Source organism: Saimiri boliviensis, chromosome 5 (assembly GCF_048565385.1).
Source record: "Saimiri boliviensis isolate mSaiBol1 chromosome 5, mSaiBol1.pri, whole genome shotgun sequence".
In the NCBI taxonomy this organism is placed as follows: Eukaryota; Metazoa; Chordata; class Mammalia; order Primates; family Cebidae; genus Saimiri; species Saimiri boliviensis.
This window is the reverse complement of record NC_133453.1, coordinates 41088819-41232997: the sequence shown is the minus strand read 5'-3', so window position 1 is coordinate 41232997 and position 144179 is coordinate 41088819. Positions and strand designations below refer to the sequence as shown.

The 144179-nt window shown below is 38.1% G+C and overlaps 3 protein-coding genes and 1 long non-coding RNA gene across 7 annotated transcripts; 2 read left to right on the top strand and 2 right to left on the bottom strand.

The window, feature by feature from the left end:
• Nucleotides 1-48023: 48023 nt before the first annotated feature.
• On the bottom strand, nucleotides 48024-71904 carry LOC141584560 (uncharacterized). Its single transcript, XR_012517662.1, has 3 exons — nucleotides 71727-71904; nucleotides 69876-69945; nucleotides 48024-51222 (listed from the first exon to the last, which is right to left on the bottom strand). It is a non-coding gene; the product is annotated as an uncharacterized LOC141584560 (long non-coding RNA).
• A 184-nt stretch (nucleotides 71905-72088) lies between these two features.
• Nucleotides 72089-86225, top strand: C5H2orf69 (chromosome 5 C2orf69 homolog). Its single transcript, XM_003925685.3, has 2 exons — nucleotides 72089-72568; nucleotides 83382-86225. Exons 1-2 carry the CDS (start codon nucleotides 72236-72238, stop codon nucleotides 84204-84206), a joined length of 1158 nt encoding a protein of 385 aa, XP_003925734.1. The 5' UTR covers nucleotides 72089-72235; the 3' UTR covers nucleotides 84207-86225.
• A 726-nt stretch (nucleotides 86226-86951) lies between these two features.
• On the bottom strand, nucleotides 86952-113539 carry TYW5 (tRNA-yW synthesizing protein 5). 3 transcript variants are annotated; one of them, XM_074399301.1, is made up of 9 exons: nucleotides 113456-113538; nucleotides 107418-107560; nucleotides 106698-106852; nucleotides 102037-102106; nucleotides 98746-98790; nucleotides 97441-97578; nucleotides 94911-94998; nucleotides 94413-94529; nucleotides 86952-91969 (listed from the first exon to the last, which is right to left on the bottom strand). In XM_074399301.1, the coding sequence occupies exons 2-9, from the start codon at nucleotides 107553-107555 to the stop codon at nucleotides 91713-91715; spliced, it is 1008 nt and encodes a 335-aa protein (XP_074255402.1). In that variant the 5' UTR covers nucleotides 107556-107560; nucleotides 113456-113538; the 3' UTR covers nucleotides 86952-91712. The 3 variants fall into 3 exon arrangements, with proteins under 3 accessions (XP_074255402.1, XP_003925732.1, XP_074255403.1); XM_003925683.4 differs by lacking the exon at nucleotides 107418-107560 and having other exon boundaries at nucleotides 113456-113539; XM_074399302.1 differs by lacking the exon at nucleotides 98746-98790.
• A 315-nt stretch (nucleotides 113540-113854) lies between these two features.
• MAIP1 (matrix AAA peptidase interacting protein 1) lies at nucleotides 113855-122489 on the top strand. 2 transcript variants are annotated; one of them, XM_003925684.4, is made up of 5 exons: nucleotides 113855-114310; nucleotides 117388-117459; nucleotides 117877-118003; nucleotides 119902-120049; nucleotides 122108-122489. In XM_003925684.4, the coding sequence occupies exons 1-5, from the start codon at nucleotides 113855-113857 to the stop codon at nucleotides 122184-122186; spliced, it is 882 nt and encodes a 293-aa protein (XP_003925733.1). In that variant the 3' UTR covers nucleotides 122187-122489. The 2 variants fall into 2 exon arrangements, with proteins under 2 accessions (XP_003925733.1, XP_039325825.1); XM_039469891.2 differs by lacking the exon at nucleotides 119902-120049.
• The last annotated feature ends 21690 nt before the right edge of the window (nucleotides 122490-144179 follow it).

The window sequence follows — 144179 nt, the reverse complement described above, 5'->3', positions numbered from 1 at the left end:
ATTCTCAACTGTCTCCTATGCAGGACAAACATCTGGGGTGGACCAGTCCTGATGTAATGAAGAACTTCATGTACTAGCTAATTTGAGATTTAATGTAATTGTCCGTAATTGTTTTGAAGACAATTAGAATCATTATTCTGGTCTGGACAATTCTAAACTCTTCATTTTTGTGTGGAACATATTTTCCCCCCTTGCTGAATTTTAACTCTTTCTTGGATAATGTCAAGTGAGTCTGGGGCCAAGATTCCCTTGGAAATAACCTTTCAACTGTCAGGTCACATTAAAATGCAGCTTAAGTAGTGAGGTAGTCCTCTGGAAGCAAGTCTCATTTCCTATCTGGTGCTTGATGTAGCTCAGCTAAAGTCCAAATCTACATCCCAAATGTTAGACAATTCACCATTAATTAAAAATGAGGCAACATCATAGAAGGATTTCTGAGGTCATACAGAAAAGAATGCAATTATCCTAAGGCAGATTTTTCCCTGAAGATTATAAGCCTCTGTATCTTGTAATTAAACATGGTACAGTTAGACAGTCCAGGCAAAAGGTCTTTCTTTTCCCCCAATTTGCCTAATTCAACAACACTTCAAGTGATAGAGCTCAAATTTTCCAAACTAACCTTACCCCCAGGGCTGAAATTATGCAAGTGACAGTTCAGCTCTAAAGAAAATCTTAGAGAGAGTTGTACACAGGGAAAAAAAGAAAAAAAAAAGTCAGAGGAAAAAGGGGTAAAAGTTAATATATAAGTGGTTTTTCAACCTCATCATTACCCTTGCTCAAGAAAATACGACACGGATAGGCAAAACATACCATCATACTGCCCTGAAGAGTCTAAAGGACTCTTTAGAAACTACTATTGTTTCCTCATAATCTATTGTGAATTTGTAAGGGATAAAATTATTGATTTTTCTTTTTTGCCATCTCCCACAGCATTTAGTATTCCATAATGTCATGGGGTAGGAAGTGGAGGAGTCACAAACACAGAGTGGGCCACAGCAAACCAACAACGCTTATTGTTGATACAGTTTTCACAATCAATTTTTCCCAGGGGGTTGAGGAGTGATCAGATTTTCACAAGTTATTTCGGTTTTTAACAGTGGATTCCAGTAAGGAAGAACATATAAACCCAAACTTTCTCTTACTTCTGGCCACCACTCTACACCCTTCCACTGTGACACCAGAGAGAAGGTAAACTGGAATCAGGTCCACTGCTCCCAGGCAAGGATGGATTCCTTCTTAAAATTCCCTAACAATGGCCTGGAAGGCCTCTAGGCAGGCAGCCAGAACGGAACTGCCTAAAAACGCAAAAATGTGAAAAATAATCATTAAGCTTTCAGCTGCATCTAAAGAAAAAGCTATGATTTTGTTGCTCCTCTAAATGCTTTTCTTTTGTAAACTGTATAGATTTCTTTTTTGTCCAAAATAATGAAAAATATAAAATCCAATCTTTCCCCTCACCCCACCTCCCAACACTCATAAAACTTTATATTTCTTCCAGCTTTTCCTCCCCGAAGTGGGAGAATTACATAAGATTTGTTGGTCTTATACTATTTGATTATTTTTTTTACAACTGGTTAAATTTTTTCAACTTTCTTCAACTAATTGAATCAAATTCCTTATTTTCAGAATGCCTTATGAATAATTATATTAGATACACAGACATAATTTTTTTATGTTTTCTTTTTAGAGGCTGGGTCTTGCTACATTACCCAGGCTGGTCTCAAACTCCTGGCATCAAGGAATCCTCCCACCTTGGCCTCCCAAAGCGCTGAGACTATAGGTGTGAGCCACTGTGCCCGGCCACATCATTTTTTTTTTCCACATAAATATTTTAAAGCATAAATACTTATTTTAGTTTCGGTCTTATCCACTAATTATATTTTTCATTGAATTATTATAGCTAAATGTATATTATAGATACCTAAGAGTTTTAGCTATTACTCTGAGTTTTCATTAGTAATACGATATGACCATTTTAGCAATAGAGGGAAAAGTAGATATTTAACCCTGTATTTAGATTAAAATTCAAGATAAACTGTCCAGGCTGGGTGCGGTCACTCTCTCCTATAATCCCAGTACTTTGGGAGGTCGAGGCAGGCAAATCACTTGAGGTCAGGAGTTCCGGACCAGCCTAGACAATATGGCAAATCCCCATGTCTACTGAAAAAAAAACACAAAAAATTAGCCAGACAGATAATTTATCCTCTGCTTGCTGTAAGTTATCAGTAAGCTCTTCCCTCTCTTATGCAAGTAAACATACTTTTTGAACGAGGACAATCTACCAAGTGGAAAACAAGTTTATTTGAAATTATTTGAAACCTTTACTAAGCAATGTTAAGATAACATAGGTTTTCACTTAAACAATTGTGGTTCTTCAAATTTAAGTTGTCCTACAAACCCTTACAATGTCCCTATGAGACATGAAGTCCATTTCATGTCCATTCACTGCCCAACCCCAGATCTCAAACTCCCAACCCAGAATGCACTGCTTAGCAAGTTTCATTCCATGCCAGCTTCGCAGTGAAATGAAAGCTGACTTCAACATTATTACTTCCAGGCTAAAACCTGAAGATGTCTTTTCTTAACTACAAAGCATATGTGATCATCTTTAGCCAAAAAAAAAAAAAAAAGTTATTAAATCTTGGACTCCAAGGTTTACCGTAACAAAGAGGAAATGGAGAATGTTTGAGATGTACATGTTCAGAAAATGATTAAACGTAGTTTTGTGGTAGACTCTTTATTAATAAAGGGGAGTATTCAGATTTACACAGGAAATCAATGATTGCAGATAATGTTCAGGTCTATCTGAAGCCTACCCTTCACGAAAAAAAAGACATATATGTAAAGAAAGAAACTGAAATCTTACCCAACTTATCAACAGAAGCTGCTATTGTAATGACTGATCTATTGTAGTCTTGATCAGAAAATATATTGAGCACTGACACTTAAAGGATGTTTCTTCCCTGTAAAGGAAACAAGATAGAAGTGTAAGAATGTTTTTTCTGTGATAAAACCTTAACACTTTATTTCTTCTGATATAATTAAATTTAGCTTAGTGGAAAAATTCTGGGATGTGACTTTTGGAAGTGACATTGAATAAACATGAAATTCATGAGTAGCAATGTCCACTTCTCTTACAGCGTCTTATTGTATAACCAGATGGCTCACCTCAGACACAAGCTTTTGATGTCTACAAGAGATCTTCTCTTGGACTTACTACTGAATTTGCCAGAATTCCCTTAACTCAGTCTAAGACGGTAGCCCCTTTCTTCAGTGGCCAAATCATATTGCTCTAAATCCTGTTCCTTATCAATCTCATCACCTAGGCCTTGTCAATATTTCCTTCCAAAATCCAGAAACTAAACTGTTTGGGTCAAGATCTGACATCTGGTAAAACCAAAATAGACCAATTAGTGCCCAGAGCAGAGGTTTTTGAGACGAATGCACCTGTCCATTAGAAACTGTTTAGAGTCTACCATCTCCTTTTCAGAGGCCACCAACAGCCTTCAGATGTTAACAACTTCCAGCTTTTGGTGGTTTGTGACTCTCTTGAATATGTGTAACCTGGAGGAGAAAGCTGCCATTCCCTTGTATGGCAGCCATACATAACCCCAGAGTTATTTTTGAAGTTTACAAGCACGGTCCAGGCTCCTTAAAAGTCCCCCTTATGCCTACAAAAGCAAATTCAAAGTGAAGGACAAAAGTTTTCAGGCACTAATTAAACCTTTGGTTATGCTATTATACCTTGTTTCCCTGTCCCCTGGCAGCTCAACAATTAATCTTTTCAGAGGAAAGGAAAAACAAGTTACACCCAGGAACTACAGAGCTTACAAAGGCCCTGCACTATTAATTTTAATAATGTGAGAAGATAAACATATGTCACTCACTCATGGCCAAACAAGCATCTATAGAGCCCTGGCCTGGTGTAGGTCTAAAATTTATAACTCAGATTCCTTTACCTAAGACCTTTCTAGGCCATTTAAATGTGCTCAAATTCCTTAATTAGAAAAACTACACAGTTTATATAGCTTTATTCCACTCACTTAAAAATAAATACTTTAAAAATATTTGTTAAAAAAAAAAAGGTTCATTTTCTTAACTAGTGCTACCTTCCTTGCATTTTGAAAACCATAAAAGATGAAGTAAGAATAAGATCACGCAACCTCCTATTTTATGTAGTTTTTCAACATACTCTAACACCTAGAAGAAAAGAGATATGATTTAATTTTTTTCATCCTAAATCTCCTGAAAAGCTTTTATTCTCAGTTTCATATGACTCAATTGAATCAAATGCTGAAAGAATAAAACACTCTCTCCTGCAATTTCTTAAGCATGCATATAGAAAAAAAAATTACTGCTGGCAAGAGGAGCTGTCAGTGTGAATCTCAGCAGAAGTAAATTGTTTGGTATTTGTAATGGAGTATAATAGCTATAATTCCATTTGAGCTGCTGCCACTAATAAGCTGATAAAAACTGTGAGTTGAGACCCAGGCATCCATCAGTGTGTATCTTCTACAAATGTCTCTGCACATTCACTTAATCATAGAGACAGGCAACCCAATCCCATTAGATGTACTGTTTGACAATGAAGAGCCCAAGCTGGCTCTTTCCACAAAAAGCATGCAAAATCACAGCTGCATACCAACTCCAAAGGAGTTTTCTTATCAGCAATTATCAGGAATTTTCATAGACATTTCTAGTTCCAGCAAAGTTGCAAGACAGTAACTTAAATGTGCTCATAGTTGAGATGGATTGGGGGGAAAACATGTCTTTCTTATGAAAAGCAGTAACCACATTAGAAATGATAATCGGAAATTAAAATTTAATGTCTGAAATGCTTTAGGGCTGGTTTCACCTGTTGCCAAAAAGTTACTGATATAATAACAAGCATTCTATTTAAATGACTGTATACACTGTTGTGTGTGTTGGTGTGTGTGTAAAAGTAAAGACAAATAATATCTAACCATGTGTCATCACAGGAATATTTTAAGGATAGCCAGGCGCGGTGGCTCAAGCCTGTAATCCCAGCACTCTGGGAGGCCGAGGCGGGTGGATCACGAGGTCGAGAGATCGAGACCATCCTGGTCAACATGGTGAAACCCCATCTCTACTAAAAGTGCAAAAAATTAGCTGGGCATGGTGGCACGTGCCTGTAATCCCAGCTACTCAGGAGGCTGAGGCAGGAGAATTGCCTGAACCCAGGAGGCAGAGGTTGCGGTGAGCCGAGATCGCGCCATTGCACTCCAGCCCGGGTAACAAGGGCGAAACTCCGTGTCAAAAAAAAAAAAAAAAAAGAAGAAGGATGAAAAAGAGTAGTATCTTTCATAGTAATACTGGCCAAGGGAATAAGGAGTTCCAGTCTTCTGTCATCAAATTGCTGAGTGATCTATGCACGTTATTTAAATGCACTTGCCTAACAGTCTTTATACAGAGAAAAGAGAGTAGAAAGAATAATACTATAATGATTGCATAGGCTTTGGTGGCAGGAATGCTTTGAAAAGTAGTTGGTATTTGGCAAGTTTATTTTTCATTTAACCTGCTCAATAAAAAGCATAAGGTACAATTATGCTCTTTCTATTAATGATCAAATAAACAACCCATGAGGGAAACATTATACTTTTATGTAAATACATCCTCCCCAGGAGCCTGTCAATAGCCTGAACAATGCGTATCTCAGAGACTCATACAAATGTGAAGAGCTGCACTGCTGAACGTATGCAGACATTTGGAAAAGAGCATATGTGCACATCTGAGTAGCTGAGCTATCTTGTATCCTGGAGTTGTGCAGAGCTGTAACAGCTCGAGAACAAGGAGGAAAATTCAGGAAGAAAGAAAGAAAAGTGTTCTGTAGATAAGGTGTGCACAGTAAAACACTACAACATTCAGCTTCAGCTGTCTGGTTTTCCTACCATTTTTGTCAAGAAGAGCTACTTTTGCTGTGTTCTCAACAGTGTATTTTCTTCTGGCTTCCGAAGTGTTTAGTAAACAAGCAGGCAAACAAAGCCCCACTCTGGAGGAAGACATGATTCTTCTGGAATAAGAGAAAAATAATTACGTGTCTCTAGAGTTGATTCATAGTTTCATGTTTTAACTATAAAAAATCATAACTTTTTAGAAACTAGGCAGTCATCATATAAGCACTTTACTATTTCATTCCTAGAAAAATTCTAAAGCATAAAATCCCCAGATTGACTCAAATAAGAAACCATGTGTACATGGTCATGTACATATGAACATATGAACATTGTAACGACATTGGAAAATACCTGGCAGAGTCCTCAGCCTGAATTCCATCATGTAAGTGAAAGTTTTTCATTAAAGTATGTTATCCCATTTCAAGCATGGTCTTCCTTAGCCTTATCCCTGTTTTCAAGATCTATACTATTTTATAAATAGGTATGACTTTTTTTGTTGTTAAACTAGACTCACTGGGAAAATGCAGAAAAATGAAACAAGGAAGATTCTTTAATATGTGAATTCTTATAAAAGCAATTCTTGTGGCAAAAAAAAAAAAAGTATCTACAGGCCAGCCATGGACATTATACAAACAAATAAGGAAGCCATTTGGGTGCTTTACTTGACAATTATTCTTCCTTGTTTCAACAAAGTTTCTAAATCAGTTTAAAATCTTTTTACAGAATTCTGTAACTTGAAAGATAACACATATTGTGATATATATTACTCAATAATACCAGAAATGTGATTTTTGTTGAAAATAGATTATACAGGTTTTAGAGGTCGCTTTGATTCTTTTCAATACACTAGAATGGTATTTTTGACTGATTTTTCCATACTTCAATTGATATTCATGATCTAAAAGGAATTAAAACATCTTAAAATAATAAGAAAATAATTCCCTTCTTCAAGTTCAGGACCATATAACATTGGTCTCTTTTAAATATCATAACTTAAAATAAATGAGGCCCTCATGAATTCATTCAACAAATATTTGATGAGGGTCGTTTTCTGACAAGCAATGTTCCCTGTGTGAAGGATACTAACCACAGTGATCTAACTCTGAGACACACTTTATAAACTTTAGAGTTTAAGCTAAAGTGCCCTGGTGCAAATAATGGTGCTCTCCCGGAATAAATCTGCTGGCTTATTCACTAGGATCGTTCATTGGCCTAATCATCTTAACCTAGATAGAGTTCAGGCTTCCTAGCTAGTTCAGGTTTTCAGGCAGGTTTTCATAATATGACCATCATCTCATCACTGAAAATTCATAAAAATTCTATCATTAGGTTTTTCTAGGTATTAATAACATTGTTGTAATAAAGCAACCCAGACCTCTCGTTTCTATGTAAACAAAAAATTGCTTTACACAAGGGGTGTGGGCGTCTTCTGGTTTTCATTTGTTTTCAGTGTGTTTATGCAGCTTAATTGTCTCATCAGGCACTTTCCCAACATAATTATGCTTTTTAACAAATGGTGTTTATGGCAACCCCTAACAGTGCAAAAGAAAGGATTAGTTTCATCCTCTCATTCCACATTTTGATTCCCTGTGGACAGCTAAATCACGCAAAGATGGTGTTAGAAAAATTCTCCTTCACAGCGAAACTGACATGAGCGGCAGTACCAGACCCAGAAAGTGACCCAAACGCAAGCCCCCAAAACACTCTGTGTTTGGTGGTACAGGGACATCCTAGTCCTCCCAGCCCATCCCTTCAATTACCATTGGATGACCTCCGGTGATAGATCAAACACCCGGCCGCTCCCCGCCCCCGCTCCTCCCCACCCACGGAGGACCTAGCCCAGCAAGTGCAAAGTACAGCAGTTCACCTGCCCCCGGCGCACGCACCCCACCGGCGCTGGGAGGCCGCAAGGAGGGACCAGAACCCCGCTGCTGGGACTCCCAATGCAGTCCCGCCTGGGTTCCTGGGTGGTGTCCCAGGGCCACGTGGGCTGAAGGGGAAACCAAAGGGACTCCCGGCCTCCCCACAGGTCTTGCGAGACGCAGCGGCGGCGAGGGCGCGAGGTTGTTGCGCCTGGGAGTGAGGGGCGGCGGCTGCGCGCCCCTGCCGGGCTCTGGAATCGGCGGCCACGCCTGCCGCTCCGCGGTTTGGAAGCGCTGCGGACTAGCGCGCGCCGAAGGGCGGTGGGGCAGCGCAGCCGTCTAGCCCGAGTCGCCGCGCGTGTCCCGCGCGCAGCCTCCGCCGCCGGCTCCGCCTCCCGGGCGCCCCGGGCGCGCCCCACCCAACCGCGCACCACCCGGGTTGGCTCTGCCTCTCCCTGCCTGACCCGGCACCACGTGTCTGGCGTCCCTGAACGCTCAGGTTCTTCTCAGTGTTGCCTTTTCATCTGCTCTTCTGTGTCGCCAAACCCTCCTCAATTCTCTGGTCCATTAATGACTTTAAAAGGGCATTGGAATCTAATGATCAGGTCTTTGCCTATTGATCATGCACCAGCAGGGGGCTCTTCTCTGGTTTCTTTGGAAGGGACACAGGCACTCACACAAACCCTTCTGGTAAATCCCCTCCTGGAGAATTAGTGCCCCCCGTGACTGTGAACGGGACCCACCCCGGGACAAAAGCAGTCTTTGCACATACCCATTTAGTCAAAGTTACAACGAATATGAACAAGGCTTCTGCGTTTCCTTTTTTTCTAGGCCAGTCAACCTTGAGAACACATTTCGCTTCCAAAAAATCAGGACCTGCTTTTTTTTTTTTTTTTTTTTTTTTTTTTTTTTTTTTTCGTGTAGCAAGGATTAAATGTCACCATTTTGATCCAATTTTGTTCCTGTAGTGAAATAATCACTAAATAACTACTTTGACGGAATAAATTAATTTTTAAATCTATTTTTTATTTTCTAATTATAATTTTTAAACACAGATTTGAGGAAATTAACATTTATGTGGACATTTGGTTTCTAGCCTAATGTGGCATAAAAATAAGTAACATAATGAGTGTTAAAAAAAATCAGGTTCACGATGCTTCTCACATCATCATCATTGTACTTAGATGTCACAACAGTATTATGTGTGATTATGTCAGATCCAGCCTTCTCCATCTCGGAGTGTTGGCAGGTAGGACGGTTGTTGGCAAGAGGAGGGGTGTTAACCTCAGGATCCTGGATCCATTCCAAGGCTGGTAATTACATTCTGCCAGCCAAAATTCATCCCATAATTTTAATTGGATAAATCCTTTCTGGCCTAAGCTACTGCTATGCCTGTCAAACTGTTGCCACATTTCACCCCAGAGGTGTCTGTGTTTTAGTTGCAAGAATCAGTCCCTTTGAGGTTGGCTTATCTGTTTAAATCCTCAAAATGCATTGGGATTCTATGGAATTAAATATATATTTAGGTATTTTTCTACTAAATCTGCATAGAAATGCATAAAGTAGATACATATCCATGTTATTACCTAAAGACCAATACCTTTCTGATGTCAGCATTCGTTAGATAATTTTGAGGGCTTTTTAACCAGATCGATATTCCTTTCTTCATCTTCCCTTTTGAGAGCTTTTTTGGCCTCTAGCTATAGCTTCCGTTTTCAAAAAAAAAAAAAAAAAGAAAAAGAAAAAGAAAAAAAGTACTGTGGTGTCCAAATGTTCCTTCTATGGTAGGGCAAAGATCGGAAGCTCCTGTATTTCACCTTTCCAAACAATTGGATGATGATACTACTTGCTAAATGAGACAGCGTAATAACATTATATCGAGTCTTGCCATATCCCTCCAGAGAAAACAGTGTGAATCCTGGGGGCTTCATGGTTCTAGCAACTGCCAGAAGGAAAGCTGTTTTCCCGGGCTCCTAATCCTCTCTCCCCTCCCCGTGAGACTGTTCTTACTGAGCTATAGGCTATGGGGGCATGAAGTAAGATAACATTTCTGAAAGCATCCCTTTCTCCATTCTACTCACTTCAAACACAAATGGAGAGAAAACAGGGGCCCAGTGTTCTTTGTGGCCGGGCAGCGTCTGCCTCTGCCTGAGTAAGCTTGCATTTTTTAAAAATACAAGGAGACACATACCAACCTGTCCCGTGAGAATTTTAGCGATAAGATTGAAAGTATTATTTTGTTCTCTTCAAGAATGCAAAGTTACCATCGGTTAGTTTAGGTGTACCACATGTAATCCTGCCCGTTTCATTACATAAAAGAGCTTTATGTCACATTTGTATGTGCATCTCGTCTCTCATTTTTATTCAACTTAGCATGATTTGGAGGGAGTCTTCCTACTTTTTGAATTAATGTATTATTCCGACTCCTTGATTCTTCTGCTAAATTCAACATGTCGGCATTCGTTCTTTTGCTCATTATGGTTCCTGTCCAGAAAGATACAAGCCCTGGAATAGAGATCAACTAAAACTCCCGGGGGTCAGTTCTATGACAACTGCTGTTCCCTAACACTCCCATTGATTTCCTGTTAGACGAGGACACTTTTCTTTATCCTTTGTTTTCATGTTTGCAAGCAGGAAGAACTTAGTTCTTGTGAGTGACTTTCCTGACCCATCTGAGCTGAAGAGAATACAAGGGAGAGGCCGCACTCTGCTGTGGCCTCACAGGTCTACCCGAGCCCACAGTCCAGGTTCTGGTTGAGCAGGGCCAGGACAAGGGTGAGGCTGGTGAGGCATTCACCCTGGGCACAAAATGTAAGTAGGTGCCAAGAAAGTCAGGGAGGCAACATTTTTAAATAAAATTAATGCAGAAAAGAAATGTGGAGAACAAAACATCAAAATCTTAAGTAAAGACAGGATCCCCTGCACTTGCCCCTTGACTCAGCCTCACTGGCCTCACGCTGATCCTGGCCCTGGGATTGTTCCCTTGTGCCAGCCTGTTTCTGATTGTAGGCCTGTAGAGGAAACTGCGCCACTCCATCCTGCCTGCAGCCTCTCTTCTGGCCCCTCAAATGGGCAACAAAACCAACAATGTCAAGGGTAGAAATTTCCAGGCCAGTGTAGACACATAATTCATACTCTGTTCAAGAGTTTCTAGACTTCCATAGATAGGAGACAGCCAATTTATCTCAAAAGAAGGCAAGCCAGGCACAGTGGCTCATGCCTGTAATCCCAGCACTTTAGGAGGCCAAGGCAGGCAGATTACTTGAGGTCAGGAGTTCGAGACCAGCCTGGCCACCATGGTGAAACTCCATCTCTACTAAAAATACAAAACTTTGCCAAGTATGGTGGTGTACGTCCATGATCCCAGCTACTCAGGAAGGAGGCTGAGACCTAAGAACCGTTTGAACCTGGGAGGCGGAGGTTGCAGTGAGCCTAGATCATGCCACTGCACTCCAGCCTGGGTGACAGAGCAAGACTCTGTCTTATAAAAAAGCAAATAAATAAATAAAAAGAAGGCAAATCCTTATTGGAACAAGGAAAAGAATCAGCTCTACTTACCTGATTCACATCAGAGTATGAAAATTAGGTTTCCTATTGTGCTGCAGAATTTTGAATTGTTTTAAAGAACCTCCTAATTAATACTATCTATATTCTGTTTTTTCTAGTGTAGCATTTATTTGTGTTCAGGAAAACATGAGTAGAGAATTAACCTTAAAGAGACAGAAATCTAATTCCTAATGCAACTTGTTTTTTTGAAAATTTTACTTTAATCACGTTTGCACTATGTCAGACTTCATTCTATCTTCTTCCCTCATGGAACATGAAAAGGTTTTCTTCTTTCATGTAAATGTAGTCTGATAAATGAGAGTTTTTTTTACAAGTGACCTTAGTTGTCATTGTAGGACAGTGAATTGTTTTTAATTACCTGTGAATTTTAAATTGTTTTATCATGTGATATTATGAAATATTGTTCTACTAGTCATTTTCTAAAATAGCAAATAGGTTTCACAGATGCCATTATTAGTTTGGAACAACAGAAGCTGTGCTATTAATTTAAGCAAAGAAAAGGAGCTTGATGGCCAGAAAGAAGTGACAACAGAAACATGCTCTCCATACTTTCATAGGGCTGCTGTTGTTTAATGTCCCTATGTATATGCAAATGAATGGAAACTCTCAAAGACACCAAGAGGGGAAGGTCCTGTATACACAGCAATCAGAGACCCAGAACAAAAGCCTGCATGTCATGTTTGCCACGTCCTAATTCAGGTGGGTGTTCAGAGGCACCCCTTGTTTTGAAAAGGAGCCCCTTGTGGAGAGAACTAGTTCTCCCGCTCTTGGGTAGATCTCCAAGCCCTGTCTCTGCAGGACACTCAAACTGAGGTTTATCTGCTAGTTTGTTTGGCTTTTACTATGTATCACAGTGTTGGAAGAGATTTAACTTTTTTGAATATACCTTTTCATTATATTTAATAGAAAATGTTTAACTTCTTAGCAAGAAGAAAAGATTAATTTTTGGTGCTTTTTACTTTTTTAAAAAAAAATTTATTTTGGGATCCTTTTTTTAACACGGTTTTTTGGTTTTGGTTTTGTTTTGAGATAGACTTCTACTCTTGCCCAGGATGGAATGTAGTGGTGCAGCCTCTACTTCCCAGGCTCAGTGATTCTCCTACCTAGGCTTCCTGAGTAGCTGGGGCTACAGGCATGTGCCACCACGCCTGGCCAATAGGTGGGGGTACAGGCACGTGCCACCACACCTTGCTAATTTTTGCATTGTTTGTAGACACGGGGTTTTGCCATTATGCCCAGGCTAGTTTTAAACTCCAGAACTCAAGCAATCTGCCTGCCTCAGCCTCCCAAAGTGCTGGAGTTACAAGAGTGAGCCACCATGCCCAGCCTACGTGTTTTCTTTATCCTATCTTGTGTCTTTCAGTTATTATTCAACTCTTTTAGCTTGAAGGTCTATGTTCAGGTCAAAGATTTGAAAACAAAAGTTCCCTGTCTCTACTGGGCAGAAGGGACCTTAGAGATCATCTGGCATCTCCTCATAACCCTTTGTTCAAATTCTGCCTCCGTCTGGCTCAGTGGCTTACATCTGTAACCTCAGAGCTTTGAGGAGGCTGAGGCAGGAGGATGGCTTGAGGCCAGGAGGTTGCGGTTGCAATGAGCTGTGATCACACCACTGCACTCCAGCCTGGGAGACAGAGCGAGACTTTGTCGCAAAAAAAAAAAAAAAAAATTACACCTCACCTGAAAATAAGAAAATAGAGACAAAAGCAGAGTGGCTGATGGAAGCAGGGATTGGGGTGGAGTTGGGTGTCCCTCAGTCCTGCACTTTGCTCCCCCCACCCACCCTGTATCTGCTTCTTCCACAACCCATCCCTGAACCCTAAGGTACCCTTCAAAACCACAAACTAGTTCAAATACTTTTCTTGGGCTTGAACCCGTTTTTATAACATCATACAAAGTCCTTATCTTTTGAAAATTAACCCTCTCTCTTAAAAAGAGATCTATGATGTGTTCTCAAAATGTAAGTGCTGTTGGGCAGGGCGACTCATGCCTGTAACCCCAGCACTTTGGGAGGCCAAGGTGGGCAGATTGCTTGAGCTTAGGAGTTCAAGATCAGCCTGGGCAACATATGGAGAGCCCCATCTCTACAGAAAAAAAAAATCCAAAAATTAGCTGGACATGGTCGTGCTTGCCTGTAGTCTCAGCTACCTGGGAGGTGAGGTGGGAGGATAGCTTGAGCCCAGGAGCGAGGCCCTGTCTTGAAAAAAATAAAAAATGTGCTGTGGAAAATCAGAAAACCCACATAACTTTGTAAATTATTGGATGGGTCTTAATTTCTGCAGAAGAAATAAATATGAATATTCAAATCCAAAATGATCCATCAAAGACTTTAATACTGGAGGAAATGTGATATAGAAGCCATAACGATCAAGATTTGGGGGAAGGAGGAAGGAGGACTCCAAAAGATGCAATCAAATAGGGCAGGCAATTACAGTTCAAACAACAGGCAAGAATGAAAGTGGCTCAGTTACTATATCATTAACCAGTTCTGAAGACTGTAATACAGCCACGCCCTTCCCAATACCTCTATGACTTTTAACGTCAGTATTTCCATTTCTCTATTTTGGGTAAAATGATGGATGTGTTCCTTATAGGAGATTTCTGGGTTTTCCGTATTTTATTTAGATATGGGGCCCATTTTTCTTCTCTGCACCCTCATCCTATGTTTTATTTTTGATTTACTTATATCTCATGTTACTCCATTTGATCGATTCTATGACCTTCAGTTCTGAATGACTACAGAACTGTCTGCAGCAGTGGTTTCAGCCACCCATATTTTAAAGCCAAATTTAAATTATAAACATAAAAACATATAATCAAAAATATATAATGAAAATACATTTTGTAAATCAGAATAAAATTTTATCAAATATTCATTTTATTAGTACCCTGACTTTACTCAAATAAAATTCATATAACTGTTCATATCAGGTTCCTTCATTTATTAACATAAGACACAAAGGGTTCTCCACAGTTTTATCTCTATAAAACACTAATACTTTTGAAGTAATTATTCAAACTATAAAGCTTGTTAAACTAATTGTATCTGATGAGGCTGTCTAAAATTTATTGATAAATGTACAAGAGTGGAGAAGTTAGAAGGAAAAATACTTTAAAAATTTATTCTGGGTGCAGCCTCAATTAGTTATTGACATAGTAATAAACCAACTGGAAGACTGTAATCTGCAGAATAACTTGATCTGCTCAATTATGTCCAGCCTTAAAACAAACACCAAATATGTTAATAGGAATATATAATATTTTGCTCATCAAAATGAAAGTAAATGTCCATGACAACACAATTTTTATACATTAAAAATGTTCTTTATAGGTGTGATTGTATTGATAATTGTAATATAAATGTAATACCATATAGGATGTAATATATCTAATGGATTGACTGTATAGTTATAAAACATAGTTTTAAAGCTACAGGAAACCTGACATGTTTCTCACATTAAATGTATGAAATCACATCTAAAGAGAGTAATTATTACATGTCTAATGTCACTCTTCTATTTTAATTTTTTTTTTTTTTGAGACAGAGTCTCACTTTGTTGTCTGGGATGGAATGCAGTGGCAGCATCTCTGCTCACTGCAACCTCCGCCTCCCTGTGAATGCTGCCTCCCAGGCTTAAGGGATTCTCGTGCCTCAGTCTCCCAAGTAGCTGGGATTACAGGCTTGTGCCACCATGCCCAGCTAATTTTTGTTTTTAGTAGAGACAGTTTTTGTCATGTAGGTCAGGCTGGTCTCGAATTCCAGGCCTCAAGTGATCCACCGGCCTCGGCCTCCCAAATTGCTAGGATTATAGGCATAAGCCACTGCGCTCAATCCTATTCTAAACTTTACATGCCTGGAGAACGAAGTCCAAGGCCCTTCCCACAGTGTCCTGCTCAATTTTTTAAGTATTTTCTTCATTCTTTTTCCCAACCTTCCTCAATCTAACTTCATACCCTAACAGTACATGCTCATCAAACACTTTAGACTATTACATCTCTGGCTTTGCTTGTGCTTTCCTCAGAATTTCATTTTACAGTCTCACCCACCCATCCAATAAACAATCCCCATCTCCGTGAAGCCTTCCTGAATTTTATTCTCTTCCCTAGGATTCGTTAATTTTTTTGTTCCCAGAACATCTTACACTTAGAAATGAAACACCAATCACATCATATTATTGTTTAGATTATTTCATAAGCATCTCTCTACCCTGTCAGATTAAATAGAAACAGGATAATCCTTATCTTTGTATCTCCTTTTTTTTTTTTTTTTTTTTTTAAGATATAGGGTTGCTTCTGCTCAGGCTGTGTACAGTGGTATGATTATGGCTCACTGCAGCCTTGCCCTTCTTGGCTCAATCAATCCTCCCTCCTCAGCCACCTAAGTAGCTGAAACTACAGTCTTATGCCACCACACCCGACTAAGTTTTAAAATTTTTTTAGAGACCCAGTCTCATTGTGTTGCCCAGACTGATCTCAAACTCCTGGCCTCAAGAAATCTTGTTACCTTGCCCTCCCAAAGTGCTGGGATTACAGGCATGAGCCACTACCACCCTTAGTTCAGTCTTGAATCATGGTAGCGCTTTGTAAAAATGTGTTGAAGGAATGAATTAATGGACGGATGGTGCATAAGTACATGCATAAGTGAGTGAATGTGTCGACAAATTAATGAATGAACAAACAAACCAACAACAAGGAACTGAATGAATAGGTCAATTTCTCAACCTTGGCACTGTTGATATTTTGAGCAGTGTAATTCTTTGTTGTCGGGGCTGTCCTGTACACTATAGGATGCTTAGCAGCATTCCTGGCCTCTACTCACTAGATGCCGTAGCAGCTCCCTCCACCCCCACCCACACAGCTGTGAAAACTAAAAATGTCTCCAGACATTGCCAAAGACCCGCCAAGAGCAGAATTGCCCTTGACTGAGAACCACTGGAAGAGATGAAAAGAAGATCGGTTACAGCACTTTCTCTAATATAATTTAGCCTTGTTGAGATCCAAATTCAATTATTAAGCTTCTCACAAAATAGTCTTAAAATCCGAGATTGAAAACAGAATCAACAAAAATATAATTTATGGGACAGAATATTTAAAAGCAACATTAAGAGTAAAGGTATACATTCCTTATTTTAACAAATTTAGTTTACTGTTGCCTTTTAAAAATAGCATTTATCTGTAGCCGATATTGTTAAATGATAATTATTTGACCGTGCCCAAGTATTTGCTCCAGTAAGTCATATGGTTTGTCAAAATTTTCTAAATGCCACTTTATAGCACCATCTTGTGGATCTTAGAGGAATTCATGGACTTCAGTTTAAAATGTCTGTAGTTATTTCTTCAGAAAAGGAAGAAAAGAAAATAAACTAAGAAAAAATAAGTTGTGCTTATTGAAATGTTCTACCAAACTCTGAATTAGAGACATAGTGAAGTTTGACTTCAATTTTGATATTCAGCTAAGATTTACTTTTTGGTTTCAACTACAGCTTCCTCTTAGGCCTTTGGAAAGTCAAATAGCCACAAACCTACATCATCATCATCATCATGTGTGTCTTTTGTAGGCTACTATCGTGAACAGTCAGCAAAGAAGGGATGTGCCAACAAGGAAGGTCATCCTAATGTACTGTTTAATATTTGAATATTCATTTTGAATGTACAGATATAACATAGAATTAAAATTTCCTTCTGTGCTATATAAGTATTAGAAGAGCAAAGTGTTGCAAAATTAGGGAAGATTGTGAAAGCTGGTAAGCTTATACAGAAAACAAATAAGAATATTTAAGCTGTTAAATTGAGAAATACGGATATAGATTGACAATAATATGAATACTTATTCCTGTACCATGATGTCAAACTTTTAAAATCTGATTACTAAGTTTTTTATTGTATAAGCATAGTTGCAGTTATAGTTCACATTTCTTCTTATATCTAAGGAGTTCATTCTATGATAGTATCTAGCATCAGCCTCTGAAAAATGTTGATCTAATAGCCATTGGGCATTTGGCCTAAAAATGTATTTGATATACATCTATTCTAAACCTAAAGAAGAATAAAATAGAAAGAAAATGATGTCAAACATAATGGATTTGGAGTACCTTTCTCTTTTTTAAAATATGTGAGTTTTTTCTTTCTAACTTGAAAGAAAATATTTACCATGAAATACCAAGACCATTAAATGCTGGTATGAGGAGACTGCATGGGATTACTGTATGAAAAAAAGCATTTCTATTCAAGGACATATCAATTAATTATACTCCAATTTTACAGGCAAAATGTTTAATTAAGTAAAATTCTCATTTGTTATTTTCCATCCTGATAGACAATCCTTCTCTTCTCCATGACATAAACTAAGCAAAGCCATATACTAGAAGATTCTATTCCTTGATTATCTCATCTCTCCTCAAAACATCAAGAATGGCCAAGTGGGTTCAGCACAGAGCATTTGGGTATCTAAGCTCCATTATTCTCTAAGATAAGACACCGTTACTTAGGGAAATGGTAAGAATACAAGGGTGTCAAAAAGAGAACTTTTCTTGCAAGAACTTTCACATAGGCCGGGCGCGGTGGCTCAAGCCTGTAATCCCAGCACTTTGGGAGGCCGAGACGGGTGGATCACGAGGTCGACAGATCGAGACCATCCTGGTCAACATGGTGAAACCCCGTCTCTACTAAAAACACAAAAAATTAGCTGGGCATGGTGGCACGTGCCTGTAATCCCAGCTACTGAGGAGGCTGAGGCAGGAGAATTGCTTGAACCCAGGAGGCGGAGGTTGCGGTGAGCCGAGATCGCGCCATTGCACTCCAGCCTGGGTAACAAGAGCGAAACTCCTTCTCAAAAAAAAAAAAAAAAAAAAAAAAAAAAAAAGAACTTTCACATAATTGTTTTGACCCCAAAACAACAACATTATGTTACAGGACAGTGGACTCTTTCGCAGGCCTTTGTAGCCGAAGATAGATCCCCAGCAGGCAGATCAAGTCAGCAAGCTTGAATAACAATAATAGTTGTAATGGCATTTAGCTCTATTTAACCCACTCACCTCTGTAAGAAGGCAATCCACGTGATGAATAACATAGTTTTTGGCTTTGAGTGAGCATAGAGATGTCCCCAATTAGTCAATATTCCCTAGTGGAAAGAACTTCAGACCAGCAAGAAACCATATTTCTCTTCCAGCCTGTCACCAAGTGCATAACATTAGACAGATGACTCAGCCTCTCTGCATCTCAGTTCCCATATCAGTAAAATGAGGGGGCTGGACTAGGTGTTCTTTAATGTCCTTTCTGGCTTAACAGATTAAGATTCTAGGAATTGTTCTGCTGGCTAGGAGCCTAGCCCAACTTTAATACTCTCTTTCTGTGAGTGGCCCTAGGGAATGATTTGAATAGTGTCACCCTGCACATTTAAGGATTTAACAAAACCATCTCTAACTTTCCCTCTTAGTGATCAAAGGTAAAAGTACCCTTTACATTCTAAAACTTTCCTTAATGCCATTTATTTCCAACATATACCACATCAGAAAGACTTCCATTTTACTTGTAAATATTTTATTCAAATTTCAGAAAATATCACCTAATCTTACTTTTCTAAAATCAGGTTCTAATTCTCTGAACCTTTTATATTTTACATATTTTACAGACTGTAATCATACATGTTTTATCACTTCCTGAAGACAGACTGCAGAACATTTACCCTTTTAAGGGTTCCAGCATCAAAATATCTTTTGGCCTCACTTCATGGTATGTCGTCTTACTGGATATTCGCAATGGCTGTTATAACTTCAAAAATTCTGAAACATTACCTTTGTTTTCTGATTGTTTTTGTTTTGAGTTCGGTTTATTTGGGCTTGGTTAGTCAATTTCTTTTTGGCAGAATTTTTGGGGATTATCACTTCAGAAATTGGCTTTACCATTCTAAACCTATTGTTGTAGCCTGTCCTGACAGTCATTTCTGGGAAGATTTTACGCTTCTCCGAATATTTTTTCCAGCTCCTTTTATAAAAACATATTTAAATATTTCTTCCTAGAAATAAATAAGAACCTCTGAACTTAACATTAGGATGGCCATTTAATAGATAAATGAATCTTCAGTCCAATATCTGAGATACCTCAAAGATTCAGATGTCTCCAGTTTCCATTTCTGCAGGTATCATTTCAGTATTTGATATATTTAATTCAAAGGTAAACTCAAATATATTGAGACTAATTCAGTGTGTTCCCCTGTGCGACCTCACTCAAACATGGTTTTGGTAATGAAAGTCCATGTTCAATAATCCCTGGAATCAAAAGTAGTTTAGTGTAAGAACTTAAAACAAAAAAACCAACAAACAAGCAAAAAACTATGTATATATATGTAATGCAAAGAAAAGAAGAATGAGAAGATTAAAGTTTGGAGCCTGCTGTGATGACGAGTAAGAAGTGATGACATATCCACTGAATGCACTACCCTAACCTCTCACCTACTGAAATATCACACTAACTTTGTAAAACTGGAATCCTAACATGTCTTATGTTGAATGTTATCCAGTAGTTGTAGCAAAGGTGATCTGTCAGTTAACCTCAAACTTAGTCAGGATTTTAAATTTAACCTATAGATACACCATAATAAACAGAATTGGGGCAACCAACAACTTGTTGAAATTAAAATTATTATGAAGTTATCATATCAAATATTCTGATAAAAACAATTAGTCAAAAATACTTTTGGTTACTGAATTTCATACCATTACTATATTCGTATTAATTATATGATATGGATCCTTCTATTTCAGTATTTCATAGCATTTACTGATAATAACTTTGTTTCTCTTTAATATTTAGAGAAATGATTTTTATATTACTATTTTTCTCTTAAAGTTATCTTATACACATGTATGCTATTTTTATCTTATTTACAAATTAAGCACATATAAGTTACTAATCTACTTTAAATTTTAAATGAGAAATGCTTTAAAAAATAGGAATTAGACATCTTGTGCCCAAAATATTGAAAACATAATCCCTTTAAAAATATCCACCATCAAAAAAAAAAAAAAATCCACCATCTCTCTCCTCCCTTTTCCTTTTAATTCAAACTAGTTAGTTTCCTTTGAAGATGTCTTTTGCCAATGTTTCTGAAAACTATTTTTGTTTGAAAATTTCAGGGTGGAATGGTTTTTTAGATGAAGGAATCTGTATTTGCAATTACAGCTTATAAAGCAGAGAAAACCATAAACTCCCTTCGGCATCAATTTGACTCCAGGTCAAAATTAGATTTCCTCCTTCTATAGCATTTGACTTATAAACCCCTCTTTTTGTAAGTAGATAGATTTGGGGTGGAGGGTCAGCTGGAGATTACAAAATACACTGTATAAATATGAATGAAAGTATAATTTTAAGTAAACAGGTCACTTAATTTTGATCTTTTCCTGTTAAAGGGTTTTTGTTGGCCTTAGTACTAATGTCGTTTTGTATTTTCTTAATTTAATAACAACTTAGCTTTTAAAATTTCAGATTTACACTATTAAAGGTTAGAACCATTTATTTTCATATCAGAATGTCTGCTGGTAGTGATGGCAATTATTGCAGAGAAAGGTATTGAGGCCTGCTATGCTACAGAACTATTAGGTGTTGTGAGAAAATGAAAAAGGTACTTATAGAGAAGTAATTCCTGACCTTTAAGACCCTGTAATATATAGCTGTCTTTTTTAAGCTTTCATACCAATATTGACAAATCAGTCTTGAAATTATCATTTGAGTGGGAGAGTATAAGGATTGGGCTAGAAAAATCACCTCCTTTGCTCTGTTTGTTTGATCGACTCTTATTTGAATGCATCACCTCACTAATGATTGTGCCTAAAGATAATTGAACAGTTCAAACTCAAACTCATTTTATACTAATTACCTAATATTCATTTAATTAGCATTTATTTATAAGGTCACAAATCACCAAGCTAAAGAAGTCCTAAAAAATTTTTCTGAAGAGGCAGGAAAATACACAATCTCACGTAGGAACAAGACTTTAAGATAACTAGAAAATAATTAAAACGTTGTTAGGCAGGGGTTCAAGATTAATTTTAGTTGGAAAATAAATCTGACTCATGATCAAGCAATGAGAATCACATAAAACCATTATAAAATAATAAATTCTACCACCTGACAAGAGCGCCGCACTTAGGTCTTTTTGACAGATGATTGGCAGCAGGTGAATTATCGAGATATATGGTGGTTATTTGGTCCCTTTTTCAGTAACTTTCCTTGAGTTACTCAGCCTTTGTCCAAGTGAGTACAAAGATATAATGAGAATCATGTAGACTTTGCAAAAAGCAATATGCATAGCTCTCCCAAGATCATTAAAAACCTGATATTAATGATACACAATGACATCAACTTCTTTTGTTGTTGTTTGTGAGTTTTTTGTTTTTTGGAGGTTTTTTTTGAGACAGGATCTTGCTCTGTCTCCCAGACTGGAATATAGTGGTGATCACAGATCACTGCAGCCTCAGCCTCCTGGGCTCAGGTCCTCCCATCTCAGCTGCCTGAGTAGCTGGGACTACAGGTGCCTGCCACATGCCCGGCTGTGTGTGTGTGTGTGTGTGTGTGTGTGTGTGTGTGTATTTTTTGTAGAGGCAGGTTTTTGCCATGTTGCCCAGGCTGGTCTCAAGCTCCTAGGCTCCTAGATGTATACCCACCTTGGCCTCCCAAAGTGCCAGGATATCAGGTGTGAGGCACCACACCTGGCCTAGTACCAATTACTATCATGATTTGTTGCATCTAGAGCTGAAAGCAACTTTTTTTGTCATGAAGACAAACCTTTTTTTAAATTTTCTTAATCTATGTAAGAAATGCTTTCTAAGATTAGACTGTATTTATACATTAAGCAGTGTAAATGTTTATTACATCAGGCTCTTAAGTGGAGATGTGTGTGTTGACTCTTTATTATAGAAAATTTCAAACACCAAAGTGAATCCCACATACCTAACCTCAACAATTATTAACAAAAAGCCAATTTTATTTCATCTCTAGTTCATCTAATTTTCCTGTCCTCTCCATCCTGCCCTTCAAAGTATAATTTTAAAGGAAGCCCAGCTATTATATTTCACCCATACATTCAAGGGGAGGTTTTTGAAGTGAATAGACCACTGTTCTCTCCATGACTTATGTCCATTTTGGAAAAGTTCACATTACCCAAGTGGTCACTGTCAGAGGGCCATTTCTCCAGGTATGGCTTTGTTCTCTCAAGTATTTATACCTTCTATGTGTAGATTTCCTACGTCATTCACTGATTGGTGGCATCACCTTCAGTCTACCTATGAATATTAATGTTAATTTGGCAACTTTATTTAAAAGGTACCCAAAGGAACAATTATTTGTGTTATTCATCCAGTCCTTCATTTCTTGCTCTAGATGCTAGAGGCACAGTGTTGAGAAAATTAGACAAAGAGCCTGCCTTCCAGCGTATTTGCTAGAGTTGAGATCATGAGGCAGGGGCTTGTTACTTGGAAGACTCTCTCTTTGTATGTGCAGTGTTGTTCCTGATTCTACCTTATGTTTCCTCAGGGAAACCCTAACAAAATGCCCATAGTAGTAAACTAAGTAAATATGTAAAACAATAATGAACTGGTTTTGTTGTTATTGTTGTCGTTTTTAAAGCACACGCTTCTTGTATGGCAATTAATAAGTTTTGTGTGTGTCTATTGCCACCTCCCCTCAACTCCCAAATTTCACCCCCACCCTGCAGATTGCTCCAGGTAGGTCTGGGAAAATATGAACAGCCACATTTTCATCTCAAAATAAAGTATAACTTTCTTTAAAGTCCTACGTCCAAAATTCAAGGTTCTGAAAATGAAACTTCTAAATAATTAGATGATGTGATAATGGCAATCTGAAAATATGTATAAATCTCTACACTAGGCGTCCCCAAACAACGGCCTGCGGGCCGCATGCGGCCCCCTGAGGCCATTTATCCAGCCCCCTGCCGCACTTCAGGAAGGCGCACCTCTTTCGTTGGTGGTCAGTGAGAGGAGCACAGTATGTGGCGGCCCTCCAACGGTCTGAGGGACAGTGAACTGGCCCCCTGTGTCAAAAGTTTGGGGACGCCTACTCTACACAAAACTACTGTATAATTTAGTAGCTATCGTATATTATTATCTCAAAATGAATAATAATTATGCAAAATTAGCTCCTTTATAGATCAATCTCTAATTTAAAAAGTGATGTTTAGAGATGTAAAAGATATCATTGCTTTTTGCAACATCAAATGATGTCTAATTCAAATCCCTTTGAAAACCATCTGCAGCACTTTGAGCTTTTGCTGTTTCAGAATTGACTTTCTTTCTTGACAGGTACTTAACAAAATAAACTCAATATTTAAGTCAAACAATACATACCTATAATGAAAAAACATAAAACAATGAGCAGTCACATAAAAGGTTTCTTTTTAAAAAAATTTATATTTAACTAGTTTTAGCTGGTTATTTTTATTTCCCCAATCAAAAAAAAAAATAAATTATAATTTACATGCTCTGATATAAAGCACTTTCTGTCATTGCTTCTTTGGGAACTGAGAATAGAAATGGTTTCTAATTTGAAGATTCAAAAGATTGAATAGCTGGATGAATTATAACTTAAAATTCCCATTAATTTATTTTCAAATGAGGAAAACCCACAACTTTGAGAAACTGATTATTATGGGAAAAAAAGGCCTTGATTTGTAATTGCACCCAAGTATGAAAGCCTACATTTTGTAAGCATAAAGATTACATTCTCTTCAAAAGATTTTCAAATTCTCATAGGCACATAACTTAGAGAATGAGAGGATTGTAATTTGAAAAATTACAGATTTCATTGTTTTTGATGTGTGAAACCTATAAACAAATATCAGGAGATTGTATTGCAAAACTGAAAATCCCTTGTTTAGTTTTGCAAAGGACAGTGCCCTATGTGGCTTACAACCCTGACTTAAAAGAAAAATGCAGAGTAATGCAAAAGACACTCTAATCACTGCATCTAATTACAAAGAAGAATAGCTCAGTAAAAATTTTAAGTATCTTTGGGCAGGCGTGTGGTCTCGTGGTCAGAGCATGGGATTTCAAGTCAGTAGTCTAAATTTCTATTTTAAACACCACTTCTAAATTTCTCCATGACTTTGGGCATGACATTAACTTTATTTTTAAATAAGAACTTGAGATCTGTTCTCGATAATTACAAAGCAGTTTTGAAATCTTTTAAAAGTGGCATAAATCTAATACTGCAAACAAAAATTAACAGAAAGACAGGTGCTTTCTTGACTACTTGATAGAAAAAAAAATCCTTACTTGACAAAAAGAAAAGGTAAGGTAAAGTAAAATGAATTCAGAAGATGTTTCTTTACCATTTACATAGGAACATTGCTATACTCGTGTTATTTCAAAGTCAGTTCAAGGCATTATTTAACAATCAACTCACTGATATGGTGACTAATTTTGATAGCTTTCCTCTAAATTGCTCCTTAGCTTTTGAAGAAATGGTAGTCCTCAGTGGATCCAATGCTGTTCTTTTCATACTAATTGTGACTGGCACTCTAAGATACCTGTACTCCACAGCAATGTGCCTGCTTTGTTTTTTGTTTATGTGTAGTGTTTTTTAAGTGTTCCTCCAGGTGCAATAAGTATAGACAAATTACCATGTAAGTTTTCTTTAAACTATTGCTAGATTTCTAGGGATAGACATAGGTGATTCAAACCCTAACAAACATCTATAATCAATTACCACAGTAATTTTCAGTGGGAATAATTAACATTTGAATTCAAGGAAAGTGACCTGACTTATAGAACTCTTCCTTTCCTATTTCTTTTCGCCCACCCTTCCCTCCTTCTTTCCCTTCCTTCCTTCCTTCTCTCCTCTCTTTCTTTCTTTCCCTCTTTCTTTTCTTTTTTTTCTTTCCTTCTTTCCTTTCTTTCTCTCTCTCTCCCTTTCTCTCAACAGTTTCAGTACTCCACAGATTTTTTTGGAGTGTGATAATCTTGTACACTTTTGAGTCCTAGTTTAGCTACTGAATATGCTTTCTTGTTGGAAGAATCCACCCAGTCAAATTTGCTAAAATATACAGTATACAAATTTGAAACAAAGAGTAAATTCAGGAATAGTATAGTATATTAATACAGCAGGCAATGGGGTTATACAAAATTTGACCAAAATCTCCAGCTTAACACAAACCTTCACCATGCCTGATCTGTCGCATACTTTCCAGGCAATGGGTGATCTTTAAAAACAGCAATTCATCAAGAAAATGCTGCATGAAAGGAAATAGAGACCATTATAAGGCAAAGTAAAACAGCTTAAGGACAGATCTTGTTGTATGTTTCCCTGATTAGAAACGCAGTGTATGAATGCCTTGCTAAAGCACTTAAAGCACTATTAAATGGTCCAAAGCTCAGGTGAGAAATCACTGAGTTAAAGGATCGAATTCCGACAGGGTCAGTTTGGTCTTCTGGCATTATATAGGAGGCAAATTATAAACAGAACTTTCACTAAATTTGTCCTCTAGGGAAGATTTTAAAATGGAATCTTTGTGAGATGGTTTGCGGTAGCCCTAATAGCTTCAGAGCCTGCCTCTACATTCCCTGGTGAATTTATGTTAAATAAAAAAGGCAGGAAATCCAACTTATTAAGTTCATAAAATTAAAGTTATATATTTTTAAAACCTGAACATTTGGGAAATTATAGGTAATAATTTTTTTCTATATGCAGCAGTTTAATCCTGCATTTATTTCACTAAATTACACCACTCAATTTCCTGTTTAGGCCTGTTCAATGCATCTTACATTCATTCAAAAATAGTGACAAGAAAGAGAGGACTGCTTTAAAACTGGTTATCTAGTTATTAAATACTAAATTTTCCTTTTTTAAGAAACAAAACCGTTTGATTCTTCATTGTCTCTTTGGGTTCCAAAATTAACCCTTCTTCTACCCCCTAAATATATAATGGAAATAGATTCAAGACAACAGCAGCTCCTACACCTGTGATGCCGTTCCTCTGAGAAGGAAAAGAAGGAGAAAACATGTAAAACCTGGGAATACATTTTGTCACAATAGAACTAGGTACAGTAGTTCAACTTCAGAATAGGGAATGTAGGATTTTCACCTTCATTCTTCAGAAGACATCTTTTTCTAAGTATCTATTATACTAACAAACTGCAATTCCATAACCATTTTAGTTGATACTTGAACTTCCTCCAAGAGTTCATATTTCCTCACATTAGCCCCAGTTTTATTCAGTATTACAATGCAGTTTCTGCATTCCAATCCTAAATCTGCTGGAGTACTTCATACAGATAAGGGACATTTAACTTGCTGCAGTAGAGTCAGAGACCTGGTGGGAAAAGTTGAGGAAAAAAGTCCCTCTGTTGTCTCGAAGTATTACTCATCCTGTAAAGCTCTAATTTTATTTTTGACATAGCAAAGCTGTCTCTAAAATGTTACCACGGAACCAGAAATAATTATTTTAGTAATGGACCTATGTCCTTTTCATCTTCTTTATTTTAAATTTAAAAATTTTTTGCTTTTTAAAAAACTTTTAAATTAGAACAGGCAAGGCACAATGGCTCATGCCTGTAATCCTGGCACTTTGGGAGGCCAAGGCAGGCAGATCACTTGAACCCAAGAGTTCAAGACCAGCCTGGGCAACATGGTAAAGCCCTATCTCTACAAAAAAATTTAAAAAGTAGCTGTGCATGGCGGCACTTCAGCGACTCAGAAGGCTAAGGCAGGAGGACAGTTTGAGCCTGGGAGGTCAAGGTTTCAGTGAGCCATGATCGTGCCACTGGACTCCAGCCTTGGTGACAAAGTGAGACTCTGTCCCTACAATATATTTAAATTTTACTTATTTATATGTGGATTTTCTACTGAAAGGTGGGTCAGTATCCCTAACCCCAACACTGTTCAAGGGTCAACTGTATTTTTCTGAAACTATTGCTCCAAGGTAGTGCCTCATTTACATACATTAATTATAATTTTTAACTAAAAGTAATTTGTATTTTCACAGCAAATTGGGGAGTGGGAGGGAAAGGAGGTGGACAACCATGTTACACATCAGCATCCTTGCAGTCCTGCAGAGTTCATGAATATGTGTAACAACAACTTTCTACAGCCATACTTCGTACAAATTTTCAAGATGACAAAAATGAATACGGTAAGAGATCCCAAGTTTCTCTCTCTAGCATATAAAAAGAAGAAGCAAAAGCACTGTCTTAAAAGTATGCTTAGTAGGTGCTGTTAATTTCTCTATCGGCCAGGAAGGATATTGGTTTTGAGGTTGATGTACTTATCGAGAACATCCAGTGCTTTGATGAAACCTCAGATGTGTGACCTTCTGGACAAATATCTGCAATTTCATATCGTTGGAGCATTGTATTCCTGGAGGTTGTGGTTCTCTATAGGTTTGCTGTGGTTGAACCAAGAAAGAAGGCATGTGCAGATGTATAAAATAATTATGATTCCATGAAAGACTTTAAGGAGATGAGAAGGACTGGTATCTTTCATAACGCAAAATGATTCTAGAATATAAAGAATTTCTTCGAGTTCAATTACCTAGAAGTTTTGTCACTGACTTGTGTTCCTGAACTATGAAACATGATTATGTGGGCTAAATAAGAAATAATTTATCTTAATAAATAAACAACAAGTTAAAAAAAATGGATGCTTAATAATCAATGTTACAGTATTCAATCTTAGAAACTATCTATGCATTCAATGAATAGGCATTAATTAAGTAGGTTTAAAACCAGTCTAAGGTTTTAAGTTATCAATAGATCTTGGAAATTATCTCCAAATTGACATACTATGAAACATAATTACTGCTAACATAAAATTTTGTTAGAAAGATGAGTTGGCTGGATGCGGTGGCTCATGGCTGGGCGAAGTGGTTCACGCCTGTAATCTCAGAACTCTGGGAAGCCGAGGAGGGCAATCACGAGGTCAGTAGACCAAAATCATCCTGGCTAACATGGTGAAACCCCGTCTCTATAAAAATACAAGAAATTAGCCAGACGTGGTGGTACACACCTGTAGTCCCAGCTACTCGGGAGGCAGAGGCAGGAGAATCACTTTAATCCCGGAGGTGGAGGTTGCAGTGAGCCGAGATCATGCCACTGCACTCCAGCCTGGGCGACAGAGCAGAACTCCATCTCGGGGAAAAAAAAAAAAAAAAAAAAGAATCAATTTGGTTAAATACATATTTACATGTTTTATAACTTTAAATATTAAGTAGAATTAATGATAGCTTATTTGATCAGTAACCTTTATAAGTTTAGAAAGAATAAAACCAAGTAAAATAAAAATTGATTATATTGTACTTAACACTGATAAATCATAGAAGATAGCTGTTTTTTATTAAACTGAAAATATTAAACTAGTCTTGCTTAGCAAAAACTTACCTAAATTATATAAATTTGACTTCTTAAAACATTTTCTAGTTAGTTTTGGTTAAAAAAATACTTATTAAATCTAGCATACTAAAAGTATTAGAAGTTCAATCTCTTTATTTTCCATAATTTTAGGAATATTCAATTTATATAAGAACTTAGTTATTGCTACAATCTCCTTACAGAGATTTTTTTATTGTATTTTTTAAAGAGATGAGGTCTTATAAAAATTATGGCAGAGAAATCTAACATAACTGACTCCATTTTGCTTCTAAGCTCACAAGCTAACTCTCCTTGCTCATTTCGAGGCATAGGCCAAGCTAACTTTGTGAAAAATTCAGTTTACAGTTTAACTTAAAACAAAGATGCTAACAGTCTTTTACCGAGACTAACCCTCTTGGCTAGGCGTAGTGTCTCACACCTGTAATCCCTGTACTTTGGGAGGCTGACAGGAAATTCCCTTGTGCCCAGGAATTTGAGAATGGCCTGGGCAACATGGCAAGACTCTGTCTCTACCTTAAAAAGAAAGAAAGAAAGAAAGAAAGAAAGAAAGAAAGAAAGAAAGAAAGAAAGAAAGAAAGAAAGAAAGAAAGAAACCTCCTCCTTGCTTGGAGACCAAAACTGCCTTTGTAAAACAAAAATTAGCCACAAGGTTAGAATTATGGTAGAGGTCTGAATTCTGTTAGGATATAGGCATAATTAAACTCTAACCAGTCATTGTTTCCTCTGCTAAGATGTAGGTATAGTTTTACTCTAACCAGGCATTGTTTCATGATTTGTCTTTTCATAACTGCTTACTGCTCAGGAGTCATGTAGCTGGAAGTCACAAGATTTGTAACTTCCCCAATTATTCCTATAGATAACATCACTATCGTAAAACCTAAGATTGGTGTTTGAGGCGTTTTTCAGACTTTACACTGTAATGGACCAACTGATGCCACCCAGATTGATAACCCATATCAACAAACTGACTCAACTCGTTTTGTGACTACCACCAGGAATGGACTCAGCATAAGAAGACAGTTTTAAATATATATATATATATATTTTATTGCACTTTAGGTTCTGGGGTACACATGCAGAAGATGCAGGATTGTTGCACAGGTACATACATGGCAACGTGGTTTGCTGCCTCCATTCCCCCAAAGAAGACAGTTTTGACACTCCTATAATTTCATCCCCAACTTAACAATTCAGCATTCCCCATTCCCTATCTCCCTGCCTGCCAAGCCATCCTTGAAAACTCCTAGTCCACAAATTCTCAGAGACAAACTTGAAAATTATCTTTCATTCTTTTGCTTGGCTGCCTTGTGATAATTAAACTCTTTCTCTACTGTAACACCAGTCTCAGTGTATTGTCTTTACCTGTGCAGTGAGCAAGAAGAACCCATTAGAGTGTGAGACTGTTTTTCTCATTTAAATTTTGCTCTTGGTTTTGGTTTCTATATGGCCAATAAATTATTTCCCATTGGGAATTGGTTTTATTGTCAGATTATTTGTTGATCTGTGTAAAAAAATTAAAAGTTTATGGAGATCTTGTCCCTGTTGGGTGAAAGTTGACAGAACATCTGGTTTGTTAGTCTTTTCTGTTTGTCTACTTTTATTTCGAATCAATAATTTATACCCACTGGGAAGAGAATAACACTTTGATGTGAACTGGTGAGTTTTCAGTCAGTTTTGAATTTTAATATTTCAGCCATGGTCACTAGCAGACAGGATAGATCTACAAACTTACGAATAACTAACAGTCTACAAAGAGCTGCAAAATAACTCAATGACAATGAACAAGGCTAGAATCTGATAGTAAACCAAGTGGGCATGCTAGAGAAAATGCAGTTTTCCACTGAAACACACATTTTTTTCTATAATACTGTAGGGACAAAGCGAACACTTATTTGCTCTTAAAGGATTTGCTTAAAAATTAACTGAAAAGCTGGGCACAGTGGCTCATGCCTATAATCCCAGCACTTTGGGAGGCCAAGGTGGGTGGATCATGAGGTCAGGAGTTCAACAACAGTCTGGGCAATATGGTGAAACCTCGTCTCTACTAAAAAGTACAAAAATTAGCTGGCTGTGGTGGCATGCACCTGTAGTCCCAGCTACCGGGAAAACTGAGGCAGAAGACTCACTTTAACCTGGGAGGCAGAGTTTGCAGTGAGCTGAGATCGTGCCACTGCACTCTAGCCTGGGTGATAGCGTGAGACTCCATCTCAAAAACAAAACAAAACAAAACAAAACTGACCAAAGGCAGATTGCTTGGAGAAAAGGCATACAAATTTGTTAATGTTCACATGAAGGAGAACCACAGAGTGATTACCCCATTTTCCAGTAGAACCCAAATACTTATATAGCCTTATTTTAGAGGAGAGAGGGAGGATGGGGAATATAGGAAATTCTGTTGAGACTGATTACTTGGGAGAATGAATGATCTAGGAGTAGAGATTAATTTGAGAGACAGGTATTTATCTTATGAAAAAATGTGTTCAGATGTGGTTATATTCTTGGTCTTCTTTTTGGCAATAGATAAAGAAATAATGGGGAGAGAAAGGAAAAACAATTGTTCTCCTTAGTGAGTCCTTCTGGTCTTTGTGTAGATAGGAGAAAAGTCTCTTCCAGTCTGTTGATTTCTAAGGGCCTTTAATTCAAAATACTTATTATACCAGGGAGCCATATTTTGAGATAAAGTTCCCTCTGCTCCTCAATCTTTATATTTTTATTATTGCAATGAATGTATTGAGAAAAGAAAAATAGTTCAGAGTAGTCTAAGCTATGTTAGATATGCACAATTTATCAGGCCTAGAGAGAAGAATGGGACTTCAGTCATTCCAATGGCACTTCCAAACCATGCTGGAGGGCAATTGTTTCAAGTCATTCTGTTCCTGACTAGCTGCCTCACTCATTATCTTCATGTTCCTGCTTCTGGAATTTGTAATACCAAGATAATGTATAGCCAATCAGTAATTTGTGTTATTTTAATGTAAATTCTTAATAAACAATTTAGGAGAATTTTTTTTCTTTAAAAAACCCCTGTGGGGCTGTGCACAGTGGCTCACACCTGTAATCCTAGCACGTTGGGAGACCAAGGAAGACCGATCACCTAGCGTCAGGAGTTCAAGGCCAGACTGGCCAACATTGTCTCTATTAAAAATACAAAAACAAAACAAAACAAAACAAAAAACAAAACCCCAACAAAAAAATAAACTAGCCAGGTATGGTGGCAGGCACCTGTAATCCCAGCTACTTGGGAGGCTGATGCAGGAGAATCGCTGGAACCCAGGAGGTGGAAGCTGCAATGAGCAGAGATCATGCCACAGCACTCCAGCCTGGGCAACAAGAGTGAAACTCTATCTCAAAAAACAAACAATAAAAACTTATGTAACTACTGTTAAATAAAGTGTATATTCAGAGCAAGTTGAATCTATGCTTTGAGTATAGAATGTCAGTCATGCTCCTGCACCCATGCCTGGGAGCAATGGTTTAAAGTCATTTTGTTCCTGACTAGCTATAATATGCATATGCAAAAATAAAATAGAGCACAATATTAGACACATTGTATATGCACAGAAAGGATCAGTTCCTTAGCTCTTAGGAAGCAGAGCTACATCAGTGGTTTAAATTTTGTTTTTAACTTTATTGTGCCTAAGAATAACTCTGGGAGTTATTTTAAAAATGGAAATTCTGGGGTCCCATCTCTTAGTCTGTAAATCTGTGAGCTTGGAGTAAATAGGCACCAAGGACAACGTTTAATGCACACGGTCCCTGAACCCAGGTGACGGGGCATCAGGTTGTAATAAATGCGAAGGTTGGAGTTCTCTGCTCTAGTTTGGTTTTCTAAAAGATTTAACATATAGTTTAAGGCAAGATATTAATATTTTCCTTTCTATATCTTCTTTAGCACCTGTAAAATGTGAATAATAACTAAATGATACCAAATGATAATTCAGAGAGCAAATCTATCACTTTTGTCCCAGGTGACACTTTTTTAAGTCGTGACCAAGAAAAAGAGAGTCAAAGCTTAAAAAGGAGTAACACCAAGAGAAAATTTTGGTAAAAGGCATAAATTATGTCTGAGATGAGAAAGATTATGGACAAACAAACTGAAAAGTGCTAAAGACAAGCAAAACAAAGACACAGCAGAAATAGGGGGCAGAAAAGCAACCAAATGTTATAATAAATGTCATGTGTTTACTTTGGGAATCAGGGAATGAACATTTACATACAGAGAAAAGGAGTCAAAATGAAAAGTAGCAAAAGGTACTGGCACAATGAATAAATAAATAGGGAGGAAAACTGAATGTCAAATGCAGGAAAAGAATGGTAAAGAGGGTCTGGAATTTATATCATACCTAATTATTCCCTTAAAATCCGTGAGAAAATTCTGCTGAAGGAAAAAAAAAAAAAACTAATCAATATCTGAAGGGAAGAGCACAGAACCCAGAAACTAAAAGGCAATTCACAGTGGGGAAATTTTTCTTTTAAGTCAGCAAATGCCCACACAAGGATTTGGTTGAAGGGAATTTGATTATAATTAATCAAATTATAGGGATGACTTAAGGCTTTTTCATTGACTCAGATGCCAGGATGAAAGAATGACTTTCAGGAATAGACCAATTTTAAACAAATTTTAAAAATATATATTTGTGAGAAAAGAAAATCTTCTGGCTATGAATGCTATTAAGACAGGATATGGAGTTTTTAAACAAATACATTATTTACTATATGCTAATAGAGATTATATAAATGCTAGAAATCTTGAAAAAAAATCGAATGTGGCAAGAAAAATTATAAAAGTATAAAACATCTATAGAAAGTGAATTTGAGTTACTAGTTTGTGCCTGTCCTCCCTATAGTTCCCTGTTTTCTGTTCCTCCACATTTCAAACAGGAAGCCATGCTGTGTATTCCTTGTCAGGAGAGTTGTGTAGCTGTTTTTAGTTTAGTTTAAAAGCAAAAGTCACTTATACTCAACAAGCTCTTTTTATCTTTTGTAAAAGTCAAAATTCATCGAAGATATTGAATCAGGAAATGCTCCCTGATTCCTTCACAGGCAGGAACTGCATGGAGTATGGGCTCTGGAGCTAGTCAGCCACTTTGTGTGCTGGCAGGGGCAAACTCCACTCACTCGAACTAGGAGGGGTTGTGCTCAGCCCCTCGAAAGAGTGAGCACACGGGTGAGTGGGTACGGGAACTGGGGTGAGTGCTTTTGGGCGCCAGTGGGGGCAAAACTCCATGTGGGTCCCCAGGTAGCATCTAGGCAGAGAGTACTGGTGACCCCTGAAGCCCCAGGAGTGTTCCAGTCAGCTCTCTTTTAGCTTTGCCATCTGCAGGCAGCTCAAGTGTTAACAACTCAGTGTGCTCTCTTCCTTTTTGTATAAGGAAGCTGTTTTCTGCCAGCAAGGGCACAGGGTCAGTATGACAGCCTTTTGCATCTGCACACATTGTGCCTGAGCTCATGTCTGGTATCCAGAAAAAAATCAGGTTGCATGAATGAATTGAAAGGTGGTAAATGTAGAAGTTTTTTTTTTTTTTTTTTTTTTTTTTTTTTTTTTTTTTTTTGCCTACGTTAAGTGGAACTCAGTGGGAAAGGGAGCTTTCGAAAGGGGATGGAGCAGGAAGGTGATCTCTCGGAAGTCATGTTTTCAAGCTATGGCTCTGCAGTCAAGCTTTTCCAACATCAAACTGCAGTCTCTGACGTCCAGCTGCTTCTCGTCTTCTCTGCTCTCTGCTGGTGGAGCCTGGGGTTTTTATGGGCATAGGATGGGGGTGGGACAGGCCATGGTGGTTTTGGAAAAGGCAACATTTGAACAGGAAAACAGGAATGCATGTTCACACTTTGGGCCATAGTTCCAGGCTTCAGGGTGAGGCCCTCACCTGGGACCCGCCTTCTTCTGCCCAGAATTTCCCTGCCTCCTATCCCTATCAATATTATGGTAGGTGCCTCCAATGGGGAAGGGGAAAAGGCAGTCAGAAAGTTATCAACTACGCCAGTGGAGATTTTAAATGTTCTAAAGGGCTTTCAAAGATGAAAAGGTATAGTAGTACTTAACAATTGCAGCGCTTTTAATAATATCCAATATATTTAAGTTGCAAATGTAAAACTAGTTTTTCCTAAGCCATTAAACACACTTTGAAATCTAATGAATTTGTTTTATTGTGGATTTTAAAAAATAATAAAATAGTTCATACTGTAACTGGCAAAGGGGGTCCACTTTCTCACTACTTGTAGAAAGAAGCCAAAATAATAAGAGTGAGGTGTGATAAAAAGAGGGTGAATTTTATTATCCCTGCTAACAAGAAGAAGAGTGCCAGAATTCTTTCCAACAATTGGCACTCTCCAGTTTATGAAGGGAACACAGGGATTTTAAAGAGAGGGGTTTGGAATGCAGGAGGGGCAAGGGGCTAGGAGTGTCAAGTGGTGACTTGCTCCAATGGCTTGTCTGGAATTATTGTTCCATCTAGTGAAGGGGCTGGCATCATAGTGGGCCCAACCAGATTATAAATCAATCTCAGTTGATCTTGTAGTCAGTCTCTAGCAAGGAGTGAGTTCTGGTCTTGAAATAATCTTAAGCTTGGGAGAGAATTCTGGAGGTGTTTGGTTCATGTCAGGATCTGGCCTCTGAAGCTTCCAAAGAAAGATATGACCAGACAAGTGAGCATGGTGTGAGCTTAACAAGCATCTGGGTAAAAAAATATGCATAAAACATGAAAGCATAAAGTGGGAAAGGGAAGGCAGTGGAGGTTCACAGCACATTCTGAGGCTATATTTCAAGAGGAAGAAATAAACAATTGTAGTTTGTCTCAAAGCTGCATCATGAGACTGAGGAGAAAGAAAAAAAGAAAAAAGTTTTAAAACATGTTTTGAAGCTAAGCCACTTGGTTACAATACTACAGAAAAAAAATATATATGTATGTGTGTAAATACACACGTATATATAATGATACATATACAATTATATACATATGTAATTTTTTTTTTTCTGAGACAGAGTTTCATTGATGTTGCCCAGGCTGGAGTGCAGTGGCAGGATCTCAGCTCACTGCAACCTCCCTCTCCTGGATTCAAGCGATTCTCCTGTCTCAGCCTCCTGAGTAGCTGGGATTACAGGTACATGCCACCATGCCTGGCTGTTTTTTATTTTTAGTAGAGATGGGGTTTCACCAGGTTGGCCAGGCTGGTCTCAATCTCCTAACCTCAGGTGATCCTCCCAGCCCAGCCTGCTAAGTAGCTGGGATTACAGGTGCATGCCACCACGCCTGGCTAATGTTTTGTATTTTTAGTAGAGATGAGGTTTTACCATGTTGGCCAGGCTGGTCTCAAACTCCTGACCTCAGGTGATCCACCCAGCTCAGCCTCCCAAAGTGCTGGGATTACAGGTGTGAGCCATCGTGCCGGGCCCTATAAAATTATATATATATATAGGATTTAAAGAATAATACACTTGCCGGGTATGGTGGCTCATGCTTGTAATTCCAACACCTTGACAGCCCGAGGCAGGAAGATTGCTTGAGTCCGGAAGTTTAACACCAACTTGAGAACATAGAGCCTGTCCTTACAAAAAAGTGAAAAATGAGCTGGGTGTGGTGGCAAGTGCTTGTAGTCCCAGCTACCTGTGAGTGGAGGTGAGAACATCACTTGAGCCTGGGAGGTCAAGGCTGCAGTGAGCTGTGATTACACCACTGCACCATAGCCTGGGCAATGAGCGAGATCTTGTCCCCACTCAAAAAAACCAAAAAACAAAAAACGCAAATAATAATAAATATCCACATAGCCACAATCCAACTTAAGAAAAGGAACATTGCCTTTCAGTTTCTCTGAGTCCCTTCCTGATCACATTCTCTTCCTCTGCCACTCCTTCCAAAAATAACTACCTATTTTATTTTCATATTTACAGTTCCCTTGCTTTCCATAACAGGTTTTTTTTTTTCTTGGTAGCATGTGCTTAGATCTCTCTATAATAGCTTTGCCCACAAATGTATGTGTATATTCCTAAACCATATTGTTCAGTTGTCTGCTTTCAAACTTAAATGGTGTCATGTTTTACATTTGTCTGTTATTTGCTTTTTTTACTTAACATTATATTTTCCAAGATTCACCAAAGTTATTCTATCTGGTTATAGTTAACTTGTTTTTCACTGCTTCATAATATGCCGTAATTTGAATAAACAACAATTATATAACCATGCTCCTGTAAATAGACATTTGGGTTATTTTCAGTTTTTGTTTTGTTTTGTCTTGCTATTACAAACAAGGCTACTGTGAACATTCTTGGGCATATCTCTTAGTGTATACATGTAATAATCTTTTTAGGGTAAATATCTAGGAGTAGAATCACTGGGTTGTAAGGAATGCCAAATAGTGTTTCAAACAATTCTACTGCTTTACATTCCCTCAAGTAACATGGTCTTCATCTTCCCCAACTTTTTCATCATTACCAACCTGCTGGAGGATAAAAATCCTTTCATTTATTCTTGATTAACGTTCAGTTAATTCGTAAGTTCAATATTAAAATCCCTTAGTTAAGGCCCCACTTACAAAAAAATTATCTTAACTATTGTAAACTATATTGACAAATTTAAGATATGTTTATCTGAGCCACTTCAAACAACTAGCAAGGCACTTATAATTCAATGAGCAAAATCTAAGATTTATAACTATTATTAGTCTAATGAATGCAATTCATTCATGTGTTAAATCAGGGCTATCTTAAACATTCAAGCATTATTTAAACATTTAATTATCTTACATAGTTCAAATTAAAACCTTAAGTCTAACATCAAATTGTCTTAAAGTTCCTTAATTTAAACCACAAGTTAATATATCAAATCTTTAACTTTTTAAATACTTAAAATAACAGGCCAGGGGTGTTTGCTAAAGCCTGTAATATCAGCACTATGGGAAGATCACTTGAGATTAGAAGTTTGAGACTGGCCTGGGCGACATAGTGAGACTCTGCCTCTACAAAAAATATGTAGATTAGCTGAGTGTAATGGTACATGCTTATGTTATAGTGAATCCCAAGTTTCTCTTCAAAGAATCAGTACGTCAGTATGTTCAGCTCTCTTATTTTTTAATTCTCTATTTTAAAGTTTAACTTCCTTGTAATTCCAGTAAACAACCTTCTCCACCAGTTCTAAACATAGTTCACATCTGCTCCCTCTCCCCATACCCCCCATCCTCACTCACCTGGTCACCTGATCACCCCTGGCTACTGGCTCTGACACGCCCATAACCGTCCTTCTCGCCAAAACACCCACCCTGACACTCCAGCTCAAACCCCTGCTCTTTTTAAAATAGCCAATCGGGATTAGTCTAGCTTGTACAGTTTAACCCTTGCCAATAGGGGGCGACACAGCAGTAGGGATGACACCCATCAGGCATAAGTATCCCTTCCCCCCTTGTCCAAGTGTGCGGCTGCCATTGTTCCACCCTTATGCCGCACCCTTCTATAGAAGTAAACCGTCTTGCTGAGAGGACTTATCTTCCAGTGCTATTTCTTTTGCAGCATTAGAATTCTACTTATAACACCTATAAGCAGAGACTTATATGGGAGACTGAGGCGGGAGGATCTTTTGATCCTGAGAGGTCAAGGCTGCAAGGAGCCATGATTGCACCATGGCACTCCAGCCTGGGTGACAAAACAAGAACCTGCAGCAACAAAGAAAAAAAACCCACAAAAATAATAGCAGTAATTACAAAATGTATCGCTAAACCTAATCATTAAGAAATTGATTTACTTCATCATTGTAAATTGACTTACCTATGAGGCATACGCATACATATATATGTATATTTACATATGTTTGTGTGTGTGTATATAAATCACACACACACACACACACACACACACACACACACATATATGATCATGGGCAGGTTAGAGATCTCAAACTGCTTTATCAATCACTGGTTACAAATGATACCTCAGTCAAAATTAGATGTTACTTCCAAGACCATTTTATCAAAGAAATAACCTAAACTATTGAGTTCTTATTGGGACTTCTGCTTGTTCTGTGTATTTTCAAAATTATCTATTGCTTCATAATAAACTCCCCCAAGACTTAGTGGCTTAAAAACACCATCCCAGCACTTTGAGAGGCCGAGGCAGACAGTTCACAAGGTCAGGAGATTGAGACCATCCTGGCCAACATGGTGAAACCCTGTCTAAACAAACAAACAATAAACTATCATTTTATACCTGATATATTTTGAGTCAGTAATTCAGGCAGAAATTGAATAGGTGATTCTTCTGCTCCGTAAGGTTTTAACGGGAAGGTAATTTGGTGGTATTCAGCTGGTGGCTAGGTTGTGCTTGGTGGGGAGGATCCAAAACAGCATAAACTCATTTGTCCGGTGTCTTCATGTGGACGACAAGGAGGCTGGGCTTAGGTAGGTTCCTCTTCACATATACTCTCCTGCAGAATAGTTAAACTCCTTACACAGCTGATCAGAGATCCAAATGGGAGAATTTCAGGAAGCCCAAAAGAAACCCCTCAGCTGTTTACGACAGTCTTAGAAATGCCAAAATGTTATTTCAGTGTATTCCATTGATGAAGAATGTCATTAAATCCGGTCTAGATTAAAGGATTAAGGAATTAGAGCCCATTTCTCCACGGGAGGAATGTCGAAGAATTTGCCGCCATCCTTAATCCACCGCAGCTGAGCTCTGCTTGCTATGTCAACTGCTGAGAGTATACTCAAGCTGATCCTCTAGAATTTAGTTCCCCAGGAAATGTGTTGCTAACATATTTCAAATTTCACATTTTCTAAAGTTTTACAGTAAATGTTTTCAAAACTTAATTACCTGATTTGGCAAATAGGATTCTGTACTTCCCACCAGGTTGCAGCTCATCTCTTAGTGAATTATTAGAGTTAATTTAATTTTATGCTTCACCACTATCTCCAATCTGGCTTACAACACTATTTAAATTTTTATTTTTATCTGCTTTTCCAGACACAATTATAACCATTACATTACATCTTTTATTGGGAAAGGTCAGTAGTTGTCAGATCCCAGACTGTTAGCACGAGAGATGTGGTACGACATCAGAGGATAAGTAGGGAAGCTGGACTAGAGGCACAGGAACTACTAACTAGCAAAATATTTCTATTCTCCAAGCAGGCAGCAGAGTTATTGGATGTAAACCTGGTCAAGGGTTGGTAGCAATGGTTATTTCAGTAGTAAGCAGTATGAGCTGATACTTTGTATCCGGATGTCAAAAGGGGGCTCCACAGTACCTGTGGATTTTGGACAACTCTGGGAGTCCCAATAATGACTGAGAATGAATCACCCTCCACCCTCATTAATTTGAGGTTTAGAATTGATTTTAAATTGCCTTTAAAAAATAACATGGTATGTTTTGCACACCTGAGCTTGTGGAAAAGATTCACACTGGTCTCAGCTGGAGCCTTAATACTCTGCCAGTTTCCTTACTCAATACTCTGCCAATTATTTGGTGAAAATCCCCTCGCTCACCCCACCTCTCACCCCAAGTAGCTATTACAAACTTCTACCATTTTCAAAGCCTCTACTCTCAACTGATAGCCCTGTTTCCTTCTTCACAGGAAACTCAATATCTTGTCTATCAAACACGGTTTGCTGTATCCCCACCCAAATATCATCTTGAATTGTAGCTCCCATAATTCCCACATGCTGTTGAAGAGACCCCCATGGGAGGTAGCTGAATCACAGGAGCAGGTCTTTTCTGTGTTGTTCTTGTGATAATTCTCGTGGTAGTTTGCATGAGATATGATGGTTTTATAAAGGGGGGTTGCCCTACACAGGCTCTCTTGCCTGCTGCCATGTAAGATGTGACTTTGCTCTTCATTTACCTTCAGCCATGATTATGAGTCCTCCCTAGCCATGTGGAACTGTGAGCCAATTAAACCTCTTTCCTTTATAAATTACCCAGTCTTGTGTATGTCTTTATTAGCAGTGTGAGAACAGACGAATACACCATCTGTTCCCTAAATTTACCTATGCCCATGTGCATTCTTCCCTAATTAATATATGCCGTCTTCTTTGAGTTTTAGATAGAAAGATTCAAGTTAAATCCACAGAAGGCTGAGATAAGAATATAGTGTGGGAAGAGGATAACCTATCTTAAATAGAAAAGTTAGGAAAGACTTCTTCAGACAGGTGCAAATCGATACCCGAAAAAATAAGGACCTAGCCAAGAAAACAGCAGAAGAATGAATCAGGCAGAGAAAGACAAAAGTCCTAAAGCTGCAGAGGTGGGTTCTAGGCAATCAACAACCAGTATGGATGGAACACCAAAGGCAAAAGGGAAAATGGAAAGAGATATCGTTGGAAATATGGATAGGCCATATAATGTTTAGGTCACAGTAAGAAGTATGGATTTAATTTTTATCACACTAAGATTTATGGGTTAAGTAATCAGAAGCTGGGAGGATGCTGAATTGGTTGACTGAGACAAGGAAGTCTGAAGGCAGGAGGGACAGGTTTAAGCAAAAACAAAGATATCTATTTTGGACATACTGAGTGTCTGTGAGACACCCAAGTGGATATATCAGTTAAAATTTAAATCTTACATTAGGAAGAACATTCCAAGTCAGCATTTAAATTAAATGCTGGTATTATACAACTCTACCTAAATAATAGAATATGTAAAAATAAAAGTTCTGAGCTGGGCACGGTGACTCACACCTCTAATCCCAGTGCTTTGGGCTGAGATAGGAGTATCACTTGAGGCCAGGAGTTCAAGACCAGCCTGGGCAACATACATAGCAACACCCTGTCTTTATTAAAAAATAAAATACAAAAATTAGCTGGGCATGTACCTGTAGTCCTTGCTACTGCAGAGGCTAAGATGGGAGGATTGCTTAAGCCTAGGTGTTTCAGGCTGCAGTTAGCTATGAGCATGCCACTGCATTCCAGCCTGGAAAAGAGTGAGATTCTCTCAAAAAAAAAAAAAAAAAATTCTGAGCTGGATATATAAATTTTTGATTTATCAGTCTATAGACAGGGACTAAAAGCTAAAAGCACTTTTAATAAAGCTGGGCACAGTGACTTACACCTGTAATCTTAGCACTTTGGAGGCTGAGGTGGGCAGACGACTTGTATCCAGGAGTTTGAGACTAGCCTGGGCAACATGACAAAACCCCATCTCTCCAAAAAGTAGCAGGGTGTGGTAGTGCATGCTTGTGGTCCCAGCTACTCGGGAGGCTAAGGCAGGACAATTACCTGAGGCCCGGGAAGTAGAGGCTGCAGTGAACTGTGGTTGTGCCACTGCACTCCAGCCTGGGCAACACAGATCCTGCCTCAAAAAAAAAAAAAAAAGAAAAGAAAAGAAAAAGCACTAGCAATCAATGGTAATTAATGAGATTACTCAGAGAGAAAATGTATTTTAAAAACATATGAATTACCCTAGAACTGAACTGTAATTAACTTGAATATTTAGAGAAAAGGTAAACAAAGAAAACAGACTGAGAAGGAACAGCTAGTGAAGTAGTTGAGAAACAAAGAGACCCTGGTTTTCATTTCTCTAAAGACAACCAAGAAGAATGTTCAAGGAAAAGGTCTTTAAGTACTTTATAAGACGCTAAGAAGCTGGACTAAATGAAGACAGACACATATCTTTTACATCTGACAGCATGCGCATCATTGGTGACTCTAATAAGAAAAGTGCCAGTGGAGAGATGAGTATAGTAACCAGTCATGTCTGAGTTGAAGAATCGATAAGAAGTGAGAAATAAAGCAAATTTTCCAGAAGTTTTACTGTGAAAGGATTCAGAGAAATAGTGGTAGCTAGAGGATGACAGATAGTGGAAGAGTTTACAAAATAGTCTTTTAAAATGTGGATGGGAAAGAGTGGTGATACAGGCAGGGAAAGTGGAACTGAAAAAGATGAAGGACTTGAGGAAAGGAGAAGTAGCATCCAGTAGACAAACAGTGGAAGTAGAAACATATCCTCCATTATTACAGAAGGAAAGAAAAGATGGCATACATAGTTAGGTTTACAAATTTTGATAGTGGGAAGATGAGAGTACTCCTGTCCGATGAATTCCCTAAAATTAAATATAAAATATTGTCATCAGGATCATCAGGTGAGTATGAAGGAAGGTATACAATAATTGACTCAAAGTGGGAAGCTAGACTTACTTGGTAAATAAAATAATACTGCCAGGTCATGCTGAGTATCTCAATTGAAGTTTATCATTATGAATTTAATGTGAAAACTCTCCTACAGTGCACACAGAAAAACCTCTCCTCTCATGCACACAGAAAATGCATATATAAGTAATTTCAGTTGTCGTACTATTTGTATTACCAAATGACAGAAAACCAAAATGTTCATCAACAGCAACACTGTCTCAAAAAGTGTTACATTTTTGGGGTACTATTACATACTGAAATACTGTATATCTTATTAAAAGAAATAAGTAAATTTGTATGTGATGATAGGGAAATAATTCTATGATATATAATTTAGTAAAAAGAACAAAGTGCAGAATAATGCATACCATACTGCTCATGCTTATATTAACAATATAGAAGAGAGAGAAGGGAGATATAAATTTGAGGTCTTTGAGGAAACCAAATAAACCAAAATCTTCCCTGCTAAAATTCTGAACAACTGAGAAAGGAGACAAATAAGATAGAAGAAGCCAAATTATCACCTTTATTAACTTGATATATTAATGAATATACTTTATATGTGTGGGCAAATGAGTTTCCTAATACCGAACTCCAGAATGAGCATATTCACCCACCCACAGTGCAGCACTGCAACAGGGCAGGCCTCTTTCCATCTTGGCACAAGGTCAGAGGGTTACAGAGAAATGTATGGGTTTATTACCCACCTGCAGAGAGTAGGTTAAAAAAAAGGAGTTGGGCTGAACATACAAGCATATTCTTCCCAACTTTTCCAATCAGACAAGTTTCTCCACCTATGCAAGCAAAATAAATAAAGAAGTAAAGCTAGGTATTACCAAAAGAATCATCATAATAATCACCCATAGAATGTAAGCTAATCAAAGAGGAAGGTAGAAGAAGGGGTTGATTAATGATGAAAATCAGCAGGTCAAGGTATTGAGAGTCTGGATTAAATCAACAAACTGTGGCTGTAGGAGTTCTACAGGAAAAAAGGAAAAAAGAGGATAAAAAGATATTAGTCAAAAAGTCAAATATTTCAGCCAAGATTTCAGAGATAGTGCAAAACTTTGGTTCTCATAAATTTGGGAAATGGATATGGGAGAGTGCCCAGAGTGAAATGCAAGACAAGGTGTTAGAGGTGAGATCAAGGAACTGAGAAAGCAGGTGTAGAACAGGTTATCTGCATGAATAGAATTTTAATCAGCAAAAGCAAAAGGACGTCGGGTACATGATTCACACCTATAATCCCAGCACTTTGGGAGGCTGAGGCGGGCGGATCAAGGTCAGGAGATCGAGACCATCCTGGCTAACATGGCGAAACCCTGTCTTTACAAAAAATACAAAAAATTAGCCGGGCATGGTGGCACACATCTGTAGTTTCAGCTGCTCGGGAGGCTGAGGCAGGAGAATCTCTTGAACCTGGGAAGTGGAAGTTGCAATGAGCCAAGATTCCACCACTGCACTCCAACCTGGGCAACAGAGCAAGAATCTTGCCTCAAAAAAAAAAAAAAAAAAAAAAAAAAAGCAGAAGGAGGTGAAATGTGAAATATGAACCAAAAGCTAGTCTCCAGTGGGTGAAAGGGGAGAGAGGACATTAAATATTAGCAATAAGGTGGGAAGAAGGGGGAATGAATTTTAAGGAAAGAGATAACTATAGAAAGATGGAAGTAAAATGGTTTGAAAGCAACAATGGGACACAAAAATATCTATTCCATCTCTTAGCCATGAGATACTCAGAGGGAGAGAAAAAGCATGAAACAAACTCCTTCGAGCTAAAGGAGCATGTTCTAACCCAATGCAAAGACGCTAAGAACCTTGAAAAAAGGTTATAGGAATTGCTAACTAGAATAACCAGTTTAGAGAAGAACATAAATGACCTGACGGAGCTGAAAAACACAGCATGAGAACTTTGTGAAACATACACAAGTATCAACAGCTGAATCGATCAAGTAGAAGACAGGATATGAGATTGAAGATCAACTTAATGAAATAAAGCATAAAGACAAGATTAGAGAAAAAAGAAAGAAAAGGAACAAACAAAGCCTCCAAGAAATATGGAACTATGTGAAAAGAACAAACCTATGTTTGATTGGTGTACCTGGAAGTGACAGGGAGAATGAAACCAAGTTGGAAAACATTCTAAAAGGTATTAACCAGGAGAACTTCCTCAACCTAGCAAGACCGGCCAACAATGAAATTCAGGATATACAGAGAACATTACAAAGATACTCCTCAAGAAGAGCAGCCCCAAGACACATAATCATCAGATTGGCCAAGGTTGAAAATAAGGAAAAAATGTTGAGGGCAGCTAGAGAGAAAGGTCAGGTTACCCACAAAGGGAAGCCCATCAGACTAACAGAGGATCTCTCTGCAGAAACCCTAAAAGTCATAAAAGAATTGGGGCCAATATTCAACATTCTTAAAGAAAAGAATTTTCAACCCAGAATTTCATATCCTGTCAAACTCTCCTTCATAAGTGAAGGAGAAATAAAATCCTTTATAGACAAGCAAATGCTGAGGGATTCTGTCACTACCAGGCTTATCTAACAAGAGCTCCTGAAAAAAGCACTAAACATGGAAAAGAAAAACAGGTACTAGCCACTGCAAAAAATACCAAATTGTAGAGATCATCAACACTATCTGCATCAACTAACAGGCAAAATAACCAGCAAGCATCATAACGACAGGATCAGATTAACACATAACAATATTAACCTTAAATGTAAATGGGCCAGCTGCCCCAATTAAAAGACACAGACTGGCAAATTGACTAAAGAATCAAGACCCATTGGTGTGCTCATGGGTATGCTCATTGGTATTCAGGAGACCCATCTCACATGCAAAGATACACAAAGCACCAAAATAAAGGGATGGAGGAATAATTACCAAGCAAATGGAAAGCAAAAAAAAAAAAGCAGAGGTTACAATCCTAGTTTCTGATAAAACAGACTTTAAAGCAACAAAGATCAAAATAGATGAAGAAGGCCATTACATAACGGTAAAGGGATCAATGCAATAAGAAGAGCTTATTATCCTAAATATATATGCACCCAATACAGGAGCACCTAGATTTATAAAGCAAGTTCTTAGAGACCTACAAAGAGAATTAGACTCCCACACAATAATAGTGAAAGACTTTAACACCCCACTGTCAATATTAGACAGATCAATGAGACAGAAAATTAACAAAAATATTCAGGACTTGAACTCAGCTCTGGACCAAGCAGACCTACAGAACTCTCCACCCCAAACCAACAGAATATACATTCTTCTCAGCACCACATCATACTTATTCTAAAACTGATGACATAATTAGAAGTAAAACACTACTCAGCAAAGGCAAAAGAATGGAAATCACAACGTCTCAGACCACAGTGCAATCAAATTAGAATTCAGGATTAAGAAACTCACTCAAAACTGCACAACTACATGGAAGCTGAACAACCTGCTCCTGAATGACTACTGGGTCAATAACGAAATTAAGGCAGAAATATATAAGTTCTCTGAAACCAATGAGAACAAAGACACAACATACCAGAATCTCTGGGACACAGCTAAAGCAGTGTTTAGAGGAAAATTCATAGCACTAAATGCCCACAGTAGAAAGCAGGAAACACTTAAAATTAACACCCGAGCATCACAATTAAAAGAACTAGAGAAGCAAGAGCAAACAAATTCAAAAGCTAGCAGAAGACAAGAAATAACTAAGGTCAGGGCAGAAGTGAAGGAGATAGAAACATGAAAAACCCGTCAAAAAAATCAATGAATCCAGGAGCTGTTTTTTGTTTAAAGATTAACAAAATAGACAGACTGCTAGCCAGACTAATAAAGAAGAGAGAAGAATCAAATAGACACAATAAAAATGATAAGGGGGATATCACCACTGACCCCACAAAAATACAAACTACTATCAGAGAATACTATAAACACCTCTATGCAAATAAATGAGAAAATCTAAAACTCTCTAGAAGAAATGGATAAATTCCTGGACACATATGCCCTCCCAGGACTAAACCAAGAAGAAGTCAAATCCCTGAATAGACCAATAACAAATTCTGAAATTAAGGCAGTAATTAATAGCCTACCAGCCAAAAAAAGCCCAGGACCAGATGAATTTGCAGCCAAATTCTACCAGAGGTACAAACAGGAGCTGGTACCATTCCTTCTGAAACTATTCCAAACAATAGAAAAAGAGGGACTCCTCCCTAACTCATTTTATAAGGCCAGCATCATCTTGATACCAAAACATGGCAGAGACACAATAAAAAAAAAAAGAAAATATCAGGCCAGTATGCCTGATGAACAGCAATGCAAAAATCCTCAATAAAATACTGGCAAACCAAATCCAGCAGCATATCAGAAAGTTTAACCACCACAATCAAGTTGGCTTGATCACTGGGATGCAAGTCTGTTTCCACATATGCAAATCAATAAACGTAACCCATCACATAAACAGAGCAAATGACAAAAACCACATTATCTCAATAGATGCAGAAAAGGCCTTCAATAAAATTCAACACCGCTTCATGCTAAAAACACTCAATAAACTAGGTATTGATGGAAGTATCTCAAAATAATAAGAGCTATTTATGAGAGACCCACAGCTAATGTCATACTTAACGGGCAAAAGCTGAAAGCATTCCCTTTGAAAACCAGCACAAGACAAGGATGCCCTCTCTCACAACTCCTATTCAACACAGTTTTGGAAGTTCTGGCCAGGGCAATCAGGCAAGAGAAAGAAATAAAGAGTATTCAAATAGGAAGAGAGAAAGTCAAATTTTTTGTTTGCCGATGACATGGTTGTATATTTAGAAAACTCCATGGTTGCAGCCCAAAACCTCTTTAAGCTGATAAGCAACTTCAGCAAAGTCTTAAGATACAAAATCAATGCGCAAAAATCACAGGCATTTCTATACACCAATAACAGACAGACAGCCAAACCATGAGTGAACTCCCATTCACAGTTGCTACAAAGAGAATAAAATACCTAGGAATACAACTTACAAAGGATGTGAAGGACCTTTTCAAGGAGAACTACAAACCACTGCTCAAGGAAATAATAGCAGACACAAGCAAATGGAAAAGCATTCCATGCTCATGGATAGGAAGAATCAATATTGTGAAAATGGCCATACTGGTAAAACATGGCCATTTATAGATATGACCAATTTATAGATTCAATGCTATCCCCATCAAGCTACCATTGACCTTCTTCACAGAATTAGAAAAAACTACTTTAAATTTCATATGGAACCAAAAAAGAGCCTGTATAGCCAAGACAATCCTAAGCAAAAAGAACAAAGCTGGAAGCATCATGCTACCTGACTTCAAACTATACTACCAGGCTACAGTAATCAAAACAGCATGATACTGGTACCAAAAGAGTGATATAGACCAATGGAACAGAACAGAGTCTTCAGAAATAATGCCACACATCTACAATGATCTGATCTTTGACAAACCTGACAAAAACAAGCAATGGGAAAAGGATTCCCTATTTAATAAATGATGTTGGGAAAACTGGCTAGCCATATCCATAAAGCTGAAACTGGATCCCTTCCTTACAACCTATACAAAAATTAACTCAAGATGGATTAAAGAGTCATTATTTACCAAAGACTTAAATGTAAGACCTAAAACCACAAAAACCCTAGAAGAAAACCTAGGCAATACCATTCAGGAAATAGGCATGGGCAAGGACTTCACGAGTGGGACACCAAAAGCAATGGCAACAAAATAGACAAATGGGATCTAATCAAACTAAAGAGCTCTGCACAGCAAAAGAAACTATCATCAGAGTGAACAGGCAACCTACAGAATGGGAGAAAATTTTTCCAATCTCTCCATCTGACAAAGGGTTAATATCCAGAATCTACAAAGTACATAAATTTACAAGAAAAACACCAGCAACCTCATAAAAAACTGGAAATATGAACAGACACTTTTCAAAAGAAGACGTTTATGCAGCCAACAAACATATGAAGAAAAGCTCATCATCACTGGTTGTTAGAGAAATATAAATCAAAACCATATTGAGATACTATCTCACACCAGTTAGAATGGCAATCATTAAAAAATCAGGAGACAACAGATCCTGGAGAAGATGTGGAGAAATAGGAACACTTTTATACTGTTGGAGGGACTGTAAATTAGTCCAACCATTATGGAAGACAGTGTGGTGATTCCTCAAGGATCTAGAACCAGAAATACCATTTGACGCAGCAATCCCATTACTGGGTATACACTCAAAGAATTATAAGTGTCTTTATATACTATAAAGACACATGCACACGTTTATTGCAACACTATTCACAATAGCCAAGACATGGAACCAACCCAAATGCCCAACAATGATAGACCAGATACAGAAAATGTGGCACATATACACCATGGAATACTATGCAGCCATAAACAAGGATGAGTTCGTGTCCTTTACTGGGACATGGATGAAGCTGGAAACCATCATTCTCAGCAAGCCAACACAGGAACAGAAAACCAAATACCACATGTTCTCACTCATAAGTGGGAGTTGAACAATGAGAACACATGGACACAGGGAGGGGAATATGGGGGAATATCACACACCAGGGCCTGTCAGGGGGTGGGGGACTAGGGGAGGGATAGCATCAAGAGAAATACCTAATGTAGATGATGGGTTGATGGGTGCAGCAAATCACCATGGCACATGTATATCTACTTAACAAACCTGCACATTCTGCACATATATCCCAGAAATTAAGGTATAATACAAATAAAAAAACTTATTCCATTGATATCCTTTTCTGAGGAGGTTGGAATCAACCCAATTTAAAGAATCAACTGTGGAGATTGCCAGTTGTGTAGAATGAACAGTTTGCCAAGGGAGAATCGAGTATCTCATAGCTAGTTTGAAAGGAAGGCAGATATAATCTTCAATGATTCACATAAATTCATAAGGTATTACAGGCATGAAAATAAATGTAAAAATACCTAAAAAAAAAAAAAAAACAGGTGAAATAAAGAACAGCTTTGACATGGGAGGGCTGCAAGAGAAGCAAAGACATCGGAGCTCAGGCCGATTTCCATTAATGCAAGGAACCTCAAGAAACAGGTTGATGTCATAAGGTGTTTTGTTCATCGCAGAGTTAGACATGCCGGGGGGCATTTTGGAGGTCACGATGAAAGATTTCAGAAGCTGTAGGGCATTATGCACTTTGTACCCAATTCACAATTCATATAGAATGCAACTCCATGACTTCTGAAATATGAAGGCCCTGGAAGTTGTAATTGGAGTAATATGAGAATAGACATGTTGAGGAAGCTTGGCCCAAATGGAGATTAACAGAGGTAGAGATATGAGACAAGATAGAACTATTTCTTATAGTTTCTAATAGGTGGGTAGGATTTGATTATAACTTTAAGGTACCAATATTTTAGTTTGTTGATAATCCAGCTTTGGAGCCAGCATTCATGATGGCTTCCTCAAGAAGTTCTAAATCCTGAGATTCTTAGTTTCTAAATATTTCTCTAGTTAATCCTATTTTCCCTCCCACTCTGTTACTGCCATAGTTCAGGATTTCATTTTCTTTTCCCTGGGGTTTTGCAGAAACCAGAGTCATTATTTGCCATGTCCCCACATACTAGACTCATTATTTTTCCACAATGTCAATTTACCTGGCATTTTCTACCCATGCCATGCTTTCCTACCCCCACATACGTTTGTACTTGGTTTCTTCTCTTGTCTTGTCCTTTCTCTCATTGTTTTCCAGCTAACAATCAGTCTGATTTCTATCTTAAGGCCCATTTTGAATACCATTCTGTAAGGACTTTTTTGACTACTTGTACCACTTTGATTTCACAAACATTACAATTCCTCAACTGTGTCTCTGCTGCTTTGCAGAAGTGATTTGTATTTGTATTTCCTCAATTATCTCGTAAATTCCTTGGACCAGAAGTTCTTTCTTATATATGCTTCAGTCCGTAGTCCTTCATACACAGTAAGTTCTCACTAAGAGTCTGTTGAATAAATAATGTGATGCATCAATGGACACAACCATCTATGTGTTTTTCACCAAAGGGTATCTCTAAATATGTTTCCTCTTTACTTTCTCATTAACATCAAAGGTAGATGGTCCCTCAATTCTCTCTTAAGTTCAATCATAAACAAAGACCTTACTCGCAGCTTTTTAAGTCCATCCAAGTGACTTCATCAGTTCTTTCATTTCCTTATTTATCTCCACACTCTCGCCTTTTCAATTTGCTTTTTATTTTCTGCTGTCACGTATATCAGGTTTCAGTTATTCATCCATGGGATCACCACATTGACTCTGCTGCTCCTTATAGGTACTTCATTTGTGCCAGATCTTCCCAACCAATGTGAGTTGCAAAAGCATCTGTTTATTCTTCTTGTCCATCTGGTAATTGTCAGATTGCACATACAAACACATGCACAGAAACAAAAACAAAAAGGACAAATCTTAAAGAAGAAAGAAAATCTTTTCCTAATATTCAGTAATTTTGCAACATTGCTGTACAAAAGTTAAGCCAAATTTTAGAGATTACTATTTATTTGGGCCCATTTAACATTTAGACAAAGGCCGTCTTCCTTCTCAAGCTGTGACTAATAAGCTGTAATGAATCTTTGGCCTTATAGTCACATATATAAAGTCTAGAGAATAGAGTTATTAATTTTTAATGATAGACCCCTAAGAACCTAAGTATATAGACTCTCACCCCAGGACAAAACATACTGCCATTTTTTACTTAGTTCAGAGGTCCACAGATCCTGTGAAGCCTAACCATAGATCCAGAGGTAAAAATCCCTTCATCTAAAACGTTAGCAGTTATTAGAGATGGTTTGCTAATTTTTATTTTCTAATTTTCCTAAAATACAAATTTGTGTTAAAACATTATATATATATATATATATATATATATATATATATATATATATATATAAACAAACCCATGCTATATGATATGTATAAAGGACCTTGTAAAATAAATTCATCATGTAGTGAACTTGTCAAAGACTGACAGATTTTAAATTAGGCATGACTATAATACAAAGTACTTACGTTTCCCATCTGTAAAATGGAATAATTAATGTTAATCAGTCATTATGTCATATAGGTTAATGTTTGCAAATTCTAATAATTGTGATCTTTCTGTGTTCTCCCTGGATAGTCTCTCTGTCATTAAAGTTGTGATTTTCTTCCCTAATCTTGAAGCAGATATAATGCCACAGCTGTTTCTTCAGCTATTCTGTTTTCTGTGAATAAACACCTGCTTAGAATGTACCTAAGGAGTTATTTCTTTGTTTTTTTGATAATTAAAGCACTTCTATGGTGATAGCCGACATCTGGATTCACTTTTAAAGACTTTGTTGTGCTTTTCTGCTCCTGGGAGACTCATGAAGTATAACGCATTAGACGGAAATGTGGCGATGTGCTTCATTTTGCAACAGCAGTTTTACTCTTGCTTTGTTATTTCCCCACTGCAATGAGAAAGAGCTGCCACTCTGTTGCTGCTGCTGAGATTAGGGGAGCTGTGTTGAGCTCTAGAAATTTAACATGCCATATAATGCCTGATTCATTTTGATTCTGGCTTTGACTTGATAAAGTCATTTGGGACTGCTATAAAGAATCAATACTGGCCCAGTGCCACAGTGGCTCATGTCTGTAATCCCAGCACTTTGGGAGGCTGAGGCAGGCAGATCACTTGAAGCCAGGAATTCAAGGCCAGCCTGGCCTACATGGTAAAATCCCATCTCTACTAAAAATATAAAAATTAGCTTGGCATGGTGATGCATTCCTGTAATCCCAGCTACTCAGAAACCCTAGAGGCAGAGGTTGAAGTGAGCTTGAACCCTAGAAGCAGAGGTTGCAGTGAGCTGAGATTGCACCACTGCACTCCAGTCTGCTGGGTGACAGAAAGAGACGCTGTCTCAAAAAAACAAATACATATATATATCTCCATGGATTGAAAATTTACATAAACTGGTTTTAAGATAATTTCTTTTAGAGGACAAAAAAGTCTAAGGTCTCCTAACTATTTACAACAGTAATAGAGAAACTTGGCAAAAATATTCCAATATTATGTATAATTTCCCTAAAACATACATTCTTCAATTTCTGCTTAATAATAGTTCACTAAACTTTTCTAGAGTTTGTTTTCCAGCAATATGCACCTTTGTTTACAGTGATTATAAATTATATCGTTACTGCCTCTACCTTAATATTCTCCTTAGCGTGTTACAGGTAACAATACTTCAAAGGAAAAAATATGTTTTCAGTTAGGGCTCACAGTTGTAAGTAATAGAAGCGAATTCTGCCTGACTGAGTAGAAGTTTGTTAAAAGGAGTTGGGAGGACTCAGAATCAATGGGAGGCTAGCGGAACAGGCATGGAAGCTTGCAGGAACAATGCTTGCAGGACCAATGCTTAAAACTGTCTTATAAAACTGGTCCAATGACGAAGTCACTGCGACAACTTATTATTACCCTACCAAACACTACATATAACTGCTGCCGCTCCCACTGCCCAGCAAGCCCACTACTGCACTAGTTGTGGCCTTGCAAGCACTGCCATCCCAAATGTCATATCAGCAAATTGTTTTCGAAGTAGAATATTTCCTTTCTCAAGCTGCTAACTTCCAAATCAGTTTTTTGCAGGTGTGCTGTCCCTAGCTTTGAGATTCTGGAAAAATTTTCAGAGGTTACCTTGGGGAAACACCACTTTATATTGAGATTGGAAATTCCCTAAACATAGCAAATAGATTCAAAACATCATGAGCTACCAGAAAATATGAAAATGTTTACTACAGGAGAAAATCAATTTTGGTTAAGGGTATATGCTAAGTGCCAGAGCTTTAAATTACATTACTTAATGCTCACAAAAATAAATATTTAACCCTATTTTAGTAAAGGGAAAGCTGAGGCTCAGAAAGGATGTTATTAGCCCCAAATTGTCTTGTTGGTAAAATGGAGAACACAGATTCATGTCCAGGCTTTTATCCTTCCGAATTCTTCATTTTATTTGATTTTTTTTTTTTTTTTTTTACAACAGAACTCTAATTCCAATTCACAGCTTCTAATGCCCCTATAAGCAGTGGTGTACAAAGTAGTGGGGCTAAGGGGAGAGTAAAACCATCAGCTCCTGGAGCAGGCAACCAAAGCGCTTTATCTGGGAGAAAATTTAAAAACAATAGTAAAATAGACTAAAAATAGATCTGCTTTCAATGATAATCATCATGTGATATCAATTCTAAACAATGTCAGCAATAAAATATTCCTTCTTGCTGAGGTGAACTGTTCCCCTCTCCTTGGTAACCAGCACATATAAGAAGCTCTCAACTTAATTTTCAAGATTTTTCCAAAGAGAAGTTTGTTTAGAACTTGTAATAGACATGCCATAAACAGTCTGATGTTCCTACAGTAGACCATAAAGAAGCCATTTAATACGTGATGTAGGCCAGGCACAGTGGCTCACATCTGTAATCCCAGCACTTTGGGAGGCCGAGGTGGGTGGATCACAAGGTCAGCAGTTTGAGACCAGCCTTCCAATGTGGTGAAACCCCATCTCTACCAAAAATACAAAAATTGGCCGGGCGTAGTGGTGGGCGGCTGTAGTCCCAGCTACTTGGGAGGCTGAGGCAGGAGAATTGCTTGAACCTGGGAGGCAGAGGTTGTTAGTGAGCTGAGATCACACCACTGCACTCCAGCCTAGGCAACAGAGACTCTGTTTCAAAAAAAAAAAAAAAATACGTGAAGTACTAAGTACCTATCTTTTAACATTGTTTCTAAGAATAAATGAATTCCAATTTTCATTTTGGAAGTATATCTCTCCCAATTTTGGCAGTGTGAGAAGGGGTTGTTTATCTTCTAGTAGCATCAGACCCTCTGGTAATATGATAGAACCTCCTGGGAGAGCTCCTTTGGCAGTAGAGGCTCTCTTGGCAAGATGGCTTTTGCGGATGAGGAGAAAGAAGATGGGTCTTGGTAATTTATACAGTAGAAGAGGAAAGGGCACCTCTTTAAATTGGCACAAGAAAGTAACTATTTAGGTTAATAAGTTTAGAGAATCTGAGATCTTAAAACATTACTTTGCACCACCACCAAATTATATGTTGAATTCATTCATAAATTGGGAACCTTGGCTGGGCATGGTGGCTCATGCCTGTAATCCCAGCACTTTAGGAGACTGAGGTGGGAGGATTACTTGAGCCCAGGAGTTCAAAACCAGTCTGGGCAACATAACAAAAGATCCTGTCTCTACAGGATAATAATAATAATAATAATTTTTTAAAATAAAAAAATAGGGCAAAGCTGGATCAACTTTTTAGTGAGACTGGAAAACTAAAGATGTTAAATTTAACTTTCAGAGTTTCCAGGTGTCCTTGTCATTTATGTAAAGAAAATCATTGTCATTCTTATGTATTTCTTATATACGTATTTTCAAATGTAAATCTTTGACTTGGAAAGATTAACTGATTTGTACTGTACATATAGTGGAACCTAGTGTTACAAAAATTGAAAAACTATATTGCATATACACAAAAAGTTATTAAAGGGGAGCAGAAATATATGTGGCATATTGCACAGAAAATGATTACTAATTAATAAATTAATTTAAAAAAGGAAACTTTCGTAGTATTAGTGAGGATTTTTCAGAGAAACAAAACCAAGAGGGTACACACACACACACACACACACACACACACACACACACAGAGCGAGAGAGAGAGAGAGAGAGAGAGCAAGAGAGAGAGAGAGAGAGAGAGAGAGAAAGAAAGTGTGAGACAGAGAAACAAAGTGATATTTTATTTACTTATGTATTGGAGACAGGGTCTCCTTCTGTCTCCCAGCGGGGAGTACAGTGGCTCAACCATAGCTCACTGCAGCCTCAAACTCCTGGGCTCAAGGAATCTAACTACCTCAGCCTCCTGAGTAGCTTGCTAGAATGACAGGCATGTGGCACCCTGCCCAGCTAATTTTTGTACATTTTTGCAGAGACAAAGTATTGCCATATATGTTGCTCAGGCTGGTCTCCAACTCCTAGCCTGAGGCTATTGTCCTGCCTCAGCCTTTTGAGTCACTGGGATATTTATAAGGAACAGAGAAAATTCACAATTATAAAGGCTGAGAAATTCTAAGATCTGTAGTTAGCAAACTTGAGACCCAGGAGATCTGATGGTATAATTCCAGTCTAAGTCTGGAGATCTGAAAACCAGTATTGCCAGTGGTCTGAGTTCCAGTACAAGTCCAAAGGCAGGAATGTTCCAGCTCAAAGACAAAGGCAGAGAAAGCAAATTCTCCCTTACTCAGCTTTTTGTTCTAATTATGCCTTCAATTGATTGAATGAGCCCCACGCACATGAAAAAGAGCAATCTGTTTTATTCAGTGTACCAATACAAATGTCCATCTCATCCTCAAACACCCTCATAGGCACATCCAGAATAATGTTTAACCAAGTATCTGGGCCCCCTGTGGTCCTCTGAATTTGACACACAATTAACCATAACGTCTTTAAAAAGGCCTGTATTTCAATATGTCATAGAAATACAATGGAATATATAAAGCTTTCTTACAATTTACAGGAAATATAAAAGAGTATGGAAAAAGTTAACTTACACCATAAAGAAGTAAACAGATAAATCCAGACCACAGAACATTTAATAGAACAACTAATCTTGAAGTCTACAGAGAATATGAGACATGATGCCTTTGATTGCTTTAAAATTCTAAAGAGAGAAAAATTAACAAAAGAATAAAAAGAAAAAAATGAAGCAAGTGAGGCAAATGTGACAAATGCTTTAAAAGTGTTGAACCTGGTGTGATGGGTTTAAGAGAAAAGGGTTATTATACTATTCTCTCTATTATTGTGTTTGAAATTTTTCACAATGAAAAAATTTAAAAATAAATATCTGACTTATGTCCTGAATAGGCTCTTCCTATTGTTTTCTCTTGACTAAGCACAAACTTTGATAATCACACAAATCACAATTTGCATACTATCTTTGATTCCTCTTTTTCATATGCAAGAAGTCACTAAGTCTTATAGTCTACTCTTAAATATCTGTCACATATGTCCCCTCTTCTTGGCCTAATACTATTTAACCTAGACTACTGTAACATCTTGCTACTTGGTCTTACTTACTGTCATTATTTCCAGTTAATTGCAACCTATTATCCACATATCTGTTAGAACAACCATCTAAGCATGAATGAGATCATGAAATTTCCTTGCTTAAAACCTTATAATGACTTCTATGTCTTTCAGAATAACAATTCAAACTCCTCTGCAGAACTGAGATATTTCTTAAAGATATGACACCTCCTTATATCCTCAGCTTCATCCTTTGCCATTCTTTAACTCAAGCACTATAGTATTCCAAACTACTTGCACTCCAAATGCATAATGCCCTCTTAGATCTTTCTGGGACTACATATGTTGTTGATTCAGCAGCCTAATTCCAACTCATTCTCCTCTGGAAAGTATTCCCTCTTTCCCAAACTCAATTGTATTAAGTACTCTGAACTTTGTGATCTGTCCCATAGTACCGGAGGTTTACCTCCATATTAAACTTAAATGATAGAAAAGTAATTGATTTCTGGTCTGATTTTTCCTACTAGATGGTAAGCTTTCATTAAGGCAGTGACTGTGTCTTTTATCTTTGCAACCCTTGCACTTAGCACAGTTTTTGGTATAAATATTATGTACTCAATTTTTTTTTTAATGAATGCCAGGTCCTACATGGTACATGTATTGAGGAGGTGACAATGTAGTATTAAGGACAAATTGCTTTCATATTACTAAAATATAAATAAGTTGTGCCACAAAAGAAGTTAAAATGTAACTATCGTTTTCAGGAAGGAATGCTCAATTCTGGTTTTAGAGTGGGATGGGGATATAGATTTGAGAAAGTTTGAGGGAGAAGATGGCAATTTGGATGACTCTGACAAAAAGAATTTTAATATTTGGAGAGGCAATGCACATATAAGGAATAGGTTAGGTAACAGTATTGGCATAGTAAAACTGAGGGTGCAATACAAGGTGACAGTGTAGCCTTACTGAGCATGTAACAGATCATTGGAAAAAGCTAGAGAAGAAGGTTAGGCTTTCAATGCTACCTAAGGAGGAAGTACATAATTCAGAAAGCAACTATAGTGTCATTAAAGGCAGTTATTAGCAGAAGACAAAATATTAGAGCAACTGTGCTAGTCCCATTAAGGAATAACAAGTTCATCTTTAATAGGCAGTATGGTATAGACAGGCAGAGAGACTTGGCTTCAAATGCTGGTTCTGTTACTTATTAGAAGTATGATCTTGAACGTGTTACTTCACTTTGCAAAGTCTGATTTTCCTCATTTTTTTCAAAAGCACTTTGTGATTATATTTATATAAAGAGATTAGTATGGTGCTTGAATTAATCAGTGATATTTCTGCTCCAACTGATAAAAATTCAACTCAAATGAGCATGAGCAAATAAGGGAAATTGTTAAAAGACTACTGACTAGATCAATAAAACAGAACAGAAAGCCCAGAAATAGACCCACATAAATACAGTCAACTGATCTTCAACAAAAAAGCAAGGCAATACAATGGAGCAGAGATAGTTCAACAAACGGTGCTGAAACAACGGTCCATCCACATGCAAAATAAAAAAGAAATATAGACACAAATTTTACATCTTTCATAAAAACTAACTCAAAATGTATCACAGATCTAAATGTAAAATGAAAAAGTATAAAAGTTCCAGAAGAAAACAGGGAAAAATCTAGGTGACTGCGGGTTTGGTGATGTCTTTTGGGGTACAATACTTAAAGCACAATCTATAAAAGAAAACACTGATAGTCGGACTTCCTTAAAAATTAAAACTTCTGCTTTGTGAAACTCACTGTTAAGAGAATAAAAAAGGCTGCGCATGATGGCTCATGCCTGTAATCCCAGCACTTTGGGAGGCTGATGTGGGAGGATTGCTTGGTCCTCGTTGGAGACCAGCCTGCACAACATAGTGAGACCTAGTCATGGAGAAAGAGAGAGATAGACAGAGATAGAGATAGAGGGACAGAGAGAGAGACACACACACACAGAGAAGACAAGCTATATATTAGGAAAAAATATGTCTGATAAAGGCCTGATATCTGAAATGATTAAAGAGCTGTTAAAAGCTAAGCAGTGAGAAAACAGCCCAATTAACAAATAGGCAAAAGATCCAAGAAGACACCTCACCAAAGAAAATACTCACATGGAAATAAGTTTATGAATGGGCATTCAACATTATACATCAGGGAATTACAAAATGAAATAATGAGTTATCATACACCTATTACAATGGCACAAATTCAAAACATTCACAACACCAAATATTGATGAGGATGTAGAGCAACAGGAACTTTCATTTAATGATGGCAAGAATGCAAAATGGTATAGCCACTTTGGAAGATAGTTTGACAGTTTTTTAGAAAACTAAACGTACTTTTACCACTCAATCTAGCAGATGCACTTTTTGGTATTTACCCAAATAACCTAAAAACATATTTCAAAACAAAAGCCTGCACACAAATGTTTATGACAGCTTTATTTATAATTGCTGAAACCTTGGAAGCAACCAAGGTAACCTCCAATAAGTGAATGAATAGACTGATTCACAAATTCAATGGAATATTAGTCAGCAATTTAAAAAAATGAGGTATCATGCCAAAAACGTATGAAGGAAACTTAAATGCATGTTGCTAAGTGAAAGAAGCCAATTGGAAAAGGCTGGCTACTATATAATTCTAACTGCATGACATCCTAGAGAAAGTAAAACTATGGAGACAGTGAAAAGATGAGAGGTTGTCGGGGACCGTCAGGGACGGGTAGGCACGTCTGCCGGGGGTCTCTCGACCTGCAAGAGGGTCCCAATACCTGGAAGAGGGAGTGCGCTTGGAAAAATAATAAAGACAGAGCGAGAGAAAGCGAGGCGTCTGGAGGGCTGAATAGGCTGTGCCTAAACAGCAAATTTTATTTTTCAAAGGCCAGGAATAAATACACTTTCCTCTGCTCTGGTTTACATCATAGCAAGAGGAAATGCAAATGTATACCTTACATAGCCTATACAAGAGAGAAATCAGATACACAATCAGTGGTTGCAAGAGGAAATGCAAATGTATACCTTACATGGCCTATACAATAGAAAAGTCAGATACACAATCAGTGGTTGTAAAAAGTAACAGAATTTCTTGTGATCACAAAGCTTGTTTACATCCAGACATTATTCCTCCTGGCTGCAGGTGTCTCTGGTTTGATCTTGTTTTAGAACTGAGATGTGAAAAGGTTTTCTGGTTTTGCTCATCAGAATATCTTTTAACTGGATTCTCCTTTGTCTACTCCTGACTCAACTTATCTCAACTTCCCCATTCAGGAGTCTCTGAGTCAGAAATCAAAGCCATCCCTTATGGTGGCATTTGCTTTGCAAATATCCCGACAGTTAAACCATTATCTAGGGTACAAGGCAGTCAGGTAAGTAAAGAAAAGGTTTAAGGCTTATTCTTAAAGAGTCATAAAAAAGTTAAAAGCAGGAACCGGTTGCTGGCAGGGGGTCACTCGGTCTAGCAGCAACACATAGTTTTAGGCCCAAACGATATTGTGGTTGATATTAGAAACTGATCATTCATCTTTAAGTTCCTATTTCCGGATAGCTCGACTGCCTCTAGTAGGAAACTGTGTTTGGGATCAAACTCACCGTATAGTGAGACTCACGCCTTTTGGGGGTCTCACAAGGGAATGTTCCCCACAAGAGGTCTCCAAGGGAACAATGACTAGGTGGAACATGGGAAATTTAGGGTAGTGTAACTATTTACTATGATACTATAGTGGTGAATTCATGGCAGTACACATTTCTGAAAATCCAAAGAATATAAAGATTAGGGCGGTGCAAAAGTAATTGTGGTCTTTACCATTTTAATGGCACCAACCTAACATAAACAGTGAGCCCTAATGTAAATCTGCCTACCTCAACCTCCCAAAGTGCTGGGATTACAGGTATGAGCCACTGCTTCTGGCTTTCCTGGTCCCTTTTTTAGATGGAGTCTCACTCTGTCACCAAGGCTGGGGTGCAGTGGCATGATCTCAGCTCACTGCAACCTCTGCCCCCCAGGCCCACCTCAGCCTCCCTAGTAGCTGGGCCCACAGATGTGTGCCACCATACTCAACTAATTTTTTAATTTTTTTGGTAGAGATGAGGTTTCACAATATTGCCCAGGCTGGTTTTGAACTCCTGAGCTCAAGCAATCTGCCTGCCTCAGCCTCCCAAAGTGCTGGGATTACAGAAATTGGCCACCATGCCTGGCTTACAAGCTCTTTTTGAGGATTTTCTTTTTCTTTCTTTTTTTTGGTCTACAGCTAGTGGCATTTCTGAGTTGCTGGCTTCTTCAGCTCCAATTCTGCAATATGTGAGGCAAAAAGAATATCCAAGTTATCACCACCATTTTGTTCCTTGAGTCCTGAAGTCCCTAGGTGGTCTGCTTTCTCCTTTCTACCTTTCAGAGACTTTTTCTGTTTTATAAATAATGTCCAGGGTTTTTACTTGTACTTCTCTGGAGGAATACAGAAATGCCTATTTATTCCATCTTCTCAAAAGCATTTTATGAACTTCTCTATTTCACTAAGGAGTTCTTCACTAAGAATGCTGATGGTATCAACTCCTAATTGTGTATGAAAAGATACAGAAAGAAAGAGACAAGAGTTAAAAATGGCCAATTGCCAAACAAAATTTCAAGGATATATAGAGGGTCCAGGACTTGTTATGTTGGAAAATAAAACTTTCTATCTCCAGTCTCTCCAACTAAAATATAGCCTGGTGGCCAAAGATAGGATAAAAGGTATAAATATAAGATCCTTCATACAGGTCTTTGAAAGAACTAAAGTAATAACTATTCGATCTTATCAGCAGGGCAGAGGGGTTTTGGAATTTTAAGGTCATGGTCTTACAGAAACCTTTTCCCAAAGTAAAAATCTCTATATACAGAGGCATGCTTTATTATTATTGTTTAAGAGATGGAATCTCACTATCTTGCCCAAACTGGAGTGCAGTGGCTATTCACAGGTGCAGTTCCATTACTGATCAGCACTAGAGTTGTGACCTGCTCTGTTTCTGAACTAGGTTGGTTTACCCCTCCTTAAGCAACCTGGTGGTCCTCTGCTCCTGGGAGGTTACCATACTGATGCTGAAGTTAGTGTGGACCCCAAATTAGCATAGCGCATTACAGCCCAGAATTCTTCAACTCAAGTGATCCTCCTGCCTCAGCATCCAGAGCAGCTAGGACCATAGGCACACACCACGACGTCTAGTGAGAGGCATATTTTAAAAACAATTATGGAGGCTGGGCACAGTGGCTCATGCCTGTAATCCCAACACATTGGGAGGCCAAGGTGGGAGGGTCGCTTGAGCCCAGGAGTTTGAGACCAGCCCAGGCAACACAGGGAGACTGTCTCTACAAAAAAATTTAAAAATTAGCTGAGCGTGGTGCATGCCTGAGGTCCCAGCTATCTGGGAGGCTGAAGTGGGAAGACTGCTTGAGCCTCAGAGGTCAAAGCTGCAGTAAGCCACGATTGTGCCACTGCACTCCAGTATTGGCAAAAAAGTGAGACTCTGTCTCAAAGAAACTCCCCAAAACCAAAAACACAATTATGGGTTGTGAGTTTTGAAGCATGGCATAGACTATAATCAAATACATAGGAAACATAATTTTAAAGTAAATTTTATAGGTAAAAATGCTATTAGCATGCCTTTAAAAGGACTGACAGCATTCTAACATGCAAAAAGACCTTTGGATCCCTAACTTACCATTGGCAGAAAGCAGGTTAAGAAAGTTAGTCAGCTGCCACATGAGCTACTTAAGATGTATTCAAAGGATGATGAAGAAAAGATATCTCATAATATGTTGCTTAGAATCTAGAGCCAAAACTCACAGGACACAATGGAATATAGAGCCACTCCTAGAAAGTTAAGCTGGGCTCCAATCAAGGAATATTTGCTTTCCCAGGAATAGAGGGATCTGATAACATGTGTCCAGAGGAATTTCAGAATTGCTCAGAACCAAGAACTGAAGTGTGCTAACTTTTCTCTTTTTGAATGGCAGTATTTTTGTGATTTTCCATGTCTTATTTCATCACTAAATATTGTGTGTGAGAGGGACAGATAACTTTTTTCACTTTATAGATTTGCATATCAGGGAGTGCTGCCACATTGGTACCCAACATAGAACATGAAATTCTGAAGTATGAAACCGTGATTGGATGAAAATTAGGGTATCTTGGAGTAGGAGTGAATGTATTTGTATGTGAGTGTATGGGAAAAGAGAATTATTTTCTCATTAATCACCAGATTCATGGCTGAAGCCCCTATAACAAAAGGAAGATTAATAGGAGAAAAGCATAAAAATTTCTTTAATATAAGTTTGACATGACATAGGAGCTTTCAGAAATGTACAAATACAAATAGGGAAATTTGTATATCTTTATGCTATGTTTGATAAAAAAGTCATAGGGAAATTTGTATATCTTTATGCTATGTTTGATAAAGATGTGGAAAGTTGAGAAATATGAACAAAAGTGGTGTGATCTCATGGTAATAAACTGGGGGGAACTTGTTTGTTCCCCCAGACTTGTTTGTTCAGATTCTTCTCTGTGACCCTGTGCCTTTAGGATAAGGATGTTCCTTTCCTCTGAATATAGGAAAGGTATCTCTGACATGAGAGTAATATGATCTCCTTTGGGGGAAGGTCAGGAAATTTATGTTTTATGGCCTGCTACCATAAAAGAAAAGTGAAGGAAAGATGAGAGTGAACTTCCTGCTTCTCCTGTTTTCTCAAATGCCAAGATACAATATTTTTGGGTAGGAGGAGGGATCATGAAGGATGTAAGTAATTGTGGCCAGAGAATGGACTCTGGTAGATTACAAAAATAACTACAATTCTTCAACTCTTTCTATATCTATGTCCTATGCAATGTGACTTTGCAGTTTCTCCCATTAAGAGGTGGAATCTATTTCTTCACTCCTTAAATTGAGCTAGCCTTATTTCTTGCTCTGTTAATAGAATGCAGCAGCTGGATAACATGCAAGTTCTAAGTCTTGGCTTCACTTTTGCTCATTCTCCTAGGCACTACCATCATGAAAATAAGCCCAGACTACTCTTCTGGATGACAAATGATACATAGCCTAGTCACCTCTGTTGCCATAGATAATAGCTAGTCACCAGATATGCAAGTGAAGCTATCATAAACAAGCCAGCCCCTAGCCATTCTGTCATCTGAATACAGGGATTAGCCAAGATCAGTTGACACTAGCCCAGATCAGCAAAACTGCCCAGCTGACCAATAGGTTAATGAGCAATGATAAATATTATTGTTTTGTCACTGAATTTTAGATTGGCTTATCTACAGCATTATTGTGACAATAGATAACAGACATATATGGTGTACTGAAGTAGCTATCCAAGTGGCTTTCCTTGACTGCATTTGTCTCCTTTAATTTCTTCTCCATACTGCTGTAACAGTGATCTTTCTGAAGTGCAGATCTGATCATGAGTTTCCCCATTTAAAATTCTTCAGTAGCTTCCCAAGTTTTCAAGATAAAGGTTTAGTTTCATACTATCATTTTTTTTTTTTAACCTTTAAGCTCTGTTGGACTTGACAATAATCTACTCTTAGCTAAGTCTATCTTATTTCTTTTTATTTACCTTGTGCTTAAGTTCAAAGTTCTCTGAATTCTGATGGGTCTAGAGTGAGCTTGGATATGGTTGTTTTAAAATATATTGACAAGAGTTTTGATATTCCTCCCTTTAAGAGGTAGAACCTCTTCAAATGGTAAAGGCTAATTCTTCTCCCCTTCAGTGGACTTAGTGACCAGGTTTTAATTAGTTCCTTTTCTTCCCCAGCCCTACGTAATCATTAATCTAACTTCTGAATCTACAGATAGATACTCAATTTTTAGAGCACTCATATAAATGGACTTATACAAATTGTGGTCTTTTGTGACTAGCTTCCTTCACTTAGTGTGTTTCCATAGTTCATCCATGTTGTAGCTTGGATCAGCATTTAATTACTTTAAAAAAAAAATAGAAGCAGTGTCTCACTATGTTTCCTAGGCTGGTCTTGAACTCCTGGCTCAAGGAATCCTCCCACCTCAGCCTCCCAAAGTCTGTAAAACAGGCACAAGCCACCATGCCCAGACTAATTCCTTTTTGTTATTATTAATATTTTATTATTCAATAATATCAATATATTATATGAATATACTACATTTTAATTCATTTATCAGTTAATACACATTTGTGTTGTTTTTACTTTCTAGCTATTATAAATAGTACTGCTATGAACATTTGTGAACAAGTTGCTGTGTGGTTATATGTTTTCATTTCTGTTGAATGTATACCAAAGAGTAGAATAGCTGGGTCACATGGTAAATCCACATTTAGCATTTTGAGAAACTGTCAAACTGTTTTCTAAAGCCACTGCACCATTCTTAAGAGCAATGCATGAGTGCCCAAATTTGTTGACATTTTTTATTATCTGTCTTTTTACTATGACCATCCCGGTGGATATAACATGGTATCTCTTATGGTTTTGATTTGCATTTCCCTAGTGGCTAATGATGGTGAGCATTTTCTCATGTGCTTACAGTTTATTTGTATATCTTCTGTGAAATGTCTATTCAGATCCTTTACTCATTTAAAAAATTGGGTTGTCTTTTTATTTCTGAGTAGTAAGAATGGTTTTTATATTTTGGATATAAATCCTTTAACCGATGGTATAGTTTGGATGTCTGTCCCCTCCAAACCTCATGGTGAAATGTGGTCCCTAATGCTGGAGGCAAGATCTAATGGAAGGTGTTTGGGTCATGGGGACAAATCTCTAGGCAATGGCCTGGTGCTCTCCCTATGGTAATGAGTGGTTGGTTATAGGCTCACGTGAGATTTGGTTGCTAGAGCCTAGCACCTCCTCCCTTCTCTCTTGCCATGTGACATGCCAGCGCCCTTTCTCTTCTGCCATGAGTAAAGTGTTCCTGAGGCCTCACCAGAAGCAGATGCTGGTGCCATGTATAGCCTACATAACTGTGAGCCAAATAAACCTCCTCCTTTGTTTATGAATTACCCAATCTCTGGTATTCCTTTAGAGCAAAACAAAATGGACTAACACAACCAGCACATTATTTCCAAATATTTTCTCTCATTCTGTGGGTTGTCTTTTCATTTTCTATCGGTGTCTTTTGAAGCACTAAATTTTTCTAATTAGATAAAGTCCAATTTGTCTTCTTTTGTTTGTTTGTCTTGACTCTTGTGCTTTTGGTACCATATATGAGAAGACCCAGGCTAAGCTAAAGTCATGAAGATTTACTCCTATTTTTTTCTCCTGAAAATTCTATAGTTTCAAACTGCTCATATATTTAGAGCTACACCCCCTTTTGTGTTTTGAATGCTTCAAGGAAGGGGTCCAACTTCATTTTTTTTGCATTTGTCCATCCAGTTGACCCTGTACCACTTGTTAAAAGACTTTTTTTTCCCATTATCTTGGCACCTTTTTTTTGAAAATTTGACCATAAATTTAAGGTTTATTTTTAGACTTTCAATACTATTTTACTGTTTTATGTGCCTATCCTCACACCCACACACACTGTCTTGATTATTGTAGCTCTATAAGTAAGTATTGAAATGGTGAAATGTGAGCCCTCCAACTTTGATTATTTTTTTCCAAGATTGTTTTGGCTATTCTGGGTTCCTTGCATTTCCATATACATCACAGGATCAGCTTAAACATTTTTGCAAAAGAGGCAGCTGGAATTGTGATACAAATGGCACTGAATCTGAATTTGGAGAGAATTGTCATATTAATAATAGTAAGTCTTCTGATCCATGAATATGGGAGATCTTTCTATTTCCTCCCATTTAATATGAGAGGTCTTTTTAAATTTCTTTGAACAATGTTTTGTAGCTTTTACTATATAATTTTTGCATTTCTTTAAATGTATTCCTATCTTTTGATGTTAATGTAAATGGAATTGTTATATTTGTATTGCTCTCATATAGAAATATGACTTGTATTTTGTATCCTGCTGAACTTGTTCATTATTTATAACAATTTTTTAGTTGATTCCCTAGGATTTTCTATATTCAAGATCCTGTCATCTGCATGGCTTTACTCCTTCCTTCCCAGTCTACATAGCTTTTATTTCTTTTTCTTGCCTAATTGCCTTAGCTAGAACTGCCAGGATGATACTGATTAGAAGTAGCAAGAGTAAACATCTTTATCTTGATCCTATTATTAGGGGAAAAACAGTCATTTATCATTAAGTATGTTAGTTGTGGGTTTTTCATAAAGCCCTTTATTAGGTTGAAGTTCTCTTAAACTCCAGTTTGTTGAGTGTTTTTAATCATAAAAGAGTGTTAGATTTTGTCAAATGTTTTTTCTGTGCCTATTAGGATGATTATGTCATTTTTTTTTAATTCTATTGATATGGTATATAATGTTAATAGATGTTCAGAGATTAAAAACCAGCTTTGCATTTGGGATAAATCCCACATTTTTATGATGTATGATTCTTTTCATATGTTGCTGGGTTTGGCTTGTGTTATTAGTCCATTCTCATGCTGCTATAAAGAAATACCTGAGACTGGGTAATTTATAAAGGAAAGAGGTTTAATTAACTCATAGTTCTGCATGGCTGGAGAGGGCTCAGGAAACTTATAATCATGGGGAAAGGGGAAGCAGGCACCTGCTTCACAGGACAGCAGAAGTGAGAGAAGTGTGTGAAGGAGGAACTGTCAAACACTTATAAAACCATCAGCTCTTGTGAGAACTCACTATCACAAGTACACTATGGGGGGAACAGCCCCCATGATCCAATCACCTCCTTCCCTCAAGAAGTGGGGATTACAGGTCCCTCCCTTGACACAGGGGGATTATAATTTGAGATGAGATTTAGGTGAGGACACAGAGCCAAACCATATCAGTTTGTTAGTATTTTGTTAAGAATTTGTTATATTTTGAATTGATTCTTTTCTTTTCAACCCTTTAACAGTGGGTAAAGTACAATATATTCAAGTACTGTTAGCTAATTATTGCATTTGAGGATTCATTGAGTGCTAAAGATAATCTGCAAGGTCTTGACATGTAGTGATTTGCATTTTGAGGAATCACATGTTTAGTAAATTACATACCACAGGAACAGTGTACATGGTGTAATTTAGCTAGTAAAACTAGCCAAAGAATAAGCTTTCAAATCCCCAAATGGTTCTATTCTCTAATTTTTATTTTATCAAGCATTTTGGGAGCAAAATTATATGCCAGAGTGGCATACTTCACATGAAGCCTGTTCCTCTCAAGGCCCAGTTTTGGCACAGAAGATTATTAAAACACTAAAACAAAAAAAACCTGTTCGAAACCAAGAATAATTTTTTAAAACTTTTTTTTAAAACTCTTAAAGAACATCACATGTGATCCAATTAAACTCTCACAGAACTTCTTAAAATCTTTTCCCCGGCCGGGCGCGGTGGCTCACACCTGTAATCCCAGCACTTTGGGAGGCTGAGGTGGGCAGATCATGAGGTCAGGAATTCAAGACCAGACTGGCCAACATGGTGAAACCCCATATCTACTAAAAAATACAAAATTAGCTGGGCATTGGTGGCTCACGCCTGTAATCCCAGCTACTTAGGAGGCTGAGGTAGGAGAATTGCTTGAACCAGGACCCAGGAGGCTGAGGTTGCAGTGAGCCAAGATCATGCCACTGTACTCCAGCCTGGGATACCAGAGCAAGAGAGACTCCATCTCAAAAAAAAAAAAAAAAAATCTTTTCCCTATTCTTTTCCCTCTCAATTGCTCACAGAAAAAGCCACAATTTAGGGTTTTGTTTTTCTTTGTTTTGTTTTTTTTAATACAGAGTCTCACTGTTTTGCCCAGGATGGAGTGCAGTGGCGTGATCTCCACTCACTGCAACCTCCGCCACCCGTATTCAAGTGATTCTCTTGCCTCAGCCTCTGGAGTCGCTGGGATTACAGGCACCCACCACCACACCCGGCTAAATTTTGTATTTTTAGTAGAGACAGGGCTTCACCATCTTGGTCAGGCTGGTCTTGAACTCCTGACCTCAAGTGATCCACCTACCTTGGCTTCCCAGAGTGCTGGGATTACAGGAGTGAGCCACCACACCCAGTCTTTTTGTTTTGTCTTTTTTTTTCTCCTCATCTCCTGCCTTCCTATATCCATTCATTTCACCTCTACTAGTAGAGAAGTTGTACATTTGTGGCCGTAGGCCAAACACATGAGTGTTTAATAGTGTTTTACAAGTAAATTTAATTAGTTGTCAACATTTGCAAGTGGGCAAATGAAACATAAAAATCTGTATTTTTGACTTGTGTCAAGAAATCTCTTAAAAATTTGAAGATTTAGGAAAATGTTGCCTTCATTTTACAACTGCATAGTAGTGAATAGAGACTGCCTTCTTCAAATATGACATGTCTCTGTAGTTTGCCAGTGTTTACACTCCCTATTGTTTACTTACAGCAAATTTTACTATTTATAATATAGACCTGGCCCCTATAAATATTGGAGTTGGTGCTTTTTAATGCTGTCCTTTCCAAAGTAAATTAGCCTTTCTCGGATTCCTTCCAATTTTGCAACTTTTCTGTTATATTGAATAGCATTTAAAAGATCTGAGAGCTCAGCAGGATCCCTTGAGAACTCTCAAGAGTCCAGAGGTGAGCTATAGCTTTTTGGACACTATTAAGCATTAACAAAATCTCTGTGCAGAACCCTATCAGTTAGAGCAGAGAAAACTCACACAACAAATTAGAGTAACTTTTTAATGTAAGATCTCATTCTGGGATGGAAAACCAGCTCTGAGAGAATAAAAAAGGGAGAATGCTTGGCCATCTGTGCCAGTGATTGTTAGAAAAGCAGTGATTTACAAAATTGGTCTCCTAGCAGAAGACAGAGGGATGGAGACAGAAAATACTATAGTAATATCAAGGGGAGCTCTGAGAAGGAATTGCAGCATCAGTGACTTACCATAAATGACATACATACCTCAGCTAATAAATTGAGAGTGGTTACTTTCTCTGGAAGTGTCTCCTGTAAGGCTGTACAAATCTCTTGACTGTAGGGAAACAATTGTGCTTACTTTAGTCTGTTTCCGTACTCTACACTTTAAATTTTTACTTGTATTTCTCAAAGACCTTAAATATCTTAGAGATACTGAGACAACTTTGTAGTATTTAGTATTTGCTACAATTTTCTTCTAAAACACATTCTCCATCCCCTTCAATAAGAATAGATTTCATTAAGGCTGGGGGCAGTGGCTCTTGCCTGTAATCGCAGCACTTTGGGAGGCTGAGGCATGCGGATCACCTCAGATCAGGAGTCCGAGACCAGCCTGGTCAACATGAAGAAACCCCATCTCTACTAAAAAAATACAGAAATTAGCTGGACATGGTGACACACACCTGTGATCTCAGCTACAGGAGGCTGAGGCAGGAGAATTGCTTGAACCCAGGAGGTGGAGATTGTAGTGAGCCAAGATTGTGCCACTGAACTCCAGCCTGGGTGACAAAGTGAGACCTTGTCTCAAAAAAAAAAAAAAGGTTTCATTGAAAATTTAAGCTAAAAACAAGACCACAAATCAAAAGTTGCATTTGCAATTCATGTACATGTTTGGACTTTTAGATTACATTTCAGCAATCCTGTATTTAACAATGGTAAGTAACATGTATGCAATTGGCAAAACAGAGTGAAGTCTGGTTGCCTAAATGTCATTATATACTCATTATTGTATAATTAATTTCTACTTGTTTTTAACCAGTTATTTTAGAAAGCAGATCTCTTTAGTAATTAATTGAATAATTTTTGGTTGATAAAAATATTTTGATGTCAGATGGAATGCAGTAATTTAGACCACATTAGGTTAGTATACTGTCACTAAGTGTGTGTGTGTACACACACACACACAACTTGCTCATTTATGTTCCTTCTCCAAGCTATTTGTTAATATTTGCATATGTAGACCAAATAAAACAGTATGTGTGCTTAAATACACATATATACACTCAGAACAATTATATATAAAGTGCTTAGATTTCTGGCCGGTGGTAAACCCTCAATAAATATTGGCTGCAGTTTTTGTAATTCTCATTAATATTCTCTCCCAAAGGTTCTTTACAGTGCTTTGCCTCCCAAGTACTTGGATCTCATCCTCGCATGCACACATTTTCCTGTTTTGTTTGTTTGTTTTTAGTTTATTTTTTGAGACAGGGTCTGCTTCTGTTGCCCAGGCTGGAGTGCAGTGGTGGGATCACAACTCATCTCAGCATACAATTCCTGGGCTCAAGCGATCCAATCTCCCACCTCAGCCTTCCCCAGTAGCTTGGACTACAGGCACGCACCACCATGCTCGACTAATTAAAAACAAAAAAATTTAGTAGAGACAAGGCCTCCCTATGTTACCCATGCTGGTTTCAAACTGCTGGACTCAAGTGATCCTCTGCCTGGCATCCCACAGCGCTGGGATTACAGGCGTGAGCATACACTTCATCAAATCTTATTCCTACTCAACTGGATACAGACAGTTGCTGGACAAATATGACTTTCCTACACTGTTTAAATTCGTTTTTGAAAACCTCCAAATAGCAAATCTCATCAGTTGCAAAACACCAAGTAATGCGTAGTGCTTCGACCCGTTTTTTCCTGTCCTCGACCATGTGCCCTGTTTCTTGCTACCAAGCAGAGGTGAATTAGCTGCATAAATAACCACAAATTCCCCATGAACATAGTGATCGTCGTGTATCTATAATAATAATTCTACTTATGAAACTCAAGGTTTGAGGAGAGAGATTCCCTTCTTTCAGGGCATGTAGAAAACTTCTCACGGACAGAATTACTCACATCTTTGGGACTGTCTCCCTTTTAAGTCCTGGAAGACCAGATAAATCGCATGTGAACCTACAGAAACAGAGAGCTTGGTATACGCAGAAGTCTATACGTTACAGATTATCGAACGGCGACCTGCGGCCATCCGGCTGCTGCGCATGCGCCGCAACTGCCGCTAGCTCCCGCTGGTAGTACTTGGTTCTTCAAGTCTTGGCACTTCGCCGGCTCTTCCCCAGACTTCCTTTCGAACTTCCCGGTCACGGCAGAACCCACCAATCACAAACGTCCTTCCTCAAGCCACGCCTGCCATTCCCTACGGGCACCCAAACCCGATTTCGCGCACACCCCTCCCTTCCTTTCCTTACGCACGCTGCGCGCGGACGTCGGCCTCTGACGTCGTCGCCCCAGCGACGGCTCCCGGCCGGGCTGCGGCCGCCGACCGTTGGGCAGCATGCTGAAGTCCCTCCCTTAGGAACCCCCTCTCGCCACCCTCCACCTCCGAACCGCTCTCCCGGCGGCGACCCATGTGGGGGTTCAGGCTCCTGCGGTCGCCGCCGCTGCTGCTTCTGCTGCCGCAGCTCGGAATCGGAAACGCCTGGTGCTGCTCTCAGGCCAGAACCATGAACCCGGGCGGCAGCAGCGGCGCGCGATGCTCCCTCTCGGCCGAGGTGCGCCGCCGGCAGTGCCTGCAGCTGTCCACTGTGCCCGGAGCCGATCCTCAGCGCAGCAACGAGTTGCTTCTGTTGGCGACGGCCGGGGAGGGGCTGGAGCTGCAGGACCTCCCCGGGGACCCTGCGAAGGAGGAGCCGCAGCCGCCGCCCCAGCATCACGTTCTTTATTTCCCTGGAGATGTGCAGGTAACTCGGGGCCTGCCTGGGTATCTGTTCCCTCCTGTTGTGTCGTGTCTTACACGGCCACCAGATTCTTTCCTTGTGGCTGCTGCTGGGTTCCTTTGCTTATCTGAACACACCCACACATTCACTTATGAGGGTGACTTTACCGTTACTCCGCGAAATCCAAAACCGCGCCTTCCGTGCCCCTGGCGCCCTGTGTCCTTAGAGCCCCATGGGGAAGGTGTCCCAGGAGGGCTGCGATCTCGAAGGAGCCACCTGTCAGTCCGGGCTTCCAGGAGGTGGAATTTGAGACCGGAAATGAGACGCGTCTTGTATATTCATTCTGTAATTTGGTTTCTCAGAGGATTCTGTGTGTGTGTGTTGGGCAGGGAACAGAGAGATGGCTTTTAAATTAGCACGTAGTGTTTAGAAAACGGTGGCAGTAATTAAAAACCAACCAATCAACCCAGCAACCCTAAAAAAAAGTGGGGACTGGTGGGAGAAAAGGGGCAATAATTGTTAAGCATGTCAGTGTTTTGATGCTCAGCTCATTTTGTACTTTTGCTTTTGCATATTAGGTTTATTTTATAGCTGCAGGCAAATATCTGTGGTTCTGTTGCCCTGAAAACTGGGTTTTAATCTAAAGTTATTTTAATATGGTAGCCATTAGCCTTATGTAGCTATCTGAATTAATTTAAATTAAATTAAAAATCTAGTTACCCAGTCATACTAGCTGCATTTCAAGTGCCAATAGCTACAGATGCCTTGTGTGTGCTGTATTGGACAGCACAGCTATATGGCATTATCATAGAACATATCCATCATCATAAATCATTCTAGACAGGTAGAGCTAGAATGTAGCTAAATGTGTTTCTCTGTTTTTTGTTTTTTGTTTTTTAGACAAAGTCTTGCTCTCTTGCCCAGACTGGAGTGCAGTGGCACAGTCTCGACTCACTACAACCTCCGCCTCCCAGGCTCCAGCGATTCTCATGCCTCAGCCTCCTGAGTAGCTGGGATTACAGATGTGCACCACTACAACAGGCTAATTTTTGTACTTTTAGTAGAGGCGGGGGTTTCACCTTGTTGGCCAGGCTGGTCTCAAACTCCTGACATCAAGTGATCTGCTGCCTTGGCCTCCCAAAGTGTTGGGATTACAGGCGTGAGCCACAGCACCTGGCCTAGATCAGTTTCTTATACTATGAAACTACATCAGTTTATTTTCAAAACTGATGCTTTAAGATGACATACTTAGAAACTTTATGCTCTGAGTCAAATAATGATTAAGATACACGCACACTCCGGGTGCGGTGGGTCAAGCCTGTAATCCCAGCACTTTGGGAGGCCGAGGCGGTTGGATCACGAGGTCAGGAGATCGAGACCATCCTGGTCAACATGGTGAAACCCCGTCTCTACTAAAAATACAAAAAGTTAGCTGGGCATGGTGGTGCACGCCTGTAGTCCCAGCTACTCCGGAGGCTGAGGCAGGAGAATTGCCTGAACCCAGGAGGTGGAGGTTGCGGTGAGCCGAGATCGCGCCGTTGCACTCCAGCCTGGGTAACAAGAGCGAAACTCCGTCTCAAAAACAAACAAACAAACAAACAAAAAACAAGATACACACACACACATACATACATATATGTATGTGTATATACTATATACATATATATAGTATTTTCTTATATGTATGTATATTATATGCATATATATAAGAATTATGTATACATATATATAAGTATATTAGTTATCTGCTAATAAAAACGGGAGAAAAAAGTAGTATTTAGATTTAAGAGAAAATACGTCGTTTACTCACTTGGTTCCCTTGTGGCTCAGACTGGGAAAATAGAATGTGACATTTCTGACTATGACTATAATTTTGTGGAACAATTATTGCATACATTCCTAAAATGATGATGATAATGGTAATTAACATTTACTGAGCACCTCCTAAAGTATTTTTAAAGTGTACCAGCCAGGATATAATAAAAAGTCTTACATACAGTTTGAGGCTTTTTTTGTTCTGTTTTTGTTGTTTTGTTTTTTCTGTTTTGAAGCCAGATTGCCTGTGTTTGAACCTTGCTGATTTAGAACTTTTTACATATAAAATCCCTGGACAATTGTTAAATCTGTTTCAGCTACCTCAACTATAAAATAGGAATAATAGTTTATAAGGTGTCAATGGAAATTAAATATGTGAATACTCAATGAGTTCTGGTCCCTTCTCATCTCTCTGGTGACTTTAAAAATTATTATGTATCCTAGTGGTCTTTTCTTCTACATTTCCTCTGTCTGTGTTCACTCCTTTCATTCATGGCTTTACTCACTACTTGTACCCTGACAACTCTCAACATTTATGTATCTAGCCTACATACACTCCCCAAACTTTAGGCTGACAAATTAATATGCATGATTATTTCCTTTTGGATATTTAATAGATATCCTAAACCTAAAATCTCTGGATCTTTACTCCTATGCAGTCTTTCTCATGTTGTTAATGGAAACTTTACCTTCTCAGTTGCTCAAGATAGAAATCTTGAAGTCATCCATTAGAAATCTCTTTCATACCTCTTATATCATCATTCTACTGACTTTACCTTCTCAGTGTATCTAAAGTAATCAGAATAACCATTTAGAAACATAAGTCAAATCATTTCACATCTGCTGAAAACTCTGCAGTCGCTTCCTATGTCACTCAGAATAAGAGCCAGAGTCCTTCCTGTTAATGTCCTGTCTTGCATGGCTTTTCATTAATCTCTGTCTTACCCCAACCTGTTACCTATCAAACTTGGTCTCCTGTTTCTGTTTACTCTAATCCAGCCTCTTTGGCTTTCTTGGTGTTGCTCAAACATGTCAGGCCCACTATACCTAAAAACCTTTGTGCATACTGCCTAGAAGAGTCTTCCTGTAGATATCTGTAGGTTTATTACCTTACCTCTTCCATATCTGCTCAAGACTTTGCCTCTCTGAGGCCTTTTCTGACCATCCTAATTAATAATCACGGTATACATAGGCTTTCTGTCAACTTTTCTTCTTTATTTTTACCTATTGCATTTACTGTACTAGTTACTTTTCATTTTGTTTGCCTTCTGCCACTAAAATATAAGCTCATGTCTTTTCACTGATATAAACTGTGATGCTTGAGAGTGGCATGTAGTAGGTGTGCATTAGATGACTTGTTGCATAAATCAGTATTTGTGAGTTTCTTTGAACAATGCATGAAGTGCTTGAAATGTGTTGGCTATTATATAAAATGCTTTTAGGCTAATTTCCTCATCTTTATTTCTGTACTTGATTCTTTTGAGCCTGATATTCTTATGAATTTTTTGCTGTTAAATATAGCCCATCTTTTTATTGTGTCGATCCTTTTATTTTCTTTTATTGTTATTTTTTGCAGAGATGGGGGTCTCACTATATGGCCCACTCCTGTGCTCAAGTGATCCTCCCACCTCAGTCTTCCAAAGTGTTGGGATTATAAGTATGAGCCACCACACCTGGCCAAGCATTCTTTTATAGCTTTATTCTTAATTTGAATAAACATTGAACAGATTAGGGCTAAACAGAATTCTATAAGATAGCATTAGAAGCTTTGCCTATCTTTTTTTTTTTTCTTAAGATGGAGTCTTGCTCTATTGTCCAGGCTGGAGTGCAGAGGTGTGTTCTTGGCTCACTGCAGCCTCTGCCTCCTGGACTCAAGCAATTCTCCTGCCTCACCCTCCTGACTAGCTGGGACTACAGGCACACACCACCACACCCAGCTAATTTTGTGTATGTGTGCTTTTAGTAGAGACGGAGTTTCACCATGTTGGCCAGGCTGGTCTCAAACTCCTGACCTCAAGTGATCCTCCAACCTCAACCTCCCAAAGTGCTGGGATTATAGGCATGAGCTACAGCGCCCAGCCTGAAGCTTTGCCTATCTTGATACTGTTTCATTATTTGGTGTTAATTAGAACTGGTTATTCATATAATTTTAAGTCCTTTTAATTTCCATTAACTTCTTGATGTTCCTTTTGCAGTCATCTTTTGTTGTATATCCTTTTAAAAAATTCCATACTTGTCCTTTATCATTTGAATTACAGGAAAGCTAAGGCCATATATATTAGTCTATTCTCAGCTGCTAATGAAGACATACTTGAGGCTGGGTAATTTATAAAGGAAAGAGGTTTAATTGACTCAGTTTCACAGGGCTGGGAGGCCTCAGGAAACTTAAAATTATGGCAGAAGGGGAAGGAAATGCTTCTTTTTCACATGGCAGCAGAAAGGAAAAGAATGAGAGCAAAGATGGGGGAAGCCTCTTATAAAACCATCAGATTTCATGAGAACTCAGTACCATGAGAACAGCATGAGGGTAACCTCACCCATGATCCAATTACCTCCCACTGGGTCCCTTCCACAACACATGGGGATTATGGGAACTACAATTAAAGATGAGGTTTGGATGGGGACACAGCCAAATCATATCATTCCACCCCTGGCACCTCCCAAATCTCATGTCCTTACATTTCAAATCATAATCATGCCCTTCCAACAGTCCCCCAAAGTCTAACTCATTCCAGCATTAACTCAAATGTCCAAGTCCAGAGTTTCATCTAAGACAAGGCAAGTCCCTTTCACCTATAAGCCTGTAAAATCAAAAGCAAGTTAGTTACTTCCTAGATACAATGGGGTACACGTTTGGGGTAAATACACCCATTCCAAATGGGAGAAATGGACCAAAACAAAGGGGCTACAGGTCCCATGCAAGTCCAAAATCCAATAGGACAGTCATTAAACCTTAACGTTCCAAAATGATCTCCTTTAACTCCATGTCTCACATCCAGGTCACACTGATGCAGGAGTTGGGCTCCTATGGCTTTGGCCAGTTCCCCGCCTGTGGCTTTTCATGGTACAGCCCCTCTCCAGGCTGCCTTCATGGCTAGTGTTGAGTGTGGCTTTTCCAGGCACACGGTCAAGCTGTTGGTTTAGCTACCATTCTGGGGTCTGGATGACAGTGGCCCTCTTCTCACAGCTTCACTAGGTAATGCCCCAGTGGGGAAATGTGAGCCCCACATTTCTTTTCCATACTGCCCTAGTAGCAAACTTCTGCCTGGACATCCAGACGTTTTTCTATATCCTCAGGTATCTAGGCCTCAATTCCCCAACCTCAATTCCTGACTTTTGTGCACCTGCAGGGCCAACATCACATGTAAGCCACCAAGGCTTGGGGCTTGCATTCTTTGAAGCAACAGCCTGAGCTATATGTTGGCCCCTTTATATGTTGGTCACAGCTGGGACACAGCACCAAGTTTCAAGACTGCACAAATCAGCAAGGGCCTGAGCACAGCCCACGAAACAATTTTTTCCTCTTAGGCTACTGGGCTTGTGATGAGAGAGGGTACCCTGGAGACATTTTTCGCATTGTCTTGGCAATGAACTTGGGGCTCTTTTTACTTATGCAGATTTCTGCAGCCCGCTTGAATTTTTCCTTAGAAAATGGTTTTTTTTTTCCTCCTGTGGCATACTCAGGCTACAAAATTTCCAAACTTTTATGTGCTGTGTCCTTTTTAAACATAAGTTCCAATTCCAAACCATGTCTGTCAAGGTCAAAGTTCCACAGATCTCTAGGGCAGGGGCAAAATGCCGGCAGTCTCTTTGCTAAACCATAACAAGAGTGACCTTTGCTGCAGTTCTAAGAAGTTTATTATCTCCATCTGAGACCACTTCAGCCTAGACTTCATTGTTTATATCACCATCAGCATTTTGGTCAAAGCCATTCAACAAGTCTCTAGAAGTTCCAACCTTTCCCACATTTTCCTGTCTTCTTCTGAGCCCTCCAAACTGTTCCAGCCTCTGCCTGTTACGCATTTCCAAATTCTACATTTTCAGGTATCCTTATAGCAGCACCCTACTCTCTTCAGTACCATTTTACTATATTAGTCCATTCTTACGCTGCTGATAAAGACATGCCCAAGACTAAGTAGTTTATAAAGGAAAGAGGTTTAATTGGCTCACAGTTCCACAGGGCTGAGGAGGCCTCAGAAAACTTACAGTCATAGCAGAAGGGGAAGCAAACATGCCCTTCTTCACATGGTGGCAGGAAAGAGAAGAATGAGAGCAAAGAGGGAGATGAGCCCCTTATGAAACCATCTTGTCAGAACTCACTGTCACCAGAATAGCATGAGGGGTGATCACCCCCATGATTCAGTTACCCTCCCACAACACATGGGGATTATGGGAACTACAATTCAGATGAGATTTTGGTGGAGACACAAGCAAAGCATATATCCATAGTAATTTGTATTTCTTTAGGTATTTATGTTTTTCTTATCCAGCTGTAATGATTTTGAAGGATGATCAAGATCAAAGTAGGTACTTTCCATTTTGAATTATCTTTTTAAAGCCTCACAGTATAGAATTATATTTATCCCCTTTATTTTATTTTATTTGTTATTTTTTGAGATGGAGTCTTGCTCTTTTGCCCAGGCTGGAGTCCAGTAGTGCAGTGTCAGCTCATTGCAACCTCTGCCTTCCGCGTTCAAATGATTCTTGTGCCTCAGCCTCTTGAGTAACTGGGATTACAGATGTACGCCACCATGCCTGGCTAATTTTTGTATTTTTAGTAGAGACGGGGTTCCACCATGTTCACCAGGCTGGTCTCGAACCTCAAGTGATCTGCCTGCCTGGGCCTCCCAAGGTGCTGGGATTACAGGTGTGAGCCACTGTACCCAGCCCCTTTAAGTAAGAGTACAATTTTTTGAATTTTGACAAGTGTTGGAATTATGTAACCACCATCATCGTGTTGTAGAGTATCTTTATTATCCTAAAAAGTGCCTCTGTGCTCCTTTATGGTCAGTTTTCTTTTCCCAACCATTAATTCGCTTTCTTTCACTATAGTTTTGCTTTTTCTAGAATTTCGTTAATTTGTCTATAGTATGTAGTCTTTTGCATGTGACCTCTTTCACTATGTAATACTTTTGAAATTCATCCATATTGTTACCTGTATCCATTTTTTTTTCTTTTTTCTTTTTCTTTTTTTGAGACAGGATCTCGCTCTGTCACTTAGGCTGAAATGCTGTGATGTGATCATAGCTCAATGCAGCCTCAACCTCCTAGGTTCAAGCACTCCTCCCACCTTAGCCTCCCAAGTAGCTGGGACTACAGGCATGCACCATCACACCTGGCTAATGTTTTAAGTTTTTTGCAGAATTGAAGGTCTCATTATGTTGCCTAGGTTGGTCTCAAACTTCTGGGGTTAAGTGATCCTCCTGTCTTGGCCTTCCAAAATGCTGGGATTACAGGTGTGAGTCACTGTGCCTAGCCAGTAGTCTGTTTCTTTTATTTAAAGAATAGTATTTCTTTAAAACTCCAGTTTTAACTCTTTAAAAATTTTGCTTTCCTAAAGGTTAAAATCTATGGATGATCATGCCCTAAGTGATGTGTCTTGGTCACGAATCTTGGAACTTCCTGTGCTTTATCAGGCAGCTCTCTTAGGCTGGACCCTGTTCTGATGATTCTAGCCTACTTATTTCAGATGTGCACTTTATGTACAGCTAAGATGTCCCTACACCCTGTGATTTTGGTTTTTCTTGTAGATAAGGTGTTGCTCTGTTGCCCAGGCTGGAGTGCCGTGGTGCCATCATAGCAGACTGTAGCCTTCAACTCCTGCTTCTGTCCCATTTTTGATGGAAATTGTCATAGTTCATTTTGTGCTGCTATAACAGAATACTTGAGACTGGGGAATTTATAATAAACAAGTTTATTTAGCTCATGATTCTGGTGGTTGGGAGGGGCCTACATCTGGTGAGGGCTTTTTTGTCCTGTCATCTCACCATGGAAGGCAGAAGGGCAAGAGAGCACTAGGGAGTGGGGGAGGGAGAGGAGAGGGCAAATTCATCCTTTATTAAGAACCATTAATCCATTCATGAGGGCAGAGCCCTTATGACCTAATCACCTGTTAAAGATCTCACCTTTAATCATGGTTGGTTTAGGGATTAAGTTTCCAATACATGAACTTTGGCGGACTCATTCAAATCATAGCAGAAGTTCACTGCTTTAAGGGTAGAACACATAGCTTGAATCTATTATTTGTCTCCAAACTCTTAGAGACACATACCAAGTTTTCCTAAAAATCCTTTGTTCTTTACTTCAGTTGCAGTTTGGAGTGGGTCTCTGAGTTTTTCCAGGTCAGCAAGCATCTAACTGTGGAGGGTAAGCATTCCTTAAACTCTCCAAGAGATTTTCTGTGGCCTGCCTCACTGCAGATGAGAAGCATGGCCTTTCACCCCTTAACCTCCTATGGGGATAGTAGTGCATTGCATTCCCAACTAGGATGAAAACTCTCTTCAGAGAAAGCTCTCTCTTTCCTTAGTCTTTAACCTTTTCTGTAAATTGGCCATGGGTAATAATAACCTGAGTTGCAGAACCAGTTTGGGTTACCTCTTAGTAACTCCTATTGGGGTGTCTGGTGCCACTTTTTAGAATACAAAAGTGTGTTTCCACTGTTCTCAGATCTGGGCTTTGATAAAACGGTAATGACTCCATCTTTACATTTTAGTGCATACAGTTCCTTAGAATAAGCATTCTCCTTCCTCTGATCATGGAACCCAGGTCTAATTAAGGAAAATATCACATTTCTAGATTTAGAGCACCTTCTGTGTGGTAGAAACTAAACTAAAAGTCATAAAACCTGGGTTCATTTTGGCTCATTAACTAAATAAATATATAAATAACTGTGTAGTTTCCAAGACCTCGGCTTCCTTAACTATAAAAAGGATATAGATGAGTCCTTTCAGATGTAAGTGTCTGTGATTTCATAATTGTATGTATCATATAATTGTAAAATAATCGTGTAGAAAGCAATAGCAGAATCTATAAGAAGTCAAATGATGGCCTTCCAGGAATTAATACTTTTAACATATATGATAAACTACTTACATTAGTGAAATATAACTTAGGAAGGAGTTGAACATCATAGTGGGAAAATTATCATAGGACATGAACAGAAAATTAACAAAAGAAAAATGAAAACTGCCAGTTAACAATGTTTAACCTGATTGGGAATCAAAACATGCAAATTAAATCAAAAGTAAGATACCATTTTATCATAGTAGCAAGGATTTTTTTTAAATGATGCTAATAGCCATTATTAGCATTATGGATAGTTAAAGATGTGGGAAAATAAGCATATTCTTATATTTCCAGTGAAAGTGTAAATTGGTATTAACCTTAGATATCGAGAAATTATGATGCAAATCTATATTGATATGGAACCATGCCTATAATATATTTTTAAGTGAAAACTATGTTAAGCTTATTGCTTGTTGAGGGAGAAGAATGCTCCCTTGTATACATACTTATAAATGTGTATGCTAGAGAAAACTGGACTGCAAGACCTCAGAATTTTAATGATTATTTCTAATTGGTGGTTATATGGATGATTTTTCTATCTTATCTATATCTTTGTATATAGACTGAATTTTTGTAGTATTTACTAGTTTTAATTTTTAAATAGAGAAAAATGTGCATATTGCTAAAAATTCAGATAAAAAAGTTAGCCACATGTGAGGATATGCACCTGTGGTCCCAGCTACTCAGGAGGCTGACAAGGGAGGATTGCTTGAGCCCAGTAGGTCAAGGCTGCAGTGAGCCATAGTTGTACCACTGTACTCCAGCCTGGATGACAGAGCAGATCTTGTCTCACACAAAACATGGGGGATGGGGGGCAAAGGATATGAATAGGCAAGAGTAGAAATCCAGACTTAAATTACAAATATTCTTTGACCTAGTTTTTTCATATCTAGGAATTTGAGGATATAATCACAGATTTGTACAAAGAATTTTCTATAATGTTCATTGCAGCTTTGTATATAATGCTAAATTTGAAATCGAACATACTGTTCAGATTGCTAGAGGAATCCAAAGAGGGAAGGGTATAGAGTGGCAACTTAGGGAAATATTTTAAGAGTCTATGTTGGTCAAAAAGTCTACTGAACCAAATTTATATTTTCAGTTAATGTGTTAGGAAAGTTAATTATATGTATATACTAAAAAAAAATTGTTAAACATATCTCTAATATTTCTAAATTAAAATTTTTTTAAACTTTTTTTTTCTGTAGCTCATTTTTTTTTTAATTTTACTTTAGGTTCTGGGGTACACGTGCAGGTCATGCAGGGTTGTTGCGTAGGTGCATACTATATCCGTCATTTCTCCCCATGTTATCCCTCCCCACCCTTCCCACACCCCCATGTCTCTCCCCTAGACCCCCACCAACTGCCCCCAGTGTGTGCTGCTCCTCTCCCTGAGTCCATGTGTTCTCATTGTTCAACACCGCCTATGAGTGAGAATATGCGGTCTTTGGTTTTCTGTTCTTGTGTCAGTTTGCTGAGAATGATGGTTTCCAGATTCATTCAAGTCCCTACAAAGGACATGAACTCATTGTTTTTTATGGCCACTTAGTATTCCGTGGTGTATATGTGCCACATTTTCTTTGTCCAGTCTATCATTGATGGGCATTTGGGTTGGTTCCAGGTCTTTGCTATTGTAAACAGGGCCGCAATGAACATATGTGTGCATGTGTCTTTATAGTAGGATGATTTAAAATTTTTTAAACTTTTTACTGTTTTCCATGTAGGTATATCTTATTTACCTGTCTCTTGATAGATTTCAGAGCTTAAACTGAAAAAGTGATTTGTTCAAAATCTTATCACTAGAAAGTAATGACAGATTTTTACTTTTCATTTCTAACACCATTAACCATAGGTTATTGTAATATCTTTTCTCCACAATAAAAATGGAAAATCTTTTATGGAAATCATTTTCTGTAAATATGTATTTAATACTTATTTCATCTTTCTTACCTTTCAGAATTACCATGAAATTATGACTCGTCATCCTGAGAATTATCAATGGGAAAACTGGAGTCTAGAAAATGTTGCCACCATTTTAGCCCACCGGTTCCCCAATAGTTATATTTGGGTGATAAAATGTTCCCGAATGCATTTGCACAAATTCAGCTGCTATGACAATTTTGTAAAAAGTAACATGTTTGGTGCCCCAGAACACAATACTGACTTTGGAGCTTTTAAGCACCTTTATATGTTATTAGTTAATGCTTTTAATTTAAGTCATAATAGTTTATCAAAGAAAAGTTTGAATGTTTGGAATAAGGACTCCACAGGATCTAACTGTAGATCCAGTTCTTCTCATACTACGAATGGTTGCCAGGGAGAAAAAGAGAGGACCTGTGAAAAATCTGATGAGTCTACCATGAGTTTTTATCCACCCTCACTAAATGATGCATCTTTTACTTTGATTGGATTCAGTAAAGGTTGTGTTGTTTTGAATCAGTTGCTTTTTGAATTGAAAGAAGCCAAGAAAGACAAGAACATAGATGCTTTTATCAAAAGCATAAGAACAATGTATTGGCTGGATGGTGGTCATTCTGGAGGAAGCAATACTTGGGTTACTTATCCAGATGTTTTGAAAGAATTTGCACAAACAGGGATTATCGTTCACACTCATGTAACACCTTACCAAGTACGTGATCCAATGAGATCTTGGATTGGAAAGGAGCACAAGAAATTTGTTCAGATACTTGGGGATTTTGGTATGCAGGTGACTAGCCAAATTCATTTTACAAAGGAAGCTCCTTCCATAGAGAATCACTTCAGGGTTCATGAAGTATTTTGAGATTACACATATACTAATGAACTTGTTGAGTGGAAGAACATAAGCATTTTGAGTGTTATAAATTCAGATAATGGGATGTAATTCATGGCTGCATTGTCAGTTTTGGGGTATGGGGGGAAGCACACATTCCTAAAATATGAGTGTAATGTGCAGTAGTATTTTTTGCTTGTGAATGTGAACAGTAAAAATTTGGATTGGGTTAGAATTAATTTGAAACTTAACAAGGTGGTTTGTAATAATCCTGAGGAGATATAAGACCCTTAAAAAAGGAAAATTACCCAAAGTGCAATAAAACATATATATATATATGATGAAAGTTACAACAGAGTTCTTATAAAAGGTAACTAAAATAGTTATCGCTGGAAATAGCTGATTTTCTGAGTAATGTTTTAAACTAATTTGGTGACATTTTAACAGTAATTAGCTATTTTGGCACTTAAAACGTGAGTGGAAATATTTTCATTTCTCTTCTAACAAAAGCAAAGGTATGATGCTGTTTTCTATCATTTTGGAATAACTGCACCCTGCCTCTTTTGTTTTGCAAACTCATTGACTCATTCTTTCATGTGCCACCAAGTACTTTTCTCATGAGAATCAACATATATTTGTTTCCAAATGTCCAAGAGTGTACAATAGTGTAAAAGTGGTTTTAAAAAACATAGCCAGGTGGTGGTATGTGCCTTTAGTTCCAGCTACTCAGAGGCTAAGGCAGGAGGATTGCTTGAGCCCAGGCTGTGGTTCACCATGTTTGTGTTTGTGACTAGCTACTGCACTCCAACCTGGGCAACATAGTGAGACTTCATCTCTAAAACAAAACAAAATTACACTTAAGCACTATTAATTTTTAATTGATGGTTTTTTATTATTTTGGATAAGACATTCTGGGGTTTCTTGAATCTTGGCCAAAACCTAGTTGTTTGGGAAAATTGCAATTGAGCATATTTATGTATATTGAATAAAAATGTAATACAGAGCAAATTTCAGATTTTTCATTATATCAGTCTTTTCGGGATCAACTTGGAAAAAAATAAATATATAATGTTCTATTTGTTAGAGCTCTATTAAAAAGGAAATAGATTCCGTAGATCTAAGTCGATGTTTCTCCAGAAGCATGATTTTGTCTGCCAAAAGAAAATAGCTCTCTTTGGCCAAAATGCAAAATTACATTGCTATAAGAAAAGTTATAAGGGAAAGTTTGAAGACACAAATGATTTAATTTTGGCTCAAAAACTGAATTTGCTTAACACTGCTACATAATTTGGGTGAAGTTTCCTTCTGCCCGTTTTTCTTGACCTAGATAAATACACTTTGAGAAATCAAGATCTAATTAATGTCAACCAACATTGACATTGTAATTGGGTGATTATAATAAAAGGTGAACAGTTTGTTGTTTAATAATAATTAGCTTTTGCAGAACATGAAATGACTAAGCAGGAAAGTAACCAGCTGCTTTAGGACTAAAAAAAAAAAAAAAAGACACTGAAGCTTAATACCTTAATGACCCAGAAGACCTAGATTTATAAAGCCATGCAGAATAAAAATGTTAATTTCTTGGTTTCCTCTCAGAATTATATTTTAGTGACTCTGTAAGTACATTCCAAATACTCAGAGACTCATCAGAAAGGATTCTTACTTAACAAATGCTTAAAAATAACATTGCTGGCTGGGCGTGGTGGCTCATGCTTGTAATCCCAGCACTTTGGGAGGCCGAGGTGGGTGGATCACGAGGTCAAGAGATCGAGACCATCCTGGCCAACATGGTGAAACCCCGTCTCTACTAAAAATACAAAAAAATTAGCTGGGCATGGTGGCACACACCTGTAGTCCCAGCTACTCAGGAGGCTGAGGCAGGAGAATTGCTTGAACCCGGGAGGTGGAGGCTGCAGTGAGCCGAGGTCACACCACTGCACTCCAGCCTGGTGCCTGGTGACGGAGTGAGACTCTGTCTCAAAAAATAAATAAATAAAATAACATTGCTTTTTGGTGTTTTAACACTTAATTTTATAAACCACAGAACAGCATCTTTAAATGGTTTTAAGACAAAGTTGTTTTATGTTGCTTCAGTTTCTTTAAATACCTGCTGTTTCTTTTGAGACCAAAAATTCCCATCAAGGAAATGAATCAGCCTAATGTTAACATTTAACATGTTACATTGCCTTTAAGCACTGATAGGATGGCTTTCCTTTTTTCTATTTATTTAATAATCCTTGATTAAATTCACATGCATCTAAAGTAAAATAGCTGAGGTACTGAATTCTCTGAGGGGAAGAAAAAGCATTTATTTTCACGATTAACTGAAATGGAAAAGTAAGACATTTAGCAGAATTCATTTAAAAATAATTTAAATAAAATAATTTTTAAAAATCAGACATATTTAAAAATATGGGTTCTTTGGCTATCCAGTATTTGAATGCTTAATTATAATTTTTACATGTTGAATGGATATTAAGAGTACCTCACCAGGCATCTAAAACTGCCATCATAGCAAAATGAGACAATGTTGAAAAGAAAAAATATTTTCTGGAATGAAAATATATTCAAGTTGATCCATATTCAGATGTTTTCTGTTTAATACTTCAGATTGGTCTTTTGTCCACATTTGTTTAAAACTGTTATTGTAACATTAATGTATACTATTGGATTGTGCCTTTGTCATGAGTTGAGAAAAGTAGTCCTACAAATGTGAAAGTTGTTACCACCAAGGCATGAATGTATAATTGTATTAAAGTTGATCATCCACAGAGGTTTGTTTGGATGTGCTTTATATTATTAGCATTGTTAAAACTTCAGATTTTTTAAAAGGAAGCCATTTCTGTCCATACTGCTAGTTTGGGTTTGTATACAATAAGTCGTCACCTAACATGTCAGTAGGTTCTTGGAAACTGGGATTTGAAGCAAACCAATATAACAAAACCTTTTTTTCCCCTCATCATTGTTTTTTAACCAAGTGACAATGAACAAAACGTTATTTGAGGACCTGCTGTTTGTCTTTTTGTTTAAAGTCACAGGATGTTGAGGACTTACTGTACATCTTTTCATTATCCTCCATGTCTTTTCAGATGAGCAACTTTGAACCTTTTCTGTACAAATACATATCTTCTCCCTTTTAAATTGCTCCATAAACATTTGCATTATATCCACTTCTTCTGTTGGCTTTCATAAAGAACAAAATCTCTAACAAGTTCATCTTTTCCCCCTTTTCCGTGCTAATTCTCAGGGATCTATAATCCTTTAGCTCCTTACAAGACTTGGTCAGGATATGGTGTAATCTATTTTTCTTTTCATTCATGTACTATCTAAGCAACCACCAAGGTCAAGGAGGGTCTAGGTAATGAGGATGTAGGACAACAATACAAAGTCCCAGCATGATGGTATAGAAATGTTTAATACATTAAACTTTTGAGGTAAAATACAAAACAAAAGGTAGTATTCATAAAAGAGCTTATTTTATTTTACTTAAAGGTCTTTAAGAGAAACAAACATTAGAAGAGATATAGATAGACCTCATCTGTAAACTCATGTTGCTCTTTACAAAGGCAGAGATCCAGCAGCTGTTAAACTAGTTAGTGATAGAGACGGGCAGAGTCACCAGAAAAGGTCATTTTAGTATCCTGCTTAACGGAACTTAAAAAGAGACTACAACTTAGGTATATTTAAGACACCTAAAAACTTGTGGCTTGTATGCTTTAAACAAGACTAAGGTAACACCAGAGATGTGTGGGTGACTGCCAATCTATGTTAGTTCCTCCTGACTACATCTATTTTTTAGCACTGGGGAAAGGAGTCACAGCAGCACAGTTCCAATTCCATCCAGGCCTGCCTTCCAGCTTCCTGAATTTTTTTTTTTTTTTTTTTTTTTTTTTTTTTTGTCAACTCCTTTGATGTCTGTTGGCAACTTTTTATAGGTGATAGAAAAGCCGCCTTACTAAGGTTCTTTCCAAATGTTCACATAGCTGCTGTTCAAAAGGATGAAGGATACAAATTAAGTTTTGACTTTGTTTCCTTTGTTTTCATATTTCATCAAAGTGAGTTAGAATTTAATTACTGAACAAATAGAATTCTAATTTGCATCCAAATACCAAGACAAACAATGTTACGAAATGCTAATAATTACACTGCAGTGTTTTTAAATTTGAGATGGGTCTCCCATGTTGCCCAGGCTGAACTTGAACTGGCTTCAAGGCTTCAAGCACTCCTCCTGCCTCAGCCTCCCAAGTAGCTGGTACTACAAGTGTGTACCACCACTCCCAGCTCTGCATATAGTTTTGTTGTTGTTGTTGTTGTTTTTAAGATAGGGTCTCACACTCACCCAGACTGGAGTGCAGTGGCACAATTCCAGCTCACTACACCCTGCACCTCTCAGGCTCAAGTGATCTTCCTATCAGCTTCCTGAGTAGCTGGGACTATTGGTGTGTACCACCACACCCCACTAATTTTTTGTATTTTTGATAGACAGGGTTTTGCCGGGTTGCCCAGCCTGGTCTCGAACTCCTGAGTTCAGATGATCCACCCGTCTTGGTGCATATAGTATTTTTAAAATGCATTTTGAAAGGGTAATGTGAACAAAAGTTCAAATAATATAAAACTGCAGATTCCAATCGGCCCACATAGTTGAACCTCTTCTTGAAGGCATCAGTATCACTAGTTTCTCTTGCATCCTTAGAGATAATTATATGCATATGCAAATAAGATATTTACACACCACATACCTTATTACACAAGTGGCAGTACAGTTTCATATTTTTCATGTAACTACACTGGAAAAATTCCATGCCTGTTCATATACCTCTTCCTCATTCTTTGCATAGTATTTCATTTTTTAAAATTGTATTACATTCTGGTGTAACGCAATTCATCATTACTTTTCTTTTTTAGATGGAGTCTCCCTCCAACTTCCTGGTTCAAGTGATTCTCCTTACTCAGCCTCCCAAGTAGCTGGGATTACAAGCATGCGCCACCACACCCAGCTAATTTTTGTATTTTAATAGAGAGGTTTCACCATGTTGGCCAGGATGGTCTCAATCTCCTGATCTTGTGATTTGCCCACCTCAGCCTCCCAAAGTGCTGGGATTGATTACAGCTGTGAGCCACTGTGCTCGGCTCATCGTTACTTTTATTTTGAATCTTATCTGTGTAGCAAGCAGTGCAGTGAGAAATTTTGTGGGCAGAGGAAAAAAGTCCTTTTTGCATCAGGTCAGGTCCCCAGACTAGCCAAAGAAAAGCTGTGTAATCTATTCGGAAGTGCTGGAGATGTGCTACACATCAGAAAGAAAGAATGGAGAATTACTGATCACAACTGTAATCTCAGTTTCTATCACCCAAAGCTGTGTGAGCCCAGACAATCATTAAGCAATCTGGGTTCGTTAGATAGCTTCTAAATAAAATGTCGTTCAGTAAAAAAGTAAGATTCAGAACCCCTGAGAAGTTCCAGCTAACATATACTGTGTAATATTTTATACATTAAAAACAAATATCTCATTTGGTCTTAACCCAGTAGGAAAAAAACATTAAAATATTTTGTAGTTGAAATAAACAGACCCTAATATTAAAAACTATGACCAGGGAAGTAATTTTAAAACATCCCAAAGGAAGGTTCTCTAACTTTGTAAATATTATAAATACTGCAACAGAAGCTACCTCAAATCTCTCAGCAAAAAAAAGAATATAATTAAATAGAAAAACTAGCATAAGTCACCAACTATGTGCCTGCCCTTGAACTATCTTTCTGCATTTTGGTAGTCCTGTTTTAAATATGAGGAAAATAAGCTTCACAGATAAATGTTATTTTGTCTAAGACCATCCAGTTTGATTCTCCATTAAACAAGATGAATGTTGAGTGCACAACTGTAATCTGTTACTTCCAAGTTTTCTACATGACTCTAGATTTATACTTTCTATCAGTTCAATTGCTAAGAAAAAAAAAATGATGAAAAACTGACCATAAATACTGTGTACACTAAGAGGAGTTTTGTGTTTTCCCTACTGAAGGACAAGGAATCACTAAAGAAGTTCTTTGCTTAGCCTAAGGTAACAAAGATCAAAATCTGATAATTAAATGTGGCTAATATAAACATTCCTTTTCTGACAAGACTTTTTTCAGCTTTGTTGACCTGAGTAACTTATCTGTTTCCAAAGACACTTAGAAAACTCAGAATGTTTTATATGCTTTTCCTTTCTTATTTACTATAATTTATAGGGCATGAATGGATGGATTCTCTTCAATAGAGAAAATTATTTTCTCTAATTAAAATGCACCAAATTGAGGTACTAAGAGATTGCTTTAGATGGGCACATTTATGTTCAGCAAAGATGATCTGCTTTTCAATGACACTGCAATATAATTACTAGGTACAGAACAAAGAATAGCAGAGATCCATACACAATGGCTCACTGTCTTCTATGACAACACTATTAAGATCTCATTTATTCATTCTTTAAGTAAATGTTTCCTAACATTCAAAATTTTTTTTTAAAAAAAGGACAGACCTGACAAACTGGGTGGCAAAAAACGTCAGGATCAGATTAAACATTTGTTTTGGACTAATTACAAACTAATAATACAAGTCACTATCAAGTCCAGTTGATCTCAGTTGATTATGTGTGAAAACACCCTGTGAGGTTCATTAAGTTCCTATACGAAATCCCAAACATTCTCAATCAGTCTATAAAGTTGGGACCTAGGTATCTGTACAGAAAAAGTTCCTCATAAAATTCTGCTTCTAGGCAAATGTAACAGATACTATTAGTTACTCATGGTTTTCCTATCAGAACCATGATTTTAAAAACGTATCCATTCTGTCCCCATATACCCCTCATGAGGCCTACACTTCTACTCTCAACTCCAGCAGACCTTACTGCCCTAAGTGTTATTCCAGACCCTTTGCCAGTGACTGGCTCAGGGATAGACAGGACTAAGTTATTTTAGAGCAATGAGACCTTAGGATATGGAAAGTGAATTCTGGGAAAGCTTTCTCATCTTAGGACGAGGCCCCTAGAATCCAGCCTGACTCTTCCGCTGCATGTAAATGAAGATGCAGAAGGCTCCAACTGCTACTGGCAATCATCCCATGACCACGAGGGTAGCCAGACTTAGGAGGATGCCAATGCTGTGGGTGAAAAGGGGGTGGGGTGCAGAGGCGGTCTCCCAAGGTTCTTGATGATATTACCGAATCACTGGATCAGAAACACTGCAGCCCATTCTATCTATAAATTTCATGTATTGTGATTCAATATATTTTCTTATTATTTAAGTCATTTTCAGTTGGACATTTAGTGGTCAGCATCTGAATGTTAAAGAGTGGTCCCAGCACAGCATTCTTTAATTATAATAATCTGCATCAAGTAGAATCCACACAAACACCCCTTCTTACTTATATAATCTGTAAATCTGATTTATCTTTCCTATTTTAACAAAATATTTAAAGATTAATTTATATCATTATACCTTTAAAGTATTTGACCTAAATGTTATTAAACTGTTTATGTGCATTGCATTCACTTAATTCTTTACTCAGAGTTCTTACTGTAGGCTTTGTCTTGAATGTGTACGACCATTCGTCGTGCATAGAAGTCCCTATATTCCTCTGGTAATTCGGCCAGTGTTTTCAAGGCTCTGTCCAAAATTTGTGCAGCTCTTGATGCTGCTGTAGGATCTTTGTTGCCATAGGTATCTGTTTTATCATAGCATTCAGATGGAAGGTGCTTCCAAAAGATGTTCACTCCCACTCCAAACTCTTCAGAAATTACATTATGGAACCATAAAGCTGGAGAAAGTTTAAAAAACAAGTTAAAAATAAAACCTACAGTTAAAAAAAAACCCAAAATGTCAGTGAAATATCACGAATTGCATATAGCCAATGTTAAGAAATAATTCTTGTAACCAGATCCCTTCGTTAGCACACTCCAGGCTTTTAACAGAATCATTTTAACTTTTATGAATTGCCAACAAATTTAAAGTGTCAATAGCACAACCCTTACTTTTAAAACCTTTAGAAATAGCAATTTTTCCTTTAAACTTGAAAGACATAATAAAGATATATTTGTTTTGCAGTTCTCTAATCTAGGGCTGTGTTTTGTGTTACTTGTTTATACTTCCTGAGTCATGCAACCACATCAAAGTGTTTATTTTTTGGTACACAGAACATTTCAATTACTTGAGGAGTATCTTTGACCTTCTCTGATTCACTATAATACCTTTGTCCCCGAAGACTTCCTGTTCAAGCTGCAATTTAGTCTTCTAACTTGCTTAATTCTGTATTCATTATGGCCTCCTTCATTTTATATTTTGAATGCAATTATAATCATCTTATATTTCTTTCAGCTCCTTTATAAATAGTATATAAAACTACAGCAAATATTTTGGTGGTGCAAATGATAAGTAAACTTTTATCATATTATATACCTACACTAATCACATTAAAAAACCCTTTTAATCCTGTGAAAGGGAGATTAAATTTTAGAAACTTATTCTAAGAGTGTTTAAGGAAAAACAAAAGCTTAACATATTTTGATTTGGAAAACTAATTTTCAAACATGGCTTTAATCTTAACTACACTTTCTTTCAGAATCTTTTCTTCCTTATTCAATATAATAGGAAGAAAATGCTAAGCATTCTGTTGAATTTAAACCCAAAGATAGGAATTTTGCTTTTGTTTAAAAAAATATGCAAATATTCAGTATTTCTGGTTTTTTTTCTTTTTTTCATAAAACAATTGCATGTAGAATAAAGGAATACCACACAGACCTTAATCATGTTCCCAAGATACAAAAACCAAAAATTTAAATTTAAAAGATGGCAATGGATTTGAAGACTAATATGTTGGTTGCTTTCAATGAAAATAAGAGTTAAAAAGTCAATCAAATTTTTATAGATGATCAATTATATGAAAGACATTATATCAGGCTCTTTGGGAGAAGACAAAGATGAACAAAACATGGTTCTTTGTCTTCAAGGAATTTATCATCTAGTCCCAAATGAAATCATCAAATATCTGCCTTTATTAATATTTACTTATTTTTATCAATGAAAAGAAGTATTAATAATTCTTAATATATTAATTTAGATATGGAACTACAACTATGAATAGAATTTATTAATACAACCCTTTAATTTTAATTATGATTTTTATAATCTTCAAGAGTTCATTTTTAAGTGTTACTTATAGATGTTAATTACCTTGCTGTGGTGACTAACAACATTAAAACTTTATGAACTTTCAAACTAATGCCTATTAATTGAACAAAGAAATTAAGTGACACAAATCCAGACTGTATAGAAAAATAATGTACACAAATGATACCATAGGTATTGAGATTATAAAATTTTAATACTTAATGAAATCTTTCATCTCTTTTGGCCATGAAAAATATTTATCTTTTTTTGATAAATATTTAAGTGGCACAATTCTAAAATACATGAATATTTTAAAAATAATTTACAAAACCAACCAATACAATCTTTTCCCAGATATAAAGTATCTTACTTGATGCCATTTAATAAAATAGAGGATAATATTACTTTTAAAACATAATTTAAAAAACCAACCAGTATAATCTTTTCCCAGATATAAAGTATCTTACTTGGAAAATTAAAAAAACGAATTAAAAAAACACATTAAAAAAAAGTGTCTTACCTGATGTCATTTAGTAAAATAGTTTAGAGTATAATATTATTTTTACAGGTTGCCCTTGAAAGCAAGACTGTTAATTTAATTTATTTACAGACAGTGTTGCTCTGTTGCTCAGGCTGGAGTACAGTGGTTTCATGATGCCATGGCATCAACCTCCTCAACCTCAATCTGCTGGGCCCAAAAGATTCTTCTGCCTCAGCCTCCCAAGTAGCTGGGACTTACAGATGCACACCACCATACCTGACTAAATTTATTTATTTATTTTTATAGAGACAGGGTCTCACTATGTTGCCCATGCTGGTCTTGCACTTTTGGCCTCAAGCAATCCTCCCACCTCAGCCTCCCAAAGTGCTAGGACTGTTAACTTATAATAAGTTTGCCTAGGCCTGCTTTAAGCGTATACACACACACACACACACACACACACACACACACACAGTTTTGTCTAAAAATCATCTTGTATAGGACAGTATACATATAACAAATATATGTTTGTACTAAGAAGAAATCACATGAAGGATGAGTGACAGAGTATATATTTTATAAATAGCACATTACTGAGGTTTAAAAATCTTACCAGGAATGAATAATACATCACCAGCTTCAAGGGAACATTCATATCTTCTAGCCTTGGAAAAAAGTGGATATTTAGCCAAGTCTGGGTTATCTATATTCAGAACTTCTGATTTAGTACCTAAAAAGTTCCAAAAAGGGATAATGTAGATTCAACAAAGTTAGCATTTAAATAAAAGTAATCGCAAATATACATTTGAAAATTTATTCTTTTCTATACAATTACTTACTATACCCACACTGTGAGAATTACTATGCTACTGACATCTAAGACAGTTTTCAGTGACTCACTCTTTAATTCTGATGCCTGATACCCATGTAATATAATTAAGATAATCTCAAAATTTGAACCTGTTATTACAAATATACACAAATACAATGGAGAATACAATTAGGAAGACATCCTGAAGTATTCTTTTCCTGTAAGAATCAAGAGATTTCTCAAAGAGTAACTGAATAGCCTTTAGAAATATAAACTTAGAAAAAAAAACAAAAACCCTACCTTTTAAATATAAATACTGGGCATCTCGAGGACTGAAGAGTACAACACGCTTTTTTCCTGTCACTTGTATTAAGAAATTATCCATTACCTGAAGACCAATAAAAGCTTATGGGTAATTATTATCTAAAATTCAAATAAATAGAACCAATGACATTCTGAACTTTAACTGCAAACCTAATCCTTTAATGAGACGACTTACTTTACTTAGGACTCTTACAGTCACCTAACAATAAAAACATTTGTATTCCATGTACAACTGGGCCTTAAAGACATTTCTGCAGTACTGCCCTAAAATGGGAAGGCTTGGCAAATTAGGAAATGGGGAGTCAGAAAACTATCTGCCCTTGTCATTAACTGACAGTTAGCATAGTTAAGCCTATTTAAGGCTCCCCTCGGTTAATATTTACTACCTGTTAAGGAATGCTATAAGCCTAATATTAGACAACAGAGTAAAAGCACTTAGAAAAATCAGATGCCAGGAAAATACAAGGTACTGCTGCAACTACTGCTAAACTTTTAATGTATGTTCAACCATAATTTCATTATAGGTATCTTGATTTTCGAATTATTTTTAAAGGAATATAATTTCACAGATTTTATTTTTTTTCTTTTCTGCAAACTATGGTGATTTATGACAGATTTTCTTAATATATATTTATTATTGGAGCAATCTTTCCCTGTGAATGCAACAGTACACTTTCTTGGTAAAGACTGCGAAAAATGTTGAAGGCAGAGCCACATAATTCTCAGCTAAGGATTTAAGATAAACACTAAGCAAGATGCATTCATGACTTTTTACTTCTACCCAAGCATTCCTCCTTTTAGTACTAACCCTTTACTTATGTATACTATAACTATACAATCAACCTAGCATTCCTCTGACTTAATTTTATAAGAAAAGTTTTATATATTACATTCTATTATAATTCTTTTTTTTCTCTTTTTGAGACAGAGTTTTGCTCTTGTTGCCCAAGCTGGAGTGCAATGGCATGATCTCGGCTCACCGCAACCTCCGCCTCCTGGGCTCAAGTGATTCTCCAGCCTCAGCCTCCCAAGAAGCTGGGATTACAGGAGCCTGCAATGACACCTGGCTAATTTTGTATTTTTAGTAGAGATGGGGTTTCCTCCAGGTTGGTCAGGCTGGTCTCGAATTCCCGACCTCAGGTGATCTGCCCACCTCAGTCTCCCCAAGTGCTGGGATTACAGGCGTGAGCCACCGCGCCCCAGCATTCTATTATAATTCAAAGTAAAAGGGATACTACTTAAAATTTAAAACATAATTGTAGAGGCTGGGTGCGTGGCTCACACCTGTAATTCTAGTACTTTGGGAGGTCGAGGGGGACAGATCACTTGAGGCCAGGAGTTCAAGACCAGCCTGGCCAACTTGGCAAAACCCCATCTATACTAAAATTACAAAAACAAATTAGCTGGGTGTGGTGGTGCATGTCTGTAATCCTAGCTACTCAGTGGTTGAGACACAAGAATCGCTTGAACCTGGGAGGAATTGGTTGCAGTGAGCTAGGATTGTGCCACTGTACTCCAGCCTGGGTGATAGCACAAGACTCTGTCTCAAAAACAACAACAACAACAACAATAATAATAATGATAATAATCATAGAATGTAGTTACAATGTATTACCACATGATTTTCTCACCATGTCATTAATATAAAACTATAAAATATGCTAAGAGTTTATGTCTATTTCATTTAATTACAGATTTACTGACTATGGTAAAATCCTCCCAAGAAGTTCTCAACTGAATTATAAAACACACGTATAAAACATTATAGTGTGATTTAGAACTTAAAAAAAAAAATTTCTCTTTGGAAACTTGTCAGATATTAACCTTCCTTAAGTTTCTCTACTTCCCAACACCAAACTATATACCAGACTAGTATTTTTAATGTTTTTAAAATACTTATAGATGTGTACACAAACTTAAGCAAACAAAGTAATACCATCAATAAATAATCAAGATCAATATTGCACACATTTTGTTGCCCTATAAATACAGCAGATATTTGACATTCTCAACTCATATATATCCTAAGATCTTCAGATATCCTCAGATCTTATCATTGCTAATGACTCAACAAGCTTCTGCCATTTTCCTGAATAATGTAACTCTGGAGAGAGCTATGGATCTCTGGGTGGCCAGAGTCATGTGTACCATTTACACCTCCTCATATTACAAGCTTATCACTTTTTTCAATACAGTCTCCCCGCTTATCTGATGGCCATTTTTCACATGCAAAAAAATCACTTCATAAAACTTGGTATATAAATGATGATGAATCAAGAATTAGGACCACAGAGCAATACAAATGTGAGGAACCAACTAGGCTTTGCCATTAGCAAAATAATTCACTCCTGTATCACTGCTATGTAGAGTACTTATTTTCAAAAGTCATGTTTCAGCAAATTACACAGATCTTTAGGGGAGCCTGCAGGAAGTTAAAACTGTGACTGTTAAATCTATAATGCTAAAGATCTATTGTAGCTTTAGATATCTCATATATGTAGCATACATCATAATGAGTCCAAAGTTGTAATCCTGGTGAACTAATTCGAAAAACACTGGAAAAGAATTGTTCCTCTTTGAAGAATTCTGGAAACTTAATATCTCCTTCCAACAAAGGAAACTGCTTTCTGATATCTGCAACATCCTGTATTTACAGAAACATACAAAGAAAAAATTAAATTAGACCCTATGATATTAAGGAAGAATGGGGCAAAACTTTGTTCACTGCTTTAAAATACTATGATGTGACCATGTGCCAATATATGATCTTTCTCCCTTCCTCCCTTCCTCCTTTCCTTTCTTCTTTCCTTCTCTCTCTCTTTCCTTTCTCTTTTCTTTTTTTTTTTTTTGATACAGAGTCTTGCTCTGTCATCCAGGGTGGAGTACAGTAGCACCATCTTGGCTCACTGCAACCTCCGCCTCCTAAGTTCAAGTGATTCTCAATTCTCTTGCTTTAGCCTCCTGAGTAGCTGGGATTACAGACATGCGCCACCACATCTGGCTAATTTTTAGGAGATGGGGTTTCAACATGTTGGCCAGACTGGTCTCCAACTCCTAACCTCAGGTGATCCACCCAACTCAGCCTCCCAAAGTGCTGGGATTATAGGCGTGAGCCACCTTACCCAGCCAATATATGATCTTTCAAATGAAGAAATATCAGGCTGAGTAACAAGATTGCAGATTTAATAGTATCACTACCATTAAGCTCAATATACTTCATTAATGGAAAGGTTCTTCCTACTTTAAGCAAGAATTACAAAATTGTTGTCCACTCTAATATTCGGGAGTCAACACCCTCAACTAACATTACTAGTCATCGCCTACATAAAATCTGTGAATTCTACTGAGGGAAGGGACTAAAAGAGAGGGTAAACAACTAAACGGTGAAATTAATGGAAAAAAAATCCCGTTTGATCATTTGGGACTACTCCTTAACATGGCAGCCATACTGATTTGACTCTGAGTACGTGTCAAAACTTACACAATAAATTATTTAGGATTCTAATAATTATTTTTGGATTAATATTTTATTAGCTAAGTCACCACCTATAAAATATACAGTAGAAGAGATTTCTTATTGCATAGCGATTAGATGACTATAAACACTAAGATTCTAAAGGCCTACCTGAATACAAAGTAATCAATTTTTAATCATCTTACCTCTTATTTAGAGGCACAAATCACTGAGAAAAAAAATGGAAAAGGATAAACGGTATATGTCAGGCAGTAAGTATACAAATTACAGTGTTGCCAGTTAACATATATACATCCATTTAGATTTTAAGCAATTGTTTACCTTCAGAATTCTTACCTTTCTAGGATCTTCTCCAAGTGACCGTAAGTAGTATTTCTCATCCTTAAACATCCCATAGAAAAATAACATCAGCAATATTTTATTTTTTTAAATGTAAAAATGCTAAGATATGTATAGCTATCAGGTATTCATAATAATCAAAAGTAAAAAAAGAATTATGTACTCAGAACTATGGAAAAAAGTAAAACACCTTAATTTCAAAAATATTACGAAGTAAAGAAGTTAGGAAACAGATCTTAAAATCTGACCCAGTTAAGTAGTTTTCTAAAAAGTTCAATTATCACCGGTCATGGCGGGTCACACTTATAATCCTAACACTCTGGGAGGGTAGGGCAGGAAGACTGCTTATGTCCGAGAGCTCAAGACCAGCCTGGGCAACAGAGTGAGACACCATCTACAAAAAAGTTAGCTGGGTATGGTGGTGCGTGCCTGTAGTCCCAGCTACTCGGGAGGCTGAGGCTGCAGTGAGCTGTGATAGTGCTGCGGCACTCCAGCTTGGGTGAAGAGCAAGACCTTGTTTCAAGAAAGAAAGAAAAAAAAAAGTTAATTTTCTTACCCTTTCTACTAATGCTCTCTGGTGGCCATATGAAGAAATGTCTTTAATATGTTGCTCATAATAATGACTGGATCCTTAAAACATTAAGTAAAATAAATTCTAAAGACAATATATACATACCATCTCTAAAGCTAAAATGAGTTAGTCTTTCTATTTCAAATTATTTACTTATTTTAATAGTGTTTTAATACTTATCAAATATAATACAAATGTACAGTAACAAAATACTTTATGCTTTTAATAATATATATTTTTAAAATCTAGAACACTGTAGTTTATAAATGTAAGCCTATCCCTGCCTATAAGTTCTAAAGCCAAATGCTTAAGATTCAGCTCATGTATGAATTAGAAATATATAATTTCATCGTAGGAAACTTAAATTGATCATTTAAAAAATTATTATTTAAAATTTTTAAATTGTTTTCAGACAGGGTCTCATTCTGTTACCCAGGCTGGAGTGCAGTGATGCAACATGCCCACTGCAGCCTCAACCTCCTGGGCTCAGGCAATCCTCCTGCCTCAGCCCTCCAAGTAGCTGGGACGTTCAGCTAATTTTTTTTTTTTTTTTTTTTTTTTTTCCCCTCAAACTCCTGGACTCAAGTGATCCTCCTGCCTTGGCCTCCCAGAGTGCTGGGATTATATGCATGAGCCACCGTGCTAAGCCAAAAATTATTTATACTTCACCAAGTACCTAGAGAACTGTTTGAACTATAAAACATTCACCGTTAGAAAAGTGAGACCAAGTCAAGCACATAGGCAATCCAAACTCAGAATTCTGCCTCTTTCACCCAGTACTGAGCATTATAACACAAACTTCAAAAGATCATCATATTTATCTTAAGACATAAATTGATGAAGTTTCAATTGAACTCTCAGATTCACTGTTTTTCTATTTTTAGCTACCACATCAGATTTTCAAAATATGTTCTTCAAAATTCTGAGGGTTTTCTATAGTTCTAAGATTTAAAAAATAAAATTCATGCAGCAGACACAGAGGTATACTTCTCAGAAATCCCTTCAAGAAAGAACTCACTGCTTAACTGCAAGAAGTGTGATTAGCTTAGAGCTACCAGCTGTTAACTTCTTTAGGTCCACCTCAGGATTGGAACCCAGGTCATGCTCTTCTTGGGGTAGTCCCAACCAGTGACTTAAGATGGTAAACAACTTGAACGCTGCCACCCAGTGCAGGACTTTTCTCACAGGCCGTCTGCTCAGGAATTCCAGGATGAGTTGGCAGAGACTGTCAGATCTGTATCTACATCTGACGGCTTCCTCACCTTTCCTTTCCCAGGTATTTCTATTTAACAAGCCTTTTCCACTCCTAATTCCATCTCAGCATCTGCTTCCTAGAGGACCAAACTGACAGTTCATGTTGATCTTGTTTACATACTTTCCATAATTTTTAGACTTTAATCTTTTACCATGTGTCTGTTTCTTTTACTTCACATTTCATGGCTATTTAAATCTTTACCACTCATTACCTTTAGACACAAAAGTACCAACTGAATATACATGTTCAAAGCATGGCTATAAAGTTAGAAAACAGTTCTCAGGTGCAACTCATGGGATCAATTTTAAAAGATATTTTGGTTATATTACAGAATCACAGACCTACAGAGTTTGTGGGGATTGTGGTGGTAATCTAGTGTAACTATTACCTGACAAGAGAACTGTAAAAATGCAGTGGCACAAATGCAGACAACAGCTTTATTCAAAGCTTAAAAAGCATTTTGTTTTTAAAATGTGCTTTTGAGTAACACAGTGAATTTTTTTTTTTTTTTTTTTTTTTTTTTTTTTTTTTTTTTTGAGATGCAGTTTCGCTCTTGCTGCCCAGGCTAGAGTGCAATGGTGTGATCTCGGCTCACCACAACCTCCGCCTCCCAGGTTCAGGTGATTCTCTTGCCTCAGCCTCCCGAGTAGCTAGAATTACAGGCATGCGCCACCATGCCTGGCTAATCTTGTATTTTTAGTAGAGATGGGGTTTTTCCATGTTGGTCAAGCTGGTCTCAAACTCCTGATCTCAGGTGATCTGCCTGACTCAGCCTCTCAAAGTGCTGGGATTACAAGCGTGAGCCACCGCACTTGGCCAACACAGTGAATTTTTAAAAACATATTTATATACAAGGCCTTAATGCCTTACTCAAGGTATTTAAATTGAATTATTTAAAGCTAGACTTTAAATTATTTGCTACAATATTTGTTCACGATTAAATACAGAAGAATTCTACTTAATTCTTCTGCATTTAATCGTGAACAAATATTGTAGCAAATACAGAAATCACATTGATAACAAGAATATGGAAACAGGCTAATAGTCAATAGATATGAAAATGAAGTTCTCCATTAGCATTTGATGTTGGCATATCAGACCAGAGCATTTTAAAAGGAAGTAACATTAATAGCTAACATTTAATGAGTAATTTCTATACATGAGGCATACTGCTAAGTATTTCACTGACTTTATTTAGTTAATCCTCACAAACACTTTATAAAATAGGTACTATTATTACCCCTATTTCAAAGATGAGTATACTGAAGTACAGAAAAATAGTTTGGCCAAAGTTTGAGAGCTAATGAATAGCAGAGCTACAGTCTATGGTGCATCCAACTACATCTTAAGAATGTCTATCAGAGAAGGCTATAGCTCTTGTATATTTAGCATCCTTTCATAAGAAAACCCATTTAGTATACAGATATTAATGACTTCTTTTAAAAATGTTAAAAGCAATTACCTCTGAAATAAAGAATTCTTTGTGCTTCTCTTCAGCTGCCCTCTGGACCAACTGGTCAAAAGGTAAAGTTCTGAAATAAACATAAAAGAATCCTTGGGCTTAATAATAACAGATCAACTAGTAAGAATGTAATCACTACACATAAAGGCTTGTTGCAGTTGGATATAATCTCCTGTTTTACACTATCTGTAATTTTTATTATAACCTATTATGTGAAATTCTAACTTTTCAAAATTCATTGAGCAGTATGCTTACTTGACCTAAGTTGTCTAAAATTTCGAAATCAAAGATTTAAAACTCTATGGTTCTAATGGATCCTTCTAAAGATCAATATTCTTCTATTCCAAGTTATGACAGAAAAATGTTCCTATGGTATCTGATTACCTTTGCAAATACACAGACTGTTTTTAAGTGTCATGGCAAAACAAATTTTATGAAGAGTGGGGCAAACTACTCATGCTACTTTGGAAGAGAAAATACACAAATGGTCCCATGAAGATAACCACCCTCCATTCTTCCTGCCTTTTGGCACTATCACAGAACACAGAAGCCAGTAACACTGCTCTCATCCTTGCTTCTGAGGAATAGCTCAAGGAGAATTCCAATGAAGTGAGCAATTTTTATTCTTCAAAATTTCTGCCCAAATGCCTGTCTCATTCCATCCTGATGAACAGGGCTGAACACGGTAGAAGCAAAGTTTGTTTTCTTTACATCACACTCTTGAGCTAGAAGGATATTTTTACTCCAGATTGCTTCTATCCCTTCACTTTCTAGAATCAAAAGTACTGCCCTATAAATGAAGATTATAATGTGTAGGTAACAAGACAATGAAGTCCTCAAAAGCCTCTAGGTCAAAAGCTCCTCCTCTGCTCCCTGCACTGCATTCCTGCCTCCAAACTTCTGATTAAAAGCTGAAATCTTTTCAGTCTTACTACTAAATATCTTCCCACTTGAACTCTGTACTGAGAAAGTGGAAAGGAAAGGTTAGCTAAACACTTTCTCCTTCTCTATGAGAAGATGACCTGGGACCAGCTTACTTTTTCCTTGCACTGTTTTCCCAGAAATATACTAAGTAAAAACAAACATGGTGTGAACCCATGAATTATGCTGAATAAAAAAAAAAAATTAAAGAAAAATGTGGAATGTCAGTTGCGACATCAGGTAACACTATTGTAAAAATAACCTTTGGTTGATGAATTATGTCTGCACTATGTGGCTTATGAGTGGACTATAAATACTTGTTCAGAAGTAGAGGATTTGGCTTTCCTGTGTATAGTGCAACTCTCCTGAGTACAGCCCTTGGAAGAATGCAGAAGCTAAGTTCATGGGGTGTTTCAAGCTACTGGTTTCTGTGGCCCGTGTGTCTTACCTAAGCTCAGGTGTTTCTATACTACCTCCATCGTCTCATTTCCTTACAACCAAGCTGTAACTGGATGAGTCAAAAAATAGTCCCTCGATTTGTATAAAGCAGGCATCCCCAAACTGCGGCCCCCCCGCCACACTTCAGGAAGGGGCACCTCTTTCATTGGTGGTCAGTGAGAGGAGCACAGTATGTGGCGGCCCTCCAATGGTCTGAGGGACAGTGAACTGGCCCCCTGTGTAAAACGTTTGGGGACGCCTGGTATAAAGGCTGCACTGATACTATCCTGCTAGAATGCCATTTCCTGCCTTATATCCTCCTGCAAAAAGCTAAGGGTATCTGATGCCAGATTATGGATTGGTGGGTGCTGTGAATGTCAATCTGAACTTCAGGCTACTCCTGGTAATTATGTAGAGTGAGCATTGCAGGAGAGGAAAGAGGGGTCTGCCACTACTCAGACCAATGCAGAGTACGACTTCTTGGTCTATAAATAGTGTCTGACTAACTAATTATCAACAAATTTACTTGGCATTCTCCTACTCAATGTTTCCCATCTGTGACCTCACCATATACCCTTCATTCTCTCATGCTTTCATTCTTCAAAGCATCTTTGAAGGGTCTGGGCCAGTATGGAAGCCTATCTGGACCATAGTTACTACTGTAATTGCTGCATTTACCCAGGCTTAGCTTTCTTACTAGGGCGAACACAGCAGTATTCTTCAGACCTTTAGAAAAACAGAGCAGAATAGTGACCCTGAATAAGCAGACAGAGTAGCTCAGCCCAGATAAGCAGAAATGGAGTGCCACCAGCAACTTTCTCTCTCAGGTAGTGGTACCTGTCATAGCTTCTGCTAAGCCCAGATGGGGGAGAAATTAGGTATATAAATTAGGAAGTTGTTTGACTTTTAAAAAAATCTATCCATGTTTCAAAAAGAAGGGCACTGGTTATTAAAGTGCCATTTGTCTGGACTGGCAGCACCAATAAGGAGGGTAATGTCAAAGGTTTAATCACAGACTCTGTGGAGTCAGGGAAATTTGAGTAAACACCTTGGGTTCCATCAGTTCAAGCTATATGATCCTGAGAAGTTACTTAATATTTTTAAACCGCTCTTTCCTCATTTGTGAAATTATTATTAAAAATATCTACCTCACAGATTGTTCTGAAGTTTAAATAAGTAATATAACCTAGATTGCTTGGCACAGTACCTAATATAATAAGTGCTGAGTAAAGGACAGATGGTGGGGTTAACAGCAATGATAACGTACCCTTTTGCAGCATGCAAGTAGTCATCAACATTTTAAGAAAGAAGAAAAAAGCCCTTCACTGTCTTGCTCCCCATTTGGAAAAGGCTGTTTTATAAAATCAAGATCAGAACTGATGAGAGTACAACAAACAACAAGAGCAAGATGATGACAGGAATTACAGGATGTGACAGATAGATGTGGCAAACCTTACATGATGAGACTTTTTAAAAACAATCTATGACCAGAAGAATGCCAACAATATCCTTTCACCACACAGGGTTCTTTTGTCCAAACTCTCCTAACTCTGACCAATGAGCGCTACCAAGAAGAAAGAAGTAAAAATTCATATTTGCTAATGTATCAATCTTCCAATGTTTGATAAAGCATAATAGCAATCTCAATTTGAAGTGATAATCATAACAAATATGTGTGTACAGGGTTTCTTACTTTCTAATCTCTCTCTGGCCTAGATGCATTCCTTCTTTCCTACTGCCTGCTAAATGCTAAAAATGACTAAACCTATTTTTTTTCCTCCACTAAAAAAAATAATCTTGCAACTTTTTAGTAGCTCTAGTGAAAGGCTTGGAGGAAGCTGCGATAGGAACTATTACATAATGTATGTGCTTCAAAAACAAGTTTTGAAAAGTTTAAAAGACATGACAAAACATCAAGGCAATTCAAGATGAAGTTTCAATACTCGTTTGTTATGGCACTGGACTCCCTGGAAAATAAACATCATTAATTGCTGGCTGAAAAACACTCATCATTCCGGTATTTTTAATCTGATAAAAAATGAAAAGTTCTTACACTTGGAAAAACTTAGGGCAATTAAATTCAATTCATGGCCTATTAATAACTAAAACCATTACGGTGAATAGTCAAAGGATTAAAAACTGAGCAATGCTTTGGCAGCTGCTATATGAACTTGGAAAACTAATGAGAAAGTAATGGCTGTGGACATTAGAAGCTCTGTTTAACTCATCTCTAAATTGAAGTCTTGTGAACTACATGGCTTTTCAATAGACTGAATTTGCTGGGAACATCACATGCTCAGAGTTTGAAAGCTGTTTGTTTTTAATTTAACAATTTAAATGAAACTCATGGGAATAAATAGCAAACGAAATCTGCAAGATGACAGCATTTAAAACTTTCATCTTTAGACAATGAGCAGCTTTTGTCTATTTCTTATTTACTCTTAAGAAATTCCACAGCACACAATGACAATTGTGAAAGAAATTAAAGGTATTTAAGATTATTTTATCAAAAGGGAAAATTAAGTATGATTTTTAAAAGTTATCTAAGTTGACGAAAGATTTTATCAGACATAGTTTGTCCCGGTTTTCTGGAGAGGGCAGAAAAAGAAAACAAGAGCCTTTTGGAGTTTCCTGTTCTAGACAACAGTTACTAATGTGGTAGGATCAATTAATTAATCAAGCACTGAATGAACACAGCACATCCAACTTCACATGTAATCTAACCCTAGTTATAGAAATGTTCTCTTCCTTCCACCTCTCCAGAAGGTATTGGGTATATACCGTATTTTTAAAAAATGTTGGCCACGCATGGTGGCTCATGCCTATAATCCCAGCACTTTGGGAGGCCGAGGCAGGTGGATCACTTGAGGCCAAGAGTTTGAGACCAGCCCGGCCAAGATGGTGGAACTCTGTCTCCACTAAAAATACAAAAGTAAGCTGGGCATAGTGGCATGTGCCTGTAATCCCAGCTACTCGAGAGGCTGAGACAGGAGTATCACTTGAACATGGGAGGTGGAGGTTGCAGTGAGCCGAAATCACCCGCCTGCACTCCAGCCTGGGTGGTCGAGTAAGATTCTGTCTCAAAAAAAAAAAAAAAAAAAAAAAGTCATTGTATAATTATGTAAACTTAGAATTCTTGTCTTTTAAAAACCACTCTTTAAAAATCAGTAAGCTATTCCATGATTACATCAAACCAGCCAAAAGATGAAATGCCATATGGTCTTTGTATAATAATGCAAAAATATTTTAAAAGTTTTAAAAAAGTTATTTGTATCCCCAGAGTAAACCTCAGAAGAAAATACCTATATACAAAGTTCTTACTAATGAAGTCCATCTGTGCAACTGCAGCAACATGAATCTTTACTTTTCTCTTCCCTCCAACTTGGCTTAGGTAATCTGCCGTCCATTTGCTTGTACATGGCCCCAAATCAATTCCTTCCAAAACAAGAGGTTTTCTCTGTAAGAGAGGAAAAAAATACAACAACAAAATTCATGAAAACCAACAACATATCAAGAGCTGTATTTGGCAACATGGAGACAAATACAAGTAAGATCGACTCTTGCTACCAAGATGCTCGAACTCAAAGCTTTTGACAGTTCATGGTGTCACTAAAACAAGAAGAGGAGCCATGCGAAATATCTAGAACAAAATTTGAAGATTAGAAAAACAAAACAAAACTGCAAGACCATCAATAATGACTAAAATTTGTACTTTATAGTCAAATATTTTTGTAACTTTTAATTTTGATGTCATTTCAAACTTATAAAAATGTTTTAAGAACTCTACAAAGAATTTCCACAAATGCTTTACACCGATTCACCAATTGTTAACATTTTGCACATTTGCTTTATGATTTGTTCTTACTGTCAAGAGGAGATATTAATAATTGAAATTAAACATAATTTAATTTTTGAGCCCATTTCGAGGTTTAATTGCTGACACCATGCTCCTTTATCTCTAAAAACTTAAGTATATTTTCTGAGAACAAAGACATTCTCTTATATAACCACAGAATAATTACCAAAATTATATTTAACATTGACGTAGGCCGGGTGCAGTGGCTCATGCCTGTAATCCCAACACTTTGGGAGGCTGAGGCGGGCGGATTACTTGAGGTCAGGAGTTTGAGACCAGGCTGGGCAACATGGTGAAACCCCATCTTTACTAAAAATACAAAAGAAACAAAAGTTAGCTAGACATGGTGGTGCATGTCTGTAATCCCGGCTACTCAGGAGGCTGAGGTGGAAGAATTGTTCCAACCCAAGAGGCGGAGGTTGCAGTGAGCTGAGATCAAACCATTGCACTCCAGCTTGGGTGACAGAGTGAAACTCCATCAGACACACAAAAACAAAACATTGACATAATGCTACTATCTAATCTACAATCCATATTCAAATCTTCTAATTGTTCTGATGATTGCCTTTAGCATTATTTTTTTCCTAGCCCAGAATTCAATCTAAGATGTCACATTGCATTTAGTTGCAACGTCTCTTTTAATCTGAAATGTTTAATCATCAGCCTCTTTATCTTCTATGATCTTGACATTTTGGAAGAGTATAGGCTAGCTAATTTGTAGAACACCCTTCAAATGGGGTTTATCTGAAGTTTCTTCATAATTAGACTCAAGTTACTCATTTTGGAAAAGGAATGTGCCACAAAAGGAATGGTGCTGCCTTCTCAGCATGCCACATCAGGTGGCACATGATGTTTTGCTATGATGAGTGCAAAAAACAGTGATTTTTCTAAACCCCATCATTTCTTCTACATTTATTAGTTGGCATTCTAGTATCAAAGTAAGCTCTAACTTTTCCACTGAATTATTTTATTCACTGGGTAATAATCTAGTGGTATAATTTTGATGCCCAAATTATCCCAGATTTGATCAGTAAGCCCCTTCAAAACGCTACTTGTGACTTTTTAACCTGGGCACTTCCTTACTTTATGGCAAAATGACACAATCTGACATCTTTTATACTTTTTCTGCCCAGCCCTATGATCAGTCATTTCTTAAAGTAGCTCTGGTTTCTTCATAGTGGACAGAGCTAGGATATATGTGAGGATCTATGTATACCCCACAATTCATATTCCTATTCTATTCAGCTCTCTCTCCATATATATCCATATATAAAATACATGCACACACACATATACCTAATAGAGGTATGTATGAACCATAAACATTTCAAGTTCATTATAGTCGACTGAATTTGTAATTCCCATTTTCAACAGTGAGAAACCTAGTTCCCATCCTTCTCAATGTTTAATCACTTGCAAAATCCCAGAATTCACAGGAAGTAAAGAATTCACAGAATTTGCTTTTGCCACTGTTAGGTCACACCACTGTAAAAAAACATGTCTACAGCAGGTCCTCAAATTAAGTTATAAAACAGATAAGAAAAAAAAAAATCAATTCCTAGCCAGGGCCACTGTCTGAGTGGTTCTTCCATTCTCCTCACATCTCTGTGGGTCTTCCCAGGAACTCTGGTTTCCTCCCACATCCCAAAGATGTGCACGTTAGGTTCACTGGCATGTCTAAATGGTCCTAGTATGAATGAGCACGCGTGTGTGTGCATGTGTGTGTGAGTGCGCCCTGAGATCGGATGGTATCCTGTCCAGAGTTGGTTCCTACCTTGTGCCTGAGCTGCCAGGATAGATTTCGGCCACCTGTGACCCTGAACTGGAATAAGCAGGTTGGAGAATGAAGGAAGGAGTGGATACAAAATATGTAAAACAAAAATTTGTAAAGCATATGATAATCATACAAGTGCACAATAAACAAGGCAGTATGAAAGCACTCAGTGAACTTGCCACATTTGTTTTTGAACTGTTCAGTGGTAGGAGGCACTCCTTACAATTTTCCATTTGTAAACATTTATTCCTTGATTTAACCCACCACTATAATTACCACTGTTGGACAACAATTCACCAAAAATTGAGTAATTATTTGTTTTTATTCATCTTTCTTAAATGTCTACGGAGCTCATATTTATTTCAATGTTTAACATTAGAAGTATTTTGGGTCTTTATTTACAAGTTTGATGATGTTTTTATGGCCATAAATATGCTACTGTAACTTAACTCTTGTTCATATCAACTGACCTGTGGTAAAAACTGGTTTCATTATAGGCCATTTCCCTTAAAGTTGCAGCTTCCAAGAACTTACGGAGAACATTAAATGGGGACTTATTGTACTAACTAGAATTCAGTTTGTTTTCAGTTTTTTGTCTTAGATTGAGGACATATAATTAAAGTACTGTGTTTAAAAAAAGTGACATGGGTAACTTCTCTCTCTCCCATTTAAATAGGTTCATCATGTGTTACTTTTTATATTCTATATTACAGGTTTTTAAAAAATAATTTTTCATCCTTGTTGATTTTATGACTTTAGCATGTAAAACATTAATGTGATTCCCCAAATCAAAACTATACAAAAGTCACCCCATCCATATTCTTCCATCTCATACTCACACATCCCCTATGCATAACCGATTCTCCTTAATTTTTGGCTTATCATTCCTGTATTTCTTTTCTGCAAAGTGATCAAAAACGTGTATTTCCCTCTCTCTTCCTTTTTTTACATAAATAGCTTACTATATATTTTGTAATTTGCTTTTTAAAAAATTCATAAATATATCCTAGAAATCACCACTCTCAGATCAGATATCACCTTTATTCTTTTTTACATCTTAGTATGCCTCAGTGTAAATGGGTCATAATTTATTCAGCTATTCTCATCTGCATACGCATTTAGGTTATTTCCAATAATTTGCAAGTACAGTAACACTATGTAAATATTTTCACATTTTTGAAGGTATATCTTCAGAATAAATTCCCAAATGAGGAATTACTGGGTCGTAAGTAAACACGCATAGTTAGATATGCCAAAAGAGTTGTACCATTTGGTATAAAATTTGACAGTGCCAGTTTCTTCACAGCCTCACCAAGAGAGCACTACCAGAGCTTTTTTAAATTGTTGCCAATATAATAGAGAAGAAGTTGTATCTCAATGCAGCTTTATTTCTCTTATGAGTAAACTTAAACATCCTAGTTTAAAGGCCATTTTAATGTTGCTTTTTCTCCCCTCAATCATTTGTTCATTTTTCTACTAGCTTTTCAGCCTTTTACCACCCCCTCACTCCTTTTTTTATTTTGAAACAGAGTCTTGCTCTGTTTCCCAGGCTGGAGTGCAGGGGCCCCATCTTGGCTCACTGCAACCTCCACCTCCCAGGTTCAAGCGATTCTTCTGCCTCAGCCTCCTGAGGAGCTGGGACTACAGGTGCCGGCCACCACGCCTGGCTAATTTTTGTATTTTTAGTAGAGACTGGGTTTCACCACGTTGGTCAAGCTGGTCTCAAATTCCTGACCTCATGATCTGCCTGCCTGGGACTCCCAAAGTGCTGGGATTACAGGCGTGAGCAACCACGCCTGTGCCTTACCCCGATTTAAAAGTTCTTTCCATACAAGGGCTTTGACTGTCCTTTATATGAGATATATGTTGCAACTATTTTCTCCTAGTTTGTATTTGTCTTTCAAATTTGCTTATAGTGTTTCTGGCATACAAATGTTTCATGTAGTCAAATTTTAATCTATTATTACACCTGAATTTTGAGTCATAGGTAGAGATGCCTTCCATTGACCTAGATTATAGAGGAATTTACACATATTTTCTTCTAGCACCGTGTAGTTTCATTTCTTTACATTTTTCTGATCCACTTGGGAATTTATTCTTATGTACAGTGTGAGATATAAATAGAACTTTATCATTTTCTAAATGACTATCCAGTTGCTCCAGCACCATTAGGGCAGTGAAACTCCTATGTATAATACCACAATGGTGGATTCATTTTATTATAAATTTGCCCAAACCTATGGCATGTAAAATATCAATAGTATACCCTAAATGTAAACTATGAATTTTGGGTGAAAATGATATGTCAATGTAGGTTTAACAATTGTAACAAATATACCACTCTAATGAGGGGATGTTGATCATGGAGGAGGCTATCCATGTCAGGGCAGGAAGGATATGAGAAATCTCTGTCCCTTTAGTCAATTGTGCTATGAACCTAAAAAGACTCTAAAAAATAGTCTATTTTTTAAAAAGTCATTTTTTGCCCTAGGGCTTTTTGAAATGTCATGTTTATTACACACTAAATTTCCATATGAATAGATAATTCTGAACTTTCAATTTTATTCCCCTGGTCTATCTATTCATGTACCTGTACAATATACAGATGAAGTTATTGTAAAATGTTTACAAAAAATCTCATAGGCCTATGTCCCCCTTATGCTTTTTAATGTTTCCAGATAGAAAGGTAGGTCATTTTTTTTTCCAAATTTTGTTATTAATTTCTAGTTTCACTGCACAATGGCCAGAGAAGGTTGTTTGTAATTTTCAACTTTTTAAAATATAATGATGCTTTCTTTGTGACATATGTCTTGTCTGAAGAGATTAAATTACAAAATACCTTTTGCAAAATTCCTTTTGCTCTGCATCTTAAAAGGCACTTCCACATACATTAATCTTCACAACACTGCCTTTTAGGCAACTTATGACTAGCACATTCTGAGATGGGAGGGGTGGAGTGTCTAGAGACAGGGAGAGCAAGAACAACCCATCTAGTACAAGTCTCCAAATAAAGGCTTGAATCCTATACCAGAGGTTGCTATCAAAAGAAAAACTTCATTCCTCCCACGCCACTACCTTCGCCTTTCTTTTCTATTTTTTTTTTTTTTTTTTTTTTTTTTTTTGATCGAGGGTCTCTCCCTCTCCCACATGCTGGAGTGCAGTGACAGGATCATGGATCACTGCAGCCTCAACCTCCCGGGCTCAAGCAGATCCTCCGACCTCAGCCTCCAGAGTAGCTGGGAAACAAAGCCTGCCACCACATCTGGCTAATTTTTATCTTTTTTGTAGAGACGGGGTTTCGCCATATTGGCCAGGCTGGTCTCGAACTCCAAGTAATCCACCCGCCTCGGCCTCCTAAAATGTTAGGATTACAGGCGTGAGCCACTGCACCCAATCCCTGACTTTGGTAACACTCAGAACTGTAGTTTTTTTGTTTGTTTGTTTTTTGGTTTTTGGTTTTTTTGAGATGGAGTTCACTCTTGTTGCCCAGGCTGGAGTGCACTGGCACAATCTCGGGCTCACTGCACCTCTGCCAGTTGGGCTCAAGAGATTCTCCTGCCTCAGCCTCCCGAGTAGCTAGGATTACAGGCATGCGCCACCACGCCCGGCTAATTCTGTATTTTTAGTATAGACGAGGTTTCTCCATGTTGGTCAGCCTGGTCTCGAACTCCCGACCTCAGGTGATCCGCCTGCCTCAACCTCCCAAAGCACTGCGATTACAGGAGTGATACACTGTGCCTGGCTCCAGAACTGTAGTTCTGTGACCACCCTTATAAATGCAAATATCAGGTAAGAAAATTGCTAGGGTTTTTTTGTTTGTTTTTGTTTTTTTTTTTACCATAAACAGACTTACTGTAATGCTGTGGATTTTTCCTTTCAATACTTTCTGTTTTTCTTAAGTCTGGACTCCCTTGTAAAGCACTGCAAGTAAAAGCACTTTTTGTTTCCCTAATATTTCTCTATTCGTTTTCTTTTAAAGATCTGAAGTTCTAAGAACAGGTATAAAAGACTCCAATGTCGGAACTAGAACCTAAGTTAGAACTCAAGGCCAGTAGGAGTTTCCCGGGGAAATCTCATTGCTTTCCCTGTTGGCTCAATGGAGTGAAAAGCTGTGCCTCCAAATCCATTAATTCGGAGTAGACTGACAGATGTGGAGTGGAGAGCTTAAGCAAAATACCTCTCGCATTCAGCTCTCCGCCATCGTCTAGCTCCCTACAAACATTGGACTTTCTCCGGAAATTTCAAGAGAGGAGCCAGTAGGCGTCCCCGGTACCCCCGCCCCTTGGCCTAAGGGCCAACCAGTCATCTGCTGCAGTCCTGCGCCTCTTTCCCACATCCTGGGTCTCTAAAAACCAGTTCCGAGCAGTACGAATGGTAAAGACGCGTCTCTCGCTGGCTTCCCATGATTCCGCCCCGCGCGAGGGCCTCACCTGTGGGTAGAGGTGCTTCATGAAGTGCTCCCGAGAAACGCCCTCCAGCCGGGGTACCGGGAGGTGCTGCCCAGCCATGGTTGCTCACGCCTGCCCTCTTTCAGTCCTCGGAACTTCGGTTCTAAAGGGCTCCTCAGCGCCATCCGCCCGGAAACACGACCGACAGAGAAAAGGTCCGCGAGGCCGGCGGACTCCAGAGTGGCTGGCTCCGTGCGCGCGGGGGGTTGCCGAAGGGCCTCGGCCTGGGCTGCGTGCTGGAGAGCGAGGACGTGGCCGACTCACCAGAGGCGGCAACAAGCCGCCAACTTTGCTTTCCAGTCTCCTTCTCCGACACCACTGAGGTGGTTTCCCACCGACTTCCTTTCGGTACAGCACCCGCAGGCACAGGGGTGAAGGGTCATGAACATGGCGCTGGCCGCTCGTATGTTACCCCAATTGCTGAACTCTCGGTCGCTGCTCTGCGGGGCCGCCCGACTCCGGACTCCCGGTGCGGCCGAGGTGAGGCTGCCGTCGGCCGGACTTTGCTACCTTTGCCGCTGTCGCCTCGGCTCGGGAGCGGCCTCATTTCCCCGAAGCGCTTGGGCCTCGGCGGCCTCGGTGCTACCTGCCCAGGACTCCTGGCGGCCAGTGCTCAGCCGCCCGGGACTCCCCACAGCCTTCGCTTCTTTCCCTGTCTGCCCTTGGCGCAGCTACAGCACGGAGGAGAAGCCCCAGCAGCACCAGAAAACCAAGATGATCGTCCTGGGATTCGCCAACCCCATCAACTGGGTTAGGACTCGAATTTACGCCTTCCTTATCTGGGCCTATTTCGACAAAGAGTTCAACATCGCAGAGTTCTCTGAGGGAGCGAAGCAGGTTTGTTTATTTCCCTGGTTGACCTATCCATCTCTAATGAGTTTATTACTCCCAGAAGTGCTTAGCAGTGAGGTTTCTTCAGTGGGATACAAGCGATCTAACGTGATTAGTGGCCCAGACATAGAGCCTTCCAGCCATTGACTGACCTTAAGCTTCTGGGCCAGGTATGGTGGTACACACCTGTAGTCGCAGCTACTCGGGAGGCTGAAGGGGGAGGATCTCTTGAGCCCAGGAGTTGGAGGTTGTAGTGAGCTAAGATCGTGCCATTGCACTCCAGCCTGGCAGACAAACAGGCCCTGTCTCAAAAAATAGAAAAAAAGAAAAAGCGATATGGTCCCATCTTGTCTGAGCATAATTTTCAAATCTACGTAGTGGGCAAGACAATGCCTGGCACATAGTAGGCACTCCATGAATGTTTGTTGAATACCTTAATGAATGCATAAGATTGAAGAATAGATAAGATAACATTTCCTAAGTGATATAATGTCACCTGGAGTAGAAGAGTAGAACTTCCTGCCAGCTATTTGACAGAGCCCACCAATATACCACCCCTTAATCATATTCCTTAAAGGTTAAACTGGAGGTTAGCAATTTTACCCCTTCAAAGAATTTGCTGAGACTGCCTGGTGGCTAAGTGCACAGCACACAAAATATTTAGCCGTTAGAGATTCTTATCCCCGACTTTGTTAGTTATGTACCTCTTTCTGAATGGCTGATTATGCATTGCCTTACACTTGCAACATATGGTCACTTGGGTCCTGAGATCATTTGTAGATTTTGTGGGTACATGCTTTTTTTCTAGGACTAAGGGCCATCTATACCTTTCTTTGGACTCCTTTACAGATTGTATATCGTTCCCAAACGTTGCAGAACTTTTGATAACAATAGAAGTTGGCTGGGCGCAGTGGCTCACGCCTGTAATCCCAGCACTTTGGGAGGCCGAGGCCAGTGGGTCACAAGGTCAGGAGTTTGACCAGCCTGGCCAATATGGTGAAACAGCATCTCTACTAAAAATAAAAAAATTATCTGAGTGCGGTGGTGGGTGCCTGTAGTCCCAGCTACTCGGGAGGCTGAGGCAGGAGAATCGCTTGAACCCTGGAGGCAGAAGTTGCAGTGAGCTGGGATCGTGTCACTACACTCCATCCAGCCTGGGTGACAGATACACCTCCATCCAGCCTGGGTGATGGAGCAGTACTCTGTCTCAAAAAACAAACAAAACTAGAAGTCATAGAGTTTATTTCCAGGTTTAAAACCATATGCCTTAAAACCATGCCATTGTTGTAATCATTTTACAATTTGCTGGTATTGATGTTTGACTCCAAATTTATTTCAGATTCTTTCCATAATCCTGGCTCTTTGTATTTATGAGACCTATCAGTTGTAAATCAAATATTGTCAACTTTGTGTAACAAGTGTCAGCACTAACTCCTGCTGCCTGCTTCTCGAGTCAACTCTTGACTACTATATATGTTATATTAAAAAAAAGTCAAAGAGCAAGCTTAATTAAGATACATAACTCAGCATCATAATTAAGGGATAAACCTCTGTTCATGTCAGTTCTCAAAATCTTTTGTCTATGCAGTGGTAAGTTGTATTGATCCTACTCTTCTCTACAATGCCTGCTGATGTTATATGAGCTGGTCTACCTCATAACACATGGTACCAGTTCATTTATGTTCTAGGAAGGAATGGAAATCACCTCCCCACCATTGGCAGGAATCAAGCCTCAGTACTTGTTTCCTCCGAACACACAGAGGAGCATGCAGCATTTTGGGAGTCACTCCAATCCTAGTTGTCCTCCAGCTGTTAGCTACTTTCACCTCCTTCCTTGCTATTAAGCAGTATTTGTACCCCATTCATCAGCCAGTGTGTATGCAGTGTTGCTTATATAAAACAACCAACCAAAATTTCAGTATCAAAGTGTCAGAGGGGTTGTTTTCTCCTGAGACCTCTCTCAGCTAACAGATGGCCATCTTCTCGCTGTGTCCTTGCATGGTCCTCCCTATGCATGTGTGCTCCTGGTGCCTCTTACTCCACATTTCCTCCTCTAATAAGGATGCCAGTCAGAGTGGATTTTGGCCCACCCTGATGGTCTCATTTAACTTATTCACACCTCTTTAAGGTCTTATCTCCAAATATAGTCACATTCCAAGGTTCTGGGGGTTAGAGCTTCAACATAAATTTAGGGGGAAGAAGAGCACAACTCATCCTGTAACAAGTAGGCAGTATTCTCTGACATGCCATATCTGACATATCTGTGCATCCCCCGGCAGCTCAGATTGCAGCTTATTTCAGATTTCAGTTTAGATATTACTTCCTTTAGGAAGTCCTCTCTGATCCTCCCAGATTAGATGTGATGGTTCTCCTTTATGCTCCCAAGTCATCCTGTTCTTATCACTGTCAAAATTCTTAAACTTGTCAGTTTACTTGTCTTTTCCCCAAGTAGACGGAAAGTTCCCTGAAGACAAGGTCTTAATTCACAGTTTGATTTCTCATTGCTAGTAATGGGGAGAATTGCAGTTGGGTTTTTACCTCCTTGAAAATAGAATTTCATACTTCAAAGCTAGGATCTACTGTTTTAGACCATATAAACTAATTACCTATTCTCCCACTTTCCCAAACTTATATTATCTCCCATACTGAGATTCAGACTACAGCCCAGATTTCCAGACTCCCAATACAGTCTAGACTGTTCTCCTTTCCAACTGCTATCTATGCACGATTAAGAGGTAGGTCATAGAACTGCCCAATGATTGTTTACTTCACCATTTTAAAAGGAAATAGAAAGGAGGATTTTTATTAAGACATCTGGATTGCACACCACACACTATCATTTCCCAGGCCCGAGAGTGGATTCAGAATTAAAGGTCAAGTCACTTACTGCTATATATGTGGAAAAGCCATGTATGAAAAGTCAACTAACCTTGGAGGAGTCATGCTTTGATAAATTAATATTTGATATTGCTTATCTCTGTTACTATAAAATAGTCTTTATTTTACTTAGCCATTTAAATATGAACATGGTGTGGTATTTTGAAATAATAATCACCACCCTTCCCTTAATATTTTTTTTTAAGGCCTTTGCTCATGTATCCAAGTTGCTGTCACAGTGTAAATTTGATCTGTTGGAAGAACTTGTGGCCAAAGAGGTAAAGTATATTTTACATTTTGCTTTAAAAATATATTGTCTTGCAGTAGAATGATGTATGTTTTCCTTATTTATAAGGAAAATAAATAAAAATATTGTGTGTGCCAGCATCCAAAGTAGAGTCTGTGTATCTGTTCCAATGGGTACTTTGGGTCATATAAAAGTATGGAATAACTCTTGATACTTAAGGCGTAAGTAAGTAATCATGATGTCTTTCAGTTGCTCTTATATTGAATGTTCTGTTAGAAATTACCTAGTTGAATAATGAGATGCATTTCAGCCTTGCTTTTGAGGATGAGTAAATATGGTAGTAAATTTAAAAACAGGTATGGAAAAATGTATTCCATGATAAAGATCACTTTTGAAAGGTTTCAAATATTGAATTGGTGAACTAATGGCTTGCTTTTTTCAAACTTAGGTGCTACATGTATTGAAAGAAAAGGTTACTTCACTACCTGACAACCATAAAAATGCCCTTGCTGCTAACATAGATGAAATTGTATATACATCAACAGGAGACATCTCCATTTACTATGATGAGAAAGGTAATGCCAGAACATAGTCGACTTGAAATGATCCATAGTTGTCCAGAAAGCTAAGATAGTAGATAATCACAAAATAGTGGAGTTTTGTCAGGACAAGTAAATATTGATAGAACTTCAAAGAAAATGTTATATTCATTCTTTAAAGACCTACTTTTGAAAGAGTTAAGATATGGTAATCATTTCTTAAGCCTTTCTATCTAGAAATTTTTTCTGCTACTATTTAATTCACAGTCAAGAACATCATCACTTATATTGTTGAAAATAGTTTGAGCGGCTCCCACATCTTAAACTGAAAATATTTGTGTTTCAGATTTCCTAACTTGAAGGAAACAATTGAGTATTTTAAAACTGTACTTTATATGGAAGGAATATGGGGTAAAAGAAAATCAAAGTAGATATTGTCAGCTAAAGACGATTTGAAAAGATTAACTGCAGAACTCTCAAATTGGATCTATTTGAGAATAATGAAAAAAGTTGGGAGGAAGTTTAGTGGTTATATGGTTCTTCTTGTCCACAGCATATATTTTCCCTATAGCATTCCTGATAATTCACTGATTTATTTCTAATACATACAAAGTTGGTCCTCTATATCCAGGGATTTCACATCCATAGATTTAAACAATCTTGGATAAAAAAATATTTAAAAAAATAGTTGCATCTGTACTTGATCATGTACAGATTTTGTTCTTGTCATTATTCTCTAAATACAGTATAACAACTATTGACATAGCATTTACATTGTATTAGGTATTATAAATAATCTAGAGATGATTTAAAGTATACTGGAGGATGTATGTTATGCAAACACTACACCATTTTATATAAACGACTTGAGCATCTGTGGATTTTGGTATCCACAGGGGTCCTGAAACCAATCCTCCCTGAATTTTGAGGGATCACTCTATTTGCATATATTGTGTGCCAGCCACACAGGAAATGTAACCTCTGCTTATACACTTCTCAAGGTAGAAGAAGAAGACTCTTGATGATGATAAAATTTTTCTTGCACACATTATTTTGAAACATTTGTAAAGATCTTATAGTGATAAATATTTTCTTCTTCCCTAATATTTTAGATTGCATCTCAGCACCATGGTCACTAACTAATTTTTGCATCAGGAGGTTGTCAGAATCACCAGGCACAGCAAGGTGAATTAGGGTAGAATAGGAAACCTTTACTCTTTCTCACAGTTGAGGTTAAGGTAGTTACTGAGCAGCCAAAAATATGCTTTTTTTCTCCTCATTTTTGTTTTGACAACAGACATCTTTCATGAGATTATTATAATCTTAGAAAATGCCTGGGCGGATGCAGTGGCTCACATTTGTAATTCCAGTACTTTGGGAGGCTGAGGCAGGTAGATCACTTGAGCTCAAGGGTTCAAGACCAGCCTGGGCACTGTGGCAAGACGAAGTTTTCACTGAAAATACAAAAAAAATAGCCTGGTGTGATGGTGCATGCCTGTGGTCCCAGCTACTCAGGAGGCTGAGGTGGGAGGATTGCTTGAGCCTGGAAAGCAGAGGTTGCAGTGAGCCGATACTATGCCACTGCACTCCAGCCTGGGTGATAGAGTGAGACCCTGTGTCAAAAAAAAGAAAAAGAAAATGCCACTGATTGAAAATAATCTATATAGTATACTTAGTAAAGTATGTGCTCAGTTAAGTAGTAGCTTTATTACTCAGATGTGAGAAGAGGGCAAGTATGTCATAAACCCTAAGACAATTTTCTAAAAACAAATTAGTATCAATACAAGTATTTTAAATCACACCAGAATAAACACAAAATTTGACCTGTAACAACTGTATAACTATTGCCAATTTCTGATTTCATTTTGTATATATGGATGATAGATTATTTTGATTTGTATTTGTATGTGTGTGTATATGTTTTTTTCCCTAAGGAAGGAAGTTTGTTAACATCCTGATGTGCTTTTGGTATCTAACCAGTGCCAGCATCCCTAGTGAAACCTTAAGAGGAGCCAGTTTATTCCAGGTTAAGTTGGGGAATCAGAATGTGGAAACTAAACAACTTCTTAATGCAAGCTATGAGTAAGTTTAATCAGATTTCATTGTTTCCTTTCTCCAGAAAATGGAAGGTAGTTTGAAGGTATGAAAACTAAGTGATCTTTAGGAAGAAAGGATTTGAAATTTGACAAGTTATTTATGAAGAGAAAAGGTCAGAAAGACACACTGGATATGAAACAGGAGAGTTAAGAAATTAGAAAGAGGTAATGTTGTTGAATTTAATTAAATGATGTTTTAGCTGTCTATTGCTGCATAACAAATCATCCCCAGATTCATTGGCTTCAAACAGCCATTGATTTTGGCTGCTATTTTACTGCTCAGAAATTTTTGATAGGCTCAGTTATGGGGTTTTCTCTGCTTCACCTGGCATCAACACGGGTAGCAGGAGCTGGAGGATTCATTTCCACAGTGACTTCTTAAGTCACATGTGTGGCACCTTGGTACTCCTTGGCTTCTCCATGACTCTGAATTCTCCAGGACCTTGTGGCCTGGACTTGTGGTAGTTTCAGACTAGTCATATCTTTTACATGGTGGTTGGATTCTAAGAGGCAGAAAATGGAAGCTGCTAAACCAGTAAAGAGATATGCCCAGAATTAGAACATCAGTTCTGCCATAGTCTACTTGTCAAAGCAGTAAAAGGATCTGTGTAGTTTAAAGGGTATAGAAAGACTCCCTCACTTTTTGGGGCAAAAAAAACAGCAAGGCCACATAATGGAAGAGCACATGAGAGGAGAGGTATGGTTGTGGCCATTTTTGAAAATAAAATCTGCCATCATTGGGATCATTGGTACATGAACCAATTAACTAGACATTTGTTGATCGTCTGTGTGACAACATGGTCTGGTAGAGGTTCAGATACAAAGTTGAAGGGATACTGCCCTTAAGGATATGTTGTATAGTAGGAAGTAAGCAGGTTATGTAAAACAGACATTACGTTGTATTTTTATGCAAATTAGATCTAGAATAGGCCAGGTGTGGTGTCTCACACCTGTAATCCCAGCACTTGGGAGGCCAAGGCAGAGGAATCATGAGGTCAGGAGATCGAAACCATCTTGGCCAACATGGTGAAACCCTGTCTGTACTAAAATACAAAAAATTAGCCGGGCATGGTGGTGCATGCCTATAGTCCCAGCTACTTGGAAGGCTTAGGCAGGGGAATCACTTGGACCCGGGAGGAGAAGATTTCAGTCAGCCAAGATTGCACCACTGCACTCCAGCCTGGCAACAGAATGAGAGTCCACCTCAAAAAAAAAAAAAAAAAAAAAGGATCTAGAACAGTGAACAGCTGGAGCAAGTCAGTGAAGATATAATTTAACATTTATTTTTAAAAATGATTATGTTGCCACAGTTACACAAATCTGCTTTAAAACAACAAACCATAAAAATGACCTAAGAAATAAAATGTATTCTGTTTTACTAAGTAAAAAAGAATTATATCCTGATTCTTTTTTTTACTTTTCTTGAAAGAAAAGTGTTTTTTTAATTTTGTTTTATTTGTACTTACCCAAAATATTCTACATATTTAAATACTTAATTTAAATCCACTGAATTGTCTGTTAAGACATCATTTTTGAAGAGCACTATCATCAGTATTAAACTTTTTCTCTTCTGATGTTTCTTACTATGGGTACCTCATAAACATTGTTATTTCCAAGATTAATGTATGTAAACTAAATTCCACTATTTATTCCTAAACTGGTAGCAGTGCTATTTGAAAAACAGCTATTCCTGTATCCCAGTTTATGTATTTAAAGTGCTGTTTATATCACCAGAGTCCAGTTTATTTCTCTTAATCCTAGGCATGTGTTACAGCTAGTGTTTAAACAGAATAATATCCAAGTTTCTCTTAGGGGCTGGCAGATGTTGAATATAGATTAGTCCATTAAAAATAGGCACATTACTTGAGAATGTACTTTAATTTTGTGGGTATATTTTTTGTGATTGAATTGGTAGGTTACAGGTTTTTTTGGTTTTTGGCTTGTTTCCAAAAATTCTTCTAAATATACACTTGCAAATTACATAGTTATCTAAGACATATTTGGACTGATGTAAGATTTACATTATTTGTAATGTTTTTCCTAGGTTTCAGAGGGAATTTACACAAGGAGTAAAGCCTGACTGGACCATTGCACGGATTGAACACTCAAAATTATTAGAATAATTTTCTTGGAAAAATCAGCTATGGACTTTAGCAGTTGCTGTGAAAAACTAAGGAAGAAAAATTTTTGGGTCATTTGATCTTCACTTAATCTAAATGTGTGAATTACTTTTATATTATTTTGAAATACTTCCTGCAGTATGTTGGCATGATACAGTAAAAGCATTTTCCACAGATTGTTATCACCTTCTTTAAAAGAAGTCAAAATTAAAAAAATACAATAGCACATTTTGGTGTCATATTCAATAACATTTCTAATGCTACATATAATTTTACAGATGTAATAAAGAAGGCATTGAAAAACTACTTATACATATCTTTATTTATTTTTTAAATTGTTTATGAAACAGGGTCTTGCTCTGTTTCCCTGGATGAAATCCAGTGCCATGATCATAGCTCACTGTAACTTTGAGCTTCTGGGCTTGAGCAGTCCTCCTGCCTCAGCCTTCAGAGCAGATGGGACTATACGCATCCACCAGCATGGCTGGCTAAAATGTTTATAGCGGTTTCACTATGTTGCCCAGATGGTCCTGAACTCCTGACCTCAAGTGCTTCTCCCACCTTGGCCTCCCACAGAGCTAGGATTATAGGCATGAGCAGCTGCACCCAGCCTACTTACACATTTCTAAATTAATAGTCCTTAAATATTTTATTTGTGGTTTATGCATTTATACCTTTATGTTTTTTGACAAGTCTGTTGCCCAGGTTGGAGTGCAGTGGTGCAATCTCGGCTCACTGCAACCTCCTTCTGGGTTGAGGTGATTCTCCTGCCTCAGCCTCCCTAGTAGCTGGGACTGCAGGTGTATGCCACCACACCTGGCCAATTTTTTTGTATTTTGTAGAGACAGGGTTTCACTATGTTAGCCAGGCTGGTCTCGAACTCCTGACCTCAGGCAATCCGCCCACCTCAGCCTCTCAAAGTGCTTGGATTACAGGCGTGAGCCACTGCCCAGCCTTATGCCTTTATTTTATGTATGCATAAGATTTATTTTTTTAAAAAATTCACTGCTTCTATTTGTTCTCTTTGATCACTAGCTAGATAAGAAGGAATAGATGAAATTATAGCAGGTTGGTCTCTACAGAACTAAAAATCAGTGAATTTAAAAGTATGCTAAAATACAAAGAGGAAAAAAAAATAGGGCAGTGTCTTAGCCACCTATGAAATAATATCAACTGTTCTAATATACTTGTATTTTGTGTCCTAGAAGTTGGAGTAGTGGAAACAAAAATAGTATATTAAGAAATAATGGCCGGGCGCGGTAGCTCAAGCCTGTAATCCCAGCACTTTGGGAGGCCGAGGCGGGTGGATCACGAGGTCGAGAGGTCGAGACCATCCTGGTCAACATGGTGAAACCCCGTCTCTACTAAAAATACAAAAAATTAGCTGGGCATGGTGGCGCGTGCCTGTAATCCCAGCTACTCAGGAGGCTGAGGCAGGAGAATTGCCTGAACCCAGGAGGCGGAGGTTGCGGTGAGCCGAGATCGCGCCATTGCACTCCAGCCTGGGTAACAGGAGCGAAACTCCGTCTCAAAAAAAAAAAAAAAAAAAGAAATAATGGCTAATATATGTACCTATGCAACAACCCTGCATGATCTGCACATGTACCCGAGAAACTAAAGTACAATTTTAAAAAACTACTCATAAGATTATGGTAAAAAATAATAATAATGGCTGAAAAGTCTCAGTTGATGAAAACTACAAACCCACAGATCACAAGAAATTCAACAAACAAGGTAACACACACAAAAAAAATCTTATCAAGGAACATCATAATGAAATTGTTGAAAACCAGAGAAAGTTGTAAAAGCAGCTGGAGAAAAAAAAAAAAAAAGGTGTGTTTGTGCAGAGAAGCCAAAGTAAGAATAACTACATATTTCTTTTCTTAAACAGCAAGTTAGAGACCTTGGCATGCCATCTTAAAAGTGCTGAAAAAATAGCCTGTTTACCTAGAATTTGATATTCAGCAAACATCTTCAAAAAGTGAGAAGACTCAGAGAAAACATGAGAAAATTTATTGTTACTGGGCATGTTTTATAAGAAAGGTTAAGGACCAATGGACAGAATAGAGTTCAAAACTGGACTCATGCATATGTGGACAACTGATTTTCGACAAAGGCACAATTAGCTGTGTGTGGTGGTGTGTGCCTGTAGTCCCACGTATTTGGGAGACTGAGATGGGAGGATCACCTGAGCCTGGAGAGGTTGAGGCTGCAGTGAGCTGTGATTGCACTCCAGCCTGGGCAAAAAAGTGAGACTGTCTAAAAACAAAACGAAAAGGCACTAAAGCAATACAAAGAGGAAAAGAGTCTTTTCAACAAATGGAATAAATATGTATTCTTATGAGAAATGAACCTCAACTTCTATATCACATAATTTTAGTGTAAAATTTAGATTTTAGAATGGATGATAGACTTAAACAAAAGCTAAATCTAGAAATTCCAGAAAAAGAACAAATAGGAGACATTTGCTATCTTGGGATTAGCAAAGATTTTCTTAGGATATAGAATGCATGAATCATGAAAGAAAAAAAATTTATAAGTTGGAATTTATTAAAATTAAAACTTTTTGAAAGACATCAGTAAGATAATTAAAAGGCAGTTCACAGACTGGGAAAGATGATCTGAAAAGGTTTTAGCAAAATTAGCTGAGACTACAATATCTTTGAAACAAGAACACACAATGGCTCATTGACATGCTTCATGTTGAGTTATGGCCCCTAGAGAAGAACTTTATCTTTTCACACACCTATGTAACTGAACTTTTATGATAACCCTGAAAGAATCAATGGATTCTTACGGCCTTACTGCAAATATTCTGACCACATCTGTGGACCATAGATAATTCTGTAGTTATTTCTTGAGTTATACTTAGTGAAAGTTTTCCAACGCATAGACAGTAAGTGTACATATGAGGGAAAATTCTAGGGTGCCTTAAGAATAACCCTTCAACTTTGGAAATTCCATGTAAGATAGGACTTATGTCACAAAGAAGAAAGGAATGTTCTCGTAATAGTTCCAAAGTAACATTTAAATATTGGGTCTGGTGAAAAGATTTAGGATTAATAGAAATTCCCACTTCTGAATTGCTTTAGTAGAACAAGGCAAGTAAAGTTCACTTTTCCTCAAGCCTTTTAAAATTTATGTACACCCTCAAGTTTGTTTGTTACTATTTTCTTTCATATTGTTGCACAACCAAACATTTTCACTTGAAGACAAAACTCTCCCTTTCCCCTCTTCTGAACTTGTATTATAAATCAATTCACCTTTCCTCTGGCTCTTCAGCTTTAAAATGTTTTTCTAAGCGATCTGATAATTCTACAGAAACGGAATTAATGGTAGATAGGGCAGCATGTTTAGTAACATAAAAGCTGCACTGTTGTCCATCTGTATTTATAGACAATTCCCCTTGGGACTTTAGAGGAAGGACAGGAAATTGCTGGGTGCTGAGTTTGCTTTTAGAGCAGCATAATTGGACAGATCTTGGATAACTATCTTTTTGTTTCTTTGATATTTTATTCAAAATATGGCTCATTGTTTCCTTCACTGGCTTTTCTGCTTACAACATCTACAGGTGTTCCTAGCCATAGGCTCTTTATTCTCAAAGAACAGAGGACTTTTGGTTTTATTTTTAACTTGGAGCCAGTTACTTTATCTGAAGGGTCAGAAGTTTGGTTTAATTTTCAGCTAGTTTCCTTTTTAAAGCTCATTGAAAATGTTCAGCTACATGTTGGAACTCTCCTAAACTGACAATTTTCCATTCCATTGTACACTTTCTGTTTAAGTCCCCTAGTTTGGGTATGAGCCCATGACAATGACAAATAAAAAGTTTCCCTTCATTTCACGTGTTGGGCCTATTCCAACTGTCTACTCAAACTGAAACTTTCCTGAAATGCATCTTTAAAGTCTTTTATTAATTCATCTTCACTTTGTTTACAATGTTGAATCTGTTCATATCTATAAAGGAAAAACTGCATGTCCCTATATAATGTACTTCATATATGTATGCATCTATTTGCCCTCTCAAAACCATTTTCTTCACTTAGACACGACTGAGTTATGAAAATCTCCTCCTGGTGTTTCCTGTCCTGCTGCTTTTAACCCTTTTTTCCTTTTGAGAGACTAGCAATTAAGCAAGCTAACTATATAAATTAAACAGTCCAAAATAATGTATATCTAAGAAAGTTCCATATTCTGCAGCAAATTTGTGTTAGTCTTACTGATACTCTAGACCAAGGTTTAAATTCAGCTGCTATTGATCCTGCTTTCTGGTCTAGCAAGTCTAAGAGATACCATACAATGGCCTTTTCTGCGAAAAGCCCTGAGGAAAGGGTATCACATTTAGGAGGCTAGGAACAGAGGAATTGAAAAAAATGTGACAAGTGATGAGAATTTTGTAACAGCTATATACAGAGCATAGTTTCCAAAGGCTTGAATGACAGGAAATTAGAGTCTTTGAAAGAAACTATCTGTCATTAATTTTGTTTTGAGGTCTTCACACACCAAAGAAGTTGACTACTGAATTGTGAATATTATTAGTTTTCCTCATTTTTCTAGAGCTCTGCTTAAATGTATTAATTTTGAGTATCAGAATGTTCCCCAAGGTAGCCATTGCTACTTTGGGTTAAAAATATTTTTGCTGTACTAGGATGAGCACATAAGTTAGTATTTTAGTGAGAATTCACATAAAGAATAGGAGTTCTGCCAGTAAGAAGTTATGACTTTAATTTAGAAAAATTCATGACAAACAAGAAAAGACATTATAGTCATTCAAAATATATGCTAAAGAATAGCATCTCAGGTTACCTGACCAACTGGGGCTAAGAAGGGACTATACAATGAATGACATGACAATTTTTTACTCTGGCATATGGACTGAATGAAATGGCCTTTCATTGACTGATGAAAGAGGAAGTGTCCCTATGAAGGTGTTTAGGGAACAAAACACAAAGTTTGATCACGAATTTGTTACTGTTTACTGGACCTCTAATTCATAGTCCTTGGACTCAACTTGGGTTGAATTGGAGACTCAGTGGACATATTCCTTTGTCCATTCCCTATGTAGAGCCCCATGTATATCCAAGAAATAAAATTACTACGAAAGACAAAGCAACAGGAAAAAAAAGTCCGGAGCCAAGACTTTGTACTAATAGATGCACTAAAGCAAAACGAGCACACACGAAGAGCAACAAAATTAATGACTGAAATATTGACCATGCCATCTACAAAGAACTATTTTGATAGGAATCCTCCTTTAACAAAATAAACTCAGCAATACATGCTCAGTGAGAGTCAGAGTACAGATCAATATTGAGACAAAAACCATTGGAACAAATCCAGAGGATAAATGAAATCTGGATACAAAGGGACCTGGTGAGCACACTTTTATTTGTTTTTAAGTTAGAGTCATCAAAATAACCTTGGTGGAACCTCATAATGGTCAAAATATGAGACCACCACTCAAAATCAATATAAAATCTCAAATTTGAATTGGTTTCTTACCTAAGTAAGGGAGGGGTCCTGTTGAGCAGAGCAAACTGTTGATCTTACAGGGATTTTTGAGGAAGAATGTGTCCTGTTAGTGTAAGGTGGGATTTTTGAGGAAGATGTGTTGTGTTAGTGAAAGGTGGGAGTGGAATTATGTCAGCTTAGATGTGTTAGTTTTCATGTCTAGATGTTCCATTTGACTCTCATATCTTCTCTATGTTCATGTTTTCCTTTAACTTCCTGGGCATAGTTGTAACAGTTTCATATTTGTTTGTTTGCTTTGAGACAGTGTTTCATTCTGTTACCTAGGCTGGAGTGTAGTGGCACAATCTTGACTCACTGCAACCTCTGCCCCCCGGGCTCCTACCTCAGCCTCCCAAGTAGCTGGGACTAAGGTGTAGGCCACCATGTCCAGCTAATTGTTGTAGGTTTTGTAGAGGTGGGGTCTCGCTATGTTGCCCAGGCTGGCCTCAAACTCCTAGCTAAAGTGATCCGCCTGCCTCTGCCTCCCAAAGTGCTGGGAATACAGGCATGAGTCACTCTGCCTGGCTCAATAGTTGTTTTAAAGCTGTCTTTCATGAATCCTTCTATTTCTCTATCTTTAAAATCTCTTTCTGGTAACTGATTTTTCTTTTGGTTATGACCCACATTTTCCTGCTTCTTGGCTAGTCTAGTAACTTTTTTTAAAATAAAATAAATACGGACAAGGTCTCACTATTTTGCCCAGGCTGGTCTTGAACTCTTGGGCTCAAGCAATCATCCTGCCTCAGCCTTCCAAAGTGTTGGGATTACAGGTGTCAGGTGTCAGCCACCACGCCTGGCCTGGTCTAGTAATTTTTATTCGACACCGAACTTTATGAATTTTCTATCACTGAGTATCTGGGTATGGTTGGATATTATTTGCCTTGAGAAGAATGTTGAGCTTTGTTATCGTAGGTAGCCAGTTAGGTCATTTGTGGTTCAGTTTGATTTTTTTTGAGGCTATTGTTAATCTTTGTTAGGGTTTATCCAGAGTAGCTTTTACTCTACAGAGAGTGTAGCCCAATTTGTATGGAGTAACTTATGGGGTCTCTACTGGATGCCCTGAGTGATCAAACAGGACAGCACTCTCCATGCTGGCTTAGGGAACGCAAATGAATTCCCAGCACTATAGGATCTCTGGGAACTGTTCACTTCACAGCTTGCAGTCACTTTTTGCTTGACTTTATTATAGAGTCTCATCCTTTGTCTTCATAGCTTAGTGTTCACTAGAAACTCAAGGAAATTGCTACATAAACTTCTGAAGTTCTGTTCTGCATAGCCTGCTCCTCTCTGAACATTTGCTTTTCACCTCCAGCCTCTTCAGACTCCATGGCCTTCCATGTCTGTCTCCTCAATTCAGCAAGTTTACCATGTTCTGCTGGTCAACACTGTGCTTCCTACTGTCCAGTGTTTGAGCACAGTAGTTTCGTGTAATCTGTTGAGTTGTCTAGTGTTTAAGGCATCAGGATTATTATGGCCACAGCAGAACTTATTTTCTTATTTTAAAATTTTTTTATTTTTAATTTTTGTGGGTACATAGTAGGTTTATATATTTATGGGGTGCACATATATGGGATGTTTTGAAACAAGCATGCAATGTGTAATAATCACATCATGGAGAATGGGGTACCCATCCCCTCAAGCACTTGTTCCTTGTGTTACAAACAATCCAATTATGTGCTTTTTGTTATTTAAAAATGTACAATTAAGTTATTATTGACTATAGTCACCCTGGTGTGCTATCAAATAGTAAATAGTATTAATTCTTTTTTTTTGAGACGGAGTCTTGTTCTGTTGCCAGGCTGGAGTGCAGTGGCATGATCTCGGCTCACTGCAACCATTGACTCCCTGGTTCAAGCAATTCTCCTGCCTAAGCCTCCTGAGTAGCTGGGATTACAGGCACGCAGCACCAAGCTCAGCTAATTTTTGTATTTTTAGTAGAGATAGGGTTTCACTATGTTGATCAGATGGTCTCCATCTCCTGACCTTGTGATCCGCCCACCTTGGCCTCCCAAAGAACTGGGATTACAGATATGAGCCACTGTGCCCGGCTGTGTTATTAATTCTTTCCAACTATTTTTTTTTTTTTTTGTACTCGTTACCCATCCCCACCCCAGCATCATTTCACTTCCCAGCCTCTGGTAACCATTCTTCTACTCTCTATGAGAAGTTGACATGTTTTCAAATACGCTTTCTAAATGTGTTCTATGTTGGTTACAGAGGAAGGAAAGAGTTTATATCATGTTCACTGGAATTGTCTGACTTTTGAAATATGAAGTTGTCACTGTTGGCTTTCACCAAAATGGCTATATCATCAATACAGTCTCCCTGATCAGAAAACTTGTACATTCTCTTAAAATCAAGAATTAGTTATCTGTGCTCTACTTTGATGCAACTGAACTTGGCTTGCAAATATGAGACACACAATAACACAGGAAGAACTAGCCAGGACCACTTCTGGATGGCTTACCATTCTTTTCCCAGGACTGAGCATAGCCACTAGGACAATAAATTCTCAAAAATATTTGCAAACTGATAGGTGATGCTTATTTTTCCTTGGCTAGGCTCCTCAGACTATTCTCCATAAAGATTAATTTTCTCTCCTAGAAGAATAGCTACAAGCTACAAAATAATGGACTTAACTCCTGAATGTCAGGATTGACTAGATCAGGAAAATGTTTTTTAAAACTCCTGAATGTTTTTTTTTAAAAATCTGAATTTAATTTTTTTCCCTAACATTAGAAAAAATTTCAAACATATTGAAAAGCTGAAAGAAGAGTATTGTATTAGAGTTCCCCAGAGAAACAAAACTTATATTTATCTATTTCTATGGAGAGAGAAACATAGATATCTATGGAGACATATAGAGAGTTAACATTCATATAGTGGTTCAAATGTTAATCTCATCAAAAACTACCTTCACAGAAACATCTAGAATAGTGTTTGACCAATTTTGATATTTTTGAGACAGAGTCTTACTCTGTCACCCAGGCTGGAGTGCAGTGGCGTGAACTCAGCTCACTGCAACCTCTGCCTCCCGGGTTCAAGCAATTCTTCTGCCTCAGCCTCCCAAGTAGCTGGGACTACAGGTGCATGACACCATGCCCAGCTAATTTTTGTATTTTTAGTTGGCTGAAACTCCTGATCTTGTGAACTGCCTGCCTCAGCCTCCCAAAGTGCTGGGATTACAAGTGTGAGCCACTGTGGCCGGCCACCAAATATTTTTATCAAAAGCATTTGAAAGTAAATTTCAGACATCATGTATTAATATTTCAATCCCAAATATTTCAACATGTATTTCCAAAGAATAAGGACACTAACCTATGTAACTATGTGCCCATTCACAATATTTCCATAGTATCAGCTAATATTTAAATTTAAAATTCCTCCAATTATCTTTAAAATGACTTTTTAATCCAAAATTCAGTCAAGGTTTACCCTCTGCATTTGGTTATGTCTCTTTAGTCCTTTTTTCAAAATTTAGAAATATCCCCCAACCTTGTTTCTAGCATTGCAGTTTGGAGAAGTCTAGAATGGTGGACACACAGTGTGTCTTGTGTCTTGAAGGTGCTTGCTTTTCTATGGCATCATTTCTGTAAGCTGAAAGTTAGGGTGAAAAGCTTGATTAGATTAAGGTGAAACCTTTTTGGCACGAAAATATAAGTGATTTGTGGGCCTCATATTACATAACATCAGGCAATACCTAATTTCTCATTGTCCAGTTGTTTAGAGTGGTGATGATGAGAACCCTTAGTTGTAAAAGTCATTTTTTCTCTCTTCACAATTAATAAGTAATCTGTGAGATGATACTTTGATACCTGGTAAATACTCTGCTCACAAGATGCTCGCATACTAACCCCTGGCACTCTTGAACATGTATTCCACAGGTTAATTGGTAAAATAGGACTTTGCAGGTATCATTAAATTTTGTGATGAGGAGGTTATGCTGGACTATGTGGGTGGAGCCAATGTAATCACAAATGTCATTATAAGGACATTTCTTATAAGAGGGAGGCAGGCGGGTAGGAGTCAGAGAGAAAGACGTGATGGTGGAAGCAGAGGTTGGAACTATGAGGGGCCATGACAGCTGACCCATTTTAGACATTTGATCTCCAGAACTGCAAAATAATGGATACATGTTGTTTTAAGCCGCTACATTTGTGGTAGTTTGTTACATAAGCAACAAGAAATTAATACACAAGATGATCCTTATTGAATCAGTGTTACCTTATAGTTTGCCAAATGATTATTCTTTAATTCTATAATACCCGCTATTGGTATTCTTCAATAAAACAGAGGCCTATCTTTTTTATTTTCCTTAAATATCACTAGAAACTCATGAATTCTTTCATTTTTTTAGATGAAGTCTCATTCTGTTAACTAGGCTGGAGTGCAGTGGCAAAAGCATACTCACTGCAGCCTTGAACCCCTGTACTCAAGTGATCGTCCCAACTCAGCTTTCCAAAGGGCTGGGATTACAGACAAGAGCCACCACACCCAGCCTAAACTCATGGATTTTTATTCATCCAGTGAAATATCAGTTACAGTTATTTTTCTTGTTGATGCCTAAATATGCCACAGTTTTGCCAGTAGGAGTCCTTGTAATCTGTCTGCGTGACAGATTAAAGATGAACATGACTTTGTTATTAGTCTCTGAGTGCTCCTGTGTTTTCCAACATAACAATACATTTCGGGATCTTCTTGTCCATTTCCCGCCTCAGACCTGAAATCAGCCATTTTTCCAAGGAGTCTTTCCCACCCCCCCTCCCACTAGGGCAATGAGTTTGAAAAACAAGGTTTGAGTATTTTGAGGTGTTTTCTCATTTTATGTCTGAAAAAGAATGTTTATATTGTTTGAGATTTTGGATCATTCATCTAAAAGAACTTTTGGAAAGCTAAATGTGGATTGTTTGCCTTTATTTCTGTCAACTTTATTTAAAATAATTCTTCCCCCATCACTCTCTATGCCCTAATCTTGATTTATTTTGGTTTATAGCACGTATCACTATCAGACATTGTAGAATATGTTTGTTTATTTCTCCCATTGTCTTTGGAACTAAGGCAAGAACGTCTTATATCTTGTTCACTACTGAATCTTCAGGCACTGGAACAATATCTTATACGAAATGGAGCTTAATAAATATTTGTTGACTGGATAAATAAGAGTAAGCCTCACTTCTGTTCAACTTCCTAGTTCACATGACAGGAATGTTTTCCCTCTTGCTTTTGATTTGATACCCTAGAAAGCTGGATGTGAGTTTTAAAATCATGTACAGTACCCCTCTCAAGGAGGGTATGGTATTATTGGATATTTGACCTTGCTTTCACGGTCCTATAGTAAATGTCATTCTTTCTAAATTCCACACGGTGGCGCTAATCGCATGTGGAATCTAAATGCCAGGATTGGCTCTAAGTTGGTAGGGTATGAAGCCACAAGAGGAAGATTGCTTTGCTTATTGACGGATTTTTTCTAGACAGATGTGTTATAAGAAATTGCTCCACAAAAATATTTTATGAACATAAGTTGTTGATGTTAAAAAGATTAAGTGCATGGGTTAAATTGGAGGGGAATTTTACCCATGTCCTTGCTGGAACCACAGATTATGTCATTCAGTACCTCTGTAATTACGCCCATCCTGGGAAGATTTTTTTTTTTCTGAATCATATGGTGTCTTAGTCACAATAATGTAGATTATGCTGCAGTAACAAACAGCTTCTCAATCTTGGTGGATTGAAACACACAAAAGATTTGTTTTTTGTTCAGTAAGAGACACCTGATGATTCTGCTCAGTGCTAGCTCATCTTCCTCCCTGGACACAGGCTGATGGGAAGCCACTACCAGATACAATAGCAAATGGACAAGACAAGTCTGAAGGGTGAACCTGGAAGTGATGCAATTATTTCTCCAGAACATGGCCTCACTCAATCATAGGGACCCAGGGAGTACAATTCTGCCATGTTCCTAGAAGGCAGAGGGTGAGAAGTATTTGGTGAGATGCAGTAATGATTACCACATGCAGAAAAAGCACACAGTGTTACATCAGAGAGATCAAGTGAGAAACTTTCTAGGTGTTTTAGTTACACGTAATTAACTGACCATTACTGACTTCTGCTATGGGAGTCTGAAGATGAGAATCACTTGTTTTGTCTAACAATGATTGCAGATGTCTAAACCAGTTTAAGTGAGAAAGGCGATAGAGCCCTTGAATTCCATGATCTCCATTTGATGAGATCTGCCAAGGTGCACTAACACACTCTTTAGATTAATGGGGTCACCTAGGAGGAAGCAGTGGCTTACGCCTGTACTCCTAGCTACTACAGAGGCTGAGGCAGGAGATTGCTTGGGTCTGGAGTTTTAGGTTAGCAGCAGCCGGGGCAACATAGTGAGACCTTGTCTCTAAAGCAACAACAACAACAAAAAAAAACTGGTCACCTAAGACCTTATATAATGTCAATATTATTATAAATTGTTCATCATCTCAAAATAAATTTTAAGAAACTTACATAAAATAAGACCTTATAAGAGTACTGGATATTGGCCATTTAAATTTCCCAATGTGAGCAGATTATGGAAATGATTGGCATATTGTTTAGGATAAGTTCTAGTAAATAATTGCATGAGACAAAAACTTTTTTTTTTTTTTTTTTTTGAGACAGAATCTCACTCTGTCACCCAGGCTGAAGTACAATGGCTTGATCTCGGCTCACTGCAACCTCTGCCTCCTGGGTTCACGCAATTCTCCTGCCTCAGCCTCTGAGTAGCTGGGATTACAGGCACGCACCACCATGCATGGCTAATTTTTCTATTTTTAGTAGAGATGGGGTTTCACCAAGTTGGTCAGGCTGGTCTCGAACTCCTGACCATATGCTCCACCCACCTCGGCCTCCCAAAATGCTGGGATTACAGGCGTGAGCCACCGCACCAGACCAACAAAAACTTATAAATACTATGGCTTAAATAATATAGAAGTTGATTCTTCTTACACTAATAGAGATTCAGAGATATGATGCTTTGGGGCTTGTACACCAACTCCACAAAGTCCTCAGGAATCTAGGCTCCCTCTGGTCACAACTGTTTTCTTTAGGGCATGATATGTGTCCTTATATTAAAAAATGACTGATAGAGTGCCAGCCATCACATCAATATTCCATGTAGCAGAATGGAAGAAAGGAAAGAATAGGCAAAGGGTATATACATCAACTATCTTTTAAGATGTTTTCCTAGAAAAGTTACAAAAAACCATTTCCAATTAATTTCATCAGCCAGGAATTAGTCATATGGTCACATGTAATTGGGAAGGTGAGGCTGAGAAATAGTCTTTTAGCTGGGTACATTTTGTTGCCTCAAACAAAACTAGAGGTCCTAAAACTGAGGAGGAGAGGGAGAATGAATATTGGGTGTAGGCCTCTAGCAATTTGTCCTAATTGGGTTACTTGAGTCATGAAGCCACCGACCCTGCCAAATAGTCAACAGAGTTGCTAACCCCAGCTTCACTGAGAGATCCCATGGTGCTTTCTAACTGCGGTCTGGAACTAGTCCTAAATATTGAGATAGGGTCTCACTCTGTCACCCAGGCTGGAATACAGTGGTGCAATCACAGCTCAGTTCAGCCTTGATCTCCCAGGCTCCGGAGATCTTCCCACCTCAGCCTCCTGAGTAGCTGGGACTACAGGCACACACCACCAAACCTGGCTAATGTTTTTGTATTTTTTGTTTTGTTTTGTTTTGTTTTTTGGTAGAGATGAGATTTTACCATTTTGCCCAGGCTAATTTGTAACTCCTGGACTGAAACAATCCACCCACCTCGGCCTTTCACAATGCTGGGATTACAGGTGTGAGCCACCATGCCTGGCCTTGCCAAGCTAATTAAAAAAAATTTTTTTTAAATTTATTTTTAATTTTTGGGGTACATAGCAGGTATATATATTTATGGGTTACATGAGACATTTTGACATAGGTATGCAATGCATACTAATCACATCAGGGTAAATGAGGTATCAATCATCTCACGCATTTATCCTTTGTGTTATAAACAATCTAATTATACTCTTTCAGTTATTTCAAAATGTACAATGAAATTATTTTTGACTATAGTCATTTTGTTGTGCTAGCAAATACTAGACCTTACTCATTCTTTCTAACTATTTTGTTGTACCCACTAACCATCCCCACTTTCCCCTCAACCCTCACTACCCTTCGTAGCCTCTGGTAACCATCCTATTCTCTTATCTCCATGAATTCAATTATTTTAATGTGTAGCTCCCACAAATAAGTGAGAACATGCAAAACTTATCTCTTTGTGCCTGGCTTATTTAATTTAACATAATGACCTCCAGTTCCATCCATGTTATTGTAAATGACGGGATCTCATTCTTTCTTATGGCTGAATAGTATTCCATCATGTATATGTGCCACATTTTCTTTATCTATTCATCTGTTGGTGGATACAGGTTGCTCCCAAATCTTGACTGTTGTGAATAGTGCTGCAATAAATATGGAAGTGCAGATATCTCTTTGATATACTAATTTCTTTTCTTTTGGGTATATACCTATGGGTGTGACTGCTGGATACTATGGTGGGATTTTTAGTTTGTTGAGGAACTTCCAAACTGCTATCCATAGTGGTTGTACTAATACACATGCCCACCAACGGTGTATAATATACATGCCCTTCAACAGTGTGTAAGGATTCTCTTTTCTCCACGTCCTTGCCAGCATTCGTTATTGCCTTTTGGATAAAAGCCATTTTAACTGGGGTGAGAAGGTATCTCACTGTAGTTTTGATTTGCATTTCTCTGATGATCAATGACGCTGTGCACCTTTTCATAGTCTGTTGCCCATTTGTATGTCTTCTTTTGAGAAATGTCGATTCAGATCTTTTGCCCATTTTTAATCAGATTATTAGAATTTTTTTATAGAGCTGTTTGGGCTCCTTATATAATATATTCTGGTTATTCCTTGTTGGATATGTAGTTTCCAAATATTTTCCCCATTCTGTGGGATGTTCTTTGCTTTGTTGATTGTATTCTTTGCTGTGTGGAAGTTTTTTTTTTAACTTGATGTGATCCTATTTGTCCATGTTTGCTTTGGTTGCCTGTGGGGTGTTACATAAGAAATCTTTACCCAGACCAATATCCTGCAGCGCTTCCCCAAAGTTTCATTGTGGTAGTTTCATAGTTTGAAGTCTGTAGTCAATTTTGATTTGATTTTTGTATATGGCGAGAGATAGGGGTCTGGTTTCACTCTTTTGCATATGGGTATCCAGTTTCCCAGCACCATTTATTGAAGAAATTGTCCTTTCTTCAATGTATGTTCATGGCAACTTTGTCAAAGAATGAGTTCAGTGTAGATGTGTGGATGTAGCCCTGGGTTCTCTATTCTGTTTCACTGATCTATGTGGCTGTTCCCAGCTAATTTTAGAAACTTAAATGAAGTAGAGCACCCAGAGAAAACGTCTTGATTTTAGAGTCATTGAAAGGTTGCTTCAAATGATAGGTCCAGATCTCTGACCCTCACATCCTGTTGTTTACACCACATGTACATTCCTGCCTAGAGGACCCTGGATACAGTTTATCCCGTCTTCAAAAGTAACCTCCTCCCCTCTTCTTTCCATGTTATAAACCAATGCGTTTATTAAGCATTCTATCAAACAATTGCTTAATAAATTGCAACTCTGGCTCACTTTTATGTGACATATAGGCATGGTTATCCTGTGACTACTATTCTACTTTCTCACTAGTACTATCTTAGATCAGATTTAGGCAAAGAATCCTGTGATACTTTTTACCTTCATATAAAGAAATTCACCAGGACCAGTGTAAGAATCAGATGGTCATTTCCGTTTATGACTCATCCCCCTAGTGTCTGACTTTGTAGGTGCAGGGTAGCTGTGGGCAAAGCTGTATGGGTTTAAGAGAACACGCTGCCCGCCCTTCCCGTCAGCCCCATCCAGACTTTATTGGTTTTCAAAATGTGCTTTGCAATCTTACATCCGACTCAGGGTGGCTGAAATGCTTCAACAGTGCAAAATGAAACTGTGCTCCGTCTCCTTTCTTATGATACCACATCTGAATAATCCCCTATACTCCAGAGAAAAGAAAACGCAATGTGGTTTTATCTCAAACCAGAAGTAAGCAAATCAATAATTGACCCTATTAAGTAACTCACTGCTGGGAAAGAGACTTCTTGTTATTACTCCTAAAAGTGAAACAAAAACAAAAAATAAACAACTTTAAAACCAATGTAAAATTATACCACATTAAAAAATTATATATTTTAGTTATAGTCAGGTACCTTGAGAAAATTTTTTTCCCTGAGGGATTACACCAAGAAGTAGCCTTGTCCAAAGGGAGCCATTCTTTGAGGCTTTATTGGAATTTTATTTGACTCTCTCCCTCCCTCCCACTACTCTCTAATTTCTCATTCTTTCTTCCTCAGTCATACCAAAGTTACCCCTCCCTTGACACTTTTGCAGGAACTGCTCCCTCTGCCAGCTAGGCTCTTTGCTCAGATCTTCAATGGCTGATCGCTTCCAGACGATCAGGTTACAGTTTAAATGCCACCTCCTCTAAGAAGACTTTCCTGACCATCCCATCCAAAGCAGTCGCACCCATCACTCACTCTCTCCTGCCACTCTGTTTTATTTTTATTACAGCATTTGTTATCATCTAATAGTTTCCTGGGTTTTTTGTTGTGTTTTTTTTTTTTATTGTCTGCACCCTCCCCACAATTAGAGTTTCAATTTAGCACCTCCTTATACCTGGCAAAATAATCTCTACTTCACTCGCGTTCAGTTTGGGGCAGGGTTTCTCTGTCTTGCATTACTGACATTTGGGACCATACAAACCTTTGTTGTAGGGGCTATTCTGTGCACTCTAGGATGTTTAACAATATCTCTGGCCTCTATTCATTAGATGCCTTTTTAGTCTTGACAGCCAAAATGTCTCCAGTTATTGTCAAAGTCCCCCGGAGACAAAAATTGCATGTGGGTGAGAAGTACTGGTTGAGGCTGTTAGCTGCTGCAGCTGCTCTGGTTCTCAGGAGGCAATATTGTCTTAGGGTAGTAATAGCTATCACTTGTTGAATGCCTGTAGGTATTGAGCACTATTCTACAGGCTTAACATTTAGTCTTTACTATTTAGCAAAGTAATCATAACTTTAGTAAAGTAATAGTAAACATTTAGCCTATTGTTTATCCTCATTTTACAGATAGGGAAATGAAAGCACATGATTACTTTCTTAAGTTCACACCCTTAGTAAGTGAGGAAGCCCCGAATTCAGACCAGGCTCCAGAACTCTATGCTAACAGGAGTGGGCAGTGCCCTGGGTGGCAGAGACTGGACAGCAAATGGTTCCCTACCCACCCAAACCCACAGTTGTTTATTCAGAGTGACCACGGGCAAGTGATGACTTTCCTCTCTGAGCCTCAATTACCTCTGTAAATAGTGGTAACAATAATATTAAATTCTGTATAGAGTTGCTTTAGGAACTCAGTGCAATAGCCTAAGTGAATATAGCCGATTTCTGGCACATAGTAAGTTCTGAATTCATTTCCCCTCTCTTTCCTTTCCACTTGGCTCCAAGCTCCAAGCACTGAAAGCAGATCCTAAAGACCTTGGCCAGATGAGTGCATTGGGAAATCTAACCTTTCAGCAATCTGCAGAGCCTCCTTGTTGACCAGAAGCAGAGAAAGTAGCCCCCTTAGCAACAGCCTCCCAGGTTAGCAATCTTGTCCTCCTTTGCTAATGACCTACAGCACAAGCCATCAGCACTTTCCCATTAAGCCAAGAGGGGCTTTTAAATCTATGCTGATTAGATGCCCCTGGGCCTCGCTGACCAGCAGTCTTCCGTTCTCCATTTCTTGGTGTGAGTCAGTGAATTAATTGCCTGACCTATTGTTTTCTAACACAGCAAATTAAATGAATTTTCGGGTGACTAGCTCAAGTCTTTTGGCCTGTAGAGGGCGTCCTTTGCAAACATAACTGAGTTCGTGCTCAGGCTAGCTGGTAGAACCCCACCAAAAATTGGTTGCCTTTGAAAAGTTTGCTTAGAACAGGGGTTCTAAATTTGGTGTGCACAAATCTCTATGGATAAAATTCTGTGAACTTGGATGGGGAAAATGCTATATGTTTATTTTCGTTAAGCTCCAACTGAAATTTCGCATTTTCTTCAATTATGAATATAGGCAACAAATTACAGATATTTACTGATTCCACTATGGTTGTTGCAGCTATCTTGAAATACCATTTACATCTCTCGTGACTTCAAAATTACAGTAGCTACAGGACTACTGCTGGATCTTGTTATTTAATATATTAATTAAAAAGCACATACAGAATTGTATCACAAATTTGTTGTTATTTTGATAACTGTCTTTTGATATCATTGGTTTTCCTTGTAATCTTATGTATTTAGTTTTATTAAGTTTAAAACATTATTTTGAGACGGAACCCATGGATTTACTCAGACTGGCAAAAGGGCTTATGGTACCAAAAAAAATTATGAACACCTGGCTGAGAAGAAGTCAGTCTTAAAGGGAATCTTTGTGCTCAATAATTTTAGTCATAACCCAGCTCTTACCCTTCCATCTCTTCCAGTGACATAAGCATGTGCCACACTTATATTAAAACTATTAACCCCGTCTAGACTTTGGCTTAGGCAAAGATTTCATGACCAAGAGCCCAAAAGCAAATGTATCAAAAACAAAGATAAATGGAACTTAATTAAACAAAAAAGCTTCTGCACAGCGAAAGAAATAATCAGCAGAGTTCACAGACAACCCACAGAGTGGAAGAAAATATTCACAATCTATACATCTGACAAAGGGCTAATATCCAGAATCTAAATAATTCAAACAAATTAGCAGGAAAAAAAAATCACACCAAAAAGTGGGCTAAGGACATAAATAGACAATTCTCAAAAGAAGATACGCAAATGGCCAACAAGCATATGGGAAAATGCTAACATCACAAATTATCAGGGAAATGCAAATCAAAACTACAAAGTGATACCGCTTTACTGCTACACAATGGCCATAATAAAAAAATAATAGGTGTTGGCATGGATGTTGTGAAAAGGGAACAGTTTTACATTGTTGGTGGGACTGTAAACTACTACAACCACCATGGAAAACAGTGTGGAGATTCTGTAAAGAGCTAAAAGTAGATCTACCATGTATTCCAGCAATCCCACTACTAGGTATCTACCCAGAGGAAAAGAAGTCATTATATAAAAAAAGATACTTGCACACACATTTACAGCAGTACAATTTGCCATTGCAAAAATATGGAATGAGCCCAAATGCCCATCAGTCAATGACTAAAGAAACTGTGGTGTATATATAATATATGAAGGAATACTACTCAGCCATAAAAAGGAACGAAATAATGGCATTTGCAGCAACTTGGATGGAATTGGAGACCATTATTCTAAATGAAGTAACTCAGGAATGAAAAAGCCAAACATTGTATGTTCTCACTCATATGTAAGAGCTAAGCTATGAGGATGCAAAGGCCTCAGAATGATATATTGTACTTTGAGGACTCTGGGGAAGGAATGGGGGTTGGTGAGGGATGAAAGATTACACACTGGATATAATGTAAACTGCTGGGGTAATGGGTGCACCAAAATCTCAGAAATCACCACTAAAGAACTTACTCATTGAACTAAACACCACCTGTTCCCCCAAAACCTATTGAAATAAAAAAATTTTAAAAAAAATTTAAAGCTGTTCACTATGATGCTTGGCACTGTGCAATTAACAACATCAGGATAAAATTTTGGTGTATTCAGAATTACATTGACTGACTAAATTTTAGCACATCTAGGACACCTGTCATCCTGGTCTTAGGAAGGAGAGGCCCAGCGTTTCCAGCTGCTTTTACTCTTTTGTTATGCTTGATTGACTTCCACAGCTCCGGAATCTTCTGAAAGCATAGGAGTTTCTGTCCAGGCTCAGCCCTGAGATTCATTGCTTTTCAGCAGGAAGGTCTAGCATTCTGGGAGTGTTCCCTCTAGAATCTACTCACTCCCTTAAGAAAAACTCTGAAATACCTATAGTCAGAGAGGAAGAAGTGGAAACTTACACGTGGTTTCTTTCTGCATATTCCTATCTCTTTTCTCTTCAGGATGTGAGACCACACTATGGGGCCAGGGCCAGACTGCACCGAATTGTGCCAGGCTGAGGTGTCCAGGTTTCCTGACCAACCCTACTTGTTTATCCAGGCCTTGCCATCTGTGGGCACAGGAGCTGGGCAAGCCCAGGCGAGGACTGTCCCCTTAGTTCTTTCTCCCCGGCTTTCTCAGCCTCCTTTTTTTCTCCTCTGGGTCTTTATGCTGCTCCCTCCTCATCTGCTTCTCAGGTCTGCCTTTCCACTCTCAAATCCAACCTTTTCCTTGCATTCCCTGGAAAAACAATTGTGATCCCTGCAGCAGCAATAATAACAAAACTATAGCCACTCCCTTTATTTATTAAAAACCCCTAATGTGCAGGTAGCATGTGTGACACTTCAACTGCACCTTCCCATTTAAGCCCCCTAATCAGCTCTTGTGGACTGATGGCATCCTCCAAGATTCATATTCACCTGGAACCTCAGCATTTGACCTTATTGGGCTTTCACAGATGTAATTACTTAAAGATCAAGAAGAGATCATCGTGGAGTAGGGTGGACCCTAAATCCAACGACTGGTGATGTTTTAAGAAGAGGAGAGAGCACAGAGACACAGAGAGAATTCTGACCGTGTGAAGACAGAGACAGAGATTGAAGTTAAGGGCCCAGAAGCCAAGGAGTGTCTGGAGCCTCCTGTAACAGACAAAGAAGCATTCTTCATTAGATCCTTTAGGGGGAACATGGCCATGCTGATACTTTGATTTCAGACTTCCCGCCTCCAGAACTATGAGAGAAAACATTCCTGTTGTTTTAAGGAACTTTTGTTGATTTCAGTTTGTGGTACTTTGTTAAGACCTCCGTAGGAAACCAATAGCCCTGCGTCCTGGGTACACTAAAATTTAGTCAGTCAACATAATTCTGAATACACTAAAATTGTATCCTGATATTGTAAATTGCACACTGTCAAGCATCATGGCTAATAGTTTCATCAGCCAATAAGATGGGCATTAATATCCCCATTTGTTCAATGAAGAAACCCAGACAAAATGTCTAATACCTGCAAAGATTTGAAAATCAGCCGGGCGCGGTGGCTCAAGCCTATAATCCCAGCACTTTGGGAGGCTGAGGTGGGTGGATCACGAGGTCAAGAGATCAAGACCATCCTGGTCAACATGGTGAAACCCCGTCTCTACTAAAAATACAAAAAAATTAGCTGGGCATGGTGGCACGTGCCTGTAATCCCAGCTACTCAGGAGGCTGAGGCAGGAGAATTGCCTGAACCCAGGAGGCAGAGGTTGCGGTGAGCCGAGATCGCGCCATTGCACTCCAGCCTGGGTAACGAGCGAAAACACCGTCTCAAAAAAAAAAAAAAAAAAAAAAAAGATTTGCAAATCCAATGAGGGCTGTGGGATTGGAATCCTGATCTAAGTAACCCCATCACCTTCCTTCCAATCTCCCTTCAACAGTGTCAGTTTCAATTAACTGTTGACTTTGTTGATTAAAGTAATTCATATTCAAGTTTGAGGGGGTATTGAGTATACCCTTGGTTATTATGTTGTAGAGGAATATAGAATTCTCTCAGGCCTTCTGGCTCATCTGAAGAAGGGAAGGGTTGAAACGGGCAGCTCTCCCAGCTCTTTCTGCTTAACAACTCTTAGAGTAAATTAGCAGGAATCTGCATGCCAGGCCCATTCTCTGGGAAGGTTTGCTCTCCTCCCTTTACTTTCATTCCTCTCCAGGCTACTTTAAGGGATTCTACAGATGTTCAAAATGATGAATTAAGATCATTCTCTGAGGCAGGCTGCTTATCATTACCATAAGCCATCAATTTCCCAGCAGATTATATTAGGAACATTTTTATAAGCCCAAAATGGCACTATAAAAGTGCTGGTAAAGTTATCTGTTGGCAGAGAACAGAGAGGACTTGCTTTTGCCCAGGAGCACTTTTCTTTATTCCCTCTTTGGAACATTTCGAAGAAAACAGGTGTCCATCCCTATAAAATTACTCCATTCCTGTGGCTTTTGCAGGTACTGCCATATTCCACATAACCATTTCCTCACAAGGTGTGTAGATCCTGGGGATGTTAAATACCTGTGAACCTCAGATGGCATCGACATGGTGCGTGGATGGCCTGTGACTTGCTACCATGAGTCTCTCAGGGATGCAACAATGGCAGGTCACTTGGCTGAGGGGCTGGCAGTTTATCAATGTCCCTATCCCTGGCTTGTCAAGAGTTACAAAGTTACACAGTGATAGGAAAGCTTTTATTTAAAAAATAGAATTTCTAAGACAAGATCAATTTTAGTCTTGGCAGTCCTGATACTGCCACTTTAGGTAAAACTCATCACAAGTTCAAATCCCAGCTCAGTTCACACTAAGTG

What these genes read in the sequence shown, in the direction of transcription:
- C5H2orf69 (XM_003925685.3), top strand. Translation starts at nt 72,236, where the DNA reads ATGTGGGGGTTCAGGCTCCTGCGGTCGCCGCCGCTGCTGCTTCTGCTG. An exon ending in ATTTCCCTGGAGATGTGCAG is followed by an intron (nt 72,569 to 83,381) that starts GTAACTCGGGGC and finishes CTTACCTTTCAG; the next exon opens with AATTACCATGAAATTATGAC.
- TYW5 (XM_074399301.1), bottom strand. Translation starts at nt 107,555, where the DNA reads ATGGGGTTTCACCATGTTGCCCAGCCTGGTCTCAAACTCCTGACCTCA. An exon ending in AGTAAGAACTTTGTATATAG is followed by an intron (nt 102,107 to 106,697) that starts GTATTTTCTTCT and finishes TGTTTATTTCAG; the next exon opens with AACTTTACCTTTTGACCAGT. An exon ending in AACTTTGGACTCATTATGAT is followed by an intron (nt 94,999 to 97,440) that starts GTATGCTACATA and finishes ATTGGTCTTCAG; the next exon opens with GTAATGGATAATTTCTTAAT.
- MAIP1 (XM_003925684.4), top strand. Translation starts at nt 113,855, where the DNA reads ATGAACATGGCGCTGGCCGCTCGTATGTTACCCCAATTGCTGAACTCT. An exon ending in CATTTACTATGATGAGAAAG is followed by an intron (nt 118,004 to 119,901) that starts GTAATGCCAGAA and finishes TTTTTCCCTAAG; the next exon opens with GAAGGAAGTTTGTTAACATC. An exon ending in CTTCTTAATGCAAGCTATGA is followed by an intron (nt 120,050 to 122,107) that starts GTAAGTTTAATC and finishes TGTTTTTCCTAG; the next exon opens with GTTTCAGAGGGAATTTACAC.